Source organism: Oncorhynchus keta, chromosome 23 (assembly GCF_023373465.1).
Source record: "Oncorhynchus keta strain PuntledgeMale-10-30-2019 chromosome 23, Oket_V2, whole genome shotgun sequence".
In the NCBI taxonomy this organism is placed as follows: domain Eukaryota; kingdom Metazoa; phylum Chordata; class Actinopteri; order Salmoniformes; family Salmonidae; genus Oncorhynchus; species Oncorhynchus keta.
In genome coordinates, this window is record NC_068443.1 from 15,066,379 (window position 1) to 15,185,847 (window position 119,469).

Below are 119,469 nucleotides of genomic sequence, written 5' to 3' on the forward strand. Positions count from 1 at the left end.
GAGGAAGGGTACCAAAAAATGTCTGCAACATTGAAGGTCCCCAAGAACACAGTGGTCATTGGAAATGTGGTTGAATCTGCTCTTGAAATTCACTGCTCGACAGAGACCTTACAGATAATTGTGTGTGTAGGGTACAGATATTGCATAGTCATCTAAAAGTCATGTTAAACACTACTATTGCACACAGAGTGAGTCCATGCAATGTACTATGTGGCTTGTTAAAGATGCACTATACAGAAATCACTCCGAGATTTCCTGGTTGCCAAAATTTGAATAGTTTGCCTAATTTCAGTTTATGGGACAAAACAAACAAGTATAGTGTAGAGAATCATTGTAGCATCTAAACTGCTGTGAAATATATTTTACATGACCAAACATATTGTATTTTCAGCTGTTTGAAGCTGGTGTACAAAACTGAAAGTTAAAGATGGAAAAAGAAATGTTAAGAACGGGAAGCATTAAATAGTGAACATAGAACAGATCTACTGCTTCGTAGACTTGCTTTCAATGAGAATGACAGATCTATAACACACATTTCTATTTGAATTGCGTCAGATCGCCTGCAGCTTCAAGAACATTTTTTCCTGAACATATTTAGGCTAGCCATAACAAAATGTTTAATACTTATAGACTCCAGACATTTCAGCTTTTCATTTTTTATTAGTTTGTAAACATTTCGAAAAACATAATTCCACTTTGATATTATGGGGTTTATTATTGAGTGTAGATCAATGACACAAAATCTAAATTTAATCAATTTAATATTCAGACAAACACAACAAAATGTGTAAAAGTTCCAGGGTTATGAATACTTTCTGAAGGCACTGTAGAGTACAGTACAGATGAGGGAGAGACTCTTGACAACAAAACCAGACAAGGAGCAGATAAAATACAGTGATTGGCATTTGATAAAGGCAGGAGATAGATGGGTCACCTCAGATGCAGTCATAGCTTATTGTGTTGAAAAACTAAGGTGTAAAGAATGTAAGTACAGTGACACGGCACTGTGAATTTAAAAGCACTTCTTTGATTGATTAGTGTTGTATTTTTTTCAAGATAATCTTTCCTCAGCTTTTAAAAATGTACAGTAAATTGTTTGAATGCATCCAGTGCTTTGCACAAGTATTCAACCCCTAGGCATTTTTCCTATTTTGTTGCATTACAGCCTGTAATTTAAATTGATTTTTATTTGGATTTACATTTACATTTACATTTAAGTCATTTAGCAGACGCTCTTATCCAGAGCGACTTACAAATTGGTGCATTCACCTTATGACAGTAGAACAGTCACTTTACAATAGTGCATCTAAATCTTAAAGGGGGGGGGGTGAGAAGGATTACTTATCCTATCCTAGGTATTCCTTAAAGAGGTGGGGTTTCAGGTGTCTCCGGAAGGTGGTGATTGACTCCGCTGTCCTGGCGTCGTGAAGGAGTTTGTTCCACCATTGGGGGGCCAGAGCAGCGAACAGTTTTGACTGGGCTGAGCGGGAACTGTACTTCCTCAGTGGTAGGGAGGCGAGCAGGCCAGAGGTGGATGAACGCAGTGCCCTTGTTTGGGTGTAGGGCCTGATCAGAGCCTGGAGGTACTGAGGTGCCGTTCCCCTCACAGCTCCGTAGGCAAGCACCATGGTCTTGTAGCGGATGCGAGCTTCAACTGGAAGCCAGTGGAGAGAGCGGAGGAGCGGGGTGACGTGAGAGAACTTGGGAAGGTTGAACACCAGACGGGCTGCGGCGTTCTGGATGAGTTGTAGGGGTTTAATGGCACAGGCAGGGAGCCCAGCCAACAGCGAGTTGCAGTAATCCAGACGGGAGATGACAAGTGCCTGGATTAGGACCTGCGCCGCTTCCTGTGTGAGGCAGGGTCGAACTCTGCGGATGTTGTAGAGCATGAACCTACAGGAACGGGCCACCGCCTTGATGTTAGTTGAGAACGACAGGGTGTTGTCCAGGATCACGCCAAGGTTCTTAGCGCTCTGGGAGGAGGACACAATGGAGTTGTCAACCGTGATGGCGAGATCATGGAACGGGCAGTCCTTCCCCGGGAGGAAGAGCAGCTCCGTCTTGCCGAGGTTCAGCTTGAGGTGGTGATCCGTCATCCACACTGATATGTCTGCCAGACATGCAGAGATGCGATTCGCCACCTGGTCATCAGAAGGGGGAAAGGAGAAGATTAATTGTGTGTCGTCTGCATAGCAATGATAGGAGAGACCATGTGAGGTTATGACAGAGCCAAGTGACTTGGTGTATAGCGAGAATAGGAGGGCCTAGAACAGAGCCCTGGGGGACACCAGTGGTGAGAGCGCGTGGTGAGGAGACAGATTCTCGCCACGCCACCTGGTAGGAGCGACCTGTCAGGTAGGACGCAATCCAAGCGTGGGCCGCGCCGGAGATGCCCAACTCGGGGAGGGTGGAGAGGAGGATCTGATGGTTCACATTATCGAAGGCAGCCGATAGGTCTAGAAGGATGAGAGCAGAGGAGAGAGAGTTAGCTTTAGCGGTGCGGAGCGCCTCCGTGATACAGAGAAGAGCAGTCTCAGTTGAATGACTAGTCTTGAAACCTGACTGATTTGGATCGAGAAGGTCATTCAGAGAGAGATAGCGGGAGAGCTGGCCAAGGACGGCATGTTCAAGAGTTTTGGAGAGAAAAGAAAGAAGGGATACTGGTCTGTAGTTGTTGACATCGGAGGGATCGAGTGTAGGTTTTTTCAGAAGGGGTGCAACTCTCGCTCTCTTGAAGACGGAAGGGACGTAGCCAGCGGTCAGGGATGAGTTGATGAGCGAGGTGAGGTAAGGGAGAAGGTCTCCGGAAATGGTCTGGAGAAGAGAGGAGGGGATAGGGTCAAGCGGGCAGGTTGTTGGGCGGCCGGCCGTCATAAGACGCGAGATTTCATCTGGAGAGAGAGGGGAGAAAGAGGTCAGAGCACAGGGTAGGGCAGTGTGAGCAGAACCAGCGGTGCCGTTTGACTTAGCAAACGAGGATCGGATGTCGTCGACCTTCTTTTCAAAGTGGTTGACGAAGTCATCTGCAGAGAGGGAGGAGGGGGGGGAGGGGGAGGAGGATTCAGGAGGGAGGGATTTCATGTAATGTATATACATACACGTAATAGTCCAAATTGGTGAAAAGAAATTTAAAAAATAACTTGTTTCAAATGATTTATTTTTGTTAATAACCTGAAAAGTGGTGCGTGCATATGTATTTAGCCCCTTTGCTAAGAAGCCCATGAATAATATTTGCTGCAACCAATTACCTTCAGAAGTCACATAATTACTTAAATAAATGCCACCTGTGTGCAATCTAAGTATCACATGATCTGTCACATGATCTCAGTATACAGTTGAATTCGAAATGTTTGCACACACTTAGGTTGGAGTTATTAAAACTCATTTTCAACCACTCCTCAAATGTCTTGTTTAAAACTTCTTAGGGCTGCAATCCCGTTAACAGGATGATATGACAACAGCCAGTGAAAGTGCAGGGCGCCAAATTCAAAACAACAGAAATCTCATAATTAAAAGTCCTCAAACATACATGTATCTTATACCTTTTTAAAGGTAATCTTGTTGTTAATCCCACCACAGTGTCCGATTTCAAATAGGATTTATGGCGAAAGCACCACAAAAGATTATGTTAGGTCACCACCAAGCCACAGAAAAACACGGCCATTTTTCCAGCCAAAGAGAGGAGTCACAAAAGGCACAAATAGAGAGAGAATTAATCCCTAACCTTTGATGATCTTCATCAGATGACACTCATAGGACTTCATGTTACACAATACATGTCTGTTTTGTTTGATAAAGTTCATATTTATCTACAAAAATCTGAGTTTACATTGGCGCGTTACGTTCACTAGTTCCAAAAACATCCAGTGATTTTGCATAGCCACATCGATTCAACAGAAGTACTCATCATAAATGTAGATGATAATACAAGTTATACACATGGAATTATAGATATACCTCTCCTTAATGCAACCGCTGTGTCAGATTTTTTAAAAACTGCAATAATCTGAGACGGCGCTCAGAAAGATAATCAAATTAGCCGCCATGTTGGAGTCAACAGAAACCAGAAATGACATGATAAATATTCCTGTACCTTTGATGATCTTCATCAGAATGCACTCCCAGGAATCCAAGGTCCACAATAAATGCTTGATTTGTTCGATAATGTCTGTTATTTATTTCCAAGTAGCTGTTTTTGTTAGCGTGTTTGTTATACATATCCAAACGCTCGTGCATTACTTCGGACAAAAACTTCAAAAAGTTATATTACAGGTCGCAGAAACATTTCAAACTAAGTATAGAATCAATCATTAGGATGTTTTTATCACAAATCTTCAAAAAGTTCCTACCGGAGAATTCCTTTGTGTCTACAGAAGTAATAGAACGTAAGTCGATATCTCGTGGAATGCGCGTGACCAGGAAATGGCCCTCTGCCAGTAACCTGACTCATTCAGCTCTTATTCAGTCCCACAACACAGTAGAAGCTTCATTCAAGTTTCTAAAGACAGTTGACATCTAGTGGAAGCCCTAGGAAGTGCAACTTCATTCATATCCCAATGTGAATTCAATAGGGCCTGGGTTGAAAATATACAAACCTCAGAATTCTCACTTACTGTTTGGATTTCATCTCAGGTTTTTGCCTGCCATATGAGTTCTGTTATACTCACAGACATCTTTCAAACAGTTCTAGAAACTTCAGAGTGTTTTCTATCCAATATTATTATACTAATAATATATTAACAACTGAGACTGAGAAGCAGGCCGTTTACTCTGGGCACCTTTCATCCAAGCTACTCAATACTGCCCCTGCAGCCAGAAGTTTAACCTCTTGCTCCTACCTGACACGCAGGCGTCCCATCTAGACATCTGGAAATGCAAATGCGCTATGCTAAATGCTAATAGTACTAGTTAAAACTCAAACGTTCATTAAAATACACATGCAGGGTATTGAATTAAAGCTACACTCGTTGTGAATCCAGGCAACAAGTCAGATTTTTAAAATGCTTTTCGGCGAAAGCATGAGAAGCTATTATCTGATAGCATGTAACACCCCAAAAGACCCGCAGGGGACGTAAACAAAATAATTAGCATAGTCGTCGCTACACAAACCACACAAATAAAATATAAAACATTCATTACCTTTGACCATCTTCTTTGTTCGATGTCCCATAATCACTATTGGGACTTTTTTTCGATTAAATCGGTCCATATATAGCCTAGATATCGATCTATGAAGACTGTGTGATAAACGGAAAAAAATAGCGTATTATAACGTAACGTCATTTTTTTTAATTAAAAAAGTTGACGATAAACTTTCACAAAACACTTCGAAATACTTTTGTAATGCAACTTTAGCTATTAGTAAACGTTAATAAGCGATCAAATTGATCACGAGGCAAATTATATTCTTTAGCTGTCCGTCGGAGACAGGAAGAAATGCGCTGCCTTGCGTATGTTTGACCAAGAAACAAATAGTAGGCAAATGACAAGACTCTAGCCAACGTGTGGAAGCTGTAGGTATTGCAAGCTCAGCCCCATTAAATGTGGTTCACCTTTATCAATGGGTTCAAGTCGCGCATGGATATATTTTTCCATTTTCAGTGATCAGATTTTCCTGCACTTTTCGATGAAACGCACGTTCTGTTATAGTCACAGCCGTGATTTAACCAGTTTTATAAACGTCTGAGTGTTTTCTATCCACACATACTACTCATATGCATATACTATATTCCTGGCATGAGCAGCAGGGCGCTGAAATGTTGAGCGATTTTTAACAGAATGTTCGAAAAAGTAGGGGGTAGGAAGGAGTAACAGGTTAACAAACTATATTTTTGGCATGACGGTTAGGACATGCACTTTGTGCATGACACAAGTCATTTTTCCAAAAATTGCTTACAAACAGATTATTTCACTGTATCACAATTTCAGTTGGTCAGAAGTTTACATACACTAAGTTGACTACCTTTAAACAGCATGGAAAATTCCAGAAAATAATGTTATGGCTTTAGATGCTTCTGATAGGCTAATTGACATAATTTGAGTCAATTGGAGGTGTACCTGTGGATGTATTTCAAGGTCTACCTTCAAACTCAGTGCCTCTTTGCTTGACATCATGGGATAATCTAAAGAAATCAGCCAAGACCTCAGAAAACAAATTGAGACCTCCACAAGTCTAGTTCATCCTTGAGAACAATTTCCAAACGCCTAAAGGTGCCATGTTCATCTGTACAAACAATAGTATGCAAGTATAACCACCATGGGAACACGCAGCCTTTCTACCGCTCAGGAAGGAGATACGTCTGTCTCCTAAAGATTAATGTACTTTGGTGCGAAAAGTGCAAATCAATCCCAGAACAGCAGCAAAGGACCTTGTGAAGATGCTGGAGGAAACTGGTACAAAAATATCTATATTCACAGTAAAACGAGTCCAATATCGATATAACCTGAAAGGCCGCTCAGCAAGGACGAAGCCACTGCTACAAAACCTCCATAAAAGAGCCAGACTATGGTTTGCAACTGCTCATTTTATTTTTATTTTACTAGGCAAGTCAGATAAGAACAAATTCTTATTTTCAATGACGGCCTAGGAACAGTGGGTTAACTGCCTGTTCAGGGGCAGAACAACATATTTGTACCTTGTCAGCTCGGGGATTCGAACTTGCAACCTTTCGGTTACGAGTCCAATGCTCTAACCACTAGGCTACCCTGCCGCCCCGATGGGGACAAAGATCGTACTTTTTGGAGAAATTTCCTCTGGTCTGATGAAACAAAAATAGAACTGTTTGGCCATAATGGCCATCGTTATGTTTGTAGGAAAAAGGGGGATGCTTGCAGGCCGAAGAACACCCATCCCAACCGTGAAGCACGGGGGTGGCAGCATCATGTTGTGGGGGTCCTTTGCTGCAGGGGGGGGGGCTGGTGCACTTCACAAAATAGATGGCATCATGAGGCAGGTAAATTAGGTTGATATATTGAAGCAACATCTCAAGAGATTTGTCATGAAGTTAAAAATTGGTCGCAAATGGGTCTTCCAAGTGGACAATGACCCCAAGCATACTTCCAAAGTTGTGGCAAAATGGATTAAGGATAACAAAGTCAAGGTATTAGAGTGGCCATCACAAAGCCCTGACCTCAATCCCATAGAAAAGTTGTGGGCAGATGTGAAAAAGCATGTGCGAGCAAGGAGGCCTACAAACCTGAATCAGTTAATCCAGCTCTGTCAGGAGGAATGGGCCAAAATTCACCCAATTTATTGTGGGAAGTTTGTGGAAGACGACACGAAAGGTTTAACCCAAGTTATTAAACAATTTAAAAACAATGTTACCAAATACTAATTGAGTGTATGTAAACTTCTGACCCACTGGCAATGTGATGAAATAAATAAAAGCTGAAATAAATCATTCTCTCTGCTATTATTCTGACATTTCACGTTCTTCAAATAAAGTGGTGATCCTAACTGACCTAAAACAGGGAATCTTTACTAGGATTAAATGTCAGGAATTGTGAAATACTGAGATTAAATGTATTTGGCTAAGGTGTATGTAAACTTCCGGCTTCAACTGTATTTTCACCTGTCCTGAAAGGTCCCAGATTCTGCAACACCACTAAGCAAGGGGCACCGCCAAGCAAGCGGCAGTATGATGACCAAGGAGCTCTCCAAACAAAATGGAAAGAATATAGCAGGACCGCTACCTCCGCCTTTGTGCAAGGAGGAGCAGGAGGAGCACTGCCAGAGCCCTGCAAAATGACCTCCAGCAGGCCACAAATGTGCATGTGTCTGTTCAAACGGTCAGACACAGATTCCATGAGGGTGGTATGAGGGCCCGACATCCACAGGTGGGGGTTGTGCTTACAGCCCAACACCGTGCAGGACGTTTGGCATTTGCCAGAGAACACCAAGATTGGCAAATTCGCCATTGGCCCCCTGTGCTCTTCACAGATGAAAGCAGGTTCACACTGAGCAAGTGTTACTGTAATTTAATTATGCCCATGTGTTTTCATTCATTGAAAACCCTTAATCTATTTTATGATCATTTGTAAGATTCTTGTTTGCATAAAATAGACGGAGACCAGCCATTTCAATAACTGAATTTATTATTCTACTTTTATTCTACTTTTTGATAAAAAGCGTGCATAATTTCAATTTCCTGCTCATGCCAGGAATATATTATATGCATAGGATTAGTACGTGTGGATAGAAAACACTCTGAAGTTTCTAAAACTGGTTCAATCATGTCTGTGACTATAATAGAACTTATGTAGCAGGCAAAACCCCAAGGAAAAACTGTTTAGAAAAAGAAAAAAAATCCCTCTGACAGTTCCCTGAATTGTCTTTGTGAAGGGAAATTATTATCGATCACCACTTATCTGACAGTTCTAATTAACAGAGAACCTAGGAATGCACTCACAGCCTTATCTAAAACACCCCAGAGCTCAGTTCCGTCGGTTCAACCATAGGTTAACTACCTTATCTTCTTACTTAATCCACAACACATTCGTTTCTGCCTAGTTGGAATGGTGTTCATTAACTTTAATTACTCCTTGTCCGTGTCACACAATCCCTTCTTATGAACTCATATTGTTAATCAGATATAATAAAACAGAGTATAAGTTTACTTAGTTACAGTTCCATTTAAAATGATTTGTTCAGTCATTTAATCATAATTTTCCCAACAGCGCGTGACAGACGTGACAGAGTCGGGAGACGCCGTGTAGAACGTTCTGCTGCCTGCAACATCCTCCAGCATGACCGGTTTGGCGGTGGGTCAGTCATGGTGTGGGGTGGCATTTCTTTGGGGGGGGGGCGCACAGCTCTCCATGTGCTCACCAGAGATAGCCTGACTGCCATTAGGTACCGAGATGAGATCCTCAGACCCCTTGTGAGACCATATGCTGGTGCGGTTGGCCCTGGGTTCCTCCTAATGCAAGACAATGCTAGACCTCATGTGGCTGGAGTGTGTCAGCAGTTCCTTCAAGAGGAAGGCATTGATGCTATGGACTGGCCCGCCCGTTCCCCAGACCTGAATCCAATTGAGCACATCTGGGACATCATGTCTCGCTCCATCCACCAACGCCACATTGCACCACAGACTGTCCAGGACTTGGCAGATGCTTTAGTCCAGGTCTGGGAGGAGATCCCTCAGGAGACTATCCGCCACCTCATCAGGAGCATGCCCAGGCGTTGCAGGGAGGTCATACAGGCACGTGGAGGCCACACACACAACTGAGCCTCATTTTGACTTGTTTTAAGGACATTACATCAAAGTTGGATCATCCTGTAGTGTGGTTTTCCACTTTAATTTTGAGTGTGACTCTAAATCCAGACCTCTATGGGTTGATAAATTTGATTTCCATTGATAATTGATAATTGTGTGATTTTGTTGCCAGCACATTCAACTATGTAAAGAAAAAAGTATTTAATAAGAATATTTCATTCATTCAGATCTAGGATGTGTTATTTTATTGTTCCATTTATTTCTTTGAGCAGTGTAGTTGAATCTTTACTCATTCATTTTATACAACCATTAGATGGGAGCCTCATAACATGGTTATGGTAATGTGGCTGTATTGTCTCTCATGAGTTTCACAAAATTGTACCAAACGGACCAGTTCGTAGCTGGATTCTTCACCGATCTTTTATACATTCTCCAGAACATAAATATTGTTTGGACCTCCAGTTCTGTGAGGTGGAAGGAATTCCTTTGTTCTCTCTATGAAAACTCACTCTCTCTCTCTCTATACTCTGGCCATGAGGAGAGGATCTCTTTTAGGAATTTACGACCTCTCTGACCACAGCAGCCTGGGTGTATGCAACAGACAGAGGGAGATTGTTCAGAGGTAGGGGAATGGTGCTCGCTGTGTCCAAAGAGGGCAACGTCATGACAATATGGAAGAAGGTACTCTGGTCAGATGAGACTAGAATTGAGCTTTTTGGCTATCAAGGAAAACGCTGTCTGGCTCAAACCCAAGACCTCCCATCACCCCGAGAACACCATCCCCACAGTGAAGCATGGTGGTGGCAGCATCATTCTGTGGGGATGTATTTCATCGGCAGGGACTGGAAAACTGGTCAGAATTGAAGGAATGATGGATGGTGCTAAATACAGGGAAATTCTTGCAGGAAACCTGTTTCAGTCTTCCAGAGATTTGAGACTGGAACGGAGATTCACCTTCCAGCAGGACAATGACCCTAAGCATACTACTAAAGCAACACTTGAATGGTTTATTATGGGGAAACATTTAAATGTCTTGGAATGGCCTAGTCAAAGCCCATACCTCAATCCAATTGAGAATCTGTGGTATGACTTAAAGATTGCTGTACACAAGCGGAACCCATCCAACTTGTTGAGCTGGAGCAGTTTAGCCTTGAAGAATGAGCAAAAATCAAAGTGGTTAGATGTGCCAGGCTTATAGAGACATACGCGACTTGCAGCTGTATTTGCTGCAAAAGGTGGCTCTACAAAGTATTGACTTTGGGGGGATGAATAGTTATGCATGCTCAAGTTATTTTTTTTGGTCTTATTTCTTGTTTGTTTCACAAGAAACATATGTTGCATCTTGAAAGTGGTAGGCATGTTGTGTAAATCAAATGATACAAACCCCCCCAAAATCCATTTAATTCCAGGTTGTAAGGCAACAAAATAGGAAAAATGCCAAGGGAGGTGAATACTTTCGCAAGAAACTGTATAATCAGTTTTTTTTTAAACTGTTACACAAATGCTAAATCAAAACCCCAAGTCATATTAATAATACTAATTTCTTCATGCTATAAAGCATAGCAGCACGCTGCTGATTTTAATTGGCTCCTGAAACATGGTCCAGACAACGGCCTAGTTACTGGTGGGGGTGTACAGGAACCCATATAGCGGTTGAAATGTGTGACGTCCACCCCTCACAGCAGGTCATTGATGGCAATAGAATTGTTCATTCGGATGGTACTGTCTGATAGAGAAAGCCAATTGACCAAAAAGACAATAAGAAATGAGTGATAAACGATTGATGTTGTCTAAAGCAAGAATATGACTTAAAATATGTCTCTAGGGTATATGGGATGTTAGCGTCCCATCTGGCCAACATCCAGTGAGGTTGCAGAGCGCCAAATTCAATTACAGAAATGCTCATTATAAAAATGAACTTCTTTCCCAGAACATACCTAGCCCAGAACATAGCCCAGTTGACAAATTATTACAAACAGTAACCAGCCAAGCAGACGCATTACAAAACTCAGAAATAGAGAGAAAATTAATCCCTTAGCTTTGATGATCTTCATATGGTGGCAATCAGAAGACATTAATTTACTCAATAAATGTTCCTTTTGTTCGATGAAGTCTCCTTATATCCAAAAACCTCCGTTTTGTTAGCGCGTTTTCTTCAGTAATCCACAGGCTCAAACTCAGCCAAGACAATCAGACAAAAAATCCAAATTGTATCCGTAAAGTTCATAGAAACATGTCAAACAATGTTTATATTCAATCCTCAGGTTGTTTTTGAGCCTAAATGATCTATAATATTTCAACCGGACAATAACGTTGTCAATATAAAAGGTAAACAAGCAATGCACATGCGCCTGGACAAACTCTGCGTCACGTTAGGGTCCACTAGTTCAGACTGGTCTTACTCCCTCATTTATAACAATACAAGCCTGAAATGATTTCTAAAGACTGTTGACATCTAGTGGAAGGCATAGGAACTGCAAATGGAGTCCTAAGCCAATGGATACTGTAATGCCATTTAATAGAAAACTACTTCCTGAATGGATTTTTCTCTGATTTTCGCCTGCTAAATCAGTTCTGTTATACATACACCCCCACCCCACACCAAGCAAAAATGCATTGAATCATTAGGCTAACAATATTTCCATCCAACCATTTTTATGCGAGTAAAGTACATGTTGGATTAAAAACTCACGACAGGTCTGATGGAAAAAGCAATTGTCGGTAAACGTTCCTAAATGTTGACAAAACAAAAATGACCTACGTTCGAAACAAATGAAGTGACAAATGACAGTGGAAACTATTTTTTTGTGTAACTGTTGATAAAATAACCATCATGTTGCGTTAAAATGACTGTCACATGATGATATGTTGTGTCAGCACATTACATTTGAAGTTATGCAGGAGAAGACCTAGGGATCATGTACACCGTAGGTAGTTGTGTAAGATACCACCACCCTGTTGTGTTTTTCAGAGTACCTGACGCACACATACGGAACAGCCCACATGCACAGACACCTGCTTTGCATATTCCACTGAAGAGTATGCAGGTAGTGTAGAAAAATACCCAATTGTTAAGAACAAAGGTCAATTGCTGACACACACACAAAAAAAATGTTTTTGGAAGGGCTGGCCCCTTAGTTTCAGTGAAGGGAAGTCTTAACGCAACATTACACAATGCCATTCTAGACAATTCTGTGATTGCAACTTTGTGGCAACAGTTTGGGGAAGGCATTTCCTGTTTCAGCATGACATTGTACCTGTGCAAATAGTGAGGTCCATTACAGAAATGGTTTGTCGAGATTGGTGTGGCAGAACTAGACTGGCCTGCACAGTCCTAGATCAGTCCCACTTCCCAGAAGTGAAGGCTGTTAAAGAAGCGAAGTGGGGACCAACTCCATATTAATGCCGATGATTTTGGAATGAGATGTTCGACAAGCAGGTGTCCACACACTACATGACCAAAAGTATATCTCATAAGGCCTTATTTTGAGGCCTTACTTTGAGGCCTAGTTTTACCCTAACACAGTGGCCTGAAACGTATTGTTTACAGGCCACATCAAGTCACATTATGCTGGCTTGCAAAGTGTTGTGTAATTCCTATTGGAATCCAGACAGATTTTCATTCACCTGCAACCTGCATGCAGAATGACCGTCAGGGTTATTAACATTGATAATGGAGACCATTTAAACCGTTGCTGCAGTGAGCTAAATCAGGGCCACACCGAGTGATCTTGGTAGTCTTTTAAACAAATCTATATTGAAACAAAAGTATACACCTCACACAAATGGTTATGGGCTTAAAAGAAATAAGACACCTGTAACATGTCAGATATAGAGTTGAAATGTTTTCCATGTTGAGTTTGCATCCCAAAATTACACTTTATATCAATGTTTCCCAAGCCTTGTCCTCGAGCACCCTCAACAGTACACATTCTCATTGTAGCCCTGAAGAAACACACCTGATTCAACTAGTCAACTAATCATCAAGCCCTCAATAAGTTGAGTCATGCGTGTTTGTCCAGGGCTACATTGAGAATGTGTACTGGAGGACCAGGGTTGGGAAACACTGCTTTATACGGTATACTTCACAGAAGACTGAAATATAACAAAACTGTTTAATCAACATTGTTTTTTAAACAATCTTTATTCATTATTAAATTATGAAAAATATGAATAATGTTCCACCCATGAGGCTAAAGAGGGGGGTTTTGGTTATTGACTGCAGGAAAGGGCTACGCTGGACAACCATTTCAGTAACGGGTGCAACAAATCTAACTAAATGATTGGATAAGCTTAGAAAATGTTACTTATCTTTGTGTAGCATAAAATTAATCAATCAAATGTACAATTCAAAAACACATAATAAAAACAATCTTAATAATTCCACATGCAGTGGAGCATGCTGGGAAATAATGGGCTTGGTTTTGATGGGACAGTTTTACTCTCCACAGAGTAAAACTGACAATCACACTGGTTATTGACACCAACACTGAGGTTATTTTACACCAATGAGTGTTATTTTAACACTTACAGATTTAATGTCAAATCTGAATCAACACTAGAAATGTTACACTGAAAAATCAACACTAGGTAACATTGACAAATGTGCTGTGGATATCACATTTGATGTATGTTTTAGCATGCACTGTACGTACAAGATGTTCAAATAAACCTAAACTTAAATTAAACCTAGCATGGCGTTCCCAGGTAAGAGAGAGCTCGAGCTCTAACAAGTTAACAAGTTGGCAATAACCAAACTCACTTCTGTCGTTACTCTCTCTTTTCTTTCTAATTCATGAAACGTAAGACTTTTGCAATAGCTTAAATTACATCTTCATTCAGCTAAACGGATCTAAATGACCAAACTGCTTCTAAAATCACCAGCCATTACTTCTGCTTTTCATTTTTCGAGGAATCACAATGACTAATGCAGAACTAAGTATAGGGCTGCCCAAATCCCAGAGAATTAGTGTGTTTTCAAACATGAATTCAAGACATTGGTAATTCGTTTTTCACCATTTCACCTGAATGATTCTGTTATTCAACAACCACAACAAAAACAAAAATGCTGTCTGAAGACAGGCCGTGCCTTGAAAGCCATGACTACCTCGAGGGTGTGACTCAGTACCTACACCCTCAACCTGTTTCCTGTCATGCCAAGTGCATGTGTAACACAAACAGACACAATGCCGTATCTAAGGAAATCACAATAGTATGAGGCAAGAAGTTTCAGAATTTACTATGACTTGCAAAGTTTCGCCTTTTTATCTACAAAGCCATCTTTTCGCTCAATTCCTATCTTTACCAAATCTTCCTGGATGTAGCCTACAAGTGCAATCAAATCTAAGTTTAGTGGGCACATACACAGCTTAGCAGATGCAGAAAAATGCTAACGTTACTGTCTCCTAACAATGCAGTAAAATGTAAATCGAGTACACAAAGAAATTCTATAATAATCATTATAATCTGAAGTACAGAAGAATGCAGTCTGCACACTGTAAAAATACTTCCTCCATATTCACTGTTCAGGTTAGCCTTTTTGCCCTATAAGATGTTAGTGTCAGCTTCCCCTAGGCCAACCATACCCATATTTGGGTAGGAACTTCCCTGAAGGTTTGAGAGGGGGGAGAGGAAGGAGGGCTGAGCAAATTTGTGTAGTCACCAGCACATGATCTCATGACCTCACAGCATGCACAGACATATCTGCTGACATCATTACCAGTAGATCACATCACCCCACCATGACACACTCACACACATGTACAAGCAGACCCCAAGTACATGGACATCACAATCTGGTCATGGTAGAAAAAACAGAAGTATGGCATTTTCTAACCACAAATGTGAGTTTCACCACTGAACTTGACCTGAAACCCTAGCCCTGGGTTCAGTTTCATTCAATGGACTGGGCCCGTGCACATTTAGGTGCCTCTATGACTTATGGAAGAACCATCCCCCTAACCTAAATCGAACATTACTACTAAATATTCCAACACTAGAGAAATTCATAGGCCTAAATTCAACTAGCTGATTGTCACGCCCTGACCATAGAGAGCCCTCGGGGTTCTCTATAGTGTTTTAGGTCAAGGCGTGACTAGGGGATGTTCTAGTCTTTAATTTCTATGTTGGTGTGAGTATGGTTCCCAATTGGAGGCAGCTGATGATCGTTGCCTCTAATTGGGGATCATACTTAGTGTGGTCCTTTTCCCACCTGCGTTGTGGGATATTGTTTGTTATGTGCCTATGTGTGCTATGTACTGCACATTTGTTAATTCTTTGTTGTTTTGAAGTTTCACTGTAATAAATATGTGGAACTCTACTCACCCTGCGCCTTGGTCCACTCATTCTTACGACGAACGTGACAAAATATCCCACCACTACAGGACCAAGCAGCGTGCCCAGGAGCTAAAGGAGAGCTGGACATGGGAGGAAATACTGAGTGGATGCGAGACCCTTCCTTGGCGGGAGTCGCCAAGGAGTATAGGAGGACAGCGACGACGCCGGGGTCCACGGCCACAAACAGCCAAAGTACAATCCCAAGATTTTTTGGGGGGGGGGCACAAGGGGAGGTCGGCCGAGTCGAGAGCCAGAGACCATCTGGGAGTTGATGGAGCAGTTGGAGGAGGGAGATCGGAGAGAGATGTTGGTTAGGTGTATTCTGCACCGCACACGCCCTGAAGAGCGTGTCATCAGTCCGGTGCCACCTGTGCCAGCTCCACGCACCAGGCCTCCAGTGCGCCTCCCCAGCCCGGTACGTCCTGTGCCGGCTCCCCGCACTCGCCCTGAAGAGCGTGTCATCAGTCCGGTGAAACCTGTGCCGACTCCACGCACCAGGCCTCCAGTGCGCCTTCCCAGCCCGGTATGTCCTGTGCCGGCTCCCCGTACTCGCCCCGAAGAGTGTGTCATCAGTCCGGTGAAACCTGTGCCGGCTCCACGCACCAGGCCTCCAGTGCGCTTCCCCAGCCCGGTACGTCCTGTGCCAACTCCCTGCACTTGCCCTGAAGAGTGTGTCACCAGCCCTGAGTCCTCTGTGCCGGTGCCCAGTCCAGGAACGGCGTCCAGTCCAGGCACAGCGTTCTGCCCAGCTTCATAGCCAGATCCGCGGTCTGAGCGGATGCTACGTTCCGCACCAGAGCCGCCTCTGCGGGGGGGGGGTTACTGTCACGCCCTGACCATAGAAAGCCCTCGGGGTTCTCTATGATGTTTTACATCAGGGCATGACTAGGGGGTGTTCTAGTCTTTAATTTCTATGTTGGTGTGAGTATGGTTGCCAATTGGAGGCAGCTGATGATCGTTGCCTCTAATTGGGGATCATACTTAGTGGTCCTTTTCCCACCTGCGTTGTGGGATATTGTTTTGTTTTGTTCCTATGTGCGCTACGTACTGCATGTTCATTACTTCTTTGTTGTTTTGAAGTTTCACTGTGATAAATATGTGGAACTCTACTCATGTTGTGCCTTGGTCCACTCATTCTTACGACAAACGTGACACTGGTGGCATGACCATTCTATGATAGAGAGCTTCATTCAATAAGCACACCATTGAACCGACACATCCTGAATTTAAATTGAAAAAGTTTGGAATCCTGCATCGTTTTGCGTATCAGTTCCTAAACCATGTGCCATGGAATCGGTACGTCAAAAATCTCTTCCCAACTATTTTGCAGTCTATATGGCTCGGATGTCAATTTTTTGGTTCTGAAATTAAACTAGTATACTTTTTATTCATCCCAATTTTCTTTAACCAATTATGGTCTTTAATGCAGAGCCGACAGACAAGATCCTTACTTTTTCCCCCTTCCACTGTCCTTTTCCATTTTTGCGGTAATGCAGTTAGTTGGTTGTAATTTTGGGTAGAGCAGACATTTTTGTTCATGTTTTAGTTAGCTACATGTATGACATAACTCCACCAGTCATAGTTATGATATCATTTTTGAAGATTATACATTTAATAGATTTTTATTTTAATTATGCTTATTTTAATCAATTTGTATATTTTAGTTTAACCAAAACATTTGTTGTATTATTTGTTCTGTCTTTTCTGGTGAATTAAATTGAAATTGCAACCAACTTGCTATGGCTTTTTTTTTAAATAGCGAAATTTGGGAGATGATTTCCTTTTCAAATAACTGAAAGTGAGAGGTTGTAATCTGAATAAAGGGAAAAAGGCTTTTCTTGAACATAGGGTGAGACATTCTTACTAATTTGCTAGAGAACCCGTTTGGATTCATTCTATGTTTGGATTTTGTATGACTGAAGCGTTTAGTTATCAGGTTTGAAGGTAAGACTCTGGCGGCTCCGGACAGACGGGAGACTCTGGCGGCTCAGGACAGACGGGAGACTCTGGCGGCTCCGGACAGACGGGAGACTCTGGCGGCTCCGGACAGGGGAGACTCTGGCGGCTCCGGACAGACGGGAGACTCTGGCGGCTCCGGACAGACGGGAGACTCTGGCGGCTCCGGACAGACGGGAGACTCTGGCGGCTCCGGACAGACGGGAGACTCTGGCGGCTCCGGACAGACGGGAGACTCTGGCGGCTCCGGACAGACTCTGGCGGCTCCGGACAGACGGGAGACTCTGGCGGCTCCGGACAGACGGGAGACTCTGGCGGCACCGGACAGACGAGGTGCACTGTAGGCCTGGTGCGTGGTGCCGGCACTGGTGGTACTGGGCCGAGGACACGCACCTCAGGGCGAGTGCGGGGAGCAGGCACCGGAGGGCTGATGCGTGGAGATGGTACTGGATAGACCGGACCGTGCAGGCGCCTGGTTGAATGCTCCCGGTCGCCCTGCCAGTGCCCGCACTGGGCTGTGCATGCGAACCGGGGACACCATGCGCAAGGCTGGTGCCATGTACGCCGGCCCAAGGAGACACACTGGAGACCAGATGCGTAGAGCCGGCTTCATGGCACCTGACTCGATGCCCACTCTAGCCCCGCCGATCCGAGGAGCTGGTATCTACCGCACCGGGCTATGCACTCGCACTGGGGACACTGAGCGCTCCACAGCATTACACTGTGCCTGCCCAGTCTCCCTCGCCCTCCGGTAACACAGGAAGTTGGCGCAGGTCTCCTACCTGGCTTCGTCATACTCCCTGTGTTCCTCCCCCCCAATAAATTTTTGGGGCTGTTCCCTCGTATCGCCGGCTCCTCTCTCCGGCAGCCTCTGCTCTCCTAGCTGCCTCCACCTGTTCCAATGGGAGGCGATCCTTTCCCGCCAGGATCTCCTCCCAAGTGTAGCAACCCTTGCCGTCCAACACATCATCCCATGTCCATTCCTCTTTGCGCTGCTCCTGCTGCCGCTGCCTGTCACCACGACGCTTGGTCCTGTTGTGGTGGGTGGTTCTGTAACGGCTTTCTTCCTGGGAAGGAGAGGCGGACCAAAACGCAGCGTGGTTATAGTTCGTGGTTCTTTAATAAGAGACACTTAACATGAACTAACTACAAAACAATAAATGTGGCAAAACCAAAACAGTCCTGACTGGTGCAGAAAACACAAAGACAGGAAACAACCACCCACAAAACCCAACACAAAACAGGCTACCTAAATATGGTTCCAAATTAGAGACAATGACCAATAATTGCCTCTGATTGAGAACCATATCAGGCCAAACATAGAAATAGACAAACTAGACACACAACATAGAATGCCCACACAGCTCACGTCCTGACAAACACTAAAACAAGGAAAACACACAAGAACTATGGTCAGAACGTGACAGATGCTCCAAAAAATATGTCTCTGCTAAAACAAATCAGTAGCTAACTAGCTAGCAAAAATGTTCTTCATTGGACCTCCATTTACAATGTATTAAATAAATGTTTTTGTGCTTATTGATTTAGCTTTCTGTAACTTTGTAGCAATTACAGTGCATGTGTAGCTGCATATTTCAAGGTGTGCTGATATATTTTCCAACTGTCCTGTTTTCTGGTTTAATGTCCATTCTAGAATGCCCTTCTAGCTTATCAGAAACCAGTATTCAACAATGCTGTGGTATAAAAATGTTAATTACAAACAAGAAACACTTTTCTATGATCACAGAAATCTGCATAGGGTTCAATAAAAGGACTTCACCAAAACAGTACAAAATTACTACATCAATAGCTACAAATAAAATACATACAAAAAACATAATACTGAATCTAAATCATGGCCTCTAAAATGGCCATAAGGCGTGCTTCTCTGGCAGTCACCTCCTTCTCCTGCCTCCTCATCTGGAACCTACAGCTGCAGTGTATTTTTGCTTAAGCCTACGGTTCTCCAACAGTTCATATAAGGAAATCAGTCAATTGAACTAAATCCATTAGACCCTAATCTATGGATGGGCAGGAGTGCAGCCTTGGGTAGGCCTGTGAGGGCATAGGCCCACCCACTGGGGATCTAGGCCCAACCATTAAGGATGACTTTTTCCCCACAAAAGTGCTTTACTACAGACAGAAATACTCCTCAGTTTCATCAGCTGTCAGGTTGGCTGGTCTCAGACGATCCCGCAGGTGAAGTGGAGGTTCTGGGCTGGTGTGGTTACATGTGGCTGCGGTTGTGAGGCCGGTTGGACGTACTGCCAAAGTTTCTAAAATGAGGTTGGAGGCGGCTTATGGTGAATTCTTTGGCAACAGCTCTGGTGGACATTCCTGCAGTCAGCATGCCAATTGCACGTTCCCTCAAAACTTGAGAGATCTGTGGCTTTGTGTTGTGTGAAAACTGCACATTTTAGAGTGGCCTTTTATAGTCCCCAGCACAAGGTGCACTTGTGTAATAATCATGCTGCTTAATCAGCTTCTTGATATGCCACACCTGTCAGGTGGATGGATTATTTTGGCAAAGGAGGAATGCACACTGACAGGGATGTAAATAAAACATTTTTAGAGAAATGCGTTTTGTGTACTTATTGAACATTTCTTTGATCTTTTATTTCACAATGCCAACTACTTTAAGGATTTTTTCATTGGAAATATTAGCAAACTTATGCATGACATGCCAGCAACAAACACTGACACTTCACATCCAAGTATATCTGACCACATTATGAAAGGCAAGCATTGTAATTTTGAATTCTGTAAAGTGAGTGTGGAAGAGGTGAAAAAAGTATTGTTGTCTATCAACAATGACAAGCCACCGGGGTCTGACAACTTGGATGAAAAATTATTCAGGATAATAACGGACGATATTGCCACTCTTTCAATTTAAGCCTACTTGAAAGTGTTTGACCCCAGGCCTGGAGGAAAGCAAAAGTCATTCCGCTACTTAAGAATAGTAAAGCCCCCTTTACCGGCTCAAATAGCCAACCGAACAATCATGTACCAACCCTTAGTAAGCTTTTGAAAAAATGGTGTTTGACCAGATACAATGCTATTTTACAGTAAATAAATTGACAACAGACTTTCAACATGCTTATAGGAAAGGACATTCAACAAGCACAGCATTTACACAAATGACTGATGATTGGTAGAGAAATCGATGATAAAAATATTGTGGTGGCTGTTTTGTTAGACTTCAGTCGGGCTTTTGACATTATCGATCATAGACTGCTGCTTGAAAAACATATGTGTTATGGCTTTACACCCCTTGCTATATTGTGGATAAATAGTTACCTGTCTAACCGTACACAGAGGCTGTTCTTTATTGTTAGCCTCTCCAACATAATCCAGGTAGAATCCCCAGAGCAGCTGTCTAGGCCCCTTCCTTTTTTCAATCTTTACTAAGGACATGCCACTAAGTTAGTCCTAAATATGTATAAAACGAAAAGCACTGTCATTGGGACAAATCATTCACTAAACCCTAAACCTTAACTAAATCTTGTAACAAATAATGTGGAAATTGAGCAAATTGAGGTGACTAAACTAACCCTGGATTGTAAACTGTCATGGTCAAAACATATTGATACAACAGTGTCTAAGATGGGGAGAAGTCTGTCCATAATAAAGTACTACTCTGCCTCCTTAACAACACTATCAACAAGGCAGGTCCTACATGCCTAGTTTTGTCGCACCTGGGCTACTGTTCAGTGGTGTGGTCAATTGCCACAAAAATTTACTTAGGAAAATTACAATTGGCTCAGAACAGGGCAGCATGGCTGGCCCTTGGATGAACATAAAGAGCTAACATTAATAATATGCATGTCAATCTCTCCTGGCTCAAGAGGAGAGGAGATTGACTTGATCACTACTTATATTTGTGAGAGGTAATGACATGTTGAATGCACCGAGCTGTCTGTTTGAACTGCTAGCGCACAGCTCGGACACTCATGTATACCCTACAAGACTTGCCACAAGAGGTCTCTTCACAGTCCCCAAGTCCAGAACAGACAATGGGAGGCTCACAGTACTACATATAGCAATGCCTACATGGAACTCTATTCCACAGTACTACATATAGCAATGCCTACATGGAACTCTATTCCACATTAAGTAACTGATGCAAGCAGTAAAATAACTAAATATACCTTATGGAACAGAGGGGACTGTGAAGCAACACAAACATAGACCCATGCATACATACACACCATAACATACACACTATACACACACATGGATTTTGTATTGTAGATATGTGCTAGTGGTGGAGTAGGGGCCTGAGGGCACACAGTGTGTTGTGAAACCTGTGAATGTATTATAATGTTTTTGTATAACTGCCTTAATTTTGCTGGACCCCAGTAAGAGTAGTTGCTGCCTTGGAAGCAGCTAATGGGGATCCATAATAAATACACATTTGTTTATAATTTCAAGTAGATTCAAATGCTAATATTGACTTGACTGTTCCCCCAGAGTTGCTCCAATGGAAGGGGTTCCCCTCTCCTGTCTTGGGCACCACTGACTACTGATCCTCCTCCAGCCCAGAGAGGACTTCAAGAACATCCTGCTGTTGTCCAAACCATTGTCAGAAAATCACTTTTTTTGTTATTCATTTTAAACTTGACCACTGCCTCCTCGTCTTCTGTACTCTATTATCACAGTTTTCATATAATGTGGTATTCTAGCAGGAAAGCATATACAAGTGTAGTAGTCTGAGTGTAGTTATTTCTGATGAAATGTGTGATATAACTGCCCCACAATCCTAAGTAATAAGGTTGATATAGTAGTTGCCACGTTCTGACCTTAGTTCCTTTTTTATGTCTTTATTTTAGTTGGTCAGGATGTGAGTTGGGGTGGGCATTCTATGTTGTTTTTCTATGTTTTGTTCTGTTGTTATATTTCTATGTGTTTGGCCTAGTATGGTTCTCAATCAGAGGGAGGTGTCAGTCTTTGTCTCTGATTGGGAGACATATTTAGGTAGCCTGTTTTCTATTGTGTTTTGTGGGTGGTTGTATCCTGTGTTAGTGTTTTCACCATACGGGACTGTTTCGGTTGTTTGTACTTTTGTTATTTTGTTCAGTTGATTTATTAAATATATCATTATGGACACTTACCACGCTGCACATTGGTCTGATCCTTCTTCCACCACTGATGACCGTTACAGTAGTCTATTAAAGTAATCAGAGTTATTTGACTAAATTTAAGTTTGACTATATTTAAGTTGCTTCGCTTAAGTAAAATGTTTTAAACTACCACAGAAATACTTTTAGAAAGAGTTAAAGCAAGTCCCGCAGTTATTCTACTTGGAAAATTACCATCACGTTAATTTTTAGATTGATGTCTGCCAATCCATGACTGGTGTTGTATGCACTACCTTTGCATTCAGTATCATTGTGGTTCATGTGTATTTTTATATGATTATACATCTCGTGCTCCTTACTGCTAAACCAATTGCCCTCTGGGACAAATAAAGATCAAACTTGAAACTTGGTCTGAATTATGCAATCCTTACAGGAAACGTCTGACTAAGCAGAAGTACCCCCCTCCCTGACACCTCAACCTCTTCCCCACTCCAAAAGAGTTAACAAAAAATAAAACACGGATCCGGACGGACTAGATCCGGTTCCTCATTTTAGTGTTTAAAAGCCGAGGCTCTGGTCAGGAGAAATTAGCGATCTCCTCCCCTCTAGCCGGTTCTAGCCTTCTGAATCAGTCAAGAACACTACAGAACATCTCATTAGCAACCATGCAGCTGTGCTACGGACCAATGGCATGCCTCACTCTTTTCCTCTTGTTAACGGCCACTGGCACCGGTAAGTACAGTCTAGTCCTGTAGTGAAAGTTTGGGGTATAGCCCTTGCAGGACTTCAACATACAACATTGCATCTGTTCATCCAACAAATAATATATTATGCCAGGAGATCTGAAACCCTTGGCAAAATGATGGGTGTAGCCCTAATAAGTATGTGTGTTAACTCTGTAAATACAGTATTTTCTGGAACAAAATTAGATATTACAAATATGCTGCATAGGGGAAGTTAAGACTGGGATGGTGGTTGTGGGTTAAAAAAGTTGTTCTGAACCCCATATGCTTCCTAAAATCTTCAGGAGCAGATAAGGTGCACAACTGTTGCACAGAGGTCTCCAGGCAGAAGATCACGGTTCCTATCATCGGAGCCAGAATGCAGAAAAAGAATCCTCCCTGTGTCAAGGCTGTCATGTAAGAACCTCCCATCCCTACTAACACAGAACATTGAACGTCACAAATGAAATGTATAGGCCTACTTTGACCATCTCCAGCTAAATTAATGAGTAAGGACGAGATTATGACAGTTGTCTAAATGTTGTCATCTTGGGTTCAACACAGCTTTGAGACTGAAGATGGAGAGATCTGCAGCCACTGGAAAGAGGCCTGGGTTCGACACACATTCATTCAGCTGGAGTAAGTCATCAATAGAATAACGAATGAGTGATCAATTAGTCAGTTAAATTCATTCATTTACATAGTGTAATACATACTGTAGGCTAACTCAGTTATACTCTCCAGTTACATGGCTGGCTAGAGTAAGTGACCTGCACGAGGTCCAGTACAAGGGCCAGAGGAGAAGACAGAATGTACAAGACAGACATGGTTGAAGTTGAAATGCTAACGATGTTGCTATTTCTTCTAGAATGGCCAGAAGGTCACTGAATACACAGAACACCACCACCACCTCCACGTAGAGGACACTTCTTCTTGTTTATCAATCATTACCAACATCGTGACTGGCTGAACTTGAGGGACAGCATTGTTTAAACCTGTCATTTAAATGATCAACCTTTAAATTATGTTATTTATGATAATTAAGGTATAATTTTATCCATTTAAATATTGTGAGATAAATTGGTGTATTTATTATTTATTTATTTCCAGTTGAAGGATTTATTGGATGTTTAATGTGTGTGTAGGGGGCTATGTATGATGTGCTTTTAACATTCAATTAATTTCTGTGATGTATGTGTGTATCAAACTGGTTTAAAAACAAAACAAAAGCCTATTTAAGCTCAAATGGAGAATTGAAGACGTAAGATTTTATGCCACCATTTTTTTTTACAACAAAATAAACAATATTTTACAATAATAGTGCACTTGAATCCCTTGTTATCCTTTCTTATAATCTCTCAGTCATTGCGGTTTGCTGTTCTCTCAGTCATTGCGGTTTCCTGTATGTTGTCAATTCACAATCTTTCGTAGATGAATAGGTTTTATTCAATTCATTATTTTCTGCTGTTGTTCCACACTTTGCCTCCCCCAATCTTGTGGATTGTTGCCCCCATCTGGCGGATTTAATGTAGCATTGCAGCTTCGGCCTTCACGTTGATTGACATGTTTGACATAAGCGAGGTTTCCATCCAATTGGCGACAGATTTTCATGCGAATATTCAAAAATATAATAATCATCACGTGGTTATTTACACATTGATTTGAAGATGTTGTGAGACAGATTATCTAACTGAATTATTGGGGAATTCAATATGGTGGACGCCCAGAAATATGCTTTGACCCAGACATAGCCACTGGAAGTAGTTTGGGAGTGGGGGTGCTGCGATTTTTCACGGGAGTGTATCATTTTTTGTTGTTGATGAAATTGCCTTTGCTTCACAAAGTAAGCAGAAGTATAGTGCTGCGGGCCCGAGGGACCTCACTTTTTTCAATTTGAGAATACAGGGAAAATGTGTTCTGATCAATTCTAAATACATTATATTTAATCACCACAAGAATTTCAGGAAAAACGATAGAATTACAAACTAAATAAATATGTAGGCTACAGCAGCCAGAGTAAATGGTGGTTTCTTCCCCGTATTCTCTCTGACGAATGATAAGAACGGTAGGCTACACACGTGCACTGCAGAGGCCCGTTGGATGCTTGACAACTTCAGGACTTCGAAACATATTTACAAAATTGCACCATTTCTGCCTTGATGTTCATAAATCTCCGCTGAGCTGCTGTTGCGCAGTGGAACCCAGACCGATACGTAACCACTTGGTTACAGCGACACTTCTGCCGAGGACACTGCAAACCAGTGTGGCCACTGCAAAGCCCAAGAGCTTGGGATATTTAGCTAAATTGTCTATTGGTTGAGAAAGCAGGGAGTGTTCTAGATTGGTAAACTATGTCGGTGGAATTTGTAAATGTGAATTGGGCCAAGTTGAAGGTAATGATGCATTGAGTTTATAGTTTATTGAGATACATGAATACACCACACAAAAAACTTGATTTTATGGCTGTTTTTTAAAAAAGTTCCGCAATTCTATGTAGTAAACTAATGATTTATATTCACTACTTGGTCAATTGATTTGATTATTATGAATTGATAGTTCACCCTCATTTTCTTTTATTCTGTAATAAGGTATATTGTCACCACGTGTTCAAGCTAATCAAATCAACGCTGTCTAAGAGTCACGAGTGGAGCTCCAATCGTTAAAAATAACACTCATCACTTAATATTATTATTATTACAAATAGAAGATTATCACTTCTCACAATGCTGCTCGTTTAGTAAAGTTAGATCAAAGGTGAATAAATGTCTTGCAAGATCACATACCGATAAATTAGTGTTTTACATAACAGAACCGAATATAATAGCATAGGATAGCAGGTCTATGAAGTTACTTATACACCAAAAACATCACCTAATTTCTAATAAGATTTTATGATGGTTAGCTGAAGCTGAACAGTCAAAAAAAATGATCATGCGCCAAAACTCTAGGCAGGATATACAGTGGGGCAAAAAAGTATTTAGTCAGCCGCCAGTTGTGCAAGTTCTCCCACTTAAAAAGATGAGAGAGGCCTGTAATTTTCATCATAGGTACACTTCAACTCTGACAGACAAAATGAGAAAAAAAATCCAGAAAATCACATTGTAGGATTTTTAATGAATTCATTTGCAAATTATGGTGGAAAATCAGTGCAGTAAAATAAGTCCAGTTGAATGAATTACAGTGTAGGCCCTTCAAACTCAACTCTGGACCTACAAGTCAGCGCCAGTGCCTGTACTGATTATTTTACTGCACCAGCATTGCAATACAATGCATGCAGCGTTGACATGTTTTATGAGCTACGCTACAGATGGCTACATCGGTCCAGTAAACTACTTGCGGTCTAAGGTACTGCATATCAGTGCTAGAGGTGTCACAACAGACCCTGGTTCGATTCCAGGCTGTATGACAACCGGCCGTGATTGGGAGTCCCATAAGGCAGCACACAATTGGCCCAGTGTCGTTAGGGTGTGGCCGGGGAAGGCTGTTATTGTCAACAAGAATTTGTTCTTAACTCACTTGCCTAGTTAAATAAAGGTTCAAAAGTTGCTTATTAGCTAAAATCTTAAAGTTGTCTGTGATAAGATTCAAACTCGCAACGTTTGAGTTACTAGACATTCGCGTTATAAAAAGTAGAAAGTAGTTGAAAAGTTGCTAATTAGGTAAAATGCTAAAGTTGTCCAAGATGAGATTTGAACTTGCAGCATTTGGGTTGCTAGACGTTCATGTTATACACCCACCAATCCACCCTGACCAACTTAAGTAACCATCTGTCTTTATGCTACAATCTGTCGACATGTCACAGTGACATATTGTTGTCCGACATAAAACTTGCCGTTGTTTTTATGAATAATAAACCCATCCATTTAAACATGAATTTAGTATATGTCATTCTAGCAAACCAGGCAACTTTCTTAACATTCTTGGGGGGGGTCTCGAATGGTTGAGGGACAGCTATTGGGGGACTGTTGGGATCTATTGGGATTTTTGGAGGGTTCGGGTTCAAGTTTTTTGGCCTGGTGGTAGATCGGTCAACGTGCCCATGAGCAGGGCATTGACCCTGAATGCTTATAATAATAATAATAATATATGCCATTTAGCTGACGCTTTTGTCGCTCTGAATGGGAATCTGTTGGATGACTGGTATGATGTAGTTGTTGAATGGGAATCTGTTGGATGACTGGTATGATGTAGTTGTTGAATGGGAATCTGTTGGATGACTGGTATGATGTAGTTGTTGAATGGGAATCTGTTGGATGACTGGTATGATGTAGTTGTTGAATGGGAATCTGTTGAATGAATCTGGTATGATGTAGTTGTTGAATGGGAATCTGTTGGATGACTGGTATGATGTAGTTGTTGGATGACTGGTATGATGTAGTTGTTGAATGGGAATCTGTTGGATGACTGGTATGATGTAGTTGTTGAATGGGAATCTGTTGGATGACTGGTATGATGTAGTTGTTGAATGGGAATCTGTTGGATGACTGGTATGATGTAGTTGTTGGATGACTGGTATGATGTAGTTGTAGGATGACTGGTATGATGTAGTTGTTGAATGGGAATCTGTTGGATGACTGGTGTGATGTAGTTGTTGAATGGGAGTCTGTTGGATGACTGGTATGATGTAGTTGTTGAATGGGAATCTGTTGGATGACTGGTATGATGTAGTTGTTGGATGACTGGTGTGATGTAGTTGTTGAATGGGAATCTGTTGGATGACTGGTATGATGTAGTTGTTGAATGGGAATCTGTTGGATGACTGGTATGATGTAGTTGTTGAATGGGAATCTGTTGGATGACTGGTATGATGTAGTTGTTGAATGGGAATCTGTTGGATGACTGGTATGATGTAGTTGTTGGATGACTAGTATGATGTAGTTGTAGGATGACTGGTATGATGTAGTTGTTGAATGGGAATCTGTTGGATGACTGGTGTGATGTAGTTGTTGAATGGGAGTCTGTTGGATGACTGGTATGATGTAGTTGTTGAATGGGAGTCTGTTGGATGACTGGTGTGATGTAGTTGTTGAATGGGAGTCTGTTGGATGACTGGTATGATGTAGTTGTTGAATGGGAGTCTGTTGGATGACTGGTGTGATGTAGTTGTTGAATGGGAATCTGTTGGATGACTGGTGTGATGTAGTTGTTGAATGGGAATCTGTTGGATGACTGGTATGATGTAGTTGTTGAATGGGAATCTGTTGGATGACTGGTATGATGTAGTTGTTGAATGGGAGTCTGTTGGATGACTGGTGTGATGTAGTTGTTGAATGGGAATCTGTTGGATGACTGGTATGATGTAGTTGTTGAATGGGAATCTGTTGGATGACTGGTATGATGTAGTTGTTGAATGGGAATCTGTTGAATGACTGGTATGATGTAGTTGTTGAATGGGAGTCTGTTGGATGACTGGTGTGATGTAGTTGTTGAATGGGAGTCTGTTGGATGACTGGTATGATGTAGTTGTTGAATGGGAATCTGTTGGATGACTGGTATGATGTTGAATGTTGTTGAATGGGAATCTGTTGGATGACTGGTATGATGTAGTTGTTGAATGGGGTCTGTTGGATGACTGGTGTGATGTAGTTTGTTGAATGGGAGTCTGTTGGATGACTGGTATGATGTAGTTGTTGAATGGGAATCTGTTGGATGACTGGTATGATGTAGTTGTTGAATGGGAATCTGTTGGATGACTGCTATGATGTAGTTGTTGAATGGGAATCTGTTGGATGACTGGTATGATGTAGTTGTTGAATGGGAGTCTGTTGGATGACTGGTATGATGTAGTTGTTGAATGGGAATCTGTTGGATGACTGGTATGATGTAGTTGTTGAATGGGAATCTGTTGGATGACTGGTATGATGTAGTTGTTGAATGGGAATCTGTTGGATGACTGGTATGATGTAGTTGTTGAATGGGAATCTGTTGGATGACTGGTATGATGTAGTTGTTGAATGGGAATCTGTTGGATGACTGGTATGATGTAGTTGTTGAATGGGAATCTGTTGGATGACTGGTATGATGTAGTTGTTGAATGGGAGTCTGTTGGATGACTGGTGTGATGTAGTTGTTGAATGGGAGTCTGTTGGATGACTGGTATGATGTAGTTGTTGAATGGGAATCTGTTGGATGACTGGTATGATGTAGTTGTTGAATGGGAGTCTGTTGGATGACTGGTGTGATGTAGTTGTTGAATGGGAGTCTGTTGGATGACTGGTATGATGTAGTTGTTGAATGGGAATCTGTTGGATGACTGGTATGATGTAGTTGTTGAATGGGAATCTGTTGGATGACTGGTATGATGTAGTTGTTGGATGACTGGTATGATGTAGTTGTAGGATGACTGGTATGATGTAGTTGTTGGATGACTGGTATGATGTAGTTGTATGACTGGTATGATGTGTTGTAGGATGACTGGTATGATGAAGTTGTTGGTTGGACTGGTATGATGTAGTTGTTGGATGACTGGTATGATGTAGTTGTTGGATGACTGGTATGATGTAGTTGTTGGATGACTGGTATGATGTAGTTGTTGGATGACTGGTATGATGTAGTTGTTGGATGACTGGTATGATGTAGTTGTTGAGCGGCTTCACTGCAAGTATATTATACATTTTGAATATTCAATTAATGAAAAAAAAGAAAAACTTTCTAAACAATGTTTTGGTTCATTTCTAACGTTAAGTTAGCAGGCTAACCAGTTCAAATAATAACAATATTATAACAGACAATGTCTTAACTTTAGCGAAATAATGTTTTGGTTCATTTCTAACGTTAAGTTAGCAGGCTAACCAGTTCAAATAATAACAATATCATAACAGACCATGTCTGTTGGTTGGTTTCAAAACATCTCACATGAATAAAAGTGGGTGCTACTGTAACAGTATTGCTTCCGTCCCTCTCCTCGCCCCAACCTGGGCTTGAACCAGGGACCCTCTGCATACATCAACAACAGCCACCAACGAAGTATCGTTACCCATCGCACCACAAAAGTCACGGCCCTTGCAGAGCAAGGGGAACAGCTACTTCAAGGCCTCAGAGTGAGTGAAGTCACCAATTGAAACGCTATTAGCGCGCACACCCGCTAACTAGCTAGCCATTTCACATCGGTTACACTACTAACACAGACTTACTTCCATTCCTCTCCTCTACCACCTAACAGTTCCTCATCTCTGAACATGGTCATCAGTACGTCAAGTATGAAGGCCAGAAAGGCAATAATTAACAATGCAGACAAAGACAACTACAATTCCCTACATTTTGAGGATCATATTCTTCTTCTTTGGTATTATGGCGGTTCGCAAACAAATGTTATAGGTGCGTGCCGTCAGCTACTGTGTTGGCTGTGTATCAGCCTACTATTCTGTAGTATGAATTCATTACACTTTGTGAAATATTTGCCCTACCAACTAACCTTAACCCCATAAAAACCTCATCACTATTCCACTACTTTGGCCCTATCTGATCCTCCACCAGGCCAGCAGCCTGGGAGGACGGGACACATTCAACACACCTTGGAACTCTTCTGCAATAAAATCTCCTACACCCAAGTACTTCTCTGCAGCTGCCACCACAACATCTATCCTTTGTGATTTATGTTCCCTTCCTGTTGTACAGTTGACAACCATGGACAAAGCGCCCACCTTACTGAAGCACATTATTCCTATCATTCTCTATTGACCTCGGCCTTGAAGAGTACCTCCAGGTAGTGCACACACATGTTTAACCTGTTTTAGAGAAGCAGTTATGTGAAGCTTCTGCATCTACTTAAAGCCAACACCTTGTTTGCTTTTAGTGCAGCACAAAGGATGTGTCCCTGTATATTTTGTGTCTTGGTCAATATTGTGATGATATTGGTCTGTGTTGTGACTGTGTTTTCTCCCCTCCTCCAGCTGATGACCTATGATCTTAAGCAGGGTGCAGCGGTTCCCAAGTCTCTCTCTTGTGCGAGGACAACAAGGACAGGGCCACCGGTGGCATCATTTGTGAGGTGGCACTCATGGGCACCGTCCAGGAGATGTGCTACGGCGTCTTCTAAACACAAACACACACACCTCATGATATGATAGATCTGTTTACTTTAACTGGAATTGAGAAGATGATGTTGAATAAATTGGCTTTATATGATTCAAAATGATTAAATGTACAGTCATCTTCCCAACAGGTCATTTGAAGTCATGATGGTTTCAGTGGTTTTGCACTGTTGAATTGTTTCAATTCACAATCACATTCACAACTAATGTCCATGCAGTTGTCAGCTCTAGTTTTACGGTAATGTGACTAAAATAAATAATCAAGGCAATAGAATATATTTATTTCTGCAGGCCTTAAAAGAAACAAATATAAAAATTGTAAATCAGAAAAATATAACCAATTGAAGCAATCGACTTAATTAGATTATATTGTGGGTTCAGAAGATACCTGAAAGCTTGAGCATGAATAAAGTACAATCCTCAACAATATCCTCAGATATGCAATGCATTAAATCTGCATCATTTGGCCACATTACTCAATGGGGTTGTTACTGGTGATGTTGAAGGTTATGGTGGTGTTGGAGTTGCGATTGGAAAAAGTTGTGTCGCTGTGGGTGAATCTTCCTTTCAGAGTTGGTTGGGGGGTTTTGGCCATCACGGTGTTGCTGTGGATATCTTCTTCAGTTTGGAGCTGCACATAACACAGAATATGAAACTCATTTTGAGTTTGAAGCAGACACATGATTTTACTTTTCAGAACAAGTGTGCTGGAAGGCAATAGTTTGTACACGAAGACATTAAGTAAAACCCGTATGGCAAGTTTGATTGACATCCAGCCTTGAAACTCTCCTGTAAGTACGATTTGGTGTATTTGTAGCTCTGAGACATTGTGGTGTGTGTAGTTGAGTGAGAATACGTTGTGTCTTAAGAAGAGAGCATGTGTGTACCTGAGACGAACCAGAGCCGTCCTCACCCACTCGTCCTTAATGCTGGCGCATACCTTCTTGTTCTTCATGGTATAGAAGCTACAACAGAAAACACACTGAACCCTCAACCTCATAGAGATTACAAATATGAGCATACATTTTGAGAGTATTGTAACTTTGTGTGTGTATATACATCATGCAGGGCTTACATGATAGCGTCATTGTTGCACACCTCCTTATAACTCTGTTGTTTGTAGCCTATTATCTGCGTGTAGGGTACAGGCTTTTCCTGGAACTCCACACAACAGTAAAGTTTCTGAGGACCATCTGAACACATATAAGCACACCTATCAGTCAGCCACAACATCAATTCAGATCACAAGAACATGAATGTAATGTAATAATATGACCCCAAAACAAGTTGGCAGGTCTCAAAGCTAGATCTTACCGGACCTTGGTAAAAAAAAAAAATCAATACAGTTTACATGGATAAACTGTTAAGCAGGTAAATTGGTTACCAGAGAAACTCACATGCTGCTGAGGTTGAACTGAACATGGTCACAATGCAGCAGAGAAGCAGGATTGTCTCTAAGTATCTGGAAGCCATGGTGATGGTACGTAGGACGAGAGAAGATACACTGAACAAACCTACTGACTGGTCCTATATACCCCTACAAACGTGTGTGTGTGCACGTGAATGTGTGTTTGTGGATTATACCCATATGTGTCAATCACATCCTACACTCCTAACTTTGGTTTTCTAAATTGGGGACAGGAAGGCCACCTCTGCATCATAGCAGACAGAGATGCTAACACTGCAGTTTAGTGACACACAGAACTGTGCTTTCCTAATGGTGCTTGAATGGTGCGTGTTTTGATTGATATACATTTATAGTGTCCTTACAACTAGGGACCTCATCAAGGCACTTCTTGGCCTAACATCATACGTTTTGGACTGACAGACAGAGGGTTGATGCTCAAGACCCACAGAAGCTACCGTTCCAATTCGCTCCTGTATTGTCCCTTCTGACATTTTATGAATCTACAAGAAGTTGGAGAAACAACCACATAAAAAGAAAAGCGGTACATTTAGAGAATTATGTGAATGGAAGATCTCTAGCATGGACATAGTCTGCTGATCCTTGATCAAAAAGCTTTCAGCTGGCCAACAGTCAAGCTCTAATGTTCAATATCACAAGTCAAACATGTAGATGCCTTTTTGAAAGCTAAACAATATGAGAGTGTTTGTGGTAAATTTATGAACCAATAGCAAGTTGTCAACAACAACAAAAACAAATCTGTTCCATGACCCATTTAGTGGTGTTTCTGCAAAATGCTGAGAAGAGCAAACATCTCATCTGACCTAGATAAAAGAGATTTTGTTATTGTGTTCTCATACAGCACTCAATATTCAACTTGTCTCAATAACAAATGCCATGAGAAACAAAGCTATGGGGTAAATACCACTATGTGGGTTCGAGTGAGCCCAGAATCTGGTGCAGTGCTGTAGAGAAAACAAATGTGGCTTAATTGCATAAGATCACTAGAATGTGCATGTTAAGTGCATGCAATGTTTCAAGCATTATTTCAGAGTTGAATGTGGCTTAACATCAGTTGATAAAAACTCAAGTCAATAGTTGTTCAATACAGTGGAGGCTCCTCAGAGGAGGAAAGGGAGGACCATCCTACTCAGTGAATTTAATTTAAAAAATATATGAAGCATTTAAAAAAGTTATTATTTTTAGATAAAACTATACTAAATATATTCACAGCACCAAATAATTGATTAAAACACACTGTTTTGCAATGAAGGTCTACAGTAGCCTCAACTGCACTCTGTAGGGTAGCACAATGGTGTAGTCGGAGGACAGCTATTTTCCATCCTCCTCTGGGTACATTGACTTCAATAAAAAACCTAGGAAGCTCAAGGTTCTCACCCCCTTCCATAGATTTAAACAGTAATTATGACATCTTCCGGAGGGCGTCCTCTAATCTATCAGAGCTCTTGCAGCATGAACTGATATGTTGTCCATCCAATCAAAGGATCAGAGAATGAATCTAGTACTGAAAGCATAAACTACAGCTAGCTAGCACTGCAGTGCATAAAATGTGGTGAGTAGTTGACTCAAAGAGAAAGACAATAGTTCAACAGTTTTGAAAAATTCACTTCCTCAAAAATGAAGGACAACCAAGAGAGAGAGAGAGAGAGAGCTAGCTGTATTTTGTTTAAAAAAATCACTTTCACTTACTTAGCTAGCGAATGAAGCTAGCTAGTTTAGCCTACTCAAACACCTGGCTCAAACAGAGAGGGATGCTATGTTAGCTAGCTGGCTATGGCTATCCAATACTGGAACTATTCCAAGTCAAGGTAAGCTTTTGGTTGTATGAAAAAAAGTAACACAATAAAATAACAATAACGAGGCTATATACAGGGGGGGGAGGGGGGGGGTCAATGTAAAAAGTCTGGGTGGCCATTTGATTATTTGTGGCTTGGGGGAAGAAGCTGTTAAGGAGCCTTTTGGACCTAGACTTGACGCTCTGGTACCGCTTGCCGTGTTGTAGCAGAGAGAACAGTCTATGACTTGGGTGACTGGAGTCTTTGACCATTTTTTGGGCATTCCTCTGGCACCGTCTAGTATATAGGTCCTAGATGGCAGGAAGCTTGGCCTCAGTGATGTACTGGGCCGTAAGCACTGCCCTCTGTAGCACCTTACGGTCAGATGCCGAGCAGTTGCCATTCAAGGCGGTGATGCAACCAGTCAGGATGCTTTCGATGGTGCAGCTGTAGAACCTTTTGAGGATCTTTCTCCTAAGGGGGAAAAGGTGTTGTCGTGCCCTCTTGTCTTGGTGTATTTGGACCATGATAGTTTGTTGGTGATGTGGACACCAAGGAACTTGACACTCTCAATCCGCTCTACTACAACCCCGTCGATGTGAATGGGGGCGTGTTCGGCCCTCCTTTTCCTGTAGTCCACGATCAGCTCCTTTGTCTTGTCTCTCACGTTGAGGGAGAGGTTGTTGACCTGGCACCACACTGCCAGGTCTCTGACCTCCTCCCTATTGTCTGTCTCATTGTTGTCGATGATCAGGTATTGGATGAACAGGGAGTACAGGAGGGGACTAAGCACGTACCCCTGAGGGACCCCCGTGTTGAGGATGAGCATGGCAGATGTGTTATTGCCTACTCTTACCACATGGGGGCGGCCCGTCAGGAAGTCCAGGATCCAGTTGCAGAGGGAGTTGTTTAGTCCCCGGGTCCTTAGCTTAGTGATTAGCTTTGTGGCCCTATGGTGTTGAACGTAATAGTCAATGAACAGAATTCTCACATAGGTGTTCCTTTTGTCCAGGTGGACAAAATTGCGTAATCTGTGGATCTGTTGGGGCAGTATGCGAATTGGAGTGGGTCTAGGGTTTACGAGATGATGGTGTTGATGTGAGCCATGACCTGTATTTCAAAGCACTTCATGGCTACTGACGTGAGAGGCAGGGAAGAGTGTGCAAGGCAATATTGAATGTGTCACTCTCTATCACCTTGATTCCTAAATATTGTCTCTCGACCTGTGCACCTACGTTGTAAACTTTAATTCATAGGCTAGGTTGTAGCAACCTCATGATGGGTGTAGGGAACATATTGATGTTACATTGAGCTGGGTGAATGGAATAGGAATGACAGCCATCCAATATGCTGTAATAGAAATAAGGTCATGCCCATAAAAACATTTTTGTCCTCCCTCATCTTAAACGGCATGATTCATAGCTGGTTCAATAGTACTCGGCGCTGTGACTTGTTTGGCGATTTTTCAAATGTTTTTTAGTCATTAAGCCACTTTAAACTCTCCAATATGTGAAAGCGCCATTGAAAAGCCAACCCCATAAAGAGTTTGGAGTTGAATTGAATGTAGGTCAGCTACATGAGGTGTTTTTCAAACAAAGCATTTAGTACGACTCCAATTGGACAACATAGTGGGGGAGTGGTGTGGGTGTGAGCTTGCGTTGGTGTGGTAGTAACCTTCTGGGGGAGTGGTGTGGGTGTGAGCTTGCGTTGGTGTGGTAGTAACCTTCTGGGGGAGTGGTGTGGGTGTGAGCTTGCGCTGGTGTGGTAGTAACCTTCTGGGGGAGTGGTGTGGGTGTGAGCTTGCGTTGGTGTGGTAGTAACCTTCTGGGGGAGTGGTGTGTGTGAGTTTGGGATATTGGTGGGTGTGAGTTTGTGCTAGTGTTGTGGTTACCTTCTACAAATGGCTCTTCTGACATTGAACACTTCAATAGAAAAGTTAACTGAGTTAAATGATCTCTATATTAGCAGTTGAATATGTGTTTTCTGAAATTATACATTGCCACCCATACACTGTCACCACAGAGTTGTGACGCAGAGTTTCAAATTCCACATTTTATTATGGTATACATCGTGTGTGTAAATGCTTATTTGCAGTGTTTCCTCTACAAATGCAAAAACACACAATAAGAAATAATAAAATGATAATAAGAACAAAATATGGTTTTCCCACCCACCACCCCACACACTGTCACCACAGAGTTGTGACACACAAATTCCACATTTTATTATGGTATACATCACACAAATGCTTATTTGCACACTCATAATGCAAAAACAACAATAAGAAATAATAAAAGATAATAAGAACAAAAACACCCACAAACACACACACACACACACACACACACACACACACACACACACACACACACACACACACACACACACACACACACACACACACAACACACACACACACACACACACACACACACACCACTGATGAGCTATAGGAGGATAGGCTCATATTAAGATGCCGTCAGATCGGCAGAAAATTACCTCAATTCCAGCTTCTACTTCGACTTTGACTCATCTGCCCTTGGCTCTCTGTAATTCTGAACAAATTGTCGGGCTACCTAAGAGGAAACCAGTGTTACAGAGGCAAGAGAGGGGAGGCCTGGCGACATTAAGGCGAAGTGAAAACCGACCACCTCTTCCCTCCATTCTACTGGCTAATGTACAATCACATGATAATAAGATGGATGACCTCTGATTGTGGATTTGCAACGATTTTCTTTGCTTTTCAGAAACATTTTCAGAAACATGGCTCAGAAAGGGGGGGGGGTGTGCAACTGGTGTGCTAATTCCAGCATGAAAAGAAGGTCCGGAAAGTGGTGAAAGATTCCAACCCCCCAAGCTATAGACTATTTTCTCTACTGACGCTCGGCAAGAGATACCGGTGCATCAAGTCTGACACCAACAGGCTCTTGAACAGCTCCCGAAGCAATATGACTGACAAATAGCTAGCAAAATAGCTACACAGACTAACTTTTAATCTTTATTGACCTTTTATTTCAATCTTTGCACTGTCTCTATGTACACTCACAGGGCCCTACACACTCTCGCACACACACACTAATTTTCTCACTCACACGTAATATGCACATACATTTATACTGACTCTAAACACCCGCACACCCACTCACATACAAGCTGCTGCTACTCTGTTTATTTTGCCCACTAGTCCCCATACCCCTATACATATAGTGCCTTTGGAAAGTATTCAGACTTGACTTTTTCCACATTTTGTTACGTTACAGCCTTGTTCTAAAATTGATCAAATACTTTTTTCCCCTCATCAATCTACACACAATACCCCATAATAACTAAGCAAAAACAGGTTTTTAGACATTTTTGCACATTTATAAAAATATATATTTTTTTAAAATCACATTTACATTAGTATTCAAACCCTTTACTCACTACTTTGTTGAAGCACCTTTGGCAGCAATTACAGCCTTGAGTCTTCTTAGGTATGATGCTACAAGCTTGGCACAGCTGTATTTGGGGAGTTTCTCCCATTCTCTGCAGATCCTCTCAAGCTCTGTCAGGTTGGATGGGGAGTGTCGTTGCACAGCTATTGTCAGGTCTCTCCAGAGATGTTAGATCGGGTTCAAGTCTGGGCTCTGGCTGAGACACTCTCAGACTTTCAGAGACTTGTCCCGAAGCCACTCCTGTGTTGTCTTGGTTGTGTGCTTAAGGTCGTTGTCTTGTTGGAAGGTGAACCTTCGCCGCAGTCTGAGGTCCTGAGCACTCTGGAGCAGGTTTACATCAAGGATCTCTTTGTACTTTGCTCCGTTCATCTTTCCCTCGATCCTGACTAGTCTCCCAGTCCCTGCTGCTGAAAAACATCCCCACAGTATGATGCTGCCACCTCCATCCTTCACCGTAGGAATGGTGCCAGGTTTTCTCCAGATATGACGCCTGGCATTCAGGCTAAAGAGTTCAATCTTGGTTTCATCAGACCAGATCATCTTGTTTCTCATGGTCTGAGAGTCCTTTAGGTGCCTTTTGGAAAACTCCAAGTGGGCTGTCATGTGCCTTTTACTGAGGAATGGCTTGTGCCTGGCCAATCTACCATAAAGGGCTGATTGGTGGAGTGCTGCAGAGATGGTTGTCCTTCTGTAAGTTTCTTCAATTTCCACAGAGAAACTCTGGAGCTCTGTCAGAGTGACCATCGGGTTCTTGGTCACCTCCTTGACCAAGGCCATTCTCCCCTGCTTGTTCAGTTTGGCCGGGCGGCCAGCTCCAGAAAAGCCTTAGTGGTTCCAAACTTCTTCCACTTAAGAATGGAGGCTACCTTTGTTCTTGAGGACCTGTAATGCTGCAGACATTTTTTGGTAACCTTCCCCAGATCTGTGCCTCAACACAATCCTGTCTAGGAGCTCTACGGACAATTCCTTCAACCTCACGGCTTGGTTTTTGCTCTGTCAACTGTTGGACCTTATATAGACAGGTGTATGCCTTTCCAAATCATGTCCAATCAGTTGAATTTACCACAGGTGGATTCTAGGATGATCAATGGAAACAGGATGCACTTGAGTTCAACTTCGAGTCTCATAGCAAAGGGTCTGAATACTAAAGGTATTTCTGGTTTTATTTTGAATACATTTGCTAAAAATTGTAAAAACCTGTTTTCACTTTGTCATTTTGGGGTATTGTGTGTAGATTTATGGAATAAGGCTGTAATGTAACAAAATATGGAAAAAGTCAAGGGGTCTGAATACTTTCCGAATGCACTGTATCTACCTCCACAATGGCAGTATCTTTACACATGTAAATATGGTATTGGAACTGACTTTTTAAAAATTATTCCTGAATATAGGATGCTTACTTACTTACTTTATTGTGTATTTCATATTTCTTGTGTGTTTCTTTCTAGTAATACATCGTTATTGATTATTGCGTTGTTGGGTTTTGAGTTTGCAAGAAATGCATTTCACTGTACTTGCATGTGACAATTAACTGAAACATTGTAATGACTGGAATGGAATTAATGGAACATTATCAAGCACATCAAACATATAGAAGCCAAATGTTTGACTCGGTTCCATTAATTGCATTCCAGCCATTACAATGAGCCCATCTGTCCTCCTATAGCTCCTCCCACCAGCCTCCTCTGCCACACACACACACAAGTACACACACACACAAACACTCCACAGCTTTTTGCATACTTATGATAATATACATTTTGTATTGTAGATATGTAGTGGTGTAATAGTGTTATGTGATGTACTGTTTTATATTTTGTTTTATGTGTAATTTAAGTGTCTTAATGTGTATCTACCCCAGGATCCCTAATAAATACAAAGACAACTATGGTTTCATGCCAATGTTGTAGTTCTTATCATAACCAATAGGGGGTGATATGGCACAGTAATTCAACCCCTTTTAATTAAATGAAAATACATCATTTGTAATCTGCATGAATAGATTTAGTATAATCTCATTCAGTATAGTTAGATTTGTCCGTAGACACACAGATGCAAGCCCTTGGTCTCTGTCTGACCATCTTATGTCTGTCTGTCTCCTATCTGCACTGACTGGCTCTGGTGTTCACTGTCCAGCAGTCTTTGATCTTTTGCATCCACCTCCCCCTGGAGCTCTTTGGTATAATCTGGTCAGCTATCTCTGACCCTGATGACCCCCTGAGGTCCCAGCAGAACTAGGCTCCCAGATTATCTGTAGACCATCAGTGACTGTGATGAGCCCAGTCCTGGAGATCTTGAAGTCTGTCCCATGCTTTGATCACCCTCAGTTCAGACAAAGATGGGAGAATGAAGGGAAAACATGGAGGGAAGGTACACATGTAGCACAAGCCAATAGACCAAAGCCTTGAACCCGGAGCTCCCATATTTGGGTTAAAATCATTGAATAGAAAAATACCACCTATAGAAAGCAAAATGGATCATACGGAGGTTCAAAAGGACTCTCTGTGAGTTGGTCTCTCTCTGTCAGGCAAAGCACAGGGCCCTGTTGTCCTCTCATCCTTGAAGGACGGATAGATAAAGAAGGCAAAGAAAGAGTGATGATTGGTTATCTGACACTTCACCCCTCCTGTATGTGTGTGATTGGCATTAGTTTGGTGTGGCAGAACAAACATGGCCGAGCAGGCTGTCAACAGCCAGAGACAGGATGTCACAGGTGACGAGTGACGGAACTCAAAACCAACTTTCTGTTGGAAGAGTCTACTGTTCTCTTCCTTCTCTTCAGTCTCTTCCTCTCTCCTCTCTGCTCTCAAAGTGTTGCTATGTAGTACCCATGTTAATGCTTTGCTATCGGAGGGCTGGTGTAGTGCTACTTTGTAGTGTGGGTGTGTGTCTGTCTGTGTGTCTGTATGTGTGTCTTGCCTCCTCAGCACAACAAGGACCTGATAAAGGGAAAGGTGATGATAAGCAGTGCAATCATCTGAGTTTATGAGTCTAGTCCTCGACTGTAGTAATCCCCCTTAATACACAGTTCTTATCACACACACATGCATGTAAACACGCTTCACTTTGTTTCCTTCCCTGGGCTCACAAGACAGATCTAGAATGAACCTTTAACCAGCTCTCCCTCTTTCTCTCTCACCCTCTCGCTCACTCTCTCTCCCTCTCGCTCTCTCTCTCTCTCTCTCTCTCTCTCTCTCTCTCTCTCTCTCTCTCTCTCTCTCTCTCTCTCTCTCTCTCTCTCTCTCTCTCTCTCACTCTCTCTCTCTCTCTCTCTCTCTCTCCCTCTCTCTCTCTCTCTCTCTCTCTCTCTCTCTCTCTCTCTCTCTCTCTCTCTCTCTCTCTCTCTCTCTCTCTCTCTCTCTCTTCTCTCTCTCTCTCTCCCTCTCTCTCTCTCTCTCTCTCTCTCTCTCACCCTCCCTCTCTCTCGCTCACTCTCTCTCCCTCTCGCTCTCTCGCTCTCTCTCTCTCTCTCTCTTTCTCTCTCACCCTCTCGCTCACTCTCTCTCTCCCTCTCGCTCTCTCGCTCTCTCTCTCTTTCTCTCTCACCCTCTCGCTCACTCTCTCTCCCTCTCGCTCTCTCGCTCTCTCTCTCTCTCTCTCTCTCTCTCTCTCCCTTCCTCTGTCTCCACCTCTTCTGGCACTTTGATTTATCGTAGCTCTCGTGCTCTGTAATCATGTTTGTTTTCAGTAACAGTGGCAAGTGAGTCTGTGTTTATTTAGTGGTGCTCCCATACAGTGTCATGTATGTGTGGTAATGTGTGTGTGTGTGTGTGTGTGTGTGTGTGTGTGTGTGTGTGTGTGTGTGTGTGTGTGTGTGTGTGTGTGTGTGTGTATGTGTGAGTGTGTGTGTGTGTGTGTGTGTGTGTGTGTGTGTGTGTGTGTGTGTGTGTGTGTGTGTGTGTGTGTGTGTGTGTGTGTGTGTGTGTGTGTGTGTGTGTGTGTGTGTGTGTGTGTGTGTGTGTGTGTGTGTGTGTGTGTGTGTGTGTGTGTGTGTGTGTGTGTGTGTGTGTGTGTGTGTGTGTGTGTGTGTGTGTGTGTGTGTGGTGATGTGTGTGTGGTGATGTGTGTGATGTGTGTGTGTGGTGTGTGTGTGTGTGTGTGTGTGTGTGTGTGTGTGTGTGTGTGTGTGTGTGTGTGTGTGTGTGTGTGTGTGTGTGTGTGTGTGTGTGTGTGTGTGTGTGTGTGTGTGTGTGTGGTGATGTGTGTGTGTGTGTGTGTGTGTGTGTGGTGATGTGTGTGTTTGAGTTGAGAGGACCGCGAATGATGTCCGACACAAAAGAGCTGACTGTTTGCATAAGCAAACGTGCGTGTGCGTGCCTGTCCACATATGTTTCACCTTGGGCCTCTCTCCCACTCGCTCTCCCAAAATGGTGGAAGGGGCTGAAGGAGGAAGGGACAGAGTGGGTCTCTTTGAGTTGTCCACTCACTCACTGTCCCCTATGGTCCAGTCTGTCCTGCGTGGGCTGTCGGCCAACAGAAGCTGTAAAGGAAATGCCTTAGACTTTCAGTGGAAGGGTATGTTTCTTAGAGTCCTCTCCAATTGAATAAGTAATTAAGCGTGAATTAACAGCAAAGATTTAGATATTAGATTACAATGATTCTCATTTCCAAAAGTCACACCCACAAACAAAACACACACACACACACACATACAGAGTGAAGCATCCTCTTGACTGACATAATTAATGGCTGGTGAATAGTGTTTAGCCCTAAGCCCTATTCCTGGATAAATATCATCCATCAACAGTCTGACACAAACTACCAAGACAGATGGGAATCACAGTACACTCCCTCCTGGAGGAAGTAAGGACACACACACAAACACACACTCATGCACACACATGCACACAACGGCACACATGTGCGCTCACCCCACCCTCTGTGGAGCTGAGGCCATACAGAAGCACCCCAATAGATCACAATGATAAAGGAGGGGAGACGAGCGAAGAGAAAATGTTTCATGTGGTTTGGTCACACACACACACACACACACACACACACACACACACACACACACACACACACACACACACACACACACACACACACACACACACACACACACACACACACACACACACACACACACACACACACGTGGGGGGAGAGGCAGGATGGAGCCTGCGGGGTCACCAGGTGACCTCACGGTGTGCCATCATAGACCGTGCTGACAGACAGACCATGGAATCTACCACCACCCTCCACGCTCTCCTTTTCTCTCACTGCCCATCTTTCTCTCTCAGTCCCTCACTGCCTCTATCTTTCTCTCACTCACTCTACCCGTCTCTCTATTTTCCTTGGGAAAGTGATCTGTTCATTCTGTTTAAGTGTACCAGATGGAGAGAGGGAGGCAGTGTTCCCCTGTTCCTGAGGAGCAGGAAAACAACAAGACGCCAGCACAACAGATGCTTGGTGGAGAGAACCCGTGCTGCATCCATCTCTCCACCTTACAGATGTAGGATCTTGTTATGTATTTGAGTTTTAAAAAGGCTTCTGAAGTTTTTTATCTTCCACTTTGAAATGAAAAATGTATCAACCCCTACAAAAATCTCCTTGAACTATAATCCACATAATAATGAACATTTCCCGTTGCTGAAGGATTATTTTCCTACTGTAGCAAACTGGCTCCAATGAAGATCCTATACTGTACATTCATCTGTACATTACTACACACACTGACTCACAGATACCCACACATGGACCAACACGAAAAAAGTTATAATTCTATCACACACAGAAAAAAGAAAGACAGTGAGAGGAAAGGAAGGAGAGGGAGGGGGAATAAAACAGGGTCTAGGTTCCTGCATGTGTTCTTTTAGAATTAGTGAGCAAACAAATATAAGTGACACACACTCCTCCTACCTTTTCCTCCCGCCTTCTCCTCCTGCCTCCTCATCAAGCCTCATCCTCCCGCCTTCTCCTCCTGCCTCCTCATCCTGCCTCATCCTCCCACCTTCTCCTCCTGCCTCCTTATCCTGCCTCATCCTCCCGCCTTCTCCTCCTGCCTTCTCCTGCCTCCTCATCCTGCCTCATCCTCCCGCCTTCTCCTCCTGCCTCATCCTCCCGCCTTTTCCTCCTGCCTCCTCATCCTGCCTCATCCTCCTGCCTTCTCCTCCTGCCTCCTCATCCTGCCTCATCCTCCTGCCTTTTCCTCCTGCCTTTTCCTCCTGGGTTTATAGATGACACCAGCTGCTCTTTCCTTCCTCTGTTGGCATGGTAAACATTTTCACACACACACACACACACATCCCTAACAGACAAATATCAGCAGATACATTATGACATAAGATTGCAAGGTGATGTGCTTTTACCTCTTTAGTGCATAGGAAGGGAAAGAGAGGAGGAGAGGAATCCATGCTAGACTTGATGAACCTGGAGTCTTATTCAGCCAACTCTCACCCAGCCCTTCATCAGAGCAGCCGGTAGCTCAGTGGAATCATGTCAACTTGTGTGTGTGTGTGTGTGTGTGTGTGTGTGTGTGTGTGTGTGTGTGTGTGTGTGTGTGTGTGTGTGTGTGTGTGTGTGTGTGTGTGTGTGTGTGTGTGTGTGTGTGTGTGTGTGTGTGTGTGTGTGTGTGTGTGTGTGTGTGTGTGTGTGTGTTTCCTCAGAGTGGTGTGACAGATGCTAGCAAGCGCTAGGTCTCGACGCTACGCCTCCGGCATGTTAATGATGCTCTGTTTTTAACTGTGGGGTCTGGACACACACACATGAACATACAAATACAAACACCAGTATATTCTACCCTCTTTCTAAGTTTCAGTCCTAATATAACATGATAAAGTGTGTTGTCAGTTAACCCATAGTCTTGTTCATGGAGTGTATGTGATAGAGGAAGCCCCATACAAAAGCTCAACTAGCAACTCTTCTGTCCTCTTTTTCTTCTTCTACTTTGTTCTTAAACACCCACACATCTACATCCCTGGAGAGTTTTCTTAAGCAGGAGGAAGCGAGATGGTGAGAGAGAGGGGGGTGAGGAAGAGGAGTGTGAGAGAGAGAGAAAGAGAGAAAGAGGGTAGGGAGAGAGATGGTGAGAGAGAGGTGGAGGGGGTGAGAGAGGGGGGGTGGTGAGAGTAGAGAGGGGGGGAATGGTGAAAGAGAAAGAGGAGGGGGAGATGGTGAGAGACAGAGAATATGCTCGTTGCATACGCACACAACAACACATGTCCAATATCTCTCCATACACTAGCATCCCTATAACGTCCTCAGCGATGTGTCTACACAGCAGCTAGACCTAGATTATATATTTGTCACAACACTAAAGGGCCCTTCTGTGAACTTCTCTACACTACTGCTTCTACCACTACTTCTATTAAGAGTACTCCATTTTGTGAGTGTCTATGGGAGGCATGAGGAGTTTGTTTGTGGTTTGAGGACGGGGTTTGGATAGAGAGATGACTTCACTTTGGCTTCAGGGCCTCTTATGGGGGTTAGTGGGTTGGGTCTTGGTGGGTTTAGGCTTTCTAGTAATTAAAGGAAGAGTATTCCTTGGGGTGCATGGTGCTCACAAGCACACACACATTCACACACTCACTCACACACTCACTGATTGCCTGTGTATAGTTTCACAATAGAGAGGTGTGGGCAGTATAGGACCATATGGGGCCCTATAGGAACAAAACGTGTGTGGGGGCCGAAGGCTCGGGCCACAGTGGGAGTTCACTGTTCAGACCTGGGAATCCCTCAGGAGAATGGAAACACCATCACGACGGTCATCAATCAAAACTACACTGACATAAATGAGCCTAAACAACGGCCTGCAACTTTACCATGTCACCATGTCACCTCTGCCCTGTGGCGAGGGTCCGCCCACTGGCGCCGGTGTTCGATAGGCCCCTGCCCTCCATAGCTCAATGTGATTGGACACCAGCTCCAGAGCGAAGCCGCTGCCCACTCTCGGCTAATTGGCTCTTTGTGATTGCGCAGTCTGTCGTGGGATTGGAGGAAGATAAAGCTGTGAAAACAGCATTATGGTCAGCGGCGGTGAGTGACGGGGCGATGCGAGGCGATCTCAAAGAGCCAGATGATCTTCCTTGGTCCATTATAGTGCATTATGGGAGATGGGATGGTTTCGCCTCAACAACCGAAATGACACAAAGACCCTCAGAGTGGGACCCTGGAGACAAACCCACACACAGCACCCCGTACTAAGGGCCCCGCCCGGACCTGGGAACGGCCCCATACACTGAGATGGAGAGCTTACGGAAAAACACGAATACAATTCACATACAGGTCTCACACACGTTAAGTGCTCCTTCTCAGCCTCTAAAATCGAGGTCAACACGGACACATCAAACACAAACAAAAGTCACAAACTCTCTATCCAGCTGGACAACAGGTTTCAATATGATAAAAGACCTCTTATCCACATCTCAGACTCTCCAGGTAGAGCTCTAAACAAAACACACACAAAACTTGTGTGACTCTATTGAAAGCAATATTAGACATAGATAGCATGGAATTAAAGATAGTAGACTTCAAAGTAGAGCTGGGTGATATGGACAGAAACCTTTATCGTGATTAATTGCCTAAATTGTGTAAATAGAACAATAAATGGAGGAAATTAATGTGCACAACAGTTTTTTTTGTATTATACTTCAATCTTACAACCACTAATTTGATGGTTGTAGCCATCAATTGTCCCATTAACAATCACACATATTAGCAAACTTATTGAAATGAACAATATCAGCAAGATGCCTGCGATAAGTGATCGGTATGGTCGGTTTATCGTCCCAGCTCTACTTCAAAGGAAGGTGAGATAAATGCCCTACAGTTATAACAGGCTATAGTAAAGGACCAGTATCTATTCTCTTCAGTTAAAACAGGCTATAGTAAAGGACCAGTATCTATTTGCTTCAGTTATAACAGGCTATAGTAAAGGACCAGTATATATTCTATTCAGTTAAAACAGGCTATAGTAAAGGACCAGTATCTATTCTATTCAGTTAAAACAGGCTATAGTAAAGGACCAGTATCTATTTGCTTCAGTTAAAACAGGCTATAGTAAAGGACCAGTATCTATTCTCTTCAGTTATAACAGGCTATAGTAAAGGACCAGTATATATTCTCTTCAGTTAAAACAGAACTCTACTGAGTGTCTTTGTGCAGCAGCTCCATTGAGAGAGAGAAGGTGTGGGAGGACAGGTCACACACCCCTCTCTTTGTACCTCCTCTGTGCTTTTAGAGCCTGCACAGGATGGAGTCTGCCTTTTTTTAAACAGTGTGTATAATGGCTGTGGTGTGTGCTTGACTCAGTGGCCTCCCTGTATGGTCGATGTGAGGCCTTGATCTTTATGGCACAGTGGTGCACTTGTCCCATAACAGCAAAGTTGCTGGGTCAAGAGCCCACTCTGACATGTTATGGTAATAGTATCACAGTTCTTGTTATTTAGATATCATAGCCTTAGGCTATTGAGATCCACAACCATCACCCCAGATCTCACTGCAGATTGATGTGCGTCAGGTAGGGACATGAGCAAACGACAGGGGGCAATATCTCCCTCTAGTTTCTCCTCCATCCTTTTCAGTGAGGCATCGTATTCAGCAAGAAACAAGAGGTATAAGTCTTACTATTTGATGTGTTCAATAACGAATATCAATAGCCAACAATACACAAATCCATCTATATTAAACTATTTTGAAGTTGGTTATGAATGGTTGGCTACTTCTGTTTTAAGCTCGAAACACTTTTCTATGCAACATTTGTCCAATTCAGTCCCAAACAAATAACATTATTTGTCACATAATGAATACTTTTCCTGATAAACTCGACTGTTATCGAAATGATCACGGCATATTGACTCATTATGAATAATTGACGCAGCTGAAGTCATGACCGCTTTCTCAGGTAGGCAGTCGTCATGATGTTGTCACACTATTGTGACTTATTAGAAACATCAGTAAAACAGTAGGAATATTAAAACATTACAACCTAGTCTACACAAACATAACATACAATTCACAAGTTACAAAAACATACATAAAAGGGCCTGCTGTGCCAGCAAGTGAGCACAGAAGATAAGAGACCTACTACATGCGTCAGAGGCGCGTGAGACCGCCCTGTGCCACCAGCGTTCCCCCTCGCGCGGAGTAGACTGTAATTCCCACACACTCATTCATTCTCCCACTGGGACGAAGCAGCTATAGTCCGTGCGCGGAGCTAAACTGAGACTCTTCCTTACAGCGCAAATGGCTGCGAGTTTCTGCAGAACGACTTGTGCGTTTATATGGATGTTTGCTGTTGTTTCAACCGCTCGAGTATACCCACCGAACGAAGGTAAGGAGTGGAGTGTTGTTTGATGATTTTGGGGGATTTAGGGAGGGTAACGTTACGGTTACTGCAGTATTTGGTTAGGCTACTCGCCGTGTCTTCATTGAGGGTCAGTTTCGGTCCCTTTTCGAGTACTGGAAATTGATAGATCTTATTATTTGGTAATAATAACATTTTAACCTGTTTACACATTTTGAGTAGTTTGCACATCGATTGGTTCAGCAAGTCCCAACCTGCGTTCTGTTGGATCCGCTCGGATAGATATTCAATGAGGAATGTCCCTTATCTGTCCAACCTGCTGCTGACTGGAAAGCGCAGTTTTTCCTCTTTCATTTTACTTTTATCCAATAATTGTGTAACAAACCTAAAATGATCATAATCTCAATACCACTATTGTTCTTTATCAGGTTCAGTATTTTACAGTTCTGTTTTTGCTCAATTTCAATTTCATGCAGGCCGTAGCTTTTTCAGACTGTAGTAATTTGAACAGAGGCACAAATGGAACGTCAGACAGACAGTACGGTTTTCATCACCGTTTTGTGACCGGGGCCTACCCTACTGCCTATGTTTTACGTTTTTTTCTATCCTAACCCAGGGTCGTGAGTTACTAGATACAAGATATGTTCAACGTGTATCACAAAATCTACATTCGTTCCAGTAAATGTAATTAAGATAGTCTTTTTATGCATTTTGAGTTATGCTCTTATGATTATCTTATTGCAATTTCTGCTTCTGTATGAAAATGTATAGGCTCTTATTGAGCCCAAGAGCAGCAGAAAATTGACTAATTTCCATGTATTGAGACTGGTAATAGGAAATCACTTTCCTTATCTCTGTAACTGTGTGTTTCAGTGACATTACTGGACACAAGGACAGTTCCTGGGGAGCTGAAATGGGCAGCCAATCCCACAGAAGGAGGGGTGAGTGAGGACTTACTTACCTTACATCAAATCAAACTGTATTTTCCACATGCATTGAATACAACAAGTGTAGACTTTACTGTGAAATGCTTACTTACAGGCACTTAACCAACAGTGCAGTTCAAGAAGAAGAAAGTATTTACCAAGTAGGCTAAAATAAAAAGTAATAATGTAGAGTAACACAATAAGAAGAACAATAACGAGGCTAACGGTAGTTGAGGTAATCTGTAAATGTAGGTGGGGGCAAAGTGACTATGCAAAGGTAACGAACAAACAGCGAGTAGCAGCAGTGTACGAGGGGGGTCAATGTAAATAGTCCGGTGGCGATTTTTACGAATTATAAACTGTCTAATGGCTTGGAGGTAGAAACTGTTGAGAAGCATTTTGGTCCGAGACTTGGCGCTCCGGTACCACTTGCCGTCTGATAGCAGAGAAAACAGTCTATAACTTGGGTGACTGGAGTCTGACAATTTTAAGGGCTTTCCACCGCCTATTATATAGGTCCTCGTTCGCACGACCCTCTGTAGCGCCTTACGGTCCGATGCAGAGCAGTTGCCATACCAGGCGGTGATGCAACCAGTCAGGATGCTCTCGATGGTGCAGCTGTAGAACCTTTTGAGGATCTGGGGACCCATGCCAAATCTTTTCAGTCTCCTGGGGGGGGAAAAAGTTTTGTCGTGCCCTCTTCACGACTGTCTTGGTATGTTTGGACCATGATAGTTCGTTGGTGATGTGGACACCAAGGATATTGAAACTCTCGACCCGCTCCACTACAGCCCTGTCGATGTTAATGGGGGCCTGTTCTGCCCACCTTTTCCTGTAGTCCATGATCGTTTGTCTTGCTCACATTGAGGGAGAGGTTGTTGTCCTAGCACTACACTGCCAGTTCTCTGATCTCCTCCCTATAGGCCGTCTCATCGGTGATCAGGCCTACCACTGTTGTGTCATCAGCAAACTTAATGATGGTGTTGGAGTCGTGTTTGGCCATGCAGTTGTAGGTGAACAGGGAATATAGGAGGGGACTAAGTACACACCCATGTGGGGCCCCAGTGTTAAGGATCAGCATGGCAGACATGTTGTTGCCTACTATTACCGCCTGGGGGCGGCCCATCAGGAAGTTCAGGATCCAGTTGCAGAGGGAGGTTTTTAGTCCCAGAGTCCTTAGCTTAGTGATGAGCTTTGTGGACACTATGGTGTTGAACGCTGAGCTGAAGTCAATTAACCGCATTCTCACATAGGTGTTCCTTTTGTCCATGTGAGAAAGGGCAATGTGGAGTGCGATTGATATTGCGTCATCTGTGGAGTGGGTCTAGGGTGTCAGGGAGGATGCTGTTGATGTGAGCCTTTCCAAGCACTTCTTGGCTACCGACGTGAGGGTCACGGGATGGTAATCATTTAGGCAGATTACCTTCGCTTCCTTGGGCACAGGGTCTATGGTGGTCTGCTTGAAACATGTAGGTATTACAGACTAGGTCAGGGAGAGGTTGAAAATGTCAGTGAAGACACTTGACAGTTGGTCCTCGCATGCTTGAGTACACATCCTGGTAATCCATATGGCCCAGCGGCTTTGTGAATTTTGACCTGTTTAAAGGTTTTGTTCACATCGGCTACCAAGAGCAATATCACACAGTCATCCAGAACAGCTGGTGCTCTCGTGCATGCTTCAATGTTGCTTGCCTCGCAGCGAGCATCAAAAGCATTTAGCTCGTCTGGTAGGCTCGCGTCACTGGTCAGCTCGTGTCTGGGTTTCCCTTTGTAGTCCGTAATAGTTTTCAAGCCCTGCCACATTCGACAAGTGTCAGAGCCAGTGTAGTAAGATTCAATCTTAATCCTGTATTGACGCTTTGCTTGTTTGATGGTTCGTCTGAGGATATAGCGTGATTTCTGGTAAGCGTCCGGAATAGTCTCCCGCCCCTTGAAAGCAGCAGCTCTAGGCGTTAGCTCTAGGCTGTTGCCTGTAATCTAACAATGACTACTTTAGTGACAATGTGAAGATGGACTGCATTCTACTGCACCCTCCAACTCTCTCTCTTACTCTCTCTATTTCTCTCTCACTCTCCCTTTACAACCTCTTTGTTGGTTTAAGTTATTGGTGAACTGAATTTCTCTCCAGACTCCTTTCCAGTCTCCCTTGGTTCATTTTATTTTACTGAACTGCTTGATTGACAAGGTCCTGGTCCCCATGCACTGAGCCCTTTGATTGCCAGAACCCCCCACCCCTCCACAGACACACACTCACACTCCCGTCTTCACATCACAGTCGGGGCCAGTTTACAGCTTTATGACCAGATCCCATTGAACACCTCTATACACTCTTTGGCTTGCTACATCTAAAGCTCTCCCCAGTAGGGTGAAGACACATTATTATTACATGGTAATAAGATGCCAATTACACATAGTTAGAAGAGTTAACCATACAGCTCCATACAACGTCCTTGATAAACTATCCAAGATAAAAGCGTGGAAGGTTTTGTAGTCACTGAAGCTGATTAATGATTCTAAATTATGTTGGGGCCTCCCGAGTGGCGCAGTGGTCTAAGGCATTGCATCACAGTTGCTAGCTTTGCCACTGGAGATCCTGGTTTGAGTCCAGGCTCCGTCGCAGCTGGCCGCAACCAGGAGAACCATGGGACGGTGCACAATTGGCCCAGCGTCGTCTGGGTTAAGGGAGGATTTGGTCGGCAGGGATGTCCTTGTCCCATCGCTCTCTAGTGACTACTTTGGTGGGCTGGGAATGCAGGCTGACACGGTCACCAGTTGTAAGGTGTTTCCTCCATCACATTGGTGTGGCTGGCGTCCAGGTTAAGCGAGCAGTGTGTCAAGAAGCAGCGCGGCTTGGCTGGGTTGTGTTTCAGAGGATGCATGGCTCTCAACCTTCGACTCTCCCGAGTCCTTACGGGAGTTGCAGCGATGAGACAAAACTGTAACTACCAATTGGGTACCATGAAATTGGGGAGAAAAAGGTGTCTAAAATTTGGAATGTTTGTATGTGTGTTGCCAGTGGGAGGAGGTGAGCATCATGGATGAGAAGAACATCCCCATCAGAACGTACCAGGTGTGTAACGTGATGGAACCCAGCCAGAGCAACTGGCTTAGAACTGACTGGATCCCTCGGTCTGGTGCGCAGCGCATCTATGTCGAGATCAAGTTCACCCTCCGGGACTGTAACAGCCTGCCTGGAGTCACTGGCACCTGCAAGGAGACCTTCAACCTCTACTACTATGAGTCTAACAATGACAGAGAGCACTACATCAGAGAGAGCAACTTCCTCAAGATCGACACAGTGGCAGCCGACGAGAGCTTCACTCAGGTTAGGACTCTTGCTTCATTATTACTCTCTCTGTCAAAGTTTCAGATCAGACGGTATGTTGATTTGATGTTGTTTTTTCAGTGTAGAAATCACTATGAGGTAACATTGTGTTGCAATGGCTATTGATAATTATTAATGATATTATTATTATGATCAGGTGGACATCGGGGATCGCATCATGAAGCTAAACACGGAGGTGCGTAATGTAAAGGTCACAACCCGGAAGGGTTTCTACCTGGCGTTCCAGGATGTTGGCGCCTGCATCGCTCTGATCTCAGTTCGCGTTTTCTACAAGACCTGCCCCCTCAGCATCCGTAACCTGGCAACCTTCCCAGATACTAACACTGGAGCTGACACTTCCTCGTTAGTGGAGGTCAAGGGGTCGTGTGTGAACCAATCAGAGGAAAGGGAGGAGCCTAAGATGTATTGTGGCGCAGATGGAGAATGGCTGGTTCCCATTGGTGGGTGTGTCTGTATCCCAGGATACGAGGAGAAAGGTGGAGCCTGTCAGGGTAAGGCATTTGATTTATATATATTTCAATTTAATTACCACATTTTATTTGAAATTATATCGAACCCTGGGTGTATGCACTTAGTCGACTGAGCTAAAGTTAAGTCATCGGCTCTGAGCTCTGGAAGAGACATGGAAATAGGAGAGACTGTCGGGAACAGATGTTCTGAAGACAGTTTTATAGCACGCCATTTCTCTCTCTATTAAACACACGGAAACACACACACACACACACACACACACACACACACACACACACACACACACACACACACACGCACACACACAGCAGTTGAGGCTCAATGCTTCAGTAGGGAGTGATATACAGCTGTGTGACTATTCTGACAAACTTATTTATGATGACCATAGCCGCAGCCTGCGGACCCAGTGGAGGATGTGTGTGTGATAGTAGAGAAAGGGGTACCTAATCAAATTGTTCTGTATGTGACAGACACCAGCTTCTCTCTCCCACTCTCTTCCTCTCTGTGCCTCTCTCTCCATTCATACCTCTCTCTCTTTCTCCATAGTAGAGTTAATGACATCTGAAAGCTGTTTTCTTTAACAAGATTGACCTAAACCCTTGACTATGGTCAGCTTTGATCTGAAATTAAGGACCGGCTATTTTTAACAGTATATCCTTTCCCCCCGCTCTGTTAAATCAAGACAGCCCACTCAGGACTGGAGTACTCTAGTGGTGCCAAAGTACTCTCAGACTTAATGACCTACTGGACTGAAAATTACATCTTAACATTTCCATCATGTCACTTAGCGCAGTGGTTCCCAACCAGAGCTACTAGGACCCCTGGGGGTACTTGGCCTATCCACAGGGGGTCGTTTATATATACAGTATATATTTTACCTTTATTTAACTGGGCAGGTCAGTTATGAACAAATTCTTATTTTCAATGACAGCCTAGGAACAGTGGGTTAACTGCCTTGTTCAGGGGCAGAACAACAGATTTGTACCTTGTCAGCTCGGGGATTCTACCTTGCAACCTTTCGGTTACTAGCCCAACGCTCTAACCACTAGGCTACCTGCCGCCCCACTTGAGAAAACTCATGAGACTATAGGCCTACAGGTAAAATGCACACGAGGGGGTACTTCAGGGGTACTCCAGGCAGAGCTACATTTAGTTGGTGGTACAGTAACCAAAAAAGGTTAGGAACCACTGAATTAGTGGACTAGTGACCAACAAGGACATAGAGAAACAGGGAAAGAACGAGGCAGTGAATGAGAAGAATACTTTATAGCTCTATAGAGAGCTATGAAGAAAGAGTCCCCCCTCCCCCATGGGAGAAATCAAAAGGTGGCCCTCTCTCACAGCCTCGCCTGCCATTGGATGGATACAAGGTGGATAGTGGGAAGGGGGAGGCATTCATCTTCAATGTGGGCTCGCTAAAGGCTTGTGGAGGGTTGGAAGGAGGTGGAGGGGTGGAGAGAGAGGGAGGAGAGGAGGAAGAGATTTGTTTGTGAATGAGGGAGGAGTTCTATGAGGAGGCCATTGGTGGATTAAGTCATTAATGACAGCCCAGCCTCCCAATTGTTGCTGTGTCGCAGTGTTAGAGGGGGTGCACGAGGGGTGAACATGGAAGAGGTTCAGGGTTACCCCCCGTCCCCTAATCTTTATACCCCACCTGTGTACCTCACCTGCAACCCCTCTAACGCTCCGACACAGCAACAATTGGGAGGCTGGGCTGTCAGTGACGCCTTATGCCACCGATGGCCTCCTGATATAACTCCTTCCCCATACTAATCCCCCCCCACCATTCCCTATTAAGAGCAGGGTCATGTCTGTTCTACCCAAAATTGCTACATTACCGCCAAAATGAAAGTAGGGAACTAGTCTGTCGGAATTAAAGACTATAATTGGTTAAAGAAAATTGTGATGAATCAAAAAGGATATCAGTTTCATTTAAGGACCCAAAAATGGACAGCTGTGCCATATAGATGGCAAAATAGTTGAGATTAGATTTTCGACGTACTGATTCCATGGTTTATGTATGAACTGATACTCAAAACTATGCCGGATTCAAAACGTAGAACTTTTCAATGTAAATTATTATATAAAATTATTGCAACCAATAGAATGTTATATATATGGGGGATACAGCTTATTCATCTCTGCAGATTTTGCTGCGAAGAGACAGAATCATAAGATCATTTGTTTTGGTACTGTCCATACAACAAGATAACTAATGTAAAACATACTGTGTCCGTAAAACGTAAATGCTGTGTATACTACCTTTCAAAAGTTTGGGGTTACTTAGAAATCTCATTTTTTTTTGTCCACTAAAATTACATCAAATTGATCAGAAATACACTGTGGATATTGTTAATGTTGTAAATTACTATTGTAGCTGGAAACGGCTGATTTTTAACGGAATATCTACATAGGCGTACAGAGGCCCATTATCAGCAACTATCACTCCTGTGTTCCAATGGCACGTTGTGTTAGCTAATCCAAGTTGATCATTTTAAAAGGCTAATTGAACATTTGAAAACCATTTTGCAATTATGTTAGAACAGCTGAAAATTGTTGTTCTGATTAAAGAAGCAGTAAAACTGGCCTTCTTTAGACTAGTTGAGTGTCTGGAGCATCAGCATTTGTGGGTTCGATTACAAGCTCATAATGACCAGAAACAAATAACTTTCTTCTGAAACTAGTCAGTCTATTTTTGTTCTGAGAAATTAAGGCTATTCCATGCGAGAAACTGCCAAGAAACGGAAGATCTTGTATAACGCTGTCTACTACACCCTTCACAGAACAGCGCAAACGGGCTCTAACCAGAATAGAAAGAGTGGGAGGCCCCGGTGCACAACTGAGCAAGAAGGCAAGTACATTAGAGTGTCTAGTTTGAGAAACAGATACCTCACAAGTCCTCAACTGGCAGCTTCATTGAATAGTACCCCCAAAACCAGTCTCAGCGTCAACAGTGAAGAGGCGTCTCCGGGATGCTGGCCTTCTAGGCAGAGTTCCACTGTCCAGTGTCTGTGTTCTTTTGCCCATCCTAATCTTTTCTTTTTATTGGCCAGTCCGAGATATGACTTGTTCTTTGAAACTCTGCCTAGAAGGCCAGCGTCCCAGAGTCGCCTCTTCACCGTTGACATATATTTGTATTTATTTTAAAATTTTATTTAACTAGGCAAGTCAGTTAAGAACAAATTCTTATTTACAATTACAGTCTACCAAAAGCCAAAAGGACTCCTGCGGGGACGGGAGCCTGGGATTTAAAAAAACAAACTATAAATATAGGACAAAACACACATCACAACAAGTGACACAACACTTCATAAAGAGATACCTAAGACAACATAACAAGGCAGAAACACATGACAAAACAGCATGGTAGCAACACAACATGCCAACAACATGTCCACAGCACAAAGGAAAAGAAGGTAGAGACAACAATACATCATACAAAGCAGCAACAACTGTCAATAAGATTGTCCATGATTGAGTCTTTGAGTGATTGAGATAAAACTGTCCAGTTTGAGTGTTTGTTGCAGCTCGTTAAAGTCACTAGCTGCAGGAAACTGAAAAGCGGAGCGGCCAAGGGATGTGTGTGCTTTGGGGACCTTTAACAGAATGTGACTGGTAGAACGAGTGTTGTATGTGGAGAATTGGGGCTGCAGTAGATAACTCAGATAGGGGGGAGTGAGGCCTAAGAGGGTTTTATAAATGAGCATCAACCAGTGGGTCTTGCGACGGGTATACAGAGTTGACCAGTTTATAGAGGGGTATAGAATGCAGTGATGTGTCCTATAAGGAGCATTGCTGGCAAATCTGATGGCCGAATGGTTAAGAACATCTAGCCGCTCAAGAGCACCCTTACCTGCCGATCTATAAATTATGTCTCCGTAATCTTGCATGGGTATGATGGTCATCTGAATCAGTTAGCTTGGCAGCTGGGATAAAAGAGGAGTGATTACGATAGAGGAAACCAAGTCTAGATTTAACTTCAGCCTGCAGTTTTGATATGTGCTGAGAGAAGGACAGTGTACCTCTAGCCATACTCATAAATACTTGTATGAGGTGACAACCCTCAGAGGTAGTAATCACACTGGTGGGGAGAGGGGCATTCTTCTTAATTCTTACTACCACATGACCTTTGTTTTGGAGGTGTACAGAACAAGGTTAAGGGTAGAGAAAGCTTGTTGTACACTGTGTGTGTGTGTGTGTGTGTGTGTGTGTGTGTGTGTGTGTGTGTGTGTGTGTGTGTGTGTGTGTGTGTGTGTGTGTGTGTGTGTGTGTGTGTGTGTGTGTGTGTGTGTGTGTGTGTGTGTGTGTGTGTGTGTGTGTGTGTGTGTGTGTGTGTGTGTGTGTGTGTGTGTGTAATTTGCACCCAAAAATATATGGGGAATTGGAGTAATGCAGACAACTACATTGACGCTACAGTCTATCTGTTATATTAAAGCTGATCTACCCCCTAATGAAAGGATTATATACAGTTGTTTTTAAAATACATTTAAAAAAGAGCAGGGTCATGCTCGAGGTTGATGAAGACGTCAAAAGAGAGGAAGCGAGGGAGAGACTGAGGAGGAGCATAGAGACAACAGAGGCGGTTTAAATGGGAATGGGACAGCCACACTCAGGAATAAAAGAGGATCTCTGCATTTTGTTAGTTTTATTTTAGTTTTGTCGCCTACTTTTTAGAGGGACTTTGTTCCGCTGTGGCTACTCATCTGATGCTGATAATCTGTGTTGTTATGTGGGTTACATCTGTGTGTGTATGTGGGTGGTATTTGTACGTGTTCAGTATGTGGATGGTATCTGTGTGTGTGTATGTATGTGGGTGGTAAGAATCCAAGGTGGCTCAGCAGTAAGACGTGTTTGTTTTCATCCCATGTAAATACAGTCTTTTTCAGAGTTGTTTGTAAACATTTCAATCTCTTTTTTTCCATTTTCAAAATAAATATACATTCCTGCAACCTGCCTCACCCAATGCGGTATGGATCAGCAATTTTTTTAGACCTTATAACTGGAACCTCCATCAGAGGCTAGCCAGCTAATTAGTTACGAGCTATTTAGTCATTGTTAGCCTCTGCTAGCTGTCTTACCTTTAGCTCGGACTCCTGCCGCTTTAGCCTGGATAGCCCGGACAATACCTGCCTGTCTGCACAGCGCGATACCAGCCCTGAGCATATGGGACTGCTTTTTCCACTACATCACCGGATTCCTGCCGCAAGCTATGGACCATTACACCAGATCCTTGCAGCTAGCTAGTTACTACCGAGGAGCTATTGTGGCTAACGCCCTTGTCCAGAATCATGCACCAATTAGCCCCAAGCTAGGCTCATCTCCCGGCTAGCAAACGAAGTACACCAACTACAATACGTCTCTTGCTAATTGGCCTGGACCCTTTGTCGGCACGGAGCCCCGCCAATCCATCATGACTGGTCTGCTGACGTAACTAGGCCGATGTGCTCTCAACTGGCCTCTGCGTCGTGGATGTTTGGTGATGATCCATCTGCTAGCCCCGGCCTGCTAGCTCCCTGAATGCCGTGTCTCCCGCTCGCTCAACGTAGTAATCGACTACCGAACTGTTTCAGCTAATCAGCTAACCTTAACCCGGTCAACTCCTGCCAGTCTGCACAGCGCGATTCAACCCAGAGCATACCGGACTGCTTTTCCTCCACCAAATCTCCATATCTCCGGAGCGTCCTACAGCAAGCTCTGAACCTTTCACCTGGATCAGCACAGCTAGCTAGCTGCTATCCAAGTGCCTACTCCTGGCTAACGTCTCTGTCCCGAAGCAAGCACCAGTTAGCCGGGAACTAGCCTCGTGCTAGGCCTATCTCTCGGCTGAAAAGGTCCAACAGCCACTTCTTGGGCTACAATACCTATTTTTCTAAGTGACATGGACCCATTTTACTGCCGACGCAGAGCACAGCCGATCCATCACGACTGGTTAACCAACGTAATCCGCCCAAGGAGGTTTCAACAGGCTCCTCCGTCACGACGTCCCCTGAAGGCCCATCCGCTAGCCTGCTATCCGCGGCCCGCTAGCTGTCTTGAGCATATCGGACTGTTAGCTGAATAGGGCCATCAGCCAACTTCTTGGGCTACAATACCTATTTTTCTAAGTGGCCTGGACTCATTTTACTGCCTACATGGAACCCTGCCAATCCATCACGACTGGTCTGCCAACGTAATCGTCCGAGGGGGCTACAACAGACTCTTCCATCGCAACGTCCCCCTAAGGCCCTTCTGCTAGCCTGCTAGCCCCAGCCCACTAGCTGTCTGAATCTCCGTGTCTTTTCGCCTAGCTACTCACTGGTCCCTATGATCACTCGGCTACGCATGTCTCTCCCTAATGTCAGTATGCCTTGTCTATTGCTGTTTTGGTTAGTGATTATTGTCTTATTTCACTGTAGAGCCTGCAGCCCTGCTCAATATGCCTTAGCTAGCCCTTCTGTTCCACCTCCCACATGTGTGGTGACCTCACCTGGTTTAAATGGTGTCTCTAGAGACAAAACCTCTCATCGTCACTCAATGCCTAGGTTTACCTCCACTGTATTCACATCCAACCATACTCTTGTCTGTACATTATGCTGTGAATCTATTCTTCCGCTCCCAGAAACCTGCTCCTTTCACTCTCTGTTCTGAACGCACTAAACGACCAGCTCTTATAGCCTTTAGCTGTACCCTTATCCTAATCCTCATCTGTTCCTCTGGGGATGTAGAGGTTAATCCAGGCCCTGCAGCGCCTTGCTCCACTCCCATTCCCAAGGCTCTCTCATTTGTTGAATGTAACCGTAACAACCTTAGTTTCATACATGTTAACATTAGAAGCCTCCTCTCTAAGTTTTTTTTATTCACTGCTGCAACACACTCTACCAGCCCAGATGTCCTAGCCGTGTCTGAATCCTGGCTTAGAAAGGCCACCAAAAAATCCTGAGATTTCCATCCCTAACGATAGCATTTCCCGACAAGATAGAACTGCCAAAGGGGGCGGAGTTAGCCTGCAGATTTCTGTCATACTATCCAGGTCTGTGCCCAAGCACTTCGAGCTTTGACTTCTAAAAATCCACCTTTCCAGTAACAAGTCTCTCACCGCTCCCGCTTGTTATAGACCACCTTCAGCCACCTGCTGTGCCCTGGACACCATATGTGAATTGATTGCCCCCCATCTATCTTCAGAGCTCGTACTGTTAGGTGACCTAAACTGGGACATGCTTAACACCCCGGCCATCCTACAATCTAAGCTATATGCCCTCAATCTCACACAAAAGATCAATGAACCTACCAGGTACAACCCCAAATCCGTAAACACGGGCACCCTCATAGATATCATCCTGACCAACCTGCCCTCTAAATACACCTCTGCTGTCTTCAATCAGGATCTCAGTGATCACTGCCTCATTGCCTGTGTCCGTAATGGGTCTGTGGTCAAACGATCACCCGTCATCACTGTCAAACGCTCCCTAAAACACTTCAGCGAGCAGGCCTTTCTAATTGACCTCTACACAGCCGACACTATTCTGTATACTTCTGGACCTTCTTTGGACACTGTGCTAACTAACCTCCAGACAAGCTTCCATAGAGTGGGGGTCATTGTCCATTTGGAAGACCCATTTGCGATCAAGCTTTAACTTCCTGACTGTCTTGAGATGTTGCTTCAATATATCCACATAATTCTCCGTCCTCATGATGCCATCTATTTTGTGACGTGCACCAGTCTCTCCTGCAGCAAAACACCCCCACAACATGATGCTGCCACCCCTGTGCTTCACGGTTGGGATGGTGTTCTTCGGCTTGAAAGTCTCCCCCTTTTTCCTCTAAACTTATTAATGGTCATTATGGCCAAACAGTTCTATTTTTGTTTCATCAGACCAGAGGAAATTTCTCCAAAAAGTACAATCTTTGTCCCCATGTGCAGTTGCAAACCGTTGTCTGGCTTTTTATGGTGGTTTTGGAACAGTGGATTCTTCCTTGCTGAGCGGCCTTTCAGGTTATGTCGATATAGGAATCATTTTACTGTGGATATATATACTTTTGTACCTGTTTCCTCCAGCATCTTCACAAGGTCCTTTGCTGCTGTTCTGGGATTGATTTGCACTTTTTTTTGTTGCACTTTTCGCACCAAGTATTTTCATCTCTAGGAGACAGAACGCATCTCCTTCCTGAGTGGTATGATGGCTGCGTAGTCCCAGGGTGTTTATACTTGCGCACTATTTTTCGTACAGATGAATGTGGTACCTTCAGGCATTTGGAAATTGCTCCCAAGGATGAACCAGACTTGTGGAGGTCTACAAAAACAATTCTGATGTCTTGGCTTTTCCCATGATGTCAAGCAAAGAGGCACTGAGTTTGAAGGTAGGCCTTGAAATACATCCACAGGTACACCTCCAATTGACTAAAATTATGTCAATTAGCCTATCAGAAGCTTCTAAAGCCATGACGTAGAAAGTATTTCCAACCCTTGACTTTTTCCACTTTTTCTTGTGTTAAAAAGTGCGATTAAAATAGATGTGATTGTATTTTTGTTGTTGTCAACTATTTCCCCAAAATTCACAATTCTTCCAGCTCTGTCAAGTTTGTTGTTGATCATTGCTAGACTACCATTTTCAGGTCTTGCCATAGATGTTCAAGTAGATTTAAGTCAATACTGTAACTCGGACACTCAGGAACATTCTCTGTCTTTTTGGTAAGCAACTCCAGTGTAGATTTGCTTTGTGTTTTAGGTTATTGTCATGCTGAAAGGCAAATTCATATCCCAGTGTCTGTTGGAAAGCAGACTGAACCTGGTTTTCCTCTAGGCTTTTGCCTGTGCTTAGCTCTATTCAGTTACTTTTTACATTAAAAAAACCTCCTAAGTAATTGCTGATAACAAACATACCCATAACATGACGCAGCCACCATCATGTGTGAAAATATGAAGAGTGGTACTCAGTGACGTGTTGGATTTTCCACAAACATAACACTTTGTATTCAGGACATGAAGTTAATTTCATTGCAGTTTTACTTTAGTGCCTTATTGCAAACAGGATGCATGTTTTGGAATATTTTTATTCTGTACAGGCTTCCTTCTTTTCACTCTGTCATTTAGGTTATTATTGTGGAGCAACTACAATGTTGTTTCGTCTTCAGTTTTATCCTATCATAGCCATTAAACTCTATAACAGTTGTAAAGTCACCATTGGCCTCATGGTGAAATCCCTGAGTGGTTTCCTTCCTTTACAGCAACTTAGTTAGGAAGGAAGCCTATACCTTTGTGACTGGGTGTATTTATACACCATCCAAAGTGTGTTCAGTGTGTTTTTTCCATCTACCAATAGGTGCCCTTCTTTGCGAGGCATTGGAAAACCTCCCTGGTCTTTGTGGTTGAATCTGTGTTTGAAATTCACTGCTCGACTGAGGATCTTACAGATAATTGTATGTGTGGGATACAGAGATGGAGTAGACATTCAAAAATCATGTTAAGCGCTATTATTGCACACAGAGTGAGACCATGCAACTTATTATCTAACTTGTTAAGCACATTTTTACTCCTGTGGAGTCACTGGCCTATACACCAAAATAATGAAAAAGTCAAGGGGTGTGAATACTTTCTGAATGCACTGTATGAGAGAGAGATGTGAATTTGTAAGATGGGTCCAAGTGTGAGAGAGATGTCAGAGAGATATTATGGCTGTAATTCACTCCTATGTACCTTCAGAGCACCCAACAGAGCATTCGGCATTTGGCTGTGTGTATGCTTGTCTAAGTGTGTGTATGCGTGCATTTGTGCATGTGTGGAAGAGAAATGGAGAGTGAGTTGGAGTGGGACAGAGAGAGAGATTGTGGGTGCAGATAGCCGTACTGAGTGTGTAATTGCAGTAGACATCTCATCACGTCTGTCATAATTATAAGCAGATGTGGGACTTGTCCAGGTACTCAGCTCTGTTTGTGTGTGTGTGTGTGTGTGTGCATGCTTCTCTCTATGTGGGAGAATCCTGAATACATGATCATCACCTGTCTGGTGAGAGAGGAGAAAGAGAGAGAGATATGGGAATGAGATAGCTGTATAGAGTTAGGGGGTGGGAGAACAAGAGGAGAGTGAAAAAGCAACATTCACAGTAAAGGTGCCCTTAAATTTCTGTCATCTTTGTAATTTACATATTCTTTTTTTTTTACACAAATGCAAATCCAGAAAATGCTAATCCAGCTCTTTACATAGTTGTGTGTCTACTTCTGTGTTGGTTTCCATAACCCTGTACTCTCTCTCGCTCTCTGTCTCTTCCAAAGGAATAGAGATATTTCAAATGTTATATTATGTCGATATACAGTGTTACAAACTGCAGAAATAGTTAAAATACAAGGGAAAATAAATAAACATAAATATGGGTTTTATTTACAATGGTGTTTGTTCTTCATTAGTTCCCTTTTTTAGTAGCAACAGGTCACAAATCTCACTTCTGAGATGGTGGTATTTCACCCAATAGATATGGGAGTTTATCAAAATTGTATTTGTTTTGGAATTCTTTGTGGGTCTGTGTAATCTTTGGGAAATAGGTGTCTCTAATGTGGTCAAACATTTGGCAGGAAGTGTAGCTCAGTTATCATCACATTTTTGTGGGCAGTGTGCACAATAGCGTGTCTTCTCTTAAGAGGCAGGTCTGCCTATGGTGGCTTTTCTCAATAGCAAGACTATGCTCACTGAGTCTGTACATAGTCAAAGCTTTCCTTAATTTTTGGTCAGTCACAGTGGTCAGGTATTCTGCCACTGTGTACTCTCTACGGCCAAATAGCGTTATAGTTTGCTCTGTTTTTTCGTTATTTCTTTCCAATGTGTCAAGTAATTATATTTTTGTTTTCATGATTTGGTTGGGTCTAATTGTGTTGCTCTGTGGGGTCTGTTTGTGAACAGAGAGGACTCACATATGTGATCGACTGGCTCGATTCGGTCTTATGAAGCAACATTTGTTTTTTACATTGGATAAAAGTAGAGACTCCGAGCTAGAAAATGTTATCATACACTTGTCGTGTCTTTACTATCATTAAACTGAAGATAAGTTTTATCAAAGATTCTCTGTAATTAGTATTACGCGATTAGACTGATTAATCATGTAATTGTAATTAACTAGGAAGTCGGGGCACCAAGGAAAAATATTCAGATTACAAAGTTATAATTTCCTAAAATAACTTTTCAAATATTTTATCTGATCAATTAGCCTTCGAATTAATGAATTATTTACTTTACCTCACGTTAGTCTCATTCCAAACGTCGTAAATGGTTGGTTATCTGCACGAACCCAGTGTTCACAATGAGTCATCCATACATCAATTGTCTTAAATCATTTATTTATTACTAAGTAATTCACAGAAATGCGTAAATATGGTTACAAGAAATGATAGGAGAATATGCCCTAGTGGGCTTGTTAGACAAAAGGGGAAGTGGGGTCGACTAAGAAGTCAGAGTGATAATTATAACAATTGAAATGCTAATCCCTTGCACATGAATGCTCACTCATTCGGGAACAATTGCAATCAATATATATATTTACGCTCAGTGTGGCTAGCTTGCTAGCTACTTCCAGTCACAAATGAGAGAACACCTCACTGTGGCCATTTTACTCATCCTATCAGAGCTGGTTAGGCTGTTTTTATGTTATCCAGAGCGTTGGTGACTGTAACTGTGCAGCTGGCAAAAATGTAATTACGCTTTTTTGCCAAAGTTTACTGACACCGGACATATTCAACGGGTGTTCAGAGTTCGTAAATTGGTCAGTTAATCTGCGCTCTGACACACTCAGACAAGAGTGGTCTGAAATTGGAGTAGATAGCCAGAGCGAATTTACCAGCTATATCTATTGACAGTTGTCGCAGTGAAATCATGAACATTCTATTGAAATGGTTACTTGCATAGTGGAGTCTTTTTGTTTAGACATGTAGCTAGCTAGCTAAACAATGAAACATAATCCCAACTCATAATGTTACTATCCTGCATGAATCTGCAGGTAGCTAACCAATAAGGTTCAGTGTTAGCAAGCTAACATTAAGCTATAACTAGCAATGCAAATGGCTCTGAGATACGAATAGTATTACTACACAGAACATACATATAACATTAACTAACGAGACAACCAGCTAAGGTTAGCCAGATAGCCAACAGCACGTTTTAACTTGAAATTAAAATGACTTTCTGACAAAATTAGAAACGTGTAATATCTGAAAATGTTGCTAGCTAGACTATTTTTACCTGTATACATCCTCCCTCTCTGTCACAGATACCATGGTTGCCCTTAGTTTGAAGATGTAATCTGAAGACAGGTGTTTTATACAATAGCCTTCTGTGTGTTCTCTTTTCGACTCCATCGTAATATTTGCAATCAAACGCCTGAATTTTCTCCATCTCCATAGCTATCATATTGTAATTCCACTGGGCATTCCACTGTTTTCAAAACTCGGTCCTCCAGAAAGTGGAGAGCAACACTTTTGCAATTCTAATACAGTACATGATATCTTTCAAAAAAAGTTGCTTACAAATGATTACCTACACATACTGACCAGCTCATGTTATAGACAGAAGCGGGCTACAAGGCAGACCAATCCAAATCTCTCAGCATATCCAGCCCATCCATTTTTCTCAGCCAATCATGGCTTGCGGGAAGGTTCCTGTCCTTTTCTGTGGCTAAACCAACTAGGCTTGTAAATTTAACAATTTGCTTCGTATTTACAGATGGCATGCAAGTTTGTTATTAAGACACATGGAAGTTCACATGTTCCAGAAGGCATTTCTTCCAAAAAAAAACATTTTGATTTCTAAAAAAAAGTTTACATTCAAATGGAGTGCAACATACGCTTAGTTTCCTGAAACGAGTCACATATGTGCTTAGGGGACTCTTATCCAGGTTCATATCTCTGTAGGTGATGGCTTTGTTATGGAAGGTTTTTTGAAATCAACAAAGCATGAGAACTTTTGTTTTGTTGTAGTCTGCTGTTAATGCATAGAATTTTCCCAAGGTTGCTGTTGACACATATCCCATGGTAGTTATTGAGATCACATTTGTCCTTGGTTCCAAATATTGTGGAAGATGCCAGAGCTGAGGATGAGTGTTTAAGTGTTTAAGCATAGCAAATTGGAATTTGTGGTCTATATATTTTATCATTTCATTGAGGATACCATCAACACCACAGGACTTTTTGTGTTGGAGGTTTATCCTGTACATTCAATGTAATTGGACAATCCAGTGGGTTCTGGAAGTCTTTAGCTTTGATGCCTCATGATTTGAGTATTTCTCTGTTCAAGTATACTGATTTTGCTGTGATCTGATAAGGGTGTCAGTGGGCTGACTGTGAACGCTCTGAGAGACTCTGTATTGATGTCAGTGACAAAGTAATATACAGTACTACTGCCAAGGGATGAGCTGTAGGTGTACCTACCATAAGAGTTCCCTCAAACCCTACCCTGAGGTTGTGGCTGTGGGTGATGTGGTGTGGGTGTAGGACCTCTTGGTGTGGATCCTCCTGGTGCAGGTTCTCCGGGGGGGTGTCTCGCTGGTCTGGGCATGGTGTCCATTTCTCTATTGCTCCTGTATGAGGTGCTGGGGCTGCGGTTGAGGGTGATGTCCCTCAGGGCCCTAGCAAAGGTGGGCACTGCTGCCTTGTAGAGGTGGACATGGTCATAAAGGCTGTTTTAGTCCAAGTTGGAGTGGTGGGCCAGGTAAATACAGTGGGGCAAAAAATTATTTAGTCAGCCACCAATTGTGCAAGTTCTCCCACTTCAAAAGATGAGAGAGGCCTGTAATTTTCATCATAGGTACACTTAAACTATGACAGACAAAATGTGAGAAAAAAAATCCAGAAAATCACATTGTAGGATGTTTAATGAATTTATTTGCAAATTATGGTGGAAAACAAGTATTTGGTCAATAACAAAAGTTTATCTCAATACTTTGTTATATACCCTTTGTTGGCAATGACAGATATCAAAAGTTTTCTGTAAGTCTTCACAAGGTTTTCACACACTTTTGCTGGTATTTTGGCCCATTCCTCCATGCAGATCTCCTCTAGAGCAGTGATGTTTTGGGGCTGTTGCTGGGCAACACAGACTTTCAACCCCCTCCAAAGATTTTCTATGGGGTTGAGATCTGGAGACTGGCTGGGCCACTCCAGGACCTTGAAATGCTTCTCACGAAGCAACTCCTTCGTTGCCCAGGCGGTGTGTTTGGGATCATTGTCATGCTGAAAGACCCAGCCACGTTTCATCTTCAATGCCCTTGCTGATGGAAGGAGGTTTTCACTCAAAATCTCACGATATATGGCCCCATTCAAACGCATTTTGTCTGTCATAGTGTATTTGGTTTTGAGGCACAGTCCTGGTAAATGCTTGCATTCACCCACTGTGGCTGTGTGAAAGGATTTTTGTGGTAGCAGGGTCGAGATTTTCTCTTTCTTGAGTCGGAAGTGCTGTTCCAGTGTGTCAGCTGTCTTGGTGCTGGATAGAGGGAGGGACACAGAGTGATGGATAGATGGAGCGATACATGAGGGCAGGATGGACATCAGAGGGAGTTATGGGTTAGACCTGGGGAAAATTAGACGTTTTTCATAGTTAACTGTTGTGGAGTAGTAAACCTATGGCTGTCCCAATCACTGCTCTGGGGTCTAGGTATTCTTGTAAATTGTAACACAATACAGCTCTTAAATCTTCATCTGATTCAGTAATCCCTGTTCTATTGTGCTACTACCTGCCTGCAGCTCTTGTGAACTAAACCAAAGTTCCTAACCAGATGAACTATGATTATCCCCAAAGGAGACGTTTGTCAACACCTCTGCAGTGTCACACAGTGAGTGGTGTAGTTAAACACAACAGGACATCTGTGTAAGGGTTGGATATTATACTGTTTATGACTACTCTGAGAGAGTGAGATGTCTCTCTGTCAGGCCTATCTAAACCAGGATTAGATCCTTCCTCACCAACACACACACACACACGTACGTACACACATGCACGCACACACAACTTGTGGGGACACACAATTCAGTCCCATTCAAAATCCTATTTTCCCTAAACCTAACCCGTACTCTTACCTTAACCCAAAAACATAAACCTAATGCTAGCTCCTATCCCTAACCCTTGCTCCTAACCCTGACCCTTAACGTAATTCTAACACTAATATTAACCTTAACCCTAAACCCCCTAGAAATAGCATTTGATCTTGTAGGGACTAACAAAATGTCCTCAGTTGGTCAAATGTTTGTTTGTTTACTATTCTTGTAGGGACTCCTGGCCCCCACAAGAATAGTTAAACACGTCCACAAACACACGTACACACTGTTACACTGATGCATCTGTCACTGAATAGGTGTTGACACTCCAGAATTAATCTTTCCTTCCTCCATCAGTCGACCAAACATGCTAGTAATATACTAGTTCAGGTGGATTTAGTTTCACATTCTCACAGCTTTTAGTGTGTGTGGGGGGGCTCAGGCTGGGGGAGGGGCGGTTGGAACTGACAGTGAGAATATTAGCATGTCAAAATCCCCCTGCAGCAATGATTCCCTTCTTTCTCTCGCTCTCTCACAGCTTAGAAATAAAGATTTCTACACTCATTTACTCACTCTACCTCACTCCGCCTTTTCACACACACACATACACACACGTGAGTTGTCTCCATAGACATTAAAACTAGTAGATAGTGATAGCGCTGACGTCAGTTTGAAGCATGTCATATTGCTGAATGGGGCTGATTGGCACCATAAAATCGCTAAGGATCATGGTGAAAGTGGCTGTATGGTACATCATGGTTGATGTAGTCCTTTTCATCCTGCCTGAGTGCGCGAGCCTCCTCATAGCCTGCCGCCCCGTGATTGGTCTGTGTCAGCACGTGGTCCTGTGTGAAGACAAATGTAGTAGTTCGAACGGATCACTATTTAATTAAATATCTAGTAGTTAGAACGCATCACTATTTAATTAAATATCTAGTAGTTAGAACGCATCACTATTTAATTAAATATCTAGTAGTTAGAATGCATCACTATTTAATTAAATATCTAGTAGTTAGAACGCATCACTATTTAATTAAATATCTAGTAGTTAGAACGCATCACTATTTAATTAAATATCTAGTAGTTAGAATGCATCACTATTTAATTAAATATCTAGTAGTTAGAACGCATCACTATTTAATTAAATATCTAGTAGTTAGAACGCATCACTATTTAATTAAATATCTAGTAGTTAGAACGCATCACTATTTAATTAAATATCTAGTAGTTAGAATGCATCACTATTTAATTAAATATCTAGTAGTTAGAACGCATCACTATTTAATTAAATATCTAGTAGTTAGAACGCATCACTATTTAATTAAATATCTAGTAGTTAGAACACATCACTATTTAATTAAATATCTAGTAGTTAGAACGCATCACTATTTAATTAAATATCACATTTTGTAGGGAACTTTAACATAATTCACCGTGGGGATCGAACTTGATTATAAACTAATTTTAAAGCCCAAAACAACATCTAAAAAAATCTGCCAATCGCAATTTATTTAGGCTTTCTAGTGCAGACCAGGGCTTTTGGCCTACCTAGGTTGCAACACAGTAGCCGACCAGCAGAGCTCATGACTTCATGCTCCAGACCGGATACTGGAGGCCTGGTTGTCTCCCCCCTACCTGCTTGGCTGGCAGCTTCAGCTGCTCTCATCAGGAGATTGGATACAAAAGCCAAGAAACTGACTGTTTACAGTGTGTATCTACTGTCCTTCCTCCTCTGTCCCTGTGTGCATTCCTGCCCTGCAGGATCTTATCAGGGGGCGGGTCTCCTGTCTCTCTGAGTCTGATGGATGACCCCGGAGCAGTCAATCAAGGACACACGCGATACCTGACCTGCCACTTACTCTCTCACACACACACGGTCTCTGTCGCTCCCATACTCACACACATGCACAAACACACTGGCACACATTTTGGCACACTGTGAGCTATTGAGGTGTAGCAGGAAGACAGGACACAATGCTGTGAGCTGGCTTTGTCTCCATCCCACCCTGCCCTCCTCCCTCTTCTCCACATTAAAAGGGCAGGTGACTGAAAGAGAGGGAGAGAGAGAATGAAGAGGGAGAGAATAACAAAGGGATGTGCAGCCATAAACTCTCTCCCCCTCTCTCTCAACCATACCTGCTTTCTCAACCTCTGAATTCTCGTCTTTGAAAAGCTAACTGACATTTACTCCTGAGGTGCTGGCCTGTTGCACCCTCTATAACCACTGTGATTATTATTTAACCCTGCTGGTCATCTATGAACGTTTGAATATCTTGAGGAACGAGCCGGCCTTAATGGACATTTTTGTTAGATATTACTGCACTTTTGGAGCTAGGAACACAAGTATGTCACTAAACCTGTAATATCATCAGATAAATATGCGAATGCGACCGATATCATTTGATTTGATGCACTCTTATAATCTCCACCCGGCACAGCCAGAAGAGGACTCGCCACCCCTCACACCTGTGTGTGCGTGTTTTTATGCTATCAGTGCTTAATTGAGCTATAAAAAACAATAATCTTTAAAGCATTCCTTTGTGTTTGAGAGAGAGAGGACTGATAACCCCAATCCACAAAAGTGGAGACAAATTTGACCACAATAACTACCTTGGGATATGTGTCAAAAGCAACCTTGGGAAAATCCTCTGCATTATCATTAACATCAAACTTGTACATTTCCTCAGTGAAAACAATGTACATTGGTTCCTCCTTTAAAGGTTGCGTAATACTGCACATCCCATAGGCATACAGTTATTTTTATCCTCCACTACACAATAAGCAAGTAAATAGTAAGCTAGCTATGCTACTTATACTACATTGCACAGAAAGGCAAGCTTACACAATTGTACATTCAATTTGCATTAAATGCTTTAGCTAGCTAGATTCTTTCCATCCACTCTTTCCCACTGTTGCTGGTTTTCTCAGGAGTCACTAAAACATTTAACAACATGAATTGCAATGTCATACTCATGTAATAACACCAGCTAGCTAGCTGATTTAGATTTAGATGCACTATTGTAAAGTGGCTGTTCCACTGGATGTCATAAGGTGAATGCACCAATTTGTAAGTCGCTCTGGATAAGAGCGTCTGCTAAATGACTTAAATGTAATGTAAATGTTAACTCTTTGCAAACTGGAAACCATTTATCCGGAGGCTGCATTCATTGTAGCTGGGGATTTTAACAAAGCTAATCTGAAAACAAGACTCCCTAAATTTTATCAGCATATCGATTGCGCAACCAGGGGTGGTAAAACCTTGGATCATTGTTGCTCTAACTTCCGCGACACATATAAGGCCCTGCCCCGCCCCCCTTTCGGAAAAGCTGACCACGACTCCATTTTGTTGATCCCTGCCTACAGACAGAAACTTAAACAAGAGGCTCCCACGCTGAGGTCTGTCCCAACGCTGGTCCGACCAAGCTGACTCCACACTCCAAGACTGCTTCCATCACGTGGACTGGGACATGTTTCGTATTGCATCAGATAAAAATATTGACGAATACGCTGATTCGGTGTGCGAGTTCATTAGAACGTGCGTTGAAGATGTCGTTCCCATAGCAACGATAAAAACATTCCCTAACCAGAAACCTTGGATTGATGGCAGCATTCGCGTGAAACTGAAAGCGCAAACCACTGCTTTTAATCAGGGCAAGGTGTCTGGTAACATGACCGAATACAAACAGTGCAGCTATTCCCTCCGCAAGGCTATTAAACAAGCTAAGCGTCAGTACAGAGACAAAGTAGAATCTCAATTCAACGGCTCAGACACAAGAGGCATGTGGCAGGGTCTACAGTCAATCACGGACTACAAGAAGAAACCCAGCCCAGTCACGGACCAGGATGTCTTGCTCCCAGGCAGACTAAATAACTTTTTTGCCCGCTTTGAGGACAATACAGTGCCACTGACACGGCCTGCAACAAAAACATGCGGTCTCTCCTTCACTGCAGCCGAGGTGAGTAAGACATTTAAACGTGTTAACTCTCGCAAGGCTGCAGGCCCAGACGGCATCCCCAGCCGCGCCCCCTCAGAGCATGCGCAGACCAGCTGGCCGGTGTGTCTACGGACATATTCAATCAATCCCTATACCAGTCTGCTGTTCCCACATGCTTCAAGAGGGCCACCATTGTTCCTGTTCCCAAGAAAGCTAAGGTAACTGAGCTAAACGACTACCGCCCCGTAGCACTCACTTCCGTCATCATGAAGTGCTTTGAGAGACTAGTCAAGGACCATATCACCTCCACCCTACCTGACACCCTAGACCCACTCCAATTTGCTTACCGCCCAAATAGGTCCACAGACGATGCAATCTCAACCACACTGCACACTGCCCTAACCCACCTGGACAAGAGGAATACCTATGTGAGAATGCTGTTCATCGACTACAGCTCAGCATTCAACACCATAGTACCCTCCAACCCTGGGTCTCGACCCCGCGCTGTGCAACTGGGTACTGGACTTCCTGACGGGCCGCCCCCAGGTGGTGAGGGTAGGCAACAACATCCCCACAAGGGTGCGTTCTGAGCCCTCTCCTGTACTCCCTGTTCACCCACGACTGCATGGCCACGCACGCCTCCAACTCAATCATCAAGTTTGCGGACGACACAACAGTGGTAGGCTTGATTACCAACAACGACGAGGCGGCCTACAGGGAGGAGGTGAGGGCCCTCGGAGTGTGGTGTCAGGAAAATAACCTCACACTCAACGTCAACAAAACTAAGGAGATGATTGTGGACTTCAGGAAACAGCAGAGGGAACACCCCCCTATCCACATCGATGGAACAGTAGTGGAGAGGGTAGCAAGTTTTAAGTTCCTCGGCATACACATCACAGACAAACTGAATTGGTCCACTCACACTGACAGCGTCGTGAAGAAGGCGCAGCAGCGCCTCTTCAACCTCAGGAGGCTGAAGAAATTCGGCTTGTCACCAAAAGCACTCACAAACTTCTACAGATGCACAATCGAGAGCATCCTGGCGGGCTGTATCACCGCCTGGTACGGCAACTGCTCCGCCCACAACCGTAAGGCTCTCCAGAGGGTAGTGAGGTCTGCACAACGCATCACCGGGGGCAAACTACCTGCCCTCCAGGACACCTACACCACCCGATGTTACAGGAAGGCCATAAAGATCATCAAGGACATCAACCACCCGAGCCACTGCCTGTTCACCCCGCTATCATCCAGAAGGCGAGGTCAGTACAGGTGCATCAAAGCTGGGACCGAGAGACTGAAAAACAGCTTCTATCTCAAGGCCATCAGACTGTTAAACAGCCACCACTAACATTGAGTGGCTGCTGCCAACACACTGACATTGACACTGACCCAACTCCAGCCACTTTAATAATGGGAATTGATGGAAAATTATGTAAATATATCACTAGCCACTTTAAACAATGCTACCTTATATAATGTTACTTACCCTACATTATTCATCTCATATGCATACGTATATACTGTACTCTATATCATCGACTGCATCCTTATGTAATACATGTATCACTAGCCACTTTAACTATGCCACTTTGTTTACTTTGTCTACATACTCATCTCATATGTATATACTGTACTCGATACCATCTACTGTATGCTGCCCTGTACCATCACTCATTCATATATCCTTATGTACATATTCTTTATCCCCTTACACTGTGTATAAGACAGTCGTTTTGGAATTGTTAGTTAGATTACTTGTTGGTTATCACTGCATTGTCGGAACTAGAAGCACAAGCATTTCGCTACACTCGCATTAACATCTGCTAACCATGTGTATGCGACAAATAAAATTTGATTTGATTTGATTTGATTTGATTTGGCTAATGTTAGCTAGTCAGCTAACTTAATAAATAGCGATTTTCATGAATGAACTTTATGACAAAAATATGCACAATCATCTGTCTCTACGTTAACTAACGTATTCCTCTCAATTGTAAATTTTTTGCTTGACTCATTATGACGTTATAAATACTTACATTTGCTTCCACCGTAATGTTTTGTCAGCCATCTTTGCTGAAGAAAGTTACCAGGGACGGGTGGCTCGTGTCAAATTCACCATTGGAACCACTCGATATGATTGGTCATATAAAAACCTTGGGACCCAAATGCATAATGGTGTTCTATCTCCCCCTTGTGGTGCTCTGGAGCAATGAAGCCGTGACGCTGGGTACCTCTAAGTCCCGCGGTGCAAGCTCACACCTTTTAAAGGAGGAACCACTGTACTGAGCAAATGTCAAATTAACTTTTTACCAAATTACCGTACGATAGACCACGTATTCACCCTGCACACCCTAACTGACACAAACAAACAAAACAAAAGAAATGCAACGTCAAACCAAATTAATGGAAAGTGGTGTTGGGGGAAAAACATACGACATTATAAAATCCATGTACACAAACAACAAGTGTGCAGTTAGAATTGGCAAAAAAACAAATTTACTTCCCCAGGGTTGTGGGGTGAGACAGGGATGCAGCCACGTTATTCAACATATAAATGACAAGGAAATGGCGAGGGTACTAGAACAGTCTGCAGCACCCGACCTCACCCTACTAGAATCTGAAGTCAAATGAATACTGTTTGCTAATGATCAGGTGTTTCTGTCCCCAACCAATGAGGGTCTACAGCAGCACCTAGATCTTCTGCACAGATTCTGTCAGACCTGGGCCCTGACAGTAAATCTCAGTAAGACAAAAATAATGGTGTTGCAAAAAAGGTCCAGTTGCCAGGACCTCAAATACAAATTCCATCTAGAGTTTCCCTAGAGCACACAAAAAACAATTTATACCTCGGCCTAAACATCACAGCCACAGGTAACTTCTACAAAGCTGTGAACGATCTGAGAGACAAGGCAAGAAGGGCCTTATATGCCATCGAAAGGAACAAAAAATGTGACATACCAATTAGGATCTGGCTAAAAACACTTGGATCGGTTATAGAATCCATTGCCCTTTATGGTTGTGAGGTCTAGGGTCCGCTCACCAACCAGGAATTTACAAAATGGGACAAACACCAATTGAGACTCCTCATGCAAAATTCTGGAAAAATATCCTCAGCGTACAACGTAAAACACCAAATAATGCATACAGAGCAGAATTAGACCGATACCCGCTGATACCCAAAATCCAGAAAATACATGTTAAATTCTACAGCCACCTAAAAGGAAGTGATTCCCATACCTTCCATAACAAAGCCATCAACTACAGAGAGATGAACCTGGAGAAGAGCTCCCTAAGCAAGCTGGTACTGGGTCTCTGTACACAAACAGACCCCACAGAGCCCCAGGACAGCAACACAATTAGACTCAACCAAATCATGAGAAAACAAAAAGATAATTACTTGACATATTGGAAAGAATTAACAAAAAAACTGAGCAAACTATAATACTCCCTAATCAGAGAGTACACAGTAGCAGAATACCTGACCACTGTGACTGACCCAAAATTAACGAAAGCTTTGACTATGTACAGACTCAGTGAGCATAGCCTTGCTATTGAGAAAGGCCGCCATAGGCAGACCTGGCTCTCAAGAGAAGACAGGCTATGTGCTCACTGCCCACAAAATGAGATGAAAACTGAGCTGCACTTCCCAACCTCCTGCAAAATGTATGACCATATTCGAGACTCATGTTTCCTTCAGATTACACTGACCCACAAAGAATTAGAAAACAAATCACATTTTGATAAACTCCCATATCTATTGGGTGAAATACCAGCAGCACGATTTGTGACCTGTTGCCAAAAGAAAAAAGCAACCAGTGAAGAATAAGCACCATTGTAAATACAACCTATATTTCTTTATTTATTTTCCCTTTTTTATCCTTTAACTATTTGCACATCGTCACAACACTGTATATAGATATGACTTCTGACATTTCTTTATTCTTTTGGAACTTGTGTGAGTGTAATATTTACTGTTCACTTTTTATTGTTTATTTCACTTGTTTATCCATTTCACTTGCTTTAGCAATGTAAACATGCCAATAAAGCCCCTTGAATTGAATTAAGAGGTGATGTCCGCAGCAGTGTGAGAGGCAGCAGCAAGAAATGTGGAATAGTGAGAGAGAGAGAAAGAGAGAGCATTAGAGCGAAAGAGAGCATTAGAGCGAAAGAGAGCATTAGTGAGAAAGAAAGAGCGCAAAGGGAGAGAGTATGAAAGAGCAAGAGGATTAGAGAGAAGAGAGCATTAGAGAGAATATTGGAGCGAGAGAGCATGAAAGAGCAAGAGGATTAGAGAGAAGAGTTAGAGAGAAAGGAAGAGAGCGAGGATTAGAGAGAAAGGAAGAGAGCGAGGATTAGAGGGAAAGGAAGAGAGTGAGGATTAGAGGGAAAGGAAGAGAGAAAGGATTAGAGAGAAAGGAAGAGAACGAGGATTCGAGAGAAAGGAAGAGAGTGAGGATTAGAGGGAAAGGAAGAGAGCGAGGATTAGAGAGAAAGGAAGAGAACGAGGATTAGAGAGAAAGGAAGAGAGCATTACAGAGAGAGGGAGAGAGAGGATTAGAGGGAAAGGAAGAGAGCGAGGATTAGAGGGAAAGGAAGAGAGCGAGGATTAGAGAGAAAGGAAGAGAGCGAGGATTAGAGAGAAAGGAAGAGAGTGAGGATTAGAGGGAAAGGAAGAGAGTGAGGATTAGAGAGAAAGGAAGAGAGTGAGGATTAGAGGGAAAGGAAGAGAACGAGGATTAGAGAGAAAGGAAGAGAGCATTACAGAGAGAGGGAGAGAGAGGATTAGAGGGAAAGGAAGAGAGCGAGGATTAGAGAGAAAGGAAGAGAGTGAGGATTAGAGGGAAAGGAAGAGAGCGAGGATTAGAGAGAAAGGAAGAGAGCATTACAGAGAGAGGGAGAGAGAGGATTAGAGGGAAAGGAAGAGAGCGAGGATTAGAGGGAAAGGAAGAGAGCGAGGATTAGAGAGAAAGGAAGAGAGCGAGGATTAGAGAGAAAGGAAGAGAGTGAGGATTAGAGGGAAAGGAAGAGAGTGAGGATTAGAGAGAAAGGAAGAGAGTGAGGATTAGAGGGAAAGGAAGAGAACGAGGATTAGAGAGAAAGGAAGAGAGCATTACAGAGAGAGGGAGAGAGAGGATTAGAGGGAAAGGAAGAGAGCGAGGATTAGAGGGAAAGGAAGAGAGCGAGGATTAGAGAGAAAGGAAGAGAGCGAGGATTAGAGGGAAAGGAAGAGAACGAGGATTAGAGAGAAAGGAAGAGAGCATTACAGAGAGAGGGAGAGAGAGGATTAGAGGGAAAGGAAGAGAGCGAGGATTAGAGGGAAAGGAAGAGAGCGAGGATTAGAGAGAAAGGAAGAGAGCGAGGATTAGAGAGAAAGGAAGAGAGTGAGGATTAGAGGGAAAGGAAGAGAGCGAGGATTAGAGAGAAAGGAAGAGAGCGAGGATTAGAGGGAAAGGAAGAGAACGAGGATTAGAGAGAAAGGAAGAGAGCATTACAGAGAGAGGGAGAGAGAGGATTAGAGGGAAAGGAAGAGAGCGAGGATTAGAGGGAAAGGAAGAGAGCGAGGATTAGAGAGAAAGGAAGAGAGCGAGGATTAGAGAGAAAGGAAGAGAGTGAGGATTAGAGGGAAAGGAAGAGAGTGAGGATTAGAGAGAAAGGAAGAGAGTGGGGATTAGAGGGAAAGGAAGAGAACGAGGATTAGAGAGAAAGGAAGAGAGCATTACAGAGAGAGGGAGAGAGAGGATTAGAGGGAAAGGAAGAGAGCGAGGATTAGAGGGAAAGGAAGAGAGCGAGGATTAGAGAGAAAGGAAGAGAGCGAGGATTAGAGAGAAAGGAAGAGAGTGAGGATTAGAGGGAAAGGAAGAGAGCGAGGATTAGAGAGAAAGGAAGAGAGAGAGGATTAGAGGGAAAGGAAGAGAGCGAGGATTAGAGAGAAAGGAAGAGAGCATTACAGAGAGAGGGAGAGAGAGGATTAGAGGGAAAGGAAGAGAGCGAGGATTAGAGGGAAAGGAAGAGAGCGAGGATTAGAGGGAAAGGAAGAGAGCGAGGATTAGAGGGAAAGGAAGAGAGCGAGGATTAGAGGGAAAGGAAGAGAGCATTACAGAGAGAGGGAGAGAGAGGATTAGAGGGAAAGGAAGAGAGTGAGGATTAGATGGAAAGGAAGAGAGCATTACAGAGAGAGGGAGAGAGAGGATTAGAGGGAAATGATCCGCGGATTCCAGCCTAATGCATGACAACTACGCATGATTTGTATGAAGAGGTGTCAAGGTAAATGAGAGTGATGCTGGGAAAAAACTGGAGAGCGAAGGATTAGAGGAGAAAGGAAGAGAGCATTACAGAGAGAGGGAGAGAGAGGATTAGAGGGAAAGGAAGAGAGTGAGGTATTAGAGGGAAAGGAAGAGAGCATTACAGAGAGAGGGAGAGAGAGGATTAGAGGGAAAGGAAGAGAGCGAGGATTAGAGGGAAAGGAAGAGAGCATTACAGAGAGAGGGAGAGAGGGATTAGAGGGAAAGGAAGAGATTAGAGGGAAAGGAAGAGAGCGAGGATTAGAGGGAAAGGAAGAGAGCATTACAGAGAGAGGGAGAGAGAGGATTAGAGGGAAAGGAAGAGAGTGAGGATTAGAGGGAAAGGAAGAGAGCATTACAGAGAGAGGGAGGAGAGGATTAGTGGGAAAGGAAGAGAGCGAGGATTAGAGGGAAAGGAAGAGAGCATTACAGAGAGAGGGAGAGAGAGGATTAGAGGGAAAGGAAGAGAGTGAGGATTAGAGGGAAAGGAAGAGAGCATTACAGAGAGAGGGAGAGAGAGGATTAGAGGGAAAGGAAGAGAGTGAGGATTAGAGGGAAAGGAAGAGAGCATTACAGAGAGAGGGAGAGAGAGGATTAGAGGGAAAGGAAGAGAGCGAGGATTAGAGGGAAAGGAAGAGAGCGAGGATTAGAGGGAAAGGAAGAGAGCATTACAGAGAGAGGGAGAGAGAGGATTAGAGGGAAAGGAAGAGAGTGAGGTATTAGAGGGAAAGGAAGAGAGCATTACAGAGAGAGGGAGAGAGAGGATTAGAGGGAAAGGAAGAGAGTGAGGATTAGAGGGAAAGGAAGAGAGCATTACAGAGAGAGGGAGAGAGAGGATTAGAGGGAAAGGAAGAGAGCGAGGATTAGAGGGAAAGGAAGAGAGCGAGGATTAGTGGGAAAGGAAGAGAGCGAGGATTAGAGGGAAAGGAAGAGAGCATTACAGAGAGAGGGAGAGAGAGGATTAGAGGGAAAGGAAGAGAGTGAGGATTAGAGGGAAAGGAAGAGAGCATTACAGAGAGAGGGAGAGAGAGGATTAGAGGGAAAGGAAGAGAGCGAGGATTAGAGGGAAAGGAAGAGAGCATTACAGAGAGAGGGAGAGAGAGGATTAGAGGGAAAGGAAGAGAGCGAGGATTAGAGAGAAAGGAAGAGAGCGAGGATTAGAGGGAAAGGAAGAGAGCGAGGATTAGAGGGAAAGGAAGAGAGCGAGGATTAGAGGGAAAGGAAGAGAGCATTACAGAGAGAGGGAGAGAGAGGATTAGAGAGAAAGGAAGAGAGCGAGGATTAGAGAGAAAGGAAGACAGCGAGGATTAGAGGGAAAGGAAGAGAGCATTACAGAGAGAGGGAGAGAGAGGATTAGAGAGAAAGGAAGAGAGAGAGGATTAGAGAGAAAGGAATAGAGCGAGGATTAGAGGGAAAGGAAGAGAGTGAGGATTAGAGAGAAAGGAAGAGAGCGAGGATTAGAGGGAAAGGAAGAGAGCGAGGATTAGAGAGAAAGGAAGAGAGCGAGGATTAGAGAGAAAGGAAGAGAACGAGGATTAGAGGGAAAGGAAGAGAGCGAGGATTAGAGGGAAAGGAAGAGAGCATTACAGAGAGAGGGAGAGAGAGGATTAGAGGGAAAGGAAGAGAGCATTACAGAGAGAGGGAGAGAGAGGATTAGAGGGAAAGGAAGAGAGCGAGGATTAGAGGGAAAGGAAGAGAGCGAGGATTAGAGAGAAAGGAAGAGAGCAGGGATTAGAGGGAAAGGAAGAGAGCAGGGATTAGAGGGAAAGGAAGAGAGCTTTGCAGAGAGAGGGAGAGAGAGGATTAGCGACAGACAGAGGATTAGCGAGAGAATTAGAGAGTGAGCTTTAGATAGAGAGGATTAGAGAGGGAGAAAATCTTAAATTAAATGCTAAAAAGCAGCACACCTGAGTTGCAAAATGCTGTGCTTAAATATTTCAACATGGTTTTAACTTCTGGCTGCTTCCCTGATGTCTGGAACCAGGGGCTCATCACCCCTATCCACAACAGTGGAGACAAATCAGACCCCAATAATTACAGGGGAATTTGCGTAAACAGCAACTTGGGAAAGGTTTTCTGTAGCATTTTGAATTCAAGAATTGAAACCTTTCTTCAAGAAGAAAATGTCATTAGTAAATGTCAAATTGGCTTTTTTCCCCTGACGGAGTTCAAATGTATTTGGCTATGAGGTACAGTGGGGAGAACAAGTATTTGATACACTGCCGATTTTGCAGGTTTTCCTACTTACAAAGCATGTAGAGGTCTGCAATTTTTATCATAGGTGCACTTCAATTGTGAGAGACGGAATCTAAAACAAATATCCAGAAAATCACATTGTATGATTTTTAAGTAATTCACTTGCATTATATTGCATGACATAAGTATTTGATCACCTACCAACCAGTAAGAATTCCATCTCTCACAGACCTGTTAGTTTTTCTTTAAGAAGCCCTCCTGTTCTCCGCTCATTACCTGTATTAACTGCACCTGTTTGAACTCGTTACCTGTATAAAAGACACCTGTCTACACACTCAATGAAACAGACTCCAACCTCTCCACAATGGCCAAGACCAGACAGCCGTGTAAGGACATCAGGGATAAAATTGTAGAACTGCACACAGGTGGGATGGGCTATAGGACAATAGGCAAGCAGCTTGGTGAGAAGGCAACAACAGTTGGCGCAATTATTAGACAATGGAAGAAGTTCAAGATGACGGTCAATCACCCTCGGTCTGGGGCTCCATACAAGATCTCACCTCGTGGGGCATCAGTGATCATGAGGAAGGTGAGGGATCAGCCCAGAACTACACGGCAGGACCTGGTCAATGACCTGAAGAGAGCTGGGACCACAGTCTCAAAGAAAACCATTACGCTGTCATGGATTAAAATCCTGCAGTGCACGCAAGGTCCCCCTGCTCAAGCCAGCGCATGTCCAGGCCCATCTGAAGTTTGCCAATGACCATCTGCATGATCCAGAGGAGGAATGGGAGAAGGTCATGTGGTCTGATGAGACAAAAAAAAGTTTTGGGGTCTAAATTCCACTCGCCGTGTTTGGAGGAAGAAGAAGGATGAGTACAACCCCAAGAACACCATCCCAACCGTGAAGCATGGAGGTGGAAACATCATTCTTTGGGGATGCTTTTCTGCAAAGGGGACAGGACGGCTGCACCGTATTGAGGGGAGGATGGATGGGGCCATGTATCACAAGATCTTGGCCAACAACCTCCTTCCCTCAGTAAGAGCATTGAAGATGGGTCGTGGCTGGGTCTTCAAGCATGACAACGACCCGAAACACACAGCCAGGGCAACTAAGGAGTGGCTCCGTAAGAAGCATCTCAAGGTCCTGGAGTGGCCTAGCCAGCCTCCAGACGTGAACCCAATAGAACATCTTTGGAGGGAGCTGAAAGTCCGTATTGCCCAGCGACAGCCCCGAAACCTGAAGGATCTGGAGAAGGTCTGTATGGAGGAGTGGGCCAAAATCCCTGCTGCAGTGTGCAAACATTGCTAAGAACTACAGGAAACGTATGATGTCTGTAATTGCAAACAAAGGTTTCTGTACCAAATATTAAGTTCTGCTTTTCTGATGTATCAAATACTTATGTCATGCAATAATATGCTAATTAATTACTTAAAAATCATACAATGTGATTTTCTGGATTTTTGTTTTGGATTCCGTCTCTCACAGTTGAAGTGTACCTATGATAAAAATTACAGACCTCTACATGCTTTTTAAGTAGGAAAACCTGCAAAATCGGCAGTGTATCAAATACTTGTTCTCCCCACTGTACACCTTACACAATAATTAATAAAGTCTTTGCTCTCTTTATTGACTTTAAAAAAGTTTTCAATCCTATTTGGCATGAAGGGCATTTCTACAACATTCTCCAAAGTGGGATTGGTGGTGAGGTGTATGACTTAATACAATGTATGTACACAGAAAACAAGTGTGCAATAAAAATCTAAAACCAAAGAACATAATTATTATCACCACGTCGACGTGTGATACAAGGCTGCAGTTTGAGTCCAAATCTTTTCAACATTTATCTCAATGAATTAGCAGACATGTTGGACCATTCTCCAGCCCCAGGACTCACACTATTTGACACAAGAGGTAAAATACCTGCTATATGCTGATGATTTGCTACTTCTATCACCAACCAAAGAAGGTCTTCAACAGAACCTTAACATTCAAGAGCAATTTTGCCATAATTGGGCCCTGGCAGTACATTTCAAAAAACGAAAATCATGATTTTTCACAAAATAAACAGATGTCAGAATCACACAAATAAATAGAATTATAGAAATAGAAATTATAAATAGAAATATTTCGCAACAAAGCCTCCTTCACTCACGCCGCCAAACTTACCCTAGTAAAACTGACTATCCTACCGATCCTCGACTTTGGCGACGTCATCTACAAAATAGCTTCCAACACTCTACTCAGCAAACTGGATGCAGTTTATCACAGTGCCATCCGTTTTGTTACCAAATCACCTTATACCACTGCGACCTGTATGCTCTAGTCGGCTGGCCTTCGCTACATATTTGTGACCAGACCCATTGGCTCCAGGTCATCTATACGTCTATGCTAGGTAAAGCTCCACCTTATCTCAGTTCACTGGTCACGATAACACCCATCTGTAGCACACGTTCCAGCAGGTATATCTCACTGATCATCCCCAAAGCCAACACCTCATTTGGCCGCCTTTCCTTTCAGTTCTCTGCTGCCAGTGACTGGAAAGAATTGCAAAAATCGCTGAAGTTGGAGACTTTTATTTCCCTCACCAACTTTAAACATCAACTATCTGAGCAGCTAACTGATCGCTGCAGCTGTACATAGTCCATTTGTAAATAGCCCACCCAATCTATCTACCTCATCCCCATACTGTTTTTATTTAATTTTCTGCTCTTTTGCACACCAATATCTCTACTTGCACATCATCACCTGCTCATGTATCACTCCAGTGTTAATCTGCTAAATTGTAACTATTCGCTCCTAGGGCCTATTTATTGCCTACCTCCTCATGCCTTTTGCACACACTGTATATAGACTTTCTTTTTCTACTGTGTCATTGACTTGTCTATTGTGTTATTGGCTTGTTTATTGTTTACTCCATGTGTAACTCTGTGTTGTCTGTGTCACACTGCTTTGCTTTATCTTGGCCAGGTCGCAGTTGTAAATGAGAACTTGTTCTCAACCAGCCGACCTGGTGAAATAAAGGTGAAATAAAGGTGAAATGAAGGTGAAATAAATAATATGGCAGTGAATGCACTCAAAGAAAAAGCTTTCAGAGCATTGTATGCAATAAAAATGAAATGATTCAATATCAACATCCCAATTAGAATTTGGACCAAAATATTTGACTGTGTAATCCGACCAATTGCTCTTTACGGAAGTGAGGTTTGGGGGCCACTCAATCAACTGGACTTTAATATGTGGGACAAACATCCAATTGAACCCCTACATGCAGAGAAAGCCCTACAAGTCCAGAGAAATACACCAACTCATGCATGTATGGCAGAATTGTGCCGCTTTCCAGTGGTAATGAACATTCTCAAAAGATCCTTCAAAATTTGGTTACATCCAAATTCAAGTCTGCAATTTAAAGCACTTCAAATCCAGGAGCTGAGCCCAGAAATGAGCACTTTTAGTCAGCTGGTCTTGGACCTAAACAACCAAGCTGGCACCAGCACTGCTTCTAAAGAAAGAATTCAAATAAACAAAATCATGAACCAATCAAAGGACTCATTTACAACATTGGAAAAACCAAACAAAATCCCGAAGCCGACTAAATTGCTATCTGACCCTAAACAAAGAATATGCATTGGCTGATTATCTCTACTCTGTCAGAGATACGAAGCAGAGACAGATCCTTACCAACTACAGGCTGTTTCCACCAATTGGCAATAGAAACCGGCAGACATAAAAAGACATGGCTACCCAAAGAGGAGCATGTTTGTGGTCACTGCACGACAGGGGAGGTAGAAACAGAGATGAACTTTCTCCTTTACTGTGAGAAATATTCCTCACCAAGAGATTCATTTTTCACAGAAATGACTACATTTATTCCAAATGTTAACTTATTAAACCCAGGGGAAAAACTAAGAATACTCATGGGCGAAGGAGCAATGGCTCCTCTTGCAGCCAAATATGTATTTTCCTTCCATAGCCTGAGGGACACTGAATAATAACATCTGCATAGTAAATAGTAACTTACTTATTATTACTAATATTGGTATTATTGTTATTACTATTATTATTGTTGTTTATCATTCCAAATAGCAGTGGTATGGGTAGTAGGGTGATGTAATGATAGCAGTTCAGTGATGGTGGTGGTGGTAGTAGTAGTAATGATGATGGTAGTTGTAGTACTGATGTAATGGTGAAGAGACAGTTATTTAGTTATAAGTTAGTTTCATTTTCCATGTTTAGCTTTTTATAGTTATTACATTTATACTATTTCTGTTATTTTTGTATATCATTGTGTATTATTTACTACCATTTTATATTATTTTATTACAATGTATATTGTCATTTTTAATATTGCTTTGGTAATATTGACACAATGTTTTTTGTGCCAATAAAGCAGCTTGAATTTGAAAGAGCATTAGTGAAAGAGCATTAGAGAGAGAGCATTAGAGAGAGAGCATTAGAGAGAGAGCATTAGAGAGAGAGCATTAGAGAGAGAGCATGAGAGAGAGAGCATTAGAGAGAGAGCATTAGAGAGAGCGCATTAGAGAGAGAGCATTAAAGAGAGAGCATTAGTGAGAGAGCATTAGAGAGAGAGCATTAGAAAAAGAGTGAGAAAGCATTAGAGAGAACGAGAGGATTAGAGAGAAATAAAGCGAGAGGGCATTAGAGAGAGAGCATTAGAGAGAGAGCATTAGAGAGAGAACATTAGTGAGAGAGCATTAGCGAGAGAGCATTAGAGAGAGAGCATTAGTGAGAGAGCATTAGAGAGAGAGCATTAGTGAGAGAGCATTAGAGAGAGAGAGCATTAGAAAAAGAGAGAGAAAGCATTAGAGAGAACGAGAGGATTAGAGAGAAATAAAGTGAGAGGGCATTAGAGAGAGAGCATAAGAGAGCGATTATTAGAGAGAAAGGAAGAGCGAGCATTGGAGAGAAATAGAGGGCATTAGAAATAGATTATTAGAGAGAGAGAAAGAGGGAGAGCATTGGAGAGAAATAGAGAGAGCATTAGAAATAGAGATTATTAGAGAGAAGGAGAGGGCATTAGAGAGAGGGCATTAGACCGAGAGCATTAGTGAAAGAGAGAGAGGGCATTAGAGAGAGGGGGAGAGGGCATTAGAGAGAGAGAGGGCATTATAGAGAGAGAGGGGGCATTAGAGAGCGAAAGGGGGCATTAGAGAGAGAGAGAGAGAGAGGGGGAGGGAGGGAGGGGGCATGAGAGAGCGATAGAGGGCATTAGAGAGAGAGGGGGAGCATTAGAGAGGAGAAAGAGAGATGATTAGAGAGCAAAAGAGAGCATTAGAAAGAGAGGGAGAGAGCATTAGAAAGAGAGGGAGAGAGCATTAGAAAGAGAGGGAGAGAGCATTAGAAAGAGAGGGAGAGAGCATTAGAAAGAGAGGGAGAGAGCATTAGAAAGAAAGAGCAAAAGAAGGAAAGAGAGAGCATTAGAAAGAAAGGGTGGATTAGAGAAAGAGAGCACAGAGGGAAAGAAAGAGGATTGGAGAGAGAGGGAGAGGATTAGAGAGAAAGAAAGCGAGAGGGCATTAGAGAGAGAGAGCATAAGATATAGATTATTAGAGAGAGAGGGATAGAGATAAATAGAGAGAGAGGGGGCATTAGATAGGGGGCTCTCTAGAGAGCAAGAGCATTAGAGAGCATTAGAGTGAGCGGAAGCATTAGAGCGAACGAGAGCATTAGAGAGAGGGAGAGCATTAGAGAGAGCGAGAGCATTAGAGAGAGAGAGCGCATTAGAGAGCGAGCGCATTAGAGAAGGAGAGAGATTGAATTGAATTGAATTGAATTGAATTGAGATTATTAGACAGAGCATTAGAGAGAGAAAGCATTAGATAGAGCGAGAGCATTAGAGAGCGAGAGCATTAGAGAGAGAGGTCATTAGAGAGAGAGAGAGCATTAGAGAGAGCATTAGAAAGAGAGAGAGCACTATAGAGAGGAGAGAGAGCATTAGAGAGAAGGAGAGAGAGCATTAGAGAGAAGGATAGAGAGCATTAGAGAGAGAGAGCATTAGAGAGAGAGAGAATTAGAGAGAGCGAGAGCATTAGAGAGAGCAAGAGCATTAGAGCGAGCGAGAGCATTGGAGCGAGCGAGAGCATTAGAGAGATAGAGCGAGAGCATTAGAGAGATAGAGAAAGAGCATTAAAGAGATAGAGAAAGAGCATTAGAGAGAGAGAGCATTAGAGAGATAGAGCGAGAGCATTAGAGAGATAGAGCGAGAGCATTAGAGAGATAGAGAAAGAGCATTAGAGAGATAGAGAAAGAGCATTAGAGAGAGAGAGCATTAGAGAGATAGAGCAAGAGCATTAGAGAGATAGAGAAAGAGCATTAGAGAGATAGAGAAAGAGCATTAGAGAGAGCATTAGAGAGAGAGCATTGGAGAGAGAGAGCATTGGAGAGACAGGGCATTGGAGAGAGAGAGAGCATTAGCGAGAAAGAGAGTGCATTAGAAAGAAAGAGCATTAGAGAGAAAGAGAGAGTATTATAGGTAATTACAGAGATAATTACAGAGTAATTACAGGGACTATAGGAATACTTCCTATGCTGATGAGTGTGTCATTCTGTCATCACCCCCATCAACACACACACACACACACACAAACACTGTTACCCCCACTTTTCTCACACACCATGGGGGTTATGTCAAACTAAGTAGTATATCAATGCATTTGTTGATGGAATGACAAGTCATTGAATCTGTCTCTCTGCAGCATGTAAGGTTGGTTTCTACAGAGCTGTGTCTACAGACAGAGCATGTTCTGAGTGTCCTCCACACAGTCACTCAGAGAAAGCGGGGGCTACTGTCTGTGACTGCAACCCAGGATACTACCGCTCTGAGACGGACCCTGCATCTATGCCCTGCACACGTAAGAACACATGAACGCACACACACTGTATTTCCCCATAGGGGTATCTCACACACTGTATTTCCCCATATTTCCCCATAGGGGTATATCACACACTGTATTTCTCCATATTTCCCCATAGGGGTATCTCACACACTGTATTTCCCCATATTTCCCCATAGGGGTATCTCACACACTGTATTTCCCCATATTTCCCCATAGGGGTATATCACACACTGTATTTCCCCATAGGGGTATCTCACACACTGTATTTCCCCATAGGGGTATCTCACACACTGTATTTCCCCATAGGGGTATCTCACACACTGTATTTCCCCATAGGGGTATCTCACACACTGTATTTCCCCATAGGGGTATCTCACACACTGCATTTCCCCATAGGGGTATCTCACACACTGTATTACCCCATTGGGGTATCTCACACACTGTATTTCCCCATAGGGGTATCTCACACACTGTATTTCCCCATAGGGGTATCTCACACACTGTATTTCCCCATAGGGGTATCTCACACACTGTATTTCCCCATATTTCCCCATTGGGGTATCTCACACACTGTATTTCCCCATAGGGGTATCTCACACACTGTATTTCCCCATTGGGGTATCTCACACACTGTATTTCCCCATAGGGGTATCTCACACACTGTATTTCCCCATTGGGGTATCTCACACACTGTATTTCCCCATAGGGGTATCTCACACACTGTATTTCCCCATTGGGGTATCTCACACACTGTATTTCCCCATAGGGGTATCTCACACACTGTATTTCCCCATAGGGGTATCTCACACACTGTATTTCCCCATTGGGGTATCTCACACACTGTATTTCCCCATAGGGGTATCTCACACACTGTATTTCCCCATAGGGGTATCTCACACACTGTATTTCCCCATATTTCCCCATTGGGGTATCTCACACACTGTATTTCCCCATAGGGGTATCTCACACACTGTATTTCCCCATTGGGGTATCTCACACACTGTATTTCCCCATAGGGGTATCTCACACACTGTATTTCCCCATTGGGGTATCTCACACACTGTATTTCCCCATTGGGGTATCTCACACACTGTATTTCCCCATAGGGGTATCTCACACACTGTATTTCCCCATTGGGGTATCTCACACACTGTATTTCCCCATTGGGGTATCTCACACACTGCATTTCCCCATAGGGGTATCTCACACACTGTATTTCCCCATAGGGGTATCTCACACACTGTATTTCCCCATTGGGGTATCTCACACACTGCATTTCCCCATAGGGGTATCTCACACACTGCATTTCCCCATAGGGGTATCTCACACACTGTATTTCCCCATAGGGGTATCTCACACACTGCGTTTCCCCATAGGGGTATCTCACACACTGTATTTCCCCATTGGGGTATCTCACACACTGTATTTCCCCATTGGGGTATCTCACACACTGTATTTCCCCATTGGGGTATCTCACACACTGTATTTCCCCATTGGGGTATCTCACACACTGTATTTCCCCATAGGGGTATCTCACACACTGTATTTCCCCATAGGGGTATCTCACACACTGTATTTCACCATAGGGGTATCTCACACACTGTATTTCCCCATAGGGGTATCTCACACACTGCATTTCCCCATAGGGGTATCTCACACACTGTATTACCCCATTGGGGTATCTCACACACTGTATTTCCCCATTGGGGTATCTCACACACTGTATTTCCCCATTGGGGTATCTCACACACTGTATTTCCCCATTGGGGTATCTCACACACTGCATTTCCCCATAGGGGTATCTCACACACTGCATTTCCCCATAGGGGTATCTCACACACTGTATTTCCCCATTGGGGTATCTCACACACTGTGTTTCCCCATAGGGGTATCTCACACACTGTATTTCCCCATTGGGGTATCTCACACACTGTATTTCCCCATTGGGGTATCTCACACACTGTATTTCCCCATTGGGGTATCTCACACACTGTATTTCCCCATTGGGGTATCTCACACACTGTATTTCCCCATAGGGGTATCTCACACACTGCATTTCCCCATAGGGGTATCTCACACACTGTATTTCCCCATTGGGGTATCTCACACACTGTATTTCCCCATTGGGGTATCTCACACACTGCATTTCCCCATAGGGGTATCTCACACACTGCATTTCCCCATAGGGGTATCTCACACACTGTATTTTCCCATTGGGGTATCTCACACACTGCATTTCCCCATAGGGGTATCTCACACACCTGAAACCCCACCTCTTTAAGGAATACCTAGGATAGGATAAAGTAATCCTTCTCACCCCCCTTAAAATATTTAGATGCACTATTGTAAAGTGGCTGTTCCACTGGATGTCATAAGGTGAATGCACCAATTTGTAAGTCGCTCTGGATAAGAGCGTCTGCTAAATGACTTAAATGTAAATGTAAATGTATTTCCCCATAGGGGTATCTCACACACTGTATTTCCCCATTGGGGTATCTCACACACTGTATTTCCCCATTGGGGTATCTCACACACTGTGTTTCCCCATTGGGGTATCTCACACACTGTGTTTCCCCATTGGGGTATCTCACACACTGTATTTCCCCATTGGGGTATCTCACACACTGTATTTCCCCATTGGGGTATCTCACACACTGTATTTCCCCATTGGGGTATCTCACACACTGTATTTCCCCATTGGGGTATCTCACACACTGTATTTCCCCATTGGGGTATCTCACACACTGCATTTCCCCATTGGGGTATCTCACACACTGTATTTCCCCATTGGGGTATCTCACACACTGTGTTTCCCCATAGGGGTATCTCACACACTGTATTTCCCCATTGGGGTATCTCACACACTGTGTTTCCCCATAGGGGTATCTCACACACTGTATTTCCCCATAGGGGTATCTCACACACTGTATTTCCCCATAGGGGTATCTCACACACTGTATTTCCCCATTGGGGTATCTCACACACTGTATTTCCCCATAGGGGTATCTCACACACTGTATTTCCCCATTGGGGTATCTCACACACTGTATTTCCCCATAGGGGTATCTCACACACTGTGTTTCCCCATAGGGGTATCTCACACACTGTATTTCCCCATAGGGGTATCTCAAACTTTTTCTCCTCTCTTTTCTACTTACTCCATCCTTTATTTCTCCTCATTCTCTCTCTCACGCCTCCCTCTGTCGCTCTCCTCTCACACCTCCCTCTGTCTCTCTCCTCTCACGCCTCCCTCTGTCGCTCTCCTCTCACACCTCCCTCTGTCTCTCTCCTCTCACACCTCCCTCTGTCTCTCTCCTCTCACGCCTCCCTCTGTCTCTCTCCTCTCACGCCTCCCTCTGTCTCTCTCCTCTCACGCCTCCCTCTGTCTCTCTCCTCTCACGCCTCCCTCTGTCTCTCTCCTCTCACGCCTGTCTCTCTCCTCTCACACCTCCCTCTGTCTCTCTCCTCTCACGCCTCCCTCTGTCTCTCTCCTCTCACGCCTCCCTCTGTCTCTCTCCTCTCACGCCTCCCTCTGTCTCTCTCCTCTCACGCCTCCCTCTGTCTCTCTCCTCTCACACCTCCCTCTGTCTCTCTCCTCTCACGCCTGTCTCTCTCCTCTCACGCCTCCCTCTGTCTCTCTCCTCTCACACCTCCCTCTGTCTCTCTCCTCTCACGCCTCCCTCTGTCTCTCTCCTATCACGCCTCCCTCTGTCTCTCTCTCTCCTCTCACGCCTGTCTCTCTCTCTCCTCTCACGCCTGTCTCTCTCTCTCCTCTCACGCCTCCCTCTGTCTCTCTCCTCTCACGCCTCCCTCTGTCTCTCTCCTCTCACGCCTGTCTCTCTCCTCTCACACCTCCCTCTGTCTCTCTCCTCTCACGCCTCCCTCTGTCTCTCTCCTCTCACGCCTCCCTCTGTCTCTCTCCTCTCACGCCTCCCTCTGTCTCTCTCCTCTCACACCTCCCTCTGTCTCTCTCCTCTCACGCCTGTCTCTCTCTCTCCTCTCACGCCTCCCTCTTGTCTCTCTCCTCTCACACCTCCCTCTGTCTCTCTCCTCTCACGCCTCCCTCTGTCTCTCTCCTATCACGCCTCCCTCTGTCTCTCTCTCTCCTCTCACGCCTGTCTCTCTCTCTCCTCTCACGCCTGTCTCTCTCTCCTCTCACGCCTCCCTCTGTCTCTCTCCTCTCACGCCTCCCTCTGTCTCTCTCCTCTCACGCCGCCCATTATACTGATCCAATGACTTAAGAGTAATACACCATGTCCTGAGTGGGATGAATAGTCCTCAGTAACATATCTCTCTCTCTCTCTCTCTCTCTCTCTCTCTCTCTCTCTCTCTCTCTCTCTCTCTCTCTCTCTCTGTCTCTCTCTCTCTGTCTCTCTCTCTCTCTCTCTCTCTCTCTCTCTCTCTCTCTCTCTCTCTCAGTAAATATGTTCTGACTGAGACCTTGGTCTGTTTGTCATAAACTTAATTATGCCTATATACAGCACATGGTTCACCAAGTCAGCCTGAGAAAACACATAGAACACACAACAGAACAACAATAAGTACCAAAAATGGAACGTACAGTGGCTTGCGAAGTATTCACCCCCCTTTTTCCTATTTTGTTGCCTTACAACCTGCAATTAAAATATATTTTGGGGGGTTGTATCATTTGATTTACACAACATGCCTACCACTTTGAAGATGCAGAATATTTTTTATTGTGAAACAAACAAGAAATAAGACAAAAAAACAGAACTTGCGCATGCATAACTATTCACCCCCCAAATTCAATACTTTGTAGGGCCACCTTTAGCAGCAATTTCAGCTGCAAGTCTCTTGGGGTATGTCTCCGTAAGCTTGGCACATCTAGCCACTGGGATTTTTGCCCATTCTTCAAGGCAAAACTGCTCCAGGTCCTTCAAGTTGGATGGGTTCTGCTAGTGTACAGCAATCTTTAAGTCATACCACAGATTCTCAATTGGATTGAGGTCTGGGCTTTGACTAGGCCATTCCAAGACATTTAAATGTTTCCCCTTTAAACCACTCGAGTGTTGCTTTCGCAATATGCTTAGGGTCATTGTCCTGCTGGAAGGTAAACCTCCATCCCAGTCTCAAATCTCTGGAAGACTAAACTAGGTATCCCTCAAGAATTTCCCTGTATTTAGCGCCATCCATCATTCCTTTAATTCTGACCAGTGTCCCAGTCCCTGCTGATGAAAAACATCCCCACAGCATGATGCTGCCAACACCATGCTTCACTGTGAGGATGGTGTTCTCAGGGTGATGAGAGGTGTTGGGTTTGCGCCAGACATAGCGTTTTCCTTGATGGCCAAAAAGCAACATTTTAGTCTCATCTGACCAGAGTACCTTCTTCCATATGTTTGGGGAGTCTCCCACATGTCTTTTGGCGAAACGTGTTTGCTTATTTTTTTCTTGAAGCAATGGCTTTTTTTCTGGCCATTCTTCTGTAAAGCCCAGCTCTGTGGAGTGTATGGCTTAAAGTGGTCCTATGGACAGAAACTCCAATCTCTGCTGTGGAGCTTTGCAGCTCCTTCAGGGTTATCATCATTTTGTTGCCTCTCTGATTAATGCCCTCCTTGCCTGGTCTGTGAGTTTTGGTGGGCGGCCCTCACTTGGCAGGGTTTGTTGTGGTGCCATTCTTTCCATTTTTTAGAATGGATTTAATGGCGCTTCGTGGGATGTTCAAAAAATATATATAACCCAACCCTGATCTGTACTTCTCCACAACTTTGTTCTTGACCTGTTTGTAGAGCTCCTTTGTGTTCATGGTGTCGCTTGCTTGGTGGTGCCCCTTGCTTAGTGGTGTATAAGACTCCCTGGGCCTTTCAGAACAGGTGTGTGTGTGTGTGTGTGTGTGTGTGTGTGTGTGTGTGTGTGTGTGTGTGTGTGTGTGTGTGTGTGTGTGTGTGTGTGTGTGTGTGTGTGTGTGTGTGTGTGTGTGTATGTATGTATGTATGTATGTATGTATGTATGTATGTATGTATGTATATATATATATATATATATATATATATATATATATATATATATATACACTGAGGTCATGAGACACTTAGATTGCACACAAGTGGACTTTATTTAACTAATTATGTGACTTCTGAAGGTAATTGGTTGCACCAGATCTTATTGAGAGCAAAGGGGGTGAATACATATGCACACACCACTTTTCCGTTTTTATTTTTTAGAATTTTATGAAATAAGTATTTTTTTAACTTCACCAATTTGAACTATTTAAATAAAAATCTATTTAAGTTACAGGTTGTAATATAACAAAAGAGTAAAACCGCCAAAGGGGGTGAATACTTTTGCAAGGCACTGTATGTAACCATTGCCACAATATAATTTCTAACTCAACCTACCTGTCCTATTTATCCCAGAACCCCCCTCTGCTCCACAGCAGCTGATCTCAGAGGTCAACGAGACATCAGTGGTTCTAGAGTGGAGCGCCCCCCTCAGGCTTGGAGGGAGAACTGACATCAGATACAGTGTGGACTGCCTGCTCTGCCACGGTCCTGAGAGTTACCCTGGGAGTCAAACCGGAAATCAAACTCAGATTGGCAGTTCGTCTGGGAGTGAACTTGGAGAGGCTGGTAGCCTTGGGGGTCCTGACGGGCCTCTTGGGACCCAGCTCTGCCTACCCTGTGGCCCAGACGTCCTCTTCTCCCCCCAGCAGAGCGGCCTGGGGGCCACCAGAGTGTGTGTGAGCGAGCTGCAGGCACACACACGCTACACCTTCACAATCGGCGCCCGCAACGGAGTTTCCCAAGGCCACACTGCAGGGGCAAGAGAGAGTGTGTCTGTCACTCTCACCACCAACCAGGCCGGTGAGTTTGTGTGTGTGTGAGAGAGTTTAGAAGTAAGTGGAGGGAGAGTGTATGTGTGTTTTAAGGGGCCAAGCAGGACTGTGTTTATTCCATGTCTGTTTGAGAGTTTCTGAAGCGGGTTGGTTTAATTGGATTTAGTGTTTGTCCCCTCTCTCAAGGAGTGACTTGTCTCAGTGACATAAACATAATACCACAGTGGAGTCGTCATGTAATTGGTTTAGGTTGATGTTTAGATGCCTCGGTAACGCAATACTTGTCTATTGCGCCTCTTTGTGTGTGTGTGTGTGTGTGTGTGTGTGTGTGTGTGTGTGTGTGTGTGTGTGTGTGTGTGTGTGTGTGTGTGTGTGTGTGTGTGTGTGTGTGTGTGTGTGTGTGTGTGTGTGTGTGTGTGTGTGTGTGTGTGTGTGTGTGTGTGTGTGTGTGTGTGTGTGTGTGTGTGTGTGTGTGAGAAAATGCTGAGTGAAGAATACTTTATTTCTGCTACAAACTCAGTAAACAGTGTGAGAGATAGAAAGAGGATACATCCTTTGTTAGTTTTACTTATTATCAGTCGACTAAAACACTGGACAATCTGTCTCATTTTAGTCACAGCCATTTTAGTCACATAATATTATTTTTTTCCCCTATCAAATTATGAATATTAGGCTACCTCTAACTTCCAATATGTGCACGTTCAGATAACCTTGTCCAACTAACCCTACTATCTCCTCATATACCGTAGCTGACAACATTGATATTGTTGCAGATTCTTACCAATGCAGCCATAATTAACCGTATAGTCTATTAAAAACGAAAAACAAAGTTTTAAGTGAGAAGTAGGCATTTGTCTGAAGCCGAAAAATAAAGGAAATTCACATGAGCACCAGAATGCCTACTTCACCCATGTTCTACCAAGGTTTTCCAGCACACAGCTTTGACCTACTAAAGAAGATAAGTTGGTATTGTACTTCAAACTGTGTGGAGGCAGGTTGCTTAGAATTCAAACCTTCTCCAACAGCCTAATTCATACTCTTAGAGGAGGTGCTCCCACAATAATGTGAGTTGTACCACACACAAGGTAAAGTATTGGATTCTTCCCACATCACACTAATCCCATTCCACTACCTTTTCAAGCTTTTTTAATCATATGATAACAAGCTTTGCTATTATACTTACAAGACCATCATGCTTGATTCAGCGAGCTGTTTTGTCTTGTACTAATGTAGTGTCTGCCTGTATTTCCTTAAACCTTTTGATTTAGCAATACTTGTCATTGAGAAATATTTTGGGGTCAGTAGATGCCCAACATAACCCCAGGTGGTGTGTTGGACATAGTCATTCATATATAGAGGTCTATAGAGCCTGTCTGCATTCCTGATTTCTGCAACTGTTAGCTTACCTGTGTAATATTGACATAAGCTCAGAAAAACTTGTTTTGCAAACATGGTACTGTTTTATCAATTGCTGTGCGGATGAATAGGCAGTTCATTACCTCAATTGAGTATATAGCTTAAAGTTGTGTGCATTTGTCTGTCTTTTTGCAATAAAGCTGGTGATGCGAGAATAATACACATTTATAATAGGCCTATATCTAGAAATACATACTGTCACGCCCTGAACTTAGAGATCCTTATTTTTCTCTGTTTGTTGAGGTCAGGGTGTGACTCGGGTGGGAAAGGCTGTTTTCTGTTTTTTTGTTTTTGGCCGTGTGTGGTTCCCAATCAGAGGCAGCTGTCTATCGTTGTCTCTGATTGGGGATCACATATAAGTTGTCATTTTCCTTTTGGGTTTTGTGGGATCTTGTTTTCTGTTTAGTGTCTGTACCTAACAGAACTGTGCACTTTCGTTTTCGCGTTTGTTATTTTTGTTTGAGTGTTTTTGAATAAAGTATCATGAACACTTTCCACGCTGCGCTTTGGTCCACTCTTCCTTCTACCAACGAGAGCCGTTACACATACATCCTAATGATATATACAGTTGAAGTAAGAAGTTTACATACACTTAGGTTGGAGTCATTAAAACTTGTTTTTCAGCAACTCCACAAATTTCTTGTTAACAAACTATAGTTTTGGCAAGTTGTTTATGACATCTACTTTGTGCAAGACACAAGTCATTTTTCCAACAATTGTTTACAGACAGATTATTTGACTTATAATTCACTGTATCACAATTCCAGTGGGTCAGCAGTTTACATACACTAAGTTGACTGTGCCTTTAAACAGCTTGGAAAAGTCCAGAAAATTATGTCATGGCTTTAGATGCTTCTGATAGGCTAATTGACATAATTTGAGTCAATTGTAGGTGTACCTGTGAATGTGTTTCAAGGCTTATTTTCAAACTCAGTGCCTCTTCGCTTGACATCATGGGAAAATCAAAAGAAATCAGCCAAGACCTCAGAAAAAAAATTGTAGACCTCCACAAGTCTGGTTCATCCTTGGGAGCTATTTCCAAATACCTGAAGGTACCATGTTCATCTGTACAAACAATAGTGTGCAAGTATAAACACCATGGAACCACGCAGCTGTTATACAGCTCAGGAAGGCGACGTGTTCTCTCTCTCCTAGAGATGAACGTACTTTGGTGCGAGAAGTGCAAATCAATCCCAGAACAACAGCAAAGGATCTTGTGAAGATGCTGGAGGAAACCGGTACAACAGTATCTATATCCACAGTAAAACGAATCCTATATTGACATAACCTGAAAAGCTGCTCAGCAAGGAAGAAGCCACTGCTCCAAAACATACATAAAAAAGCCAGACTATGGTTTGTAACTGCAGATGGGGACAAAGATCGTACTTTTTAGAGAAATGTCCTCTGGTCTGATGAAACAAAAATAGAACTGTTTGGCCATAATGATCATTGTTATGTTTGGAGGAAAAAGGAGGATGCTTGCAAGACGAAGAACACCATCCAAATGTGAAGCTCAGGGGTGGCAGCATCATGTTGTGGGGCTGCTTTGCTGCAGGAGGCACTTCACAAAATAAATGGCTTCATGAGGAAGGGAAATTATGTGGATTTATTGAAGCAAATTCTCAAGACATTAGTCAGGAAGTTAAATCTTGGTCGCAAATGGGTCTTCCAAATGGACAATGACCCCAGGCATACTTCAAAAGTTGTGGCAAAATGACTTAAGGAGACCAAAGTCAAAGTGTCCATCATAAAGCCCTGACCTCAGTCCCATAGAAAATTTGTGGACAGAACTGAGAAAGAGTGTGCGATCAAGGAGGCCTTCAAACCTGACTCAGTTACACCAGCTCTGTCAGGAAGAATGGGCCTAAATTCACCCAACTTATTGTGGAAAGCGTGTGGAAGGCTACCTAAAATGTTTGACCCAAGTTAAAGAATTTAAAGGCAATACTACCAAATACTAATTGAGTGTATGTAAACTTCTGACCCACTGGGAATGTAATGAAAGAAATAAAAGCTGAAATAAATCATTCTCTCTACCATTATTCTGACATTTCATCTAGTATTTTGTCTTTGAGTCACAGATAGCAGTAGACACACCTACTTTAACTGCCTGATGGAAGTGTGTTGTCTTCTTGTGTAGTATATTGTCACCTACTGGGTGCAACAACAAAAAAAGAAGAATTTGTTCTTAACTGTCTTGCCTAGTTAAATAAAGGTCAAATAAATACAATAAAATAAATGAGTTGTATGGGAACTAACCAGAGTCGGTCAATACTCATACACTCTGAAATAAAACAATTCTGTCTTTAGTGAGTCAGTATCATAAATCCAGAGAGTCACATAGACCAGTGACATAACTCTCTTCTCCTGAAGGTCAGTTTGCCAGAGTGATTACCACAATAATACTGGGACATGGGGGGGGGGACTATATTAGAGGGATAGAAAGGGAGGGGACAGACAATGATAGTGATAGAAAGACAGGATGAAAAGAGGTGAGACAGGCCGCAACCTGTTTCCTAGACAGAGGTGCCATGTCATCCAGGACTCCGCTGTGGTGAATCTGGTCGTTGTGATTGCTATCCAACATTAAGTGATGCGGTTCTTTCCTGTCAAGCCTGTAGCTTGAAGCATTTGTTATGCATAGAAAAATGTTTGTTCTGCATTAATTCAAGACCGTTGAATAGAATGTAGAAGCCATAGGCCTCCTGAGTGATGCAGCGGTCTAAGGCTCTACATCGCAGTGCTAGAGGCTTCGCTACAGACCTAGGTTTGATCCTAGGCTGCATCACAACCGCCCGTGATCAGGAGTCCCATAGGGCGGCACATAATTGGCCCAGCATTGTCCGGGTTTGGCCGGGGGGGGGCTTTACTTGGCTCATCGCGCTCTAGCGACTCCTTGTGGAGGGCCCGGTGCCTGCAGGCGGTTGAACAGTGTTTCCTCCAACACATTGGTGCGGCTGGATTCCGGGTTAAGCAGGCGGTTGTTAAGAAGTGTTCATTCTTCAACTTGTGTACCCCTCTTTCTCTCCTCTCTCACTCACAGCTCCCTCCCCAGTCACGTCCATCCAGGCCAGTGATGTCACCAGGCACGATGTGTCGTTGGCATGGCAACAGCCCGACCGGCCCAACGGGGTCATCCTTGAGTACGAGGTCAAGTACTATGAGAAGGTAAGGTGTCTTGTGGGAACCGCGGTTCAGAAATCAGATATCCTATGGAATCCTATTGTAACTGTGTGTTATGTGTATCTGTGAGTGTATAAGTTTTCAACTGCTTCAACTGTTATCAATAGACCTATAAAATAATCAATAGACCTATAAAATAACCAATAAACTATCTTCAAAGCTTTCCTTGTGTTTGACACAGAAAAGGATAGAGGGAGAAATGTAGCAGGTTGAAATTTATTGTCATGAGTCTTGTCCTGGAGGCAGAACTGGGTGTAAAAATTCATGAAAACAAAAATATATTTTTTAGGGTTAGGCTTTAGGGTTAGCAATGTGGTTAGGGTTAAAATGTTGAGACTTTGGCTGTGCCAGCTAGTGACCACTGCAGAGCTGCCTCCAGAACAAGATAAATTACACAAAACGCTAACCTGCAGAAATGGAGGGAGAGAATACAAGATAAGATATGTTGGGAGAGAAAAAGAGAAAGTTTGAGGCAATGCAGATAAGAGATGGGCAAGCTGTGAGAGGGATTTGTGACTGTGTGGCAATGTTTTTGTGTGTTTCCTTGCTTGAATGGTTTTGTGATTGTAGGCCATAGGGAGAGGGATTTCCCTCCAGACCCACAGAAAACATTGTTCTGCAACTTCAAGTTACATTTTAGAATCATGTTCAAATCTTTTACCCATTTTCTTTTTGCTTTCCAATTATAATGGGTTGTATTTTAGTATGATGTGCTGTATATTGGAACGCTTCATATAGTGGCCATTGACATGTCCCTCACCTCTTTTCCTCCTATCCAATCAGAATCAGAAGGAGAGGTCCTACCGCATAATGAAGACGGCATCCCGTAGTGCTGATATCACTGGGCTAAACCCACTCACTGTGTACGTATTTCAAGTGCGAGCTCGCACGGCCGCCGGATACGGAGAGTTCAGCGCCCCTTTTGAGTTTTCCACCAACTCAGGTACAACACTATGTTCTATTATTTCATATTATATGATATTCTATTTGTCTATTTTTATAGAGCTAGGGATATTGATAAAATATGTACCTGTTTTTGAATGAAAATGTCCTGGTTTGTGACCTGTTGTCTCCTCCCTCTGTCAGATCCCTTGCCTCTGATTGGTAATGCCGCTAACTCCACCCTTCTCCTACTGTCAATCAGTGGGGGTGTGGTTCTACTGCTCATCTCTACCACAGTCTTCATCATCAGCCACAGGTACACACACACACAGCCACAGGGAAACATACATAGTGTGTCCTAAAGGAGACCGTGTGTCCAAAAGGAGACCGTGTGTATGACGGCACCAGGAGGAAATGGCTGCCATGTTATGGGCTCCTAATCAATTGTGCTATTGTGTGTGTTTTTTTTGTAACTTATTTTGTACATAATGTTTCTGCCACCGTCTCTTATGACCGAAAAGAGCTTCTGGATATCAGGACAGCGATTACCCACCTCATACATACAAATATTGTTTTGTTTAACGAGTCGGACGCGAAGGATTTACTTCACACCTGACAAGGCCCAAATCCCCGTCATTCGCATGAAGAAGAGACAGAGATGTTAAATGTGCAACCAGGGGGGAAAAACTCTAGACCACATTTACTCCACACACAGAGACGCGTACAAAGCTCTCCCTCGCCCTCAATTTGGCAAATCTGACAATAACTCTATCCTCCCGAACTAAAGCAGGAAGTACCAGTGAGTCGCTCAAGGAAGTGGTCGGATACCGAGGATGCTAAGCTACAGGACTGTTTTACTAGGACAGACTGGAATATGTTCCAGGATTCTTCAAATGGCATTGAGGAGTATATCACATCAGTCACTGGCTTCATCAATAAGTGCATTGATGACATCTTCCCCACAGTGACCGTACGTACATACCGCAAACAGAAGCCATGTATTACAGGCAACATCCTCACTGAGCTAAAGGGTAAAGCTGCCGCTTTCAAGGAGCGGGACTCTAACCCAGACACTTATAAGAAATCCCGCTATGCCCTCTGATGAACCATCAAACAGGCAAAACATCAATACAGGACTAAGATTGAATCGTACTACACCGGCTCTGATGCTTTTTGGATGTGGCAGGGCTTGCAAACTCTAACAGACTACAAAGGGAAGCACAGCCGTGAGTTGCCTAGTGACACGAGCCTACCAGATGAGCTAAATAACTTCTATGCTCTCTTCGAGTCAAGCAACACTGAAGCATGCATGAGAGCATCAGCTGTTCCGGGCGACTCTCTGTAGCCAATGTGAGTAAACCAGGTTAACATTCACAACGCCGCAGGGCCAGACAGATTACCAGGACGTGTACTCCGAGCATGCGCTAACCAACTGGCAAGTGTCTTCACTGACATTTTCAACCTGTCTCTGACCGAGTCTATAATACCAACATGTTTCAAGCAGACCACCATAGTACCTGTGCCCAAGAACACGAACCTGCCTAAATGACTACCAACCCTTGGCACTCATGTCTGTAGCCATGAAGTGCTTTGAAAGGCTGGTCATGTCTCACATCAACACCATTATCCCTGAAACCCTAGACCCACTACAATTTGCATACCACCCCAAAAGATCCACAGATGATGCAATCTATATGGCACTCCACACTGCTCTTTCCCACCTGGACAAAAGGAACACCCACGTGAGAATTGACTATAGTTCAGCGTTCAACACCATAGTACCCTCAAAGCTCATCACTAAGCTAAGGACCCTGGGACTTAACAACTCCCTCTGCAACTGGATCCTAGACTTCCAGACGGGCCGCCCCCAGGTAGTAGGGGTAGGCAACAACACCTCTGCCACGCTGATCCTCAGCACGGGAGCTTGCTCAGTACCCTCCTGTACTCCCTGTTTGCCCATGACTGCATGGCCAAGCACAACACCAACACCATTGTTAAGTTGACCAACAACACAACAGTGGTAGGTCTGATCACCAACAGTGATGAGACAGCCTATAAGGAGGAGGTCAGAGACATGGCAGTGTTGTGCCAGAATAACAACCTCTCCCTCAATGTGATCAAGACAAAGGAGATGATTGTGGACTACAGGAAAAGGAGGACCGAACACGCCTCCATTCTCATCGACGGAGCTTTAGTGGAGCAGGTTGAGAGCTTCAAGTTCCTTGGAGAGACAGTCATAAAGAGGGCACGACACAACCTATTCCCCCTCAGGAGACTGGAAAGATTTGTTATGGGTCCTCAGATCCTTAAAAAGTTCTACAGCTGCACCATCAAGAGCATCCTGACTGGTTGCATCGCCACCTGGCATGGCAACTGGTTGCCCTCCGACTGTAAGGCACTACAGAGGGTAGTGTGTTCGGCCCAGTACATCACTGGGGCCAAGGTTCCTGCCATCCAGGACCTCTATACCAGGCAGTGTCAGAGGAAGGCCTCTGAAGGGTCGAGCACAAGAAATTTCCAGCGACTCTAGCCACCCTAGTCATAGACTGTTCTCTCTGCTACCGCACGGCAAGCGGTACAGGAGTACCAAGTCTAGGTTCAAAAGGCTTCTTCACAGCTTCTACCCCCAAGCCATAAGACTCCTGAACAGCTAATCAAATGGCTACCCAGACTATTTGCATTGACCTCCACCCCCATTTTTACTCTGCTGCTACTCTCTGTTTATTACCCATGCATAGTCACTTTACCTCTACCTACATGTACACTACCGTTCAAAAGTTTGGGGTCACTTCAAAATGTTGTTTTCCATGAAAACATACATGAAAGGAGTTACAAAATGAATAGGAAATATAAGACATTGAACAATATTATAAATAATTATTTTTAATTGAAATAATAATTGTGTCCTTCAAACTTTGCTTTTGTCAAATAATCCTTAATTTGCAGCAATTACAGCCTTGGACATTCTAGTTGTCAATTTGTTGAGGTAATCTGAAGAGTGCTTCCAGAAGCACCTTCCACAAGCTGGTTTGGCTGGATGGGCACTTCTTACGTACCATACGGTCAAGCTGCTCTTACAGCTCAATAGGGTTGAGATCCGGTGACTGTGCTGGCCACGCCATTATAGACAGAATACCAGCTGACTGCTTCTTCCCTAATAGTTCTTGCAGAGTTTGGAGCTGTGCTTTTGGTCATTGTCCTGTTGTAGGAGGAAATTGCCCCCAATTAAGTGCCATCCACAGGGTATGGCTTGGCGTTGCAAAATGGAGTTATAGCTTTCCTTCTTCAAGATCCCTTTTACCCTGTACAAATCTCCCACTTTACCACCACCAAAGCACCCTCAGACCATCACATTGCCTCCAGCATGCTTTGTGATCCAAACACCTCAAACTTAGATTTCTCTGTCCATAACACTTTTTTCCAATCTTCCTATGTCCAGTGTCTGTTCTTTTGCCCATCTTAATCCTTTATTTTTATTGGCCGGTCTGAGATATGGCTTTTTCTTTGCAACTCTGATTGGAAGGCCAGCATCCCGGAGTTGCCTCTTCACTGTTGAAATAGTACCTGCAAAGCACCCGTCTCTATTTAATGAAGCTGCAAGTTGAGTACTTGTGAGGTGTCTGTTTCTCAAACTAGATACTCTGATGTACTTGTCCTCTTGCTCAGTTGTGCACCGGTGCCTCCCACTCCTCTTTCTATTCTGGTTAGAGCCAGTGTGTGCTGTTCTGTGAAGGGAGTAGTACACCGCGTTTTATGAGATCTTCAGTTTCTTGGCAGTTTCTCGCATGGAATAGCCTTCATTTCTCAGAACAAGAATAGACTGATGAGTTTCAGAAGAAAGTTATTTTTTTCTGGCCATTATGAGCCTGTAATCGAACCCACAAATGGCGACGCTCCAGATACTCAACTAGTCTAAAAAAGGCCAGTTTTATTGCTTCTTTTCAGCTGTGCTAACATAATTGCAAAAGTGTTTTCTAATGATCAATTAGCCTTTTAAAATGATAAACTTGGATCAGCTAACACAGCGTGCCATTGGAACACAGCAGTGATAGCTGCTGATAATGGGCTTCTGTACGCCTATGTAGATATTCCATAAAAAAGTCAGCCGTTTCCAGCTACAAAAGTCATTTACAATATTAACAATGTCTACACTGTATTTCTGATCAATTTGATGCTATTTTAATGGACAAAACATTTGCTGTTCTTTCAAAAACAAGGAGATTTCTAAGTGGCCCCAAACTTTTGAATGGTAGTGTACCTATTACCCTGACTAACCGGTGCCCCCGCACATTGACTCTTTACTGGTATCCCCTGTATATAGCCTCCACATTGACTCTGTACTGGTATCCCCTGTATATAGCCTCCACATTGACTCTGTACTGGTATCCCCTGTATATAGCCTCCACATTGACTCTGTACTGGTATCCCCTGTATATAGCCTCCACATTGACTCTGTACTGGTATCCCCTGTATATAGCCTCCACATTGACTCTGTACTGGTATCCCCTGTATATAGCCTCCACATTGACTCTGTACTGGTATCCCCTGTATATAGCCTCCACATTGACTCTGTACTGGTATCCCCTGTATATAGCCTCCACATTGACTCTGTACTGGTACCCCCTGTATATAGCCTACACATTGACTCTGTACCGGTACCCCCTGTATATAGCCTCCACATTGACTCTGTACTGGTATCCCCTGTATATAGCCTCCACATTGACTCTGTACCGGTACCCCCTGTATATAGCCTCCACATTGACTCTGTACCGGTACCCCCTGTATATAGCCTCCACATTGACTCTGTACTGGTATCCCCTGTATATAGCCTCCACATTGACTCTGTACCGGTACCCCTGTATATAGCCTCCACATTGACTCTGTACCGGTACCCCCTATATATAGCCTCCACATTGACTCTGTACTGGTATCCCCTGTATATAGCCTCCACATTGACTCTGTACCGGTATCCCCTATATATAGCCTCCACATTGACTCTGTACTGGTATCCCCTGTATATAGCCTCCACATTGACTCTGTACCGGTATCCCCTGTATATAGCCTCCACATTGACTCTGTACTGGTATCCCCTATATATAGCCTCCACATTGACTCTGTACTGGTATCCCCTGTATATAGCCTCCACATTGACTCTGTACTGGTATCCCCTGTATATAGCCTCCACATTGACTCTGTACTGGTATCCCCTGTATATAGCCTCCACATTGACTCTGTACTGGTATCCCCTGTATATAGCCTCCACATTGACTCTGTACTGGTATCCCCTGTATATAGCCTCCACATTGACTCTGTACTGGTATCCCCTGTATATAGCCTCCACATTGACTCTGTACTGGTATCCCCTGTATATAGCCTCGCTACAGTTATTTTATTGTTGCTCCTTAATTTTTTTTTTTTTTTTTTACTTCAGTTCATTTTAGTAAATCGTTTCTTAACACTTCTTAAAACTGAATTGTTGATTAAGGGCTTGTAAGTAAGAATTTCACTGTAAGGTCTACAGATGTATTCGGCGCATCTGACAAATAACATTTGATTTGATTTGTCCTAAAAGAGACGGTGTTTCCTAAAGGCCTGATTGCTCACCTGGTAATCAATCCCCTTGTCCCTGATTTTATCATTAGTGTCCACAAAAACACAGCCCATGTATCAACTCCCCCTTGCCTCCCCACACACACACACACAACCTCTCCCTTGAGGTTGCTTTATACTGAGAGTGGCTCTCAGGACTAAGGTGTCACACGCGCACACACACACACCTGCACACACAACTCATTTTCTCCTTCCATCCCCCTCTCCTTCTTCCTAAATTACTATTCTCCCTCCATCCCGTTAAGTCACTATTCTCCCTCCATCCCCCTCTCCTTCTTCCTAAGTCACTATTCTCCCTCCATCCCGTTAAGTCACTATTCTCCCTCCATCCCCCTCTCCTTCTTCCTAAGTCACTATTCTCCCTCCATCCCATTAAGTCACTATTCTCCCTCCATCCCGTTAAGTCACTATTCTCCCTCCATCCCCCTCTCCTTCTTCCTAAGTCACTATTCTCCCTCCATCCCATTAAGTCACTATTCTCCCTCCATCCCATTAAGTCACTATTCTCCCTCCATCCCCCTCTCCTTCTTCCTAAGTCACTATTCTCCCTCCATCCCATTAAGTCACTATTCTCCCTCCATCCCCCTCTCCTTCTTCCTAAGTCACTATTCTCCCTCCATCCCATTAAGTCACTATTCTCCCTCCATCCCCCTCTCCTTCTTCCTAAGTCACTATTCTCCCTCCATCCCATTAAGTCACTATTCTCCCTCCATCCCCCTCTCCTTCTTCCTAAGTCACTATTCTCCCTCCATCCCATTAAGTCACTATTCTCCCTCCATCCCATTAAGTCACTATTCTCCCTCCATCCCCCTCTCCTTCTTCCTAAGTCACTATTCTCCCTCCATCCCGTTAAGTCACTATTCTCCCTCCATCCCCCTCTCCTTCTTCCTAAGTCACTATTCTCCCTCCATCCCATTAAGTCACTATTCTCCCTCCATCCCCCTCTCCTTCTTCCTAAGTCACTATTCTCCCTCCATCCCATTAAGTCACTATTCTCCCTCCATCCCATTAAGTCACTATTCTCCCTCCATCCCATTAAGTCACTATTCTCCCTCCATCCCCCTCTCCTTCTTCCTAAGTCACTATTCTCCCTCCATCCCATTAAGTCACTATTCTCCCTCCATCCCCCTCTCCTTCTTCCTAAGTCACTATTCTCCCTCCATCCCCCTCTCCTTCTTCCTAAGTCACTATTCTCCCTCCATCCCATTAAGTCACTATTCTCCCTCCATCCCCCTCTCCTTCTTCCTAAGTCACTATTCTCCCTCCATCCCATTAAGTCACTATTCTCCCTCCATCCCCCTCTCCTTCTTCCTAAGTCACTATTCTCCCTCCATCCCATTAAGTCACTATTCTCCCTCCATCCCCCCTCTCCTTCTTCCTAAGTCACTATTCTCCCTGCATCCCCCTGTCCTCCTTCTACCTGTTAGCGAGCTGGGTTCTGTTCCCTTCACTACTTCATTCTCTACCTCTGTTATTTCAGGAGGGGACAATACAGCAAAGCTAAGCAGGACTTAGAGGAGGAGAAACATTTAAACCCAGGTAAGACCCCACACACAAACAAACATGGGCGAGCACATACTCATGTGAGCATCCCTCCCTCCCTCCATCCCTTCCAATTTATTTTCTCAAACCATCTCCCTTCCCCCCTCCTTCCCTCTCCCACTCCATCTGAAGGTGTGAGGATATACGTGGACCCCTTCACCTATGAGGACCCGGACCAGGCTGTCCATGAGTTTGCCAAAGAGATTGACGCCTCCAACATACACATAGAGAAAGTAATTGGCATCGGTAAGGGAGCCTGACACACACACGGACAATAAATAATCTGTGTGTGTGTTTGTGTTTGTGTTTGTGTTTGTGTTTGTGTTTGTGTGTGTGTGTGTGTGTGTGTGTGTGTGTGTGTGTGTGTGTGTGTGTGTGTGTGTGTGTGTGTGTGTGTGTGTGTGTGTGTGTGTGTGTGTGTGTGTGTGTGTGTGTGTGTGTGTGTGTGTGTGTGTGTGTGTGTGTGTGTGTGTGTGTGTGTGTGTGTGTGTTGTAGGTGAGTTTGGGGAGGTGTGTAGTTATTGATATTGTGTTTATCTATGTGCGTTGTAGGTGAGTTTGGGGAGGTGTGTAGTGGCCGTCTGCGGCTCCAGGGGAAGAGGGAGATCTACGTGGCCATAAAGAGTCTGAAGGCAGGATACGCTGACAAACAGAGGCGGGACTTCCTCTCTGAGGCCAGCATCATGGGACAGTTCGACCACCCAAACATCATCAGACTGGAGGGTGTGGTCACACGATGTGAGTGATTGACAGCTACTTTGACCAATCGAAGCAGAGATTTACAGGTTCTTTCTTCATTTTTAAAGTAAAAGCAGGGAACCCAAAACTGATCTTTGTGGAACTCCACCCTGGCTTAATCGCTGTTTGTTTGTCTCCTGTTCAGGTAAACCAGTGATGATCATCACAGAGTACATGGAGAATGGATCCCTCAACACCTTCCTCAGGGTAAGAAGGAGAATGAGAGAGTATGTATCTCTGTGTTCACACTGTAAACTCTATTCTAATGTCTATATTGTCTTTCTCCGTTAGAAACACGACGGTCAATTCACAGTGATCCAGCTGGTGGGCATGCTGCGTGGCATTGTGTCGGGCATGAAGTACCTGTCTGACATGAGTTACGTTCACCGAGACCTGGCCGCACGCAACATTTTGGTCAACAGCAACCTGGTGTGTAAGGTGTCTGACTTCGGCCTGTCACGAGTACTGGAGGATGAGTCTGAGGCAGCATACACCACACAGGTAAGAACACAGAAACACAGGAAAGAACATAGACCCTAAACATGCATATTACTTGTCTGGAGTAATGATTTATTATGCAAGATAAGGTTTCAATGACTGTTAGTTCACTCATCTTTTAAATGTGGGTCCTTATCACCTGTGGATCCTAATTTCTCATTTTCTCATTCTCTTCCATGTGTTACAGGAGGTGACTGGGACGTACCACTCTCCAGGGGGGAAGATCCCCATCAGGTGGACTGCTCCAGAGGCCATCGCCTACAGGAAGTTCACTCCAGCCTCTGACACATGGAGCTATGGCGTGGTCATGTGGGAGGTGATGTCATATGGAGAACGGCCATATTGGGACATGAGTAACCAGGATGTAAGTGTGTGTTGAAACTCAAAAACAGGACATTCGCCTGAATGTGAGACAGAAACTAAGTTGAACAGTTAGACAAAGTTAGTTAAACATGCTTTCTTACCCACTTGATCCCTTTCTCCTCCTCTCTCTAGGTGATAAAAGCGATAGATGAGGGTTACCGTCTGCCCCCACCTATGGACTGTCCAGTTTGTCTGCACCAACTGATGTTAGATTGCTGGCAGAGAGACAGAATACACAGACCCAGTTTCACGCAGATCCTCAACATTCTGGATAAACTCATCCGCAACCCAACCACCACACTGAGGAGGACAGGAGGGGAGAGGTACACACACACACACACACACACACACACACACACACACACACACACACACACACACACACACACACACACACACACACACACACACACACACACACACACACACACACACACACACACACACACACACACACACACACACACACACACACACACACACACACACACAGGAAACCATGTCTTTCATTGCAGGCCCTTTCAATGTTTTTTCATAACATGGACTCACTATAACTCATTCTTTCTTTGTCTCTGTGCAGGCCTGTTCCCACTCTGTTGGAGCCTGTAGGAGGTCCAGAGTTTGTGTCAGTGTGGTCAGTAGAATACTGGCTCCAGGCTATAGGGATGGACATGTACAGAGACACCCTCACTGCAGCTGGATACACCAGTCCTGACAGCCTGCTAACTCTCACACAGCAGTAAGTCGATTTCTCTCTCGTTACCCGTCTCTCTCCTTGTCTCTCTCCCTCTATCTCTCTCTCTCTGTCTCCCTCTCTCCCTCTCTCCCTCTCTCTCAATTCAAGGGGATTTATTGGCATGTTAACATTGCCAAAGCAAGTGAAGTAGATAATATACAAAAGTGAAATAAACAATAAAAATAAACAGTAAACATTACACTCACAGAAGTTCCAAAAGAATAAAGACATTACAAATGTCATATTGTGTATATATACAGTGTTGTAATGGTGAGCAAATAGAAAAAGTACAAAAAGGAAAATAAATAAACATAAATATGGGTTGTATTTACAATGGTGTTTGTTCTTCACTGGTTGCCCTTTTCTTGCGGCAACAGGTCACAAATCATGCTGCTGTGATGGCACACTGTGGTATTTCACCTAGTAGATGTGGGAGTTCATCAACATTGTGTTTGTTTTTTCGAATTCTTTGTGGATCTGTGTAATCTGAAGGAAATATGTGTCTAATATGGTCATACATTGGGCATGAGGTTAGGAAGTGCAGCTCAGTTTCCACCTCATTTTGTGGGCAGTGTGCACATAGCCTGTCTTCTCTTGAAAGCCAGGTCTGCCTACGGTGGCCTTTCTCAATAGTCTCTCTGTCTCTCCTATTCTCTTTCTCTTTTTCTCTCTCTCTCTCATTTTGTGTGTCCGTGAGCATGCTCTTTTCAACTCCCAACATGCCTAATTGTGTGTTGTACTATGTTTACAGGGACATGGCCAGTATAGGAATCGTCACACCATCACACCAGGACCAGATCCTTGCCAGTGTGCAGCAGGTATTGCTGTCCCACATGCAACAAATACAGGAACAGATGCAGGACAGTATGGTTCCCGTCTAAGCCAGTGAATGGATATAAAACAGAAACAGACATTTGTTTTAATGAATTCCATTTACGTCATCCATGCACTTTAGATTGAGATTTTCATAAGGAATAACGTCAACAAACAAACCCTACAACAGAAAATATGAACGGAGGAGAGAAAAAAGGCACTTTGATAAACCATATAACCTTTGAACTATGGCCTGAGGATTGACCTGAGGCTGAAGAAGCTGTTTGTTTCAGTGGAACCAACGGAACTTTCCGTCTCTTGTTCCGTTTACTTTTTGTACATACGTGTCTGTGTAAAAAAAAAGAAAATGAACTGCTCTTGATTATTTTATTTTTTTGGTGACTTTATGACACGACAATGTTGGTCACAGTCATCCTGACTTTTAAGTCATGTGCGAAACGTTTCGGTAGTTTGTTTAGAGTTCGGCTGGGCAATATGGCCTTAAAATCAATGCTTGGTCATTTTTTTCACGTATATCAATTTTTAAAAGGTTTTCTCTAAATAAGCGTTGTTGTATAAAGGTAAAATACACTACATTTCACTAATTATTGTATTATTTTCTAAAAATAGTTTAACCTTCTTTTTTTGCAATAATCACTGATATGGCTTTCAAGTCTGTCTATGAAAATGCTAATTTTGTTACAAATGTAATAACCAGAAGCATGCATAATGCACATTCACTAATAATGACTAACTTCTTGTAGAAGGCATCACAGAAGATTATAAACAATCTCTCAAGCACCAGTCCACGTCCTAGTGAGCAATCTTTATATTTCAAATTTTGCCAAATTGGATTTATTTGCTAGCTTACAGGGCAGAACAGCTGAATTGTTATCGCCTCTCATTGTTAGGGCAGAAACATGAGCATCTCGTCATTATATACAGATCTCTGGTGTAAATGGGAAGGTGCACACAGCACAGAGGGAGCGAAGGAGACAAGACCAAAAAGATAGCATTGAGAACAAGAGGATATAAGTAGGTTATCAAAAAAGATAACTTGATTTTGCGATACAGGCATTTGATATATTGCCCAGCCCTAGTTCAGATTGGTGCCAATGTTTTCTGTTCAGATGAACTTTTGTTTGTGATCTCCACTACACAAACAGAATATATGTCTCCAATTTGCCACATATGCATTTCAGGACCACACTACTCATTAATCTCTAATACAATACAAGGACTCCAACTCCCATACCCACTAAGGAGTAGTCCATCCATTGAACTTTGTTGACAAGTACTAATAAGTGCTACATCCATTCATCAACAAGGACTTTTAAGTCTATAGTGAAGCAGAGTTCAATGAATAAACCAGGAGTTGAATGTCCACCAAGTATGGCCTAAGGCATTTCATATGTCTACGATAGTCTATATATTGTCATTGTGCAAATGTGCTGTTTATCATATCTGAACCGTGACAGAATGTTGTCAAATTTTCAGCTGGTAGAGGAGAGATGTTGTAGCTGTTGTGGAGCTTTGGGCTCTATCTGAAACATTTGAAGGATTTCTGAAAGTCAACAGAAACTTAGGACAAGCTGAGGAAGTGTAGTTCTGAAGCATCACGCTGTGTGTGTGTGTGTGTGTGTGTGTGTGTGTGTGTGTGTGTGTGTGTGTGTGTGTGTGTGTGTGTGTGTGTGTGTGTGTGTGTGTGTGTGTGTGTGTGTGTGTGTGTGTGTGTGTGTGTGTGTGTGTGTGTGTGTGTGTGTGTGTGTGTGTGTGCACGCACGCGCGTGTATGTGTGTGCGCGTGTGCTTGTCTTTGAGGACCAGTTTTGGATATGCAAAGACAGGAAGATGGAGGAGAGTGTTATGTGATAGAATTTATTGTGCCAAGCTCTCAATGCCTTTTTTATTGAGGATGAACACACTAACAATGGTTTTATCTAGTCAATGATTAGCATATACTGTAGGTATTCTATGTCTTTGTAAATGTCATTGTTTGAAAATGAATTCAGGTACATGAAGCATTTCATTCTATTTATAGTCTTCTAATTATCTGGGTTGTAAATTGTAAAATAGGAAAATGGAAAATGACTGACTGACATATTGCATTGTAATAAATGTTCAAACTGAGATGGTCTGCTTCTGTCATAACTTATTTTTGACACTGATGCGGCAGAGTGTGTGTGACTGGGAAGTGTGTGTTTGTGTGTATGTAACGAAGTGAAGAGTGTTCACTAGTGTGTTCTGGCCAGCGGCGGCAAAGCCAGGTGGATTCAAGTGAAGGGTGCTGGGAGGCGTTCTGTTAAAACGTTCAGTGGTGTGGAGCGTGCCATCTGCTAAACACACACACACACACACACACACAACAGGAGAGAACTACACATGGACAGAATAGATAAAGGACAGGGGACTAACATACATAGCAGTACAGAACATGGTGTACTCAGGGATATGTGTCACTTGAGCAACTGCTTGCACAAAACCAAACCTCAATTTCACATTCAAATCTGGGATATTTGTTCATTTGATTTTGGATGAAATAAAAATCTTGCCAGCTAGAGACAACAGGCAAATCACCTTGGATACTCAGACATTCTACACCAGGGTTTTACATGGTGACTGACACAGACACACACACGGACACACAGCTGCCCTGTGGGTTAGGGGTGCGGGGCAGAGATATGCTGTGACAGTCTTTTTGAAGAGTTGATCCTGTTAACGGCCTTAGACACATTGCTTTCTCACACAAAACACATCTTGTCATATGAATACAGGCGCACCCACTCTACCATTCTAATAGAGTTTGAGGGATACCCAAACACCAAGCTAGACACCAGTTCCTAATCTGCCTGTCTGTCTCTGCAAGAAACCATATTATTTATTTATTTTTCTCTCTCTCTCTCTCTCTCTCTCTCTCTCTCTCTCTCTCTCTCTCTCTCTCTCTCTCTCTCTCTCTCTCTCTCTCTCTCTCTCTCTCTCTCTCTCTCTCTCTCTCTCTCTCTCTCTCTCTCTCTCTCTCTCTCTCTCTCTCTCTCTCTCTCTCTCTCTCTCTCTCTCTCTCTCTCTCTCTCTCTCTCTCTCTCTCTCTCTCTCTCTCTCTCTCTCTCTCTCTCTCTCTCTCTCTCTCTCTCTCTCTCTCTCTCTCTCTGTAGGGTGTCCTTGTGGTCTTTTGGTCACTAGATTAGTGTGGTAATAGAACAGGCTAATCCCGCCTGGTTTTACATGGGGGAGTGGCAGTGGGGTGTCTTTAATAGCCAGTCAGCCGTACCCTAATGTATGTGTGACTGGGAGGAGAGAGACAGGGTTTAGAGATACACGCACAGAGAGACATGCACACACACACAGCCAGGGTTTAAATATATTTCCATTTAAATGCATCACCTCATTGACCAATGCAATGCCAGAGGCATTCCCACGGTAAACCTGGTGTGTGTGTGCTTTGTGTGTGTACGTGCATGCAAGTGTGTGTGTCCGCTGGTACTGGTAGAGAGAAGTGCCAGGCAGTCCTCCAAGTGTGGAGGAGGAGAGAAATGAAGGGAAGAGGAGAGGACAGGAGAGGAGAGCAGAGCAGAGGAGATGAGGGAAGAGGACAGGAGGGAAGAGGAGGGGACAGGAGGGGAGAGCAGAGGAGATGAGGGAAGAGGACAGGAGGGAAGAGGAGGGGACAGGAGGGGAAAGCAGAGGAGATGAGGGAAGAGGACAGGAGGGAAGAGGAGTGGAGAGAGGAGGGGAGAGCAGAGGAGATGAGGGAAGAGGACAGGAGGGAAGAGGAGGGGAGAGGAGAGGACAGGAGGGGAGAGCAGAGGAGATGAGGGAAGAGGACAGGAGGGAAGAGGAGGGGAGAGGAGAGGACAGGAGGGGAGAGCAGAGGAGATGAGGGAAGAGGACAGGGGGAGAGGAGAGGGACAGGAGGGGAGAGCAGAGGAGATGAGGGAAGAGGACAGGAGGGAAGAGGAGGGGAGAGAGGAGGGGAGAGCAGAGGAGATGAGGGAAGAGGACAGGAAGGTAGAGGAGAGGACAGGAGGGGAGAGCAGAGGAGATGAGGGAAGAGGACAGGGGGAGAGGAGAGGACAGGAGGGGAGAGCAGAGGAGATGAGGGAAGAGGACAGGAGGGAAGAGGAGGGGAGAGAGGAGGGGAGAGCAGAGGAGATGAGGGAAGAGGACAGGAGGGGAGAGGAGAGGACAGGAGGGGAGAGCAGAGGAGATGAGGGAAGAGGACAGGGGGAGAGGAGAGGACAGGAGGGGAGAGCAGAGGAGATGAGGGAAGAGGACAGGAGGGAAGAGGAGGGGAGAGAGGAGGGGAGAGCAGAGGAGATGAGGAAAGAGGACAGGAGGGAAGAGGAGGGGAGAGGAGAGGACAGGAGGGGAGAGCAGAGGAGATGAGGGAAGAGGACAGGGGGGAGGAGAGGACAGGAGGGGAGAGCAGAGGAGATGAGGGAAGAGGACAGGAGGGGAGAGGAGAGGACAGGAGGGGAGAGCAGAGGAGATGAGGGAAGAGGACAGGAGGGGAGAGGAGAGGACAGGAGGGGAGAGCAGATGAGATGAGGGAAGAGGACAGGAGGGGAGAGGAGAGGACAGGAGGGGAGAGCAGAGGAGATCAGGAAAGAAGACAGGAGGGAAGAGGGAAGAAAATGAGACTTTCTGTTATACACTGTAGAAGGATTTGAGTCCCTTCCCCCTTCTCTCTCTTTCTCCTTCTCTCTCACCATCCTGGTGTAGCCACCTGTCCAACTTGGCAACCTGTGCTACCCTCATTACTAAAGCCACTGACTCGAGTCATGTGATCCATGTCCCCTGCTGCCAGTGGACAGGTAACATCTGACAGACATTAAAAGCTGACTAATGAGTCTGAGACAGACATTAGGAGACAATTAATGAGTCTGAAGTAGCATCTTACTACAGCACTTTTTACCCTAAAAAGCTGCTTAGTCCAGTCAGTTCTGTAATAGCTCTACGACTTCTTACTTTTCTGCTGAATAGTTATATGGAATACTTCAAATAACAGTGAGTACCAGAAATGCTAAAACCTTATAATGGAGTCTCGGCAATGGGATTACGTGGTTATAATGAAAACCTCAGAGTAGAAATGCTGATATAGGACCAGTTTTGTCTTTTAGATGATAATTCATAAATTGACAGGGGGGACCTGATTCTAGAGCAGCAATCCAGAGATGCAATGTGAATACGGACCCAGAAATAAGGAATCCTGGTCTTGAGGTCATAGAGGGTCACTGAGGGGAGGGGGTAGTTCTCGGGGTCAGGGGATAGAGGGTGTGGTCAGCAGACCTCCCACGTCTCTGTTATGGTCTACCCAGAATCCCCTTGGGAATACCAGTGTGATTAACACTAATCCTGATGCTATTTACACAACAGCCTCCACCATTACAATGTTACCACCAATTCCCAATCACCTTCACACACTACAAGCCCCAGTTCTCCTTCAACCCAGAAAAGCTCTCTTTAAGACGCACACAGTCATGCAAGCGTATATTCACATACACAGAGAGAGAGAGAGAGAGAGAGAGAGATACTGTTGACTCTATTGCACAGTGTGTGTTTGTGTCCACTGATTCCAGTAGTGGACCAAGTTAAGTGTGTGTTTGTGTCCACTGATTCCAGTAGTGGACCAAGTTAAGTGTGTGTTTGTGTCCACTGATTCCAGTAGTGGACCAAGTTAAGTGTGTGTTTGTGTCCACTGATTCCAGTAGTGGACCAAGTTAAGTGTGTGTTTGTGTCCACTGATTCCAGTAGTGGACCAAGTTAAGTGTGTGTTTGTGTCCACTGATTCCAGTAGTGGACCAAGTTAAGTGTGTGTTTGTGTCCACTGATTCCAGTAGTGGACCAAGTTAAGTGTGTGTTTGTGTCCACTGATTCCAGTAGTGGACCAAGTTAAGTGTGTGTTTGTGTCCACTGATTCCAGTAGTGGACCAAGTTAAGTGTGTGTTTGTGTCCACTGATTCCAGTAGTGGACCAAGTTAAGTGTGTGTTTGTGTCCACTGATTCCAGTAGTGGACCAAGTTAAGTGTGTGTTTGTGTCCACTGATTCCAGTAGTGGACCAAGTTAAGTGTGTGTTTGTGTCCACTGATTCCAGTAGTGGACCAAGTTAAGTGTGTGTAAATGGAACGGAATTCCCTTTTTATGCACTTTTCTCTCTAGGTGTATTCTGATATTGAATTTAAGCATGAGAATAGCATGCCATTCACCTGCTATTCGTTTGGGGAAGAGATACATCAAATTAAGGTGTGTCTCAGGTGTGTCTATAGATACTCCGTATTCTGACCTTGACTTTATTCCATCATATTTCCCCCAACTTTACACTTGAAGAAATGATGAGTAGTGGAAATAACACCATTCTTCATGACTGTCATTTACAAATGGATAAGAGCCATTGATAAGAGCTAGGTAAATGAGTTAGACGTTTGGATAACGGGATTGTAAATATAAATGACAATAGATTTAAATCTATTTCACTGTCCTTACGATCGATGGAGACAAATATGAAACCAGTCATATCACAGCAAACTGAAGCATATCAACATATCACTATTTCAAAAGTGAAGTTTATCAACTTCTGGCCTCATAACCTATGAGAGCCAAGAGGTCAGTAGGAGCTGGGTAGAGATCAGTAGGAGGGGAGGGGGCTGGGTAGAGGTCAGTAGGAGCTGGGTGGAGATCAGTAGGAGCTGGGTGGAGATCAGTAGGAGCTGGGTGGAGATCAGTAGGAGGGGAGGGGGCTGGGTAGAGGTCAGTAGGAGCTGGGTGGAGATCAGTAGGAGCTGGGTGGAGATCAGTAGGAGCTGGGTGGAGATCAGTAGGAGGGGAGGGGGCTGGGTAGAGGTCAGTAGGAGCTGGGTATAGTTCAGTAGCTGGGTGGAGATCAGTAGGAGGGGAGGGGGCTGGGTAGAGGTCAGTAGGAGCTGGGTATAGTTCAGTAGGAGCTGGGTGGAGGGGAGGGGGCTGGGTAGAGATCAGTAGGAGCTGGGTATAGTTCAGTAGGAGCTGGGTGGAGGGGAGGAGGCTGGGTAGAGGTCAGTAGGAGCTGGGTATAGATCCGTAGGAGCTGGGTATAGATCAGTAGGAGGGGAGGGGGCTGGGTAGAGGTCAGTAGGAGCTGGGTAGAGATCAGTAAGTGCTGGGTGGAGGGGAGGGGGCTGGGTAGAGGTCAGTAGGAGCTGGGTGGAGGGGGTGGGGGGCAGCCTGATCCCTAGAAGTACACTTTGATTTCCGACATTTAAAAAGGTCCCCAAAATGTTGATAATATGCCTTCCTCTTAAACGATTGTCCAGCACTGGGTGCAAACTCATGATGCTCAGAGCCAGAGCGTGCTGCTTAGACCACCGCACCACTGCAATGCTCTAGCAAGCCATGATACTATTTCATTATAGTTGATGGAAACACATGGTTTTTAATTATTTTAATTTCAGCCTTCCCCAAAACATAGACCAAACCTTAATCACTCAAAATGAATGCCTAAACTGTTAAACTTCCATCTGTTTCTGTTTTAACCCTGTTAGGGATGTTAATATGGCGCCGTAGAGAATGGCTGATGTTTTACTTGTTCGTAATTAATCGTGCTATTTTGTTCATTTTTTGCGTTGTTTGTATCTTATTTTGTACATAATGTTGCTTCCAAAAATAACTTCTGGACATCAGAACTGGGATTACTCACCACAAACTGGAAGAAGATTTTTCCTTGAACAAATCTGCCGAGAAAGATATACTGCTCTCCCGGGAACAGGCCCAGATTCCCATCATTTGCGTGAAGAAAAGACGGACGAAAAGAGGAAGTAGATCAGGCTGCCTTTTGAGAATTCGTAGGCGAGCGAATAAACTCCCACAGCCATCAATTCTACTTGCGAACATGCAATCATTGGAAAATAAAATTGATGACCTACTATTATCCTACCAATGGGACATTAAGAACTGTAATATCGTATGTTTCACCGAGTCGTGGCTGCATAACGACCCGGATAATATAGAGCTGTAGTGTGTGTCTTTTTGTCAATAACAGCTGGTGAATGATGTCTAATATTAAAGGTAGAGTACGTTATGATAAGCTGTAGACCACACTATCTACCAAGAGAGTTCTCATCTATATTATTTACCACCACAGACTGATGCTGGCACTAAGACCGCAATCAACAACTTTTTTTTCCTTTTCTGCCACAAATTTGGAAGTATGCTTGGGGTCATTGTCCATTTGAAAGACCCATTTGCGATCAAGCTTTAACATCCTGACTGATGTCTTGAAATATTGCTTCAATATATCCACATAATTTTCGTTCCTCATGAAGCCATCTATTTTGTGAAGTGCACCAGTCCCTCCTGCAGCAATGTACCCCAACAACATGATGCTGCCACTCCTGTGCTTCACGGTTGGGATGGTGTTCTTCGGCTTGCACGCATCCCCCTTTTTCCTCCAAACATAACGATGGTCATTATGGCCAAACAGTTCTATTTTTGATTCATCAGACCAGAGGACACTTCTCCAAAAAGTACGATCTTTTGTCCTCATGTGCAGTTGCAAACCATAGACTGTTTTTTTTATGGCGGCATTGGAGCAGCGGCTTCTTCCTTGCTGAGCGGCCTTTCAGGTCTAATCCCTGAGCGGGATGAATGCTGCGTGGTTCCATGGTGTTTATACTTACGTGCTATTGTTTGTACAGATGAACGTGGTACCTTCAGGCATTTGGAAATTGCTCCCAAGAATGAACCAGTCTTGTGTAGGTCTAGAATTTTTTTCTGAGGTCTCAGCTGATTTCTTTTGATTTCCCCATGATGTCAAGCAAAGAGGCACACTGAGTTTGAAGGTAGTCCTTGAAATACAACATTAGAACAGGCAAGATGAGTAATCTAAGCAACTTTGACCGTGGTATGATTGTTGATGCCACACATGGTGATTCGAGCATCTCAGAAAAACCTGCCCTCCTGGGATTTTTACGCACTACAGTCTCTAGAGTTTACAGAGAATGGTGCGATAAACAAAACCCATTTAGTGAGCGGCATTTCCGTGGACAAAAACACCGTGTTAATGAGAGAGGTCAGAGGAGAATGTCCAGACTCATTCAAGCTAACAGAAAGGCCACAAATGCTCAAATAACAGCTGTTTAAAACAGTGGTGTGCAGAATTGCATCTCTTAACGTACAACACCATGAATAATTCAGGCTATTGTCAAGACAAAAGGGGGTCCTACCCAGTACTAGATAGGTGTACCTAATAAAGTGTACAGTAATGTCAAATCTGATGACATGGTCTGGAAAAGTGATAAATGGGACCATAGAAACAGTGTCTGATAAAGATTGATGATTAAATATTACAGCCATAGATAATGTAGTCCGATTGGTTCATGTTCCACGGTAATTGGTGTCAATGGATCTTGTTACCCTGAAACGTTCATGATCTGGAATATTCTTCATCAGTTTCCATAAAACTATGCATTAAGAGTAATGCAACAGTTACTTATCATTTTGAGCAGTTGTATCAATTGATAGATAGATCATTGTAATGAAATGAATAGATAGTCATCTCAGATGTAATGTGTGAATTGTATTTTGAAATGGTAATACTTTGATGTTAAGTTGTGTCATTTTGGGCAGGTGATTTTAGTTCAATGAACAAATGATCTTAGCTTTATGTGTATTGTCTCCAAGCAATTGGAAAAAG

The 119,469-nt window shown here is 43.5% G+C and overlaps 2 protein-coding genes and 1 long non-coding RNA gene across 3 annotated transcripts; 2 read left to right on the plus strand and 1 right to left on the minus strand.

Moving 5' to 3' along the window:
- Window positions 1-25,513: 25,513 nt before the first annotated feature.
- Window positions 25,514-31,346, plus strand: LOC118401658 (uncharacterized). The gene is made up of 4 exons (XR_004829315.2): window positions 25,514-25,700; window positions 30,237-30,347; window positions 30,925-31,012; window positions 31,200-31,346. It is a non-coding gene; the product is annotated as an uncharacterized LOC118401658 (long non-coding RNA).
- A 65-nt stretch (window positions 31,347-31,411) lies between these two features.
- LOC118401657 (C-C motif chemokine 20-like) lies at window positions 31,412-32,945 on the minus strand. The gene is made up of 4 exons (XM_035799248.1): window positions 32,738-32,945; window positions 32,416-32,533; window positions 32,228-32,305; window positions 31,412-31,971 (listed from the first exon to the last, which is right to left on the minus strand). The coding sequence occupies exons 1-4, from the start codon at window positions 32,811-32,813 to the stop codon at window positions 31,935-31,937; spliced, it is 309 nt and encodes a 102-aa protein (XP_035655141.1). The 5' UTR covers window positions 32,814-32,945; the 3' UTR covers window positions 31,412-31,934.
- A 15,155-nt stretch (window positions 32,946-48,100) lies between these two features.
- Window positions 48,101-111,561, plus strand: LOC118402501 (ephrin type-A receptor 4-like). Its single transcript, XM_052476508.1, has 18 exons — window positions 48,101-48,251; window positions 49,098-49,165; window positions 52,167-52,475; window positions 52,633-52,987; window positions 87,088-87,243; window positions 93,606-94,052; window positions 98,484-98,608; window positions 99,407-99,566; window positions 99,710-99,821; window positions 106,596-106,654; window positions 106,790-106,903; window positions 107,210-107,395; window positions 107,541-107,602; window positions 107,687-107,896; window positions 108,081-108,257; window positions 108,389-108,579; window positions 108,837-108,995; window positions 109,744-111,561. The coding sequence occupies exons 1-18, from the start codon at window positions 48,164-48,166 to the stop codon at window positions 109,871-109,873; spliced, it is 3,108 nt and encodes a 1,035-aa protein (XP_052332468.1). The 5' UTR covers window positions 48,101-48,163; the 3' UTR covers window positions 109,874-111,561.
- The last annotated feature ends 7,908 nt before the right edge of the window (window positions 111,562-119,469 follow it).

Excerpts from the sequence above, each read along its gene's own strand:
- LOC118401657 (XM_035799248.1), bottom strand. The coding sequence starts at position 32,813 with ATGGCTTCCAGATACTTAGAGACAATCCTGCTTCTCTGCTGCATTGTG. Across the intron at positions 32,534-32,737 it reads CAGTTCAACCTCAGCAGCAT|ATGGTCCTCAGAAACTTTAC; the intron begins GTGAGTTTCTCT and ends ATATGTGTTCAG. Across the intron at positions 31,972-32,227 it reads ACGGCTCTGGTTCGTCTCAG|CTCCAAACTGAAGAAGATAT; the intron begins GTACACACATGC and ends TGTTATGTGCAG.
- LOC118402501 (XM_052476508.1), top strand. The coding sequence starts at position 48,164 with ATGGCTGCGAGTTTCTGCAGAACGACTTGTGCGTTTATATGGATGTTT. Across the intron at positions 98,609-99,406 it reads AGGTCAAGTACTATGAGAAG|AATCAGAAGGAGAGGTCCTA; the intron begins GTAAGGTGTCTT and ends CTATCCAATCAG. Across the intron at positions 99,567-99,709 it reads TGAGTTTTCCACCAACTCAG|ATCCCTTGCCTCTGATTGGT; the intron begins GTACAACACTAT and ends TCCCTCTGTCAG.